The sequence below is a fragment of the Anoplopoma fimbria genome, chromosome 12 (assembly GCF_027596085.1).
Source record: "Anoplopoma fimbria isolate UVic2021 breed Golden Eagle Sablefish chromosome 12, Afim_UVic_2022, whole genome shotgun sequence".
In the NCBI taxonomy this organism is placed as follows: Eukaryota; Metazoa; Chordata; class Actinopteri; order Perciformes; family Anoplopomatidae; genus Anoplopoma; species Anoplopoma fimbria.
In genome coordinates, this window is record NC_072460.1 from 5255140 (window position 1) to 5377537 (window position 122398).

General features: G+C 43.4%; 4 protein-coding genes across 5 annotated transcripts; 1 reads left to right on the forward strand and 3 right to left on the reverse strand.

The window, feature by feature from the left end:
* Window positions 1-16035: 16035 nt before the first annotated feature.
* wu:fa11c10 (protein FAM110A) lies at window positions 16036-28912 on the reverse strand. The gene is given in 5 exon segments (XM_054609399.1): window positions 16036-18041; window positions 18044-18337; window positions 18340-19033; window positions 19380-19782; window positions 28853-28912. Coding segments are annotated over 3 exon segments (1410 nt in total). The 5' UTR covers window positions 19025-19033; window positions 19380-19782; window positions 28853-28912; the 3' UTR covers window positions 16036-17610.
* Window positions 28913-59632: 30720 nt separating this feature from the next.
* LOC129099671 (cytochrome c oxidase subunit 4 isoform 2, mitochondrial) lies at window positions 59633-65803 on the forward strand. The gene is made up of 5 exons (XM_054609004.1): window positions 59633-59814; window positions 61377-61470; window positions 62564-62728; window positions 64820-64951; window positions 65392-65803. The coding sequence occupies exons 2-5, from the start codon at window positions 61377-61379 to the stop codon at window positions 65523-65525; spliced, it is 525 nt and encodes a 174-aa protein (XP_054464979.1). The 5' UTR covers window positions 59633-59814; the 3' UTR covers window positions 65526-65803.
* A 5005-nt stretch (window positions 65804-70808) lies between these two features.
* bcl2l1 (BCL2 like 1) lies at window positions 70809-93594 on the reverse strand. Of its 2 annotated transcripts, none has more exons than XM_054609982.1 (3): window positions 93490-93594; window positions 88447-89226; window positions 70809-70991 (listed from the first exon to the last, which is right to left on the reverse strand). In XM_054609982.1, exons 2-3 carry the CDS (start codon window positions 88999-89001, stop codon window positions 70848-70850), a joined length of 699 nt encoding a protein of 232 aa, XP_054465957.1. In that variant the 5' UTR covers window positions 89002-89226; window positions 93490-93594; the 3' UTR covers window positions 70809-70847. The 2 variants fall into 2 exon arrangements, with proteins under 2 accessions (XP_054465957.1, XP_054465958.1); XM_054609983.1 differs by lacking the exon at window positions 93490-93594 and adding an exon at window positions 91832-91935.
* Window positions 93595-94799: 1205 nt separating this feature from the next.
* On the reverse strand, window positions 94800-121683 carry arfgef2 (ADP-ribosylation factor guanine nucleotide-exchange factor 2 (brefeldin A-inhibited)). Its single transcript, XM_054609981.1, has 39 exons — window positions 121335-121683; window positions 119040-119070; window positions 118470-118593; window positions 117545-117691; window positions 116342-116521; window positions 115776-116088; window positions 115449-115607; window positions 115168-115292; window positions 114022-114155; window positions 113130-113364; window positions 112897-112996; window positions 112167-112306; window positions 111863-111971; window positions 111581-111767; window positions 111332-111443; window positions 111022-111227; window positions 110777-110861; window positions 109022-109193; window positions 108732-108883; window positions 108502-108630; window positions 108204-108362; window positions 107316-107463; window positions 106333-106429; window positions 106170-106210; window positions 105912-106081; window positions 104399-104550; window positions 104141-104313; window positions 103095-103255; window positions 102815-102945; window positions 102018-102147; window positions 101723-101858; window positions 100974-101112; window positions 100616-100673; window positions 100339-100447; window positions 99983-100122; window positions 99629-99806; window positions 98986-99124; window positions 98391-98508; window positions 94800-96672 (listed from the first exon to the last, which is right to left on the reverse strand). The coding sequence occupies exons 1-39, from the start codon at window positions 121528-121530 to the stop codon at window positions 96508-96510; spliced, it is 5580 nt and encodes a 1859-aa protein (XP_054465956.1). The 5' UTR covers window positions 121531-121683; the 3' UTR covers window positions 94800-96507.
* Between the last annotated feature and the right edge of the window lie 715 nt (window positions 121684-122398).

A 122398-nucleotide genomic window follows, 5' to 3' on the forward strand; every position in this document is an offset into this window, starting at 1 on the left:
TTAAAACTGAGAAAAATTAATAAAAGCTGTTCCAATTCATCCCTTTTAAATATATTATAATTTGATTACAAGTATTTAAAGTGACACCCTGGGTCTAATCTATCCCACAAAGCAAAAACACTCTACAGTCTACTAAGCAGATATGTAGACTGCTGTGTTTCAGTGACATCCTCACCACTCTCCCCACGGACTGAAGCTGTGTGTCCACGTTAACAGCTGCAGATCTTTTTTGAATCAGCTCTTCTCGGCAGCTGGACTCATGATTTCAACTCAGTGTTTACCTGGCCACTTTTTTCACGCACACACACGCACACACACACACACACACACACACACACACACACACACACAGACATATACAGACATATACAGTATGCTGCATACTCCCCCTTGCCTCACATGTTATGCATGAGAAGACAGATTTCTTGCTCGTGTTCTCTCAAATTTTCAAAGCTTCTCATTCCATTTTTGCACACCATGGTTTTATGGAAAAAAGTGTTTGGCTAAATCCCTGCATGTAGATGACCGCAATTCACCAAGGGCCCGACTTTCCATTTTCATTTAGCACAGAGAAATTGGAATTCCTCTAAAATCTTTCCACATGGGACCCATGTCTTTTTCCCTTCCATTCTCTTTTTTTCTCCCTAATCTTCGCTTCTTTGACCCTCTATGTCCCAACCCCCCCCCCACCCACCCCAAATCCTTTCCCATGTTAATGTCCTCCCTTTCACCCTCAGCTTTGTCTCCACCTCCATTCTCTCGTTTCTCAGCCTGATCTCCATCGCCTCCCATCAGCAATGCTTGTGTTGGGTATCTTACTGGATTCCAGTTCTTGTGAGCTGAATTTGACTTCCAGGCAGTGCACGCATTAAGACCACATGTGTTACAACTATTTGATGGGTTGCCATGACATTTTGTACAGACATTAATTGCCCACAGAGAATGAATCCTGACTTCGATGATCCTCTGACTTTTCCTGCAGCACCATCATCGGGTCAAACATTTGAATGTGTCCAGTATCTGGGTTTACGACAAACTACCTACAACTGCCATATGCTATGAGTTTTAGCATGCTAATATGCTAAGCTAAGATGGAAGGCATGTTTTTTTGTAATTTTATACCTGCGTGACATCAGCGTTTGAATGCATACTGAGTTTAGATTTTAGCTAAGTAAAGCCTGACAGAGCTGCACGTGTGGCTGTGGACTATATATTAGTAATCTTAGTAATTTACTGTTTAGTCCTCCCAGAATAATCAGCATCAACCCAATGTCAAAATGCAGAAATAATGTAGGTACTAAAAAAATATGTAACTGTCTTCTTCTCCATGATTCTCCATGATTTCCAGTGAGCACATTCTCACCTTCCCTTACATGGCTTAATTTCCCACCACTTCCAGGCATCAGCCAAATAGCAGAAACATGAGCTGCAATGTTTTCCAGGACACTTTATCAAGCGCTACTTGGTGGCGTCTACTCTTCTCATGAGAATTCTTGCATGAACAACCACAAAGAATTGGCCTTTTTCCTCCGCCAAAAACCACAGGCAGGCTATGCGGTAAAAAAAACAACACGCTATTGGAGTATATTCTCCCCCACCAGTAAACTCCGCTTAGAAAACCATATGCATTTAAATGGTTAATGAGCCTAATCTGAACAACTGTAGATCTGTTTTTATTGTCACAAGATGTCTTGATTTCTTGTTTCATATTCAGAGTTTTCTGGGCTGCAGATTATAAAATGACAAAACTGCTACTTCTCGAGGCTAACACTCACGAGTGGATGACCTGTGTATCAATAACTGTATTGCCGGATTACACTGTCAATTAATAAAGCAAAGTAGATTCAAACCATCCTCATCAGCTGCTGCTGCTACAGCTGCTACTCTCCTCTGAAAGTCTGATCTCAGAAAACTAGTGCCTCTCTATAATTCATCTACGCCCTTTCTACACATGCATGCATGCTCACAAGCTCACTCAGCCTCGATGCCTACACACCCACACCTGTCATCACACAAACACACCCACAAAAGTAGAAGTTTATGACAAAACAGCTTACAGAGTCTCTGTTTACATATTTTATAAGTTAGACATTCATATCTGAGTCTTAATGGAGACATGGAGCCAAATTATGGCCCCCAGGGAGTCATGTTTTACTGGTCACGTGCATAGCTTAAGAAAGGGTGCTACTGTGGCACACTTCTGCACACATAAACACTTTTTTGTCTGTTTCTCTCACACACATATATGCAAAGAGAGACATATTTCCTTACTGTATGTCCACACACACACACACACACACACACACACACACACACACACACACACACACACACAGGGGCAGTTTGTGGTCTCTTATTGACAGTAAGACGTTGAAAAGGCTCATGGGATCTCACCTCGTCAAATGTAAAAGCTTCCAGGGTCTGGCACTCAACAAGGCTATTATCCTCCTCACACGCACCTGAACGCCCCATCTCACACCATTAGACACACACTCACACTTTTACTGTCTCCAAACCTGGCAGCATTAGGCCAGGAAGGGAAGGAGAGGGGACTTTTAATGGTGTGACACCTTTTAAGGACGGGACAATGACCACCAGAGATGATCTTCCACCTCTTGCACACGACAGGCAGCGGTGCATTCGAGTGCTCACGCACAAGAACGCGCCTTTATCTGACTGTCAGCCATGATAAGAGTTGAATTTATTGTTGATGATGATGCTGGCAGAGGAACACGCTGCCCTCTTTTTCTGTCATACCCCTCGTGATTGCAACCTCCCCTTTCCTTAAACTATGCCTCAGTTTATTACATAATTCTGGAGGCAAACAATAGAAATGTGCCTCTTGAATAAATTAACGCCTTCATAGCATTTTTGAAGCACACATGCCACATTGAGAATTCTCTCCCCAGACCCAAATAAATCAAACCAGAAGCATTCACTCAGGCCCAAGCAATTACACCTTAATAATGCACAATTTTAGCCCCCGCCGCATGCATGCACAAACTTTTTCTTTCCTGTCTTGCAAAATTCTTTGGCTCATTCTGGCGACCTAGTTTACAGCCCTCGCCTCTGAGCCACAGAGAGTTGGTTCCTTTTGAAGATGCATTGAGCAGCACAGCATGACAAGCCCATTATAGAGCCGGAGGAGGAGAAATCTCTCAATTACCAACTGGCAACTCTTGAGGGGAAAGCAATGTGCACTATTCACTTAACCATATCAGTTTTTATGACTCAATAATAAATATTCTCAAGTGTTAGCTTGCACACAATAATCTATTCTCTCTTTATGCATGATATACAGACTCAAAGAATAAAAAGGTCAGAGCTATGCTGTATTTTGCTTACACTAGTGACAGACATGCTCGAGTGGATCTACCATATCTGCTTCTGGATGTTATTTGTGCTAGTACTAGGCAGGATTACTGATCCTTTGCGAAGTCTCGTCCCTCAAACGCAGACTGGGCAATCATAGAGTGGCGTTGGCCAGCTCCGACCGAGGACCAACAACTAACCGGCTCAGCTCCGCAGACTCTCATGCAATAAATTTCAGATTTTCTTTATTTTCAGGCAGATTTTCAAGCTAGTCGTGGTTAAATGTTGTGGAATAGTTACATTCGTTACCATGAGAGGTTGATATGTTTCTAAGGAAAAACCTGTGGAGCTAACATTAGCAGAGTATGTTAACACATCGTCAACTACCGTTAGCACGTCTATGCAACGCAGACTTACATTTTTTCCTGGCACATGGAAAGTTAGAATAAGTGTTTTGAATGTGAAATAATTAGTATAGAAGCAATAGAGAAAACCACAGGTTATTGTGTTTTAAGCAATGGAAAATTCACAAGTCTGCCAACAGTGCCAAAGCCAGCGGCTTTGGACAGTATTCTCACTCACTGCACGTCACAACAGTCTTCCACAAGCAGCTAGCTTGACCGCTGTGGGAACAAACATTAGCCATGTTCGTTGTGTACGTTCATTGTGTGTTTATGTTCATAATGATAATTATGTGGCTTCGGGGAGAGGCCTGAAGGGAAAGGTTTTTAAGTGTTGGCGTGTTGACTTTCTAGCTATTTTTAGCGACTTCTGGAGCTAGTGCTGCTAGCGAACATTACAGCTAACGTTACTTTCATTGGAAAAGAGTTGGCAACACTGGGCTGGGTTTCTCGGTTGAATACTCTCAAAATCTAGCTTGGCTTGCTGGTTTCTCAAAATTGTCCAAACCCAACTTTAACACTGACTTTTTGGGGATTCATTCTAAACATTCAGTACTTTAGAGAAGCACCTGGCAGTGACTGTTTCAAGTCTTCTTTGTGATCACACGTCTTTAGATAATATGTGATATTGGATCTACTTGCAGGGTTAGCTGGTGAAGAACTGTAGCTGAAGAGCTAACCGCTAACAAGCTAACAAGCCGCATACATGCTAGCACTGGTCAGGTTATTAAGCTCTCCGAGGTTCTGTCCATTTTCTCTGTACTGTGCAGTTTTCTCTACCATCTACGCCATTGCTTTTTTTAAATCTTGGTGTGACTAGGCCTTAAAAGGCAGCTACGCCAATTTTCAAAATTCATATATGTTATGTTTAACTAGAGTGCTTGGAACCAAAATTTTAGAAGTTTTACATTTTTTTTTCTTTTTCCAATCCTTCCTGCCATATCCTCTTTGGGATAAATTATATCTAAAACAAAATGAAGTGTGCAACAAGCTGAGGGTGTCTGAATTAATTCTGTAGCCACCGTGTAGCACAATACTTATGTTGTTTGTTCAGCTTATGTACAGTTGCAAAGAGGCCCCCCTGCATGGCTTATTATACAGAATCAAGAAGATAAAAGTGACCTTTGTTATCATAAAGCGATAAAGGTTGAGTAAAGTAATATAAGCGTACATGCAAACACACATGAGCACACCCACCCACACAAGTACACAAAGGCATTCACAGCTGCAGGCTGCAGGCAAACATGCAGTACAGTAGATGCAACCATGCTGCACTGATGAATCTGCAAACGCTCACATGCACGGACGCAGTCAAGCCTCACATGCACGCCTAAATGCATGCATGCATACGCATATGGGATGGACCCAAATGCTCTCACAAATACACACAAACACACGCAAATCCCTTGTACAACAATAGTGAAATATTAATCCAGGCTCACAGGCGGACTCTTCCTCTGTAAGATGAGTGGTGAGACGGGCTGACGAGAGGAGGAAACAACACCGGACAGTAACCTACTTATCATGAGGTTTCCAGCTGGACCACCAGGTTTATTTCACGTTAAAATCGCTCCAGTAATTTTACAGACTTTCATCGCGCTTGTTATAATCTAGTTACAGTCTTCTGGCTGTGTTGTGCCGCGCAGCCTGGCATGGGAGATGAAAGGAAGGCTGTGTGTTTAAAATAGAACAAGATTAGTGTAACAAACTGCCACGACAGCCCTTTAAACCAGTTTATGATCCTGAAAAAAAATAAAAATAAGCGTTTGACAAAGCAGATTTCTGAAGACAACCGAGAGGCGCACCGGCCAGTATTGCCGCGGCACTATCTCGTCATACACATATTCAATGTGACACAGCGTTTACACAGTCTGTGCGTGATAGGATGCTGCAGCTCAAACAGTATTTGATTCACCAGAACACTTTCATCACTGTTACTGCTTCAAAAGCTTTGCCAGCATCAGAGAGATTTTGTTAGCACGCGCACCATCAGAGAAGTGTTTCATTTACTATGCTATGGCATTTAAGGGTCATATAGGGTGTGATGGATGCATTCAAGATGACACGTAACTGTGTGACATACTGCACGCTTAACTGAAACAAAAGAGATCGAGGGAACGTGCAGGCTCATTGTGCGGCCCGAGTTTAAGCTTTACAGTTTTACCAACATTAGCTGGAGACAAAAGTGGGCTACATCGTGCATGTGTAATTAGAGCATGGTTTTTTACTCCCTTAAAAAGCTCCTCGGCTCTGTGAAGAGGAGGGGGAAAAGACAGAGGAGGATGAAAGCAGAAAAGAGGGAAGGAAAATAAGGGCATTGTTTGGGAGAATGATGCTGTTGTTACATGGTCTGAAACCCCAGAGTGTTTCTGTCTCTATGTGTATCTATTCAGGCTGCTTCCTGTCCATCTTTGTTCCAGGCTGTTTTAACATGGAGAAAAGACATTCGGACTCAATTCATTACGAATTCTGGTCAATTTGTGAAATCGACGTTCTCTCCCCGGGAGCTTTTTCAGTCACTTTACTCTCTCAGCAGGGAATCAGCGCTTGAATCAACTTCAGTTCAGCTTAAATTGTAAAAGCATCGGGGTGATTTTCTCTACTGGGACGGCCATTTAAAGTACCGATGAAGCCATCAAGCAAGTTTTTTCCAAAACGCTCACTGTGCTGCTACTCTGTTCACACGAAAAAAAGGTTGAAATTTGATCAACATGTACAAATCACTTTCATGCACAAGTTTATATATTTTAAAACAGATGAAGCACACTGTATGCTTGAAATGTACGGTTTTGTTTTGTTGTTTTCTTAATGTGGTTTTCTATAACTGGCACAACCACACTGTATACGGCTGGTTATTGTCTCTATTAGATACTTTCCCACAGCTCAGTTCAGTCCGTACAACAGCTGCTCATGACCGTTTATTGAGTACCAGCTGTGTTCCAACGGTCCACTCTAAGAGACAACTGTCTCTCTCACACACAAACACGTGCACAAATATATGTACACATGAGGCCCCATGACCAATCGTCATAATGACTCCAGTGGCACACTAGGAGACGATAGAGGCACACATGGAGAACATCATTATACTCATTTCTCTGAGACAACACTTAAAAAGATTGCTCCATTTTGTAGACGTGTTGAAGATAGTTTCACGCTGCAGCACTATGACAGTCATCTTAGATTCCCACCAAAATTTACCAAGTACTATTAGCAGGGGGAGAAAATAAGTCCCAGGTATCGTAAGTAGAGCCGTACAATGCAGTGGAAATTAGGCATAATGTAGGGGGCCACTGCAGAGAAAATAATATTATTTTTGGTAAGTCGAATGTACCATCAGAAGTCAAAACACCAACGATCTACATACAGATTTTTTAGCAAAAATCTATTTTAATTCTGGTTCAACTTTATAATAGACAAATAACTTATTTGGAAAAGGCATCACTGATATTAAAATCTAGTTTTACAGGAGTGCCAAGACAGCATTGCTACCGCTCTGTAGGCGAAGGTTTAATAAATTGGTGACAACTATGTGCTGACAAAAATGACTTTCACTTTCACAAGTCTAATGTTTAAAACTGTAGATATTTAAGTTAAGAAAGACAGCTTAATCAAACACATCTGCAGAGTAGGGACTCCTTTACTCTTTAAACTTTGCATGCACTCAGAAATCTCTCAAGGTGCAGAGACTTCAGCAAAATTGAAAATATGTTACCCAGAGCACAAACTCCAGCTATCACACACACACACACTTATCTATAGTAACTAGAATCACCACCTGGCAGCTGTATGCCTCCGACCAAACACGTTGCAGTTTAAATACGTTTATCTTACTAGACATTTATGTGAAATTGTCATCATTAGCAAATACATTTGTGAGGTCACAGTTGCTAAAGGCGTTGCCGAGAATTCACAAGAGTGGGACACACCTGAGCTCACACTGACTTTGACCAACAAATTCTTAAAAGTTCATTCTTGAGTCCCGTTAGACGTTTTTACCAAATTTGATGAAATTCTTCTCCAGGTGTTGCTGAGATATGAAGCTCTAGCATAAGTTCAAGAGACAATACTCTCGTATGCTTAGTCTTGTAGTTTATTTCTGTCACTCTCTCCTCACGCATGCTCACTCATGATTTCCTAGCTGTCATTGTTCGGGGCTGTCAATCATGATATCAGTTGTTTAGATCAGCTGGTCTCAATCCAATAGCACAGCGACACAATTACATCGTTAGCCTATCATCTTGCTGCTGTCTCTTTTTAAATATGACTGTCTCTCTACCTTCAGTACGTTCATGCTGCTGCTACGCGCCCCTCCACCTCATTCATCAGCTTCATCAACTCATCATTCTATCAGCCTCATCAGCCACCACCACCACCACCAGTGTCTGGACTCCACGGGGGGATTTATCTTGTTGCTGCTCAGGGCCGACACCCCTCGATAACAATTCTCCCCGTAGAGTCCAAGCGCCAAAGACTCTGTCAAGACTTTATCATCACATATCATCTGTCAATAATAAACGATTATCTTTTCCTCATTTGAATTGTCTCTCCTGATTGAAATCGCCTTCACAAGAATGGAGCAGACAGATACATGCCTCTTGTCAACATGTAAAAACAGGTCAGAGGTGATCAGACATAAAAAGGGAAGCAAATATGAGAGACAGCCTGGAAAGAGGAAGATGATTATGAATAAAATTAGGCTGACATCATGACAGGAGAGAAGAACAGAGAAGATAAGAATGTTCTGGTTCATTGTCTTACTCAACATTTCAGTTTCGTGCTTTGATTGGGCCAGATTGGTTTTTTTTTTCCATGACTAAGTTTTTGTTTGTGGCAGAAGCAGACGCACAAAACTAAGAGGAATCATAATTCCACAGTATTTAAGTTCTGATTCAGACTATTCCAAAACAAAGGGCTGCCTGTGGAAAAAAAGCATAATGAATAGAGAAGGTAAGAGGGCAGATAGGTTCAGTAAACACTGAGCTAGTATTTAGGGGCTTTTAATGTGGAACGAAAGTGTACAAGTCATATGTTTGGCTGTAAAAGTCCCTCGGTAACATCAGCTCCATTGATATGTCCAGGTTGGCCTCCAGCCTTTAAAAAAGTGACTGACACAGTCCTTCTACAACACAGCTGACCGTTTGGATGTGTCGCATCTACCAATTCAACCATTTATTGGTTTCCAGTCCTTTCGATATGATTCCTTTTGACTCTGTTAGTCTTGAAACTTACACAACTAAACTAAACTCAGAACAATAAGTCAAACCTAAATGCAGACACCATGTTCACTCTGAAGGAGCACAAAAAGTTTCAGCAGTAAATTTGAATACCAAAAGGAAAAAGGAGTGGTTTTGTTTGCTCTTTGATACAATTCACTATTTCCAGTCACAATTTTTTTTAAATGAAAAAAAGCAATGTCAGCTTCTGTGTCAGTCAACTGGCAACATCTAATATTTCATTTCTTCTCTACTTCCCACATTTACAAATGAATTAGGGGTTCTAAATTAGAATTCACACATTGCTGTTTATTGTCACTCAACCACTTTGCCAAAAAGCCTTAAAGTAATTTGTTTTTATATAATAGGTGAAATACAGAATCGTAATTTGAATTCTGTTCCATTGTTAATCTCTTCAGAAGTGACAGGGGACCTAAAGAGTTGGAAATAACAGCAGGGTGGGAAACTTCCTATATAGTTTGTGATGTTAGTCAGTCAGAGACGGGGGTTTTTCATTCAGTCAGAGGTTAGGTAAACATTAAGCCTCTGGAACTCTCCCTCTCCCTCGCACACTTGCCAGTCACAATTTTTAGTGCGTTTGGCAGCCTTGATAGAACGGGTAAACTCCATGTTTCCGCTGATTGCTGCTGTGGAGCTGCTGGCCAGAGATTTTGTTTTGGCTGCAGATGGACGGTGTGAATTCCTTTCCAAACATGAAAAAAATCCTTCACACTGCTTTCAGTCTTTGCAATGACGTATATTCAAATCAAATTTTCCATGCTTCTACTTTGCTATTTTCCCCTCTTCTAATGTACTGTCCTGTCAAGAGAGAACAGATATTTTGACTCATTTTTCCACCCTGGCTACTGCAAGAAAGAGAATTCACATGAGAGCAAAGGAGGCTAGGTGTCTGCACGTGCTACTGTTGTTGCTTCAAAGTCCAACAGATCTGTTCCCAGATTGCTTGGCTGAGGCTGAGGTCTCGTGTGAAAGTCCTCGTGAGTCCAAGCGCAATGACTGAGTCATACAAATGTCAGGACAAATTAGTAAGACTTACAAGAGAGAACATGTTGAAGAAAAATTCATGTTGTTTAAGACTGGAAAGACAACGAGGAACACACACTGTCAAGTCATTTATGGGTTCTCTGCCCAAAATGTTGAGAGTCATCGTAATTTGGAAGGGGTCATATTAAGTTCCATGAGATTAATGCTCCTCGTTTACCCTGTTTCTCATTCTCACATTGATGAACTTCCTGACTCATGGAAAAAAATTGTCAACCTGGGTATTATTCCCATAAATGGGGCCATTCTGATTATGGCTCATGCTAAATCTGAACTCACCATCTCTGTTGTAGAGAAATGTAAAATGCGGAAAAAATAAAGTATATTGGGGAAAGTGGCACAAGTCTCTCACAAGGCCTCGCAAGTAAACTTCTATTTCACATAACTCATTTCAATGGCTTGTCTCTGAGATGACACAGAAATGAGCCCTTGGATTAGCTGTTGTAGCTAACTGCGGAAGACTGTACTTTGATTTACAGTGTGTTCATTCTCGAAAAATGGTAGCATACAAGAAATAATTGTTTATGTTATTGGGTAATTATTTTGATTTAACTTTTTTTATTGGACTTTGTGTTCCCCTGTGTTGTTTTCCAAACTGCCACAATTATAGAATAAGAATAAGACCCAGGTTGAGGAATTGTGGAACTTTTCTAAAATAGTAGATCTTGTACTTAACTGCCTCATTTCCTCAGCCAATGACTGATGACTGAAATAGGAAACATCTGAGGGGTAAGTAATAATTTTTCGTCCGTGCACACATCCTCGTTGCTGCTGAGTGTCTCTTAGGCCTTCAAACACCACTTTATAAGCAAGATGAATTATTGACAATGTCTCTTTGCACTTATCCCTCCTGAAAGAGTCTTAATGTGGTTCCTGTGAGTGTGTGTGTGTGTGTGTGTGTGTGTGTGTTTGAAAAAATGTGTGTTGTAGTTCAAAAGCAGCTCTGCACCAACGTCAGGGTTGCAAAACTTCCACAGTCTGCCTCATTTAGAGTCAGCTCACACTCACGCAGCTTAACATAACATAACACTCTGAATCACAACACCCAATCACGCTTTCCCGCTCATCCTCCCGTACCGGTCTTCTCTTGTGGGGCCACATGACTCATCATCATCATCATCATAAGTCTGCTGGTTGGACAGTCAGTGTAATAATCATGAGGAATTCCCAGCTTGCACAATGTAGGCATCCTATAATGCTATTACAAGCAAGAGGGATTTACCCAATAATCATTTTAAACACCTTTATCTTTATTTCCTGTGATATGATTATAGTATCACTATTGGGACTTTTTTTTGTACCACTCATTACAGATTTACTATTATTACTCAGAATTAAAAGAGGTGAAATCAATAAAGCATCATTGTTTTCAAATGGTTTCCCATGCTCGGTCGGCCGTCGACCTGTTGAGAGCCAGTCCCAATATGCTGACAAGGAGGGAAATTCTCACTTTCAATGTATTTATTGAAATTATTATTTTTCATGCAGAAAGCATCGGCACAGAAAGTGCTGCAGCCCCTCCTAAAACCAACAACCACCAAATGATAAAGTTTAAACTTAGTGTTGAAACTGTAGTGTTCCCCTTTTTCTTCCTGGGATACAGGACTGGAGCACTACAGCCCTGACAACCACTGCTGTAATGTTTGACTGAATTAGTACAACCCAAACTTGGCTCGCTCCCCCCATCTAAACTTCAAGTATACCATACGTGTATCCCACAACAGATCTATGCAGACGTCTGTACCGGTTCTGCATGTCTCAGCTACTTTTCATGGGCCAAACCGCCCGCGGAAATTTTTATTTTGGCTTCGAGTCTACTAAGCAAACTGTTTCCCCCCACTGTGTCTCTAGCTGCAGAGCAACAACGAAGTGTAGGCGATGTAGTCCCCAGTGTGTGTAGCTCTGTTAGCTGTTAGCGGCGGGAATGCACTAAGCTGCATGTGTACTGGTAGTAACATTAGCTGTAAGCTGTTAGCCAAACACACCTTCCAAAAAACAAAGTGAGAAAACAGATTTTTTAAACAGTTTTTTTTTTTTTTTTCCTTCACTTTAGCTCCTGAACATTGGCCATGCACTCAGCCGTGTGACCGCTTGTGGCCACAATCGTTAACAATAGTGTGTGAGAAGTTAGCGGTCAACAACCAATCAAAGGCAGAACCAAACAGGCATTAAAAAAGGAGTTTTGAGAAAGAGTTCCTTGAGGGTGCAGCCACAAATGTGCACCTAAAATAGTATGCAGTTTATTATGCAGCAGAATGCAAGATTAGCTGTGGACAGACAGAGAGGTGCACACTCACAAACTCGCACACAAACACAACCAATCCCATTATCTCCTGGATAAAAAGTTCTTCATTTCACTGCGCCACAGACTTAGAACAACAATCAAACCTATCATTATGTTAACTGTAAATGCTGCGGACGAGTTTTGACATTTCAAAATAAAACAGCGGAATTCTTTGCATTTTTGCAACTGTGTTCACTGTCACATTTTAAAAGCCTGGAGTAAGATTTAGGGTATTTGCAGTTTGATCCTGTCTGAGTCCTGCTGGATCAAAGATGAAAGCTGCACCGCGTCCAAATCTATAGAGAGGAGCGTAAACAAAACAGAGCTGGCTGTGTGTTTAGGCAGCGAGCGGCGTTCCAGAGGAGCAGATAGGGACAAAGAGAGGAAGATAGAAATATGGATGACGGGAGATAAGGGAAGCAACGCAGTGCACTGCAACAACACGTTAAGCTAACACAGACAACCCAGTTTTGTTTTCCCACGGGACGCACAGTTGGTCCCAGTGACACACACACACACACACACACACTCACAAACATAGTCAAAAACACAGATCCCATCTGCCCCGGCGCCCTAATCAGCTTATCACTCCGTGCATCAAGGCCGTTCAGAAGGACTATATCAAGCTTTGACATACATTAGTGGTACTGCTGGGATCAAGCAGTATACTCTTCCTAACCGAGCATCGCCCCGCGTCACACACGGACATCACACTGGAGCTGGCAACCCACAAAATCGGGCTTAAGTATGCATGCATGCAAAAGGAACAGGTTTTCATCCCAAAACGATTGGAATCATCCTCTGCATGTAAGTCCCATTAAGAAGCATTAAACATGCACACTTGGAGGACTTACAACATACACAAACAAGCATGAGACACGCAATGGAGCATGAAGGGGCAAATACAAACTGTGTGTGTATTCTGACAGGATGCCAAAGCCCAGCTGATCTCGCAGTAAATATGGACATATGGTCAGCCTCTGTGGGGAGAGAGGGAGATGGAGAGAGAGAGAGAGAGTATGAGGATGACACAGAGATGGTTCCTGGCACGTTTCCCTCCTCCGTCTACAGGGAGACATCTTATCCTCTCAGGACATGTGTTCCTCTCCCAAAGCTGAAGCATTTAGCCTTTTTTTTGACTCTTCACATCATGGGTCAGAGGTGTTATGTAACTATGAGACGGTTTCTGGGATGAAAACAAGGGAATTGTCGTGCTAGGCTACCTAGTTAGTTACGTAATCTCCGCAGAGCGGTTCCGAAGAAGCGATGTGAAATTGTTTAAATCACGTAGCAAGAAAAAAACCAAAAAAAAAACAGTGACAGCTTGGAACTAAATCTGGCAGCTACTGTCAATCTGTGACCTCTGGCTCTCGTTCACATAGAAGTTAACAAATAAAGATTTTGAATTGTTATGTGTCCTACTTAGGAAAGATGAGTTCACTTATAGGTTTCCCAACCAGACATGTCAATATACATCAATACATATTGATTGGTCATTGATCATTTCCAGCAATATAAGATAACGTCTATGTTTGATTGTATATAGTTAACAAAAAATATATTAGCTCATCGTTACTGCATCGTTACTTTCATTAAAACCTTTTCAAGTGAAACAAGAAAATTGAAATTTGAAATTGACAACTATGACAAAATGCATCTAAAAATGCATTTAAAAATGTATTACAGGTTGGTTTTTTTTAACCAACCGGCATTTTTATGTAGAACCACACATTGTATTCTCCCGATTCATAAAACAGACAAAAAAAACTCCAAAAAATATATCTTATTCAAAAATATATTGAGCTGCTGGACCCGTTGCACTAATGGCAACGCAACGTGTCTGGCAGTGCTGTTAGCCAACAGCTGGGACAAACCACGAAAACAGGCAGTCATTCTACATGTATACTAAAGGAAGTTATCTAACTCCTTTATAATGTCATCTGAACCCTTAGCTGAGGCAGCTTCTGAATGCTCATTGGAGCACAGTTATTTGTGATAATGCGTGCTGCTTGCATGATAAAAGTAGTACACTAAATTATCTTTAGTTCTTGCTGACCAAAACTAGACCGAAATGTACAATTATTAACAAAAACATTGACGAAAAAGCATTTCCCAAAACAACTGCCAGTGCTTTATAACTGCCAAATATTTTCTGACTGTCCCAGAGGGAAAACTACCTCCTGGTTTAATTTCAACTTTTCCTGCAACCAGTGCCATGCTGCTGGACTCATTAGAGCCCCAGAGACGCACAGCTTCTCCAACACTGACGTTATTTGCTCCTCTAATAGAAGCCGACACATTACTTCCCTCGATATCTCTCTCTCCCCATCTCGACATCCTTCGACCAACTTCCTCTATCATCCTCTTACATTTCCGAGCCTTTAAACTGCAAAAATTTTTTTAGATCTTCTCTCTCCCCTCAGTGTTGCTGGCTGTTATGATCACAGTTGCCTGGGACATCAAGTGGGCGGCTGTCATGATGCCCAGCCCTCCGGGGCTCCAGGCAGAAATACTTCATCATTTGCAACAGCTTGCTCCACTCCACCACACACACTCCTCCAACCTCCAGCCACCCATCCTCAAAACCAGGGACTTGTGAGAGCAGTAAAGCAAGGCCACGTGCAATGATGTCATGATGCGAAAGGGGCGCTGCGATGGCTGACAGGCGAGGAGGCCACTGCGGAGCGGTCGCACGCCAGAAGGAGGAGCGGGCCACAGACCAGCTGTCTGAAAGAGGGGAAACCACCAAATATCAGAAGTGGCATTTGATCCTTAGTGCTAGTCAGCACCGGGGACAGCAGACAGACAGAGAAAAGTTCAAGTTACAAACTGGGTGTTTACCAGGCTCACAAAATATGCCATCAAGTTGCATCATGGGAAAATGTAAGATCCAATTTTTCTTGGATATACGAAAAACCCGAAAGTTAAAGGAAAAACGCTGTAGTTTAAAGAATACGCCAGTGAAAGACTGTAAGCATCAAATACTCCCCAAGAACCTGCAGCATGACTTACTTCTTCGCTGTTAAACTTAGTTACCTTCCAAACCTGTAACATTGTATACGATATATGATTCTAACATACATTTTTAGCGGAGTGTTCCTTTAATCCTCTTTTACATTTTCATGGTTTCACCTAAACTTACAGTTCAATGAATGCAAACACTTTCAGTGCGGCCAAATAAACTCTTTCAAACCCATTTATTTTCCCCTCCAACAGCCTTTTTAATTGAGCAGTTGCTTTCTTTAACAAGGGTGCAGACCTCTGAAACAGGGCGCGGTGCTGGGGGAGAACTTCGGTGGGGGGTCATCACAACAGGCTTCTAGACTGTCATATAAAAACTTCATGGGAGCGACTTAATAAGAGGCTACAAAGTCCAAAAGCAGAGTTTGAACACGTGTTAAGGTTCATTTCTCTCTTCTCTCACAAGAACAGGATCGAAATGAACAGAAACCCGTCCGGAGGAGATCAGTGAAAGTGCTGCTTGTCTGTTATTGATGCTGAAGTGAAGGGGGTAAACACCCGCCTCTGCTGAACTGGACCCTGCATCAGATTTTCAGATTATACGCCAAGCATTTGGCATCAGCAGCGATTCATAAACTCCCAAAACACAGAAGAAAATCAGAGGAGCGTCTGTCTGCAGCCTTATGGCGGAACCAGGTCGCCATGTTTCAGTCAACTTGAAAGACCAGAAAAATTAAGAAAAAAACAGCGAACAAGTACGTACTTTGACATTTTTTTTTTATTATTATTAAATGTTTAGAATACACCACTGTAAAGCATTTTCTTTGATCTCTCACGTGAAGACTCTTTGGGCATCCAGTGCCGGATTCAACAGCACACTTTGTTCACCGTCGCGTGTTCTCCAGCCCTCTGTACCCGCTCGTCATCTACCCGCGATGGGTACAGGTATGGAGAGGAGAAACCTGGCTGGTGCTCATACTGAATGTGCTGAAACGTTAAAGGACGTAGATCCAGAGGGTGGAGAACCGGTACAGGGGAGACTGACCTCCTGTCTCCCTCCCACTGCGATAAACAGGAAGTTCAAATAAATACAAAACAGTCTCACTTTCTTTAGGTCACATGTCACACACTGTCATTCAGCATGTGACAGGTGCCCGTTTCTGAGTGTGTGTTTAAATGGGATCCTACAAACGTACTGTTATTGCGTTAGACGTGATCAGATTGCACTTAAGAGCGAAGATTGAATTCTGTACACAAAGTTGTCCGATATTAAAAAATACATTAAGTTAAAACTTTCCAAATAAATATTGGTCCATATTCGTTAGTATGGCAAGTGCATCTTCCTGAGACACTTTCAGAACCGCCATAGATATTTTCTCTTTTTCTCTCTTCTATACTCTTTTTTTCGTCTGCCTTTTTTACCCGTCCTTTGATTTTCTCTCCATTTTTACTGGAGGCAAAATAACTTTTTCACACTGCACTTACTTCAAAAACCATCCACTTAAGAGCTCAGCCCTTATCTTATGACTTGCTCCACTCATACGTGCAGAGACATACATCGTAAACAGATTTTTCAGGCACAGAACGCACACCTGGACAGCGTTGCAGCTGAGACACACACAGACTGCGTTATCTGCAGCTGCTCCCGTATTTACTGTAATAGACCCGAACGTACGTCTGTGCCGTGAAGTGATTATCCGCATGAGACTAAAGTGTGCGCTCCGTTGACTTAACCCTAAAATTAATGTGTACAAAATGTTTCACTCGCATGCTGACAGAAATTTCAATAATAACAGTCTTACAGCCAAAAGGTTGGTTTTTTTAAATACAAATGTGTTTATGGAAGCTTTTTTTTTTTTAATGTGAAGTTTCACAGTATCAACATGGTTCTCTTTCTCCAGCAGTTTGCAGCCAAGTTCCAGTGGCTTTGTGCTGCGGAGCTCCCTGGCACACACACACACACACACATGCTCACACACACGCACACGCACACACACACACACACACGCACACACACACACACACTAAGTACCTTAACATGAGGAACCACAAACATAAATGTCCTCTGCCTTCATCCTCACCATCATCATTTATACCAGTCTATTATTGCTTTCGTATACCAGTATTGTTACATAAGATCAAGTGAAGGAAAAGGGAAATGTATCGTCCATTTAGTCCTGCAGGGAAGCAGTCCTGACTTGCAGCCCGGAAAACAATCACTGATGTGTAATCTCCAAAACAAGTGTGAGTGTTCACGGTAAAATGAAAAGAAACAACTACTGGATTATCCTCAAAAGTAAGGCAGCAGAAGATGTGCTCTCCCTTCTTCAGGCGTATGTATTTGTACAAAAAGTCTTTTCAAGTCCTCGTTAGTCTATACGTTGGACACGGCGCTGTTGGTGTCTCGCGCCTGTCGGATGCCGTACAGCCACTTGATGACTCGAGCGTTCCTCTCGATGACGGAGATCCCGTACGGGACCCGTTCGCTGGCCTGGGCGGGCCCGTCGCCCTCCTCACCGTCCTCCCTCGCCCGGAAGGCCTCGTCCCCGCACTCCGAGCTGGGCGTGCTGACGCTGCGGAGCTTGGAGACGGACACGATGTCCGAGTTGGCCCTGGTGAAGCGCTCCACTCCCCCCATGCCCTCCACCTCCCCCGGGTCCAGCCCGCAGTAGTTAAAGAAACGCTCTAGGTCGGCGGTGGCGCGGGAGTAGCGGTCGCTCAGGTCCGACTTGGAGCGGTGCAAGGACGGGTGCTTGCGCCCGGACCCCTTGGAGCTGGCGTTTGATATGCGGGTGAACGCGGGGAGGCTGGCGGGATCATGCCGGCTCGCACCAGCATGGGACTAGGCGGCAGGTAGACTGGAGGGGAGGGCAGGGCTTTGGGAGGGGTGAGGAGCTGGGGCTGGGGCTGGTTCTGAGAGGGCGGAGGAGGTGGTGGAGGGGGGACCTGGGGGTGTGCGACCTGGCCCTGGGCAGTCTGTCTGGGCCTGAGTTCGGGCCGCAGCAGGGCCCTCTGAGGCTTCCTTATCTCAGCCAGGGGCCGAACGTCCACCCTGCGCACTGTCACTGAGTTCGGGGAGCTGTAGGGCACGGGAACCCCGAGCGTGGTACCCGTGCTGGAACAGGGGGAGGACGGCGGGTAGGTTCTGCCACAGGGGTCCGGAGGTTGATGTTGTTGTTGAGTGGAGAGGAAGTGCAGGAGGAGGTGGATGAGGAGTTGACTGTGCCGTGATTCACTGGTTTGAGGTTGTTGAGGAGCCGGTTGCTCCTCTCTTGTTCTGCTGACAGGCTGCTGCCGATGCTCTTGGCTCCCGATGAGGGAGACGACGAGGAGGGGGAGGTGGAGGAAGAGGACTGGGAGCAGGGCATGGGTCCATCGCATACATCATTGATAAGATTGTTCAGAATATCCAAGTTAAGAGCAGGCCCTCTTCTTCCTCCCAGCCCGTCCCTCCCTCCTCGGTTCTCCACATCAGCCGGGCAGCGGGGAACTTTGCGGGCGGGAGGAGTGCTGATCTGGCACTGGAGCATCATCCCCGGGGGAACCAGGGGCTTGCGGATGATCGGGGCCTTGATGGGGGCCTGCCGGGTGAGGGCCACCTGCTGGCTCTTCACGTACTTGGCCTTGTCGGCCTCCAGGCGCTCCACGGCACTCAGCTTGCGGGCCCCAGGGTCGACCTGGCGACGGAAGTAGTCTGGACCCTTGTGAAGTATCCTGAAGGGCATGGCGGAGGTGAAGGGGACCCCGGCCAGACGGCCGTCTGAGGGCCGCAGGGTCTCCACCGGCATGCTGGGAAGCTGGCGGAGGGAACGAAAACATTCTCAGTCAGTCAAAAGGTTTGTCAAACAGAAAGATGTACAAAGAATTAAAGAGTGTTTACTGCGTTAAATTTAACAAAAAGTGGTTTATGTCAACCAGTTGACACCAGGAGATGTAAGTTAGACTAGAGACAACCGGGAGACAGAGGGAGAGAGTGGGTGAGAGTGGGGCTTTAATGGTCAATGAGCATCCTTTTAGAGCTCCCACATGTCCTCTCTAAGCTCAAGAAAATAGCCCTTTTGTACTCTCTCTTTTCTTCCCACTCTCCTCCCCCTCCTCCCTCCCTCCCACCCTTGCACCCAGAGCCCCCTTTAACTTCCTTACCGGTCGCTGTGCTGCTGCTCTCACTTCTTTCCGTTTTCTTCCTCCTTTTTCTTCCCTTTCGCCTCCTCTTGCTCTTTTATCCTACTTGTTGAACGGGGTCGGTCGGGGTCAAATTCCACATCAGGCCCGGCCAGACCACCTCTGTTTAGCTCGGTGGTTGACCCAGAAATGGGTTGTGAGGCTGCAGATCGGGGTCACCGGTCAGCCACAGTGCAGCGGAGCTCTTTAATCCGAAATGCAGGTTCCGGTAGATCGGCCGGCAACGACACCGGCAGCAGGACAGCCGTTGAGTTCTCCTTCACGATCTCTGTCCAACTCGTACGTCAAGCCCGTCCGCCTGTCCAGCTGTGAGCCAACACACACAAAAAGCCGTCCGGCAGCTCAGCATGAGAGCCCCACAGTCCTGGAGAGGGTTAAAAAAAGAGATGGAAGTCCAAGTCAGATAATAGCAGAGCTCTCAGTTTTCTGCCTACTCTCATTAACAAAAGAGTCCACACGCACTGATATACACACACACACACACTCTCACTCTCTCTCACACACACACACAAACACTGCTCTGGCTGACAGACGGGGGACTCTCTTCAACACTGAAGTGGAGCAGACGGGACAGGCTTTAAAACCGAGTCTGGCTCCTCCCACCCGGCCAATCACACGTCAGGCCGTGGTGCCTCAGCGGGGCGCGGGGGGTGGGGGGTGGGGCGAGGGCCGGGAGCTGCACTCGCATTGGTCCCCCTCGAAAGGGATTCTGACCAATTGGACCCACCACCCCCCCCCTCAGAGCACAACAAAACATCGAGGCAGGGTTTTCATTCAAATGAGAATTCTTTGAAAGGGAGAAAGGGGGGGGGAGGGGGGAGTGAAAAAAAGAGAGAGGAGGACAACGGGCAAAAAAAAAAAAAAAAACAGCTGCAATCTTTTGCATCGACTTGCATCGAGCTCAGCGGGGTGCTGTGAAAACACTGAGGGAAACACTGAACGGCCACACAACTGTTCCCTCTTGTTAAGCTCTTTGTCTTCATCAGCGCAGGAGAGGAGGTAAAGTGTGGATGGTGCGTGAACAACAGAGGGAGTAAACAACAGACTCATTTCAAGTGTCTCTGCTTAAATCTGTATTTTAACCATTTCCTGTTGCTTGGACTTGATTTCTTAAAACTGGCCTAATAAATGCAACACTCACTTAGAGACGAAACAGACAAAGACAGGCAGTGAAAGTTTTTTTTCCACTGAAAAACAATTCTCTCCCACCCCCCCCCCCCAAAACACTCCTCTACTCCTCACCCCTGCTCATCCCTCCCTCCCAGGCGGCTTCTTATCATTTACAACGTTTCACTCCAGGGTTACATCACTCACACATTTCGTGGGCCTGTTTCTCTCACTCCTCCTCCTCCTCCTCACCTCCACCTCAAACATATCTATCCACACATTTTTAATTAGTCTTTTTATAGCAGTCTTCCTTTCCGACTCCTTCAACATGTGACCCACACACACACACACACACACACACACACACACACACACACACACACACACACACACACACACACACACACACACACACACACACACACACACACACACACACACACACACACACACACACACACACACACACACACACACACACACACACACACACATCCCCCTCCATCGCTCTCATCCCTGAACAGCAGCGGAGAGAAAGAGCAAAAGCGATCATGACAGCTTAGACTTGGACGTACACACACACACAGACACACACACACACACACACACACACACACACACTGCACTTGAAAAGCGACAGATATGCACAAACAGTCACACAGTCAGCTTTCATCTCGACTGTGTGACAAACCAAAAGGGAGGGTTTTTAAAATAGCCTCGCTTAAATTACAAACACATTTGCATCACAGAAAATAATGATTCGCAAACATTCAGAGCCTTTAAGCAAACCTCTGGGGAGAGCAGTCACAAGATGGAGCGTAAAAATTCTGTTATTGAAACACCGATGGCACCATGAAGAATGAGAAGAAAACGTAACGTCTCTCAGGCAAAGAAAGGAGGGATTGTTCAGTTAGTTTCAGTTACAGGATGAAAGAAACCCAAGAGACGCGCTGAAGATGAAGGTGACGTCATCACAGTCTCCATGATCCTCAGAACACACACACACACACACACACACACACACACACACACACACACACACACACACACACACACACACACACACACACACACACACACACACACACACACACACACACACACACACACACACACACACACACACACACACACACACACACACACCTGTCTTATAGTAGTTAATAGAGTACTGTATTAACTTACTCTTGATTTGCACACTGTTGGACTCTGGATGAACACTTTTGAAAAATCTTTCTAACAGAACAAGAAATGTCATCCTATTTATCCACCCATGTCTCTTTCTTGCCAAAACCTGGCGCCTAAATTACCCACAATGCAACTCGACTGCAGAGAGTTCAGTCAGAGATTTTTGTGTCATTCTAGTAGCGGTTAACGTAGCCTCGAAGCCCTAGAGATGACGACTTTTTCCGCTTATTTTTCTTTCATTTTTAATTTGCAAACTTGCAGTCTCTAGCCCCAACCAACGCTGCCTCAAATGACATCACTTGAGGCAACGTATTAGCCTTCACACAGCCCTCTCTGGAGACACAAAAAATGTTTTCTAAAGACATCTTCTATTGTCTGAAAATCTAATTTTCTTTTATGTGTCCATTCATAGAAACGTATCCTATAGAAAGACTTTACCAGAAAGACAAACGTCTGAGTTTTAGTATGCTGTGGCCTTGTCATTACCCCTACAAAGGCCTCCCTCTACTGAAAAGAAACATCCTTTTAGTCCAGATTTAGAGCCTTTTCATGTCCACAAAAAGACCATTTTCCTCTTTACAAACACAGGACCCAATTCAATGTGTAATGGTCTAAGACGTTTACACACACACACTATAACTTGGCCTCCCATCTGCTTTTTCCACAACATGACAATGTAATTTAAAGGCTCCCTTCCTGACTCCAACACACACTTTCAACATGATTACTACAGTTGAAATCATGTAAACACAGAGGGGCATCATGGGATATCTCTCCAGTTCAAACATTATAACACACAAGGTTCTAACAGCCATGCAAGAGCTGTGTGCACGCAAACACACACACACACACACATACACAGATCTCTGTCACACACCACATAAACCCAATTCAGCTGATCACCATAATCCCATGATCCACTCATTATTTACTCTTTGTCTGTTACAACTGTTAAGTGGACACTGTTGGGGATGGAGACGTGGAGGGAGAAAGAGTTTGAACTACTTAACAACTATTATTGATACAAGTTTCCAAAGAATTGCAGCAAAGGACTGAAACAGGTCAAATTAAAGCTGCTACATTAAGTCAGCCTGCACGGAGATCAGATTTGGAGAATGAAAAAAACAAGATCCAGTTAACTTTCTTCATCGGCATTAATGAGACATGCAAATACTGTCATTCTGGAGTAAAAACAGCAGCTACAGTCGTTCATTAGCTCACTGTCTACAGGGTCAGACAGCGAAAAGGCCTCTGGCTGCCACAAAACAAGGTGAGAATTGATCAAGCAACGAAATGAGTCCACAAAATGAGTCTGTGTTTGTGTGTTTGTGTGTGTCAGTTAAGAATAACTTCCTTGTGAAACAAAAACCGTCCCTTAGCCCGTCTGTCTTGTTCTTTTTTTTTTTATAACTTTCCGTTTATGTTTTGTTCTGCAGTTTCACAGACAGCTGATGTCTCTAAAGAGCGACGAGCGCCGCGGGCGACCACCACAGCGACAGGCTGAGGAATGCTATTTCTGCACCGCGATGGAAACTTGCTCGGTTCGATTGTCACATGCTAACCACTGCGTTGTTTTGAATTGAATTGACTGCCTTTTACATTTGGCTTTTCCAACCGCTGAATATTAGCGGGGAACAATATGTTTTTGGCTAATGATGCCTGTTGTGTGTGTGTGTGTGTGTGTGTGTGTGTGTGGGGGAGAGAGAGAGATTGTTTTTCATAGCGTGTGAGGGAGGAGTGAGTAATACCTTAGAAGGACCAGAAATTAAACATAAAGATAAAAGCATGTTGGGTATTATTCAGATCTCTGTGACCAAAGGGTGGCAGAGGAAGCTCCAAAGGAAGGGATGACTACATTGTTTAACCACAGCTGACTACGGTCATCTACCAGCCGGCCTGCTTAAGACTAATTACAGGGAGAGCCCATGACTGGGAGCAATTTGCCTTGCCAATAATTTCCCGCACCAAGTTACTGAGTGACTGAATGAATAGCAAACAGCGCCACGTGAGGAAAAAGGGTTTCGGTTGGAGACGCGAGAAAAAAAAAAAAAAAAAAAAGGGGGACACCAGATCGGATAGCTTTTTATTATTTTGCTTCCTAGAAAATGTCCTGAATTGTGACAACAACAAAAAAGGGACAGGAACAAGGGGCATTCATGTGTGTGGTCGGTGACGCCAGCTGGCTCCTCGTATCGCAGTGGCCTTGGTCCAAGCGGGCGGACATTGACCCCAGATTGTAGAGAACAGAGACCCAACCTAGAGAGATGTCACCAGAAATCCCCTCCTGTCTAATCCGAAACTGACACTGAGGAATCACATCTGTAATCTTGTGAACTAAATGTATGGACTGCCGGATAAAGGGGATCTAAATGGCTCCTGTCTCAGAGGTCTGGTTGAGAGACAGTGAACAACAACAACTTTCCCCAAGCTGGAATTGATTAATTATCCTTCTATATTAGAAGACAATATTTAAATGATTCAATCTCGGAGGTTAAAATCTCTGTTTCATAAATGTCCTTTGAAACAGTCACCTTCAACCCAAGCAGAGAGTGAGGAAGAGGAGGAGGGGGTATCTGTGGTGGGGCTAGTCAGCAGTGATTTCTCAGGTTTGTGGCCCACTGGAGGGACGAGCAGGAAGCAGTGACGCATTTCACGACAGGAAACAGAGAAAAAACAAACAAACGCATTCGGCTGGAGTGTTTGCCTCCGACTGTGAGTGACCAGCAGGTTGACCGGTTTTACGATGACCTTAGACTCGTCTATTTCTGGGCACTTGGACTTGCCTCTTCGCCACAAAGCCTGTGCACAATGAACTGGCAACCGCCGCAGGGGAATCACACACTGATGCATGCCGTTACACTGACTGTCCCATCTGACCACAGCTTAACATAACAAAGAGCGCTACTGAAAACAAGTGGAGACTTCACTAAAACCTCTCTACTTCACAGAAGGTGTAAATCAACCTCTTTTTAAAAACGCAGAGATCCATGGCCGTACTACCAGTGGTGACTACACGCATGGGGCTTTTGAGAATTATTATGCAACAATAAAAATAAGATAGGAAATAGTCGTTTGTTTACATGACAACAACTCAAAGTCCACTTACTAGCTTTTTCCAGAGCATATCATATCTATGTACTAACAATATATATTGATATAGAAACCAATAGATGCAGATATATACAGTATACAGAGAGAGAGAGAGAGAGAGAGGACTGATGTCAGTGTCAGTTACAGAAGAGCTTATCCATGGCAGGGATTCAGGGTCTTGTTTGGCTAGTTTCATATAGTTCTCACAGCTCTACAGTCATGCTCGCAGCTAAATGCTAATATGAATTCATCCTCTTTTGAGATATTTGAAGTTCTTATTTACAGCTGTGGACCTATTGACATCTTCACCTTACCCAGGCAGAAAACATGGTCATCAAGTCAAAGTTCGGCACTGCCATTCACAAAAAGCCAAGAGCAAAACGGGATAATGTTTAAGGATATTCAGGAATAATGTTGTTATGTCATTATGTTATAATAATTATTAATATGCGTTTCTTTGTGACATTGCTGGATTCAGGGGCTGTGGACTCTCTATTGAAGAGACAGGACAGGAAAGAAGAGAGGAAGTTCTGAAGGGAGGACCATCCCTTAACATTTCCATGATCTGATGAACACTCGTCACACTCCAGGCTTAATGAGCTCAGTTAAGCATGAAAGTCTAACCAGAAGAAAAATAAGCCAAAACCTGGGTACTAAAAGCAAAGAAAGAAATCAGGTTATGTGTGTGCAACATAAGCCCCAGCCCATCACCCCCACTGGGACAGCCCAGCTTCAGTTTGTAAGTCAATAAAAAAAGCTAAAAAGAAGAGTTCGAAAGGTTATCAGTCCCTCCCCTCCCAGGCTGATTTAGGGAGCTCCAAAGACAGCTAATGAAGACGGAGGGGGCGAGCGCCGGTCCTCGCGGGATGCAGCCCTTACCGGCCTGACCTCGCCACACAGAGCTGAGCAGCTATCAGCTCCGGCCACGCTGCTCATTTCCCACTGAAAACAGCACTCTGCCCGGTGGAGACATGCATGACTGAAGGGTCTGCACTACAGAGGGTTACGCAACCCTCAGACACACCGGGGTCTAGTCCACTGCAAAAACAACCACTGGACCATAAGCAGACAGTTATTATAGCATCTGGGTTCATCTTTGTATGGCCCTCCCCCCACCCCACATCCGCCGGTGACCCCTTAAAACACCCCCCACCCCTCCGCCACCTCTGCCCATCACTGTCTGCGCCTGTGGCCTCAGGAAACACACACACATCCATGCACAATTACACCCAAGGCTGGGGTGAGGAGAGGTCCAATGAAATCCTGTCTAGTGTGGGTATATGTGTAGCTGTGCATCGATAAATGTCAGCATCCTCATTTGTGTGTGTGTGTGTGTGTGTGTGTGTGTGTGTGTGTGTGTGTGTGTGTGTGTGTGTGTGTGTGTGTGTGTGTGTGTGTGTGTGTGTGAGAGAGGAAGAGAGTTTTTGACTGAGTAGGTAATCAGTGATGAGCAGGTGGTTAAGTTGTCCCTCGGGAAAACGTAACTCCCGGCGGCTAACATATTATAAGATCTGCCATTTGCCCACATTAAATAGAAACAAAGGCTCATTTAATATTGACAAAAAAATAAATTATACAATACTATAGAGAGTATTCATCCACGCCATCTAAAAGAGTAACAACAAGGCCGGGACAACCCAGTCGATTAAGGTAGAAGGTATTTAGTTGTCTCCTCAGAATTAAACCAACATTTTGAAGATAGCAACTCTATGACAGAAGCCAATTCTGGTACATTTTGAATCACGGCAGGCAACTTTAAGTCTTGTTTAAAAAAAGGTACAAAAGGTCAGTTCTATTAAGATGTTCGGTGGTTATTTCCCATGCAGGATTACGACCCTTGAGATGTATAACGCCCGGAGAGATACTGGATACATTGATGAGCCTCTGGAGAGAGAAAGACATCTGATCCAGCGAAGAATAATAAATCTGCTGATTAAGGGAACTGCAATGATACCCCTCAAACTGATCTGTACATCTTTTGGGAGATGTGTTATTTCAAGTGTGTGTGTGTGTGTGTGTGTGTGTGTGTGTGTGTGTGTGTGTGTGTGTGTGTGTGTGTGTGTGTGTGTGTGTGTGTGTGTGTGTGTGTGTGTGTGTGTGTGGCTCTGTAGCTGACTGTGGACAGCAGTATGTGATTGCGTCCAAGCCTGCGTGTCTCTGGAATGCGTTCATCACCACATTGAAGGGTGGGGAGTGGGGGGTGTATTTTTGCATTTTTTTGTTTGCCTTCAGGCTCCACCATTGCAGCATGGAGCTATGTGTGTGTGTGTGTGTGTGTGTTTGTATTTGTAGGTGTGCACGTGACGGTTCAGGTATGCAGTCGTTCTGTATCTGTTTGTATGCAGCTGGCATGTCATTTTAATAACAAAGATGCGCACATATGTCTCCAGGTGTGTGTGTGTGTGTGTGTGTGTGTGTGTGTGCTACCCGACAGTTTTGCTACAGCCTCAAGCCACTGACACACACACACACACACGTGTGGGAGGAACAGTGGTCACCCTGGAGTCGCCTCAACGGCTAGGCCTAACTGTTGGATGGAATACAGGGAGTGTTTCTCACACACACACACACACACACACACACACACACACACACACACACACACACACACACACACACACACACACACACACACACACACACACACACACACACACACACGCACGCACGCGCACGCACACACACACACACACAACTGTACTCTCTGACTGTTAACCCTTTATAATCCCTGGTTACCTCTCCACTGACTGGGAGCGGTGTGGAAAGTCTAAAGAGCGGTCATGATACAGTGGGTGTTTGTCTGTTTTAGCCAACAGCCTGCTTAAGTATGCCCTCCCACCCCATACACAAACACACACACAGGCTTTAAATAACTGAAGCAACTCCATGCATCTCAGAGAGAAAAGAGAGAGAGACAGACAAGCTCATGAAACTGCCTTGACCTTTATCAGCTCAGACTGTGGACAAACCGAAGCACTGCTGCCATGTTAACACTGAGTGATACAGAGAAAATATAAATATCACAGTATTCTAGAACAAATCTTGTGCTTTCAAAAAAAAAGAATTCAGAAACCCTCTGTTATGTAGATATAATGACTGAGTGGGTAAAGTCTAATAATAGAACAAATGGAACAGTCTGGTAAGTTCAGAAAATCACATCACTGTGCTGTAATGCAGCGTTTAAAACCAGGAAAAAGGCAACACTTATGCCTTGTTATGATATTACGACATCCAAAAAGTCTAGTTGTATTACTATATCGATATAATATTGATATATCACTCAGCCCTGTTGAAACGCTTCCCTTTTATACTTGAAATAAAAGCATCCACGTGAAACACAGCCAGGCAGCCTGCCCTGCTTCTTTTTTTTTTTTTTTTTTTTAAACACCGTTACAGATGAGGGTGCAGAGAGAATGAAAATAGTCCCGAGGCTGAGCTGCCAAACGTTATGATCAAGACCAGTATTTTTAGATTTCGGCATTCCATCTCTGGGACAAGAAAGCACAGGCTGTGACACAAAAAGAGACAATGGTATGACAATGTATCATAATGGAGCATTTCTATAGCTCCGTACGGCTTTTCAAAACTAACACGACAGACTTACATCCCATGTTTGAGATGTTATTTGGAAAGATTGAGTGCATTGACATAAACATGCCATACATGAACACAAGAGCTTAACATATTGACATAAAAATCTTTAAGTCACAACACACTCAAGTGTAATGTTTGCTGTTGATACCAGAGCAACAAACCCACACCCCCTTACACACACACACACACACACACACACACACACACACACACACACACACACACACACTGATCTGCTCAAACAGGACAGGAGGTAAAGTTTACTTACATGGTGTATACGAGTCACACAGTGAGATCTTTAAACCCAGGAAGACCAGAAAATGACTCTTCAAAAAGCACCAGTCTCGGGTGACACTGACAGAAAACAGGTCGGAGGTCTGAGTCTGCACGCTTTCCAATGTGCCGGTAAGCTGCCGCTGTGTTCCTGTGTGTCTGCGAGCCAAAGGAGCACTAACCTGAGCGTCTCTCTGCTCCTCAGACTCATATGCTTCCCTCCTCCTACTGCCGAGGAAGACTCCGCCCACCGTCTGTGTAGAAGCAGGAAGGAGCAGGAGTCAAGAGGGCAGGAAGCAAGAGCTTTTTCCTCGTAGTCACGTGATCTTCCCGACACTTTCTCATTACCCTGTCACTCCTATGAAGTGCTATTTCCGCCTCCTAATATAGCAGCGGCACCTTTTAATGCAGGAAACCATGCTGATGGCGGTGGTGGAGGTACAGGAAGAGCGGGTCAAGTGTCAACACCGAGCATCACGGGGAAAACAATCGATATACAGCAGACACAAATCACAGACGGGTGACTTTACAGCCCTGATCGCTGCTGCTGCTCCTGAGAACTACGGCCTTTTTCTTCCTGCTTACTTTTTATATTTTTGCTGAACATATAAAACGCATTTCTTTACTGCTCACAAGAAGACTTGTCCAGGGAAATAGCAGGCAGCAGGTGCAGACTGGTCTAAAGTGAGTCTACAGTTTTTACGCTACTTTCTATGTACACTACTGGACATATTTCTAGGGCTGCATTGATTTGTCTGCCAATCGATAGGTTGACTGACCTGGAAAGATTGCAGCCATATATTTCACAGAAATGTCAATTCAGACATGAGAAAATGGGAAATTTCCAAGGCCATTTACATAATGAAGTGTATGTTTGAAAGGGGGCTGCACGGTGGTGTAGTGGTTAGCACTGTCGCCTCACAGCAAGAGGGGCCCGGGTTCAATTCCCGGGCTGGACAACCTTCTGTGTGGAGTTTGCATGTTCTCCCCGTGTCAGCGTGGGTTCTCTCCGGGTTCTCCGGCTTCCTCCCACAGTCCAAAGACATGCAGCTTAGGTGCATTGGAGACTCTACATTGCCCGTAGGTGTGGATGTGAGTGTGAGTGGTTGTCTGTCTCTATATGTCAGCCCAGTGACGGACTGGCGACCTGTCCAGGGTGTTCCCCTGCCTTCACCCATTGACAGCTGAGATCGGCTCCAGCACCCTGCGACCCTTAACTGGATAAGCAGGTTACGGAAAATGGATGGATGGATGGATGTTTGAAAGGGGCATTTCATTGTAAAAACACAGTTTTGCGAGGAACTTTCATCGAGTTGATTTCTGCTGACCCTGTGGACAAAAGGGGTAGCGTGTTTCCGAGGCCCAGAGTCATATTACTGCAGACGGTTGCATAACCTGTTACAATGTAAATCAGTTTGATATTACTTCCTATGAATAAGACATAGTTCCTTGGAGAATATTTACGCCTGCTTAAGAAAGCAGACAAACACCATTCATTGACTGAGTTAAGGTGAATTTACAGCACTACTACATCCCAGCATCCAAACAAAAACACTGACTTCCTCCGAGCCATTCCAGATAACATTAGCCTTTCCTGTCCAATAGATTATTCTCAGATCATAAACAATGTATTCTAGTGAGTGCGAAAGTCAAGTAAGGGAAGTGGGATAACAGACAGCTGGTGTAAAAGAAAAAGATTATGATTATGAAGGAGGCGTGGTGGGGGATATCCTGTCATTAGGGCCTCCAAAACAGTAGTTCAGCAGAAGCTTCATCTACAGGAATACCTCAAGAGTATTGGTCAGCGATTCTCCGGAGGCAGCAGCGGGGAGCAGACTTCCACTCGGACGCCCTCGCCGTGGAAGGAAAAAAGCTATTGGCAGCTCTGAAGTCAAAGGACGCACAGCGGGAGGAGGTGAGATGGGACAATACACATTTCAGCCGGGTCGACAAATTCCAACACCTTCTTCACCTTTCTGTTAACGCCATCAATCACACTCCCTCCTCCCTTCCCATTTCCCCTGCTTCAGGAGGATCAGGGCAGATAATCACACATTTATCATCTCAGTTCTTCCTCTCATATATCTTTTCTGCTCTTGGGCAAACATCTACTTTTCTCTACCCAGATCGATCCATTTTCCCCACTCTTTTTTTTTTTTTGTTGCTTCACCTCAAGTCTGTCTTCATACTTTGTCTCGTTTTCTCTCTTCAACTTTTTTTCACACGATTTCTGTGCCAGGGGGGAAATATTTTCAACATAATACCCTGTGAGCATCATAACCGGCCCTCTGTTTGTGGTAAAGCACCTCCATGAGAACACACACACCTTTGCTTGGAGACACAGAGGAGGCAGGCGGATTAAGAGTATTAGTGCGAGTGTGTGGTGCCGTCTCATTTAGCCAAATACTCTGTGATCCATGATGCACACACATAACGCTGAGACCTATTCTGATACCCACTGGATGTTTATTATGCACAAAACGTTAGCTCTAATTCTGCAATTTTCCTCTTTGATTCATCAGCTGGAAATGTCTTTCTATAGTGACAGCTGGAGAGGGCGCGGGGTGTAAAGTTACTGCAGCTCCAGCTCCTTTCTCTCATACCAAAATCATAAGCTCCGGCACACACATTCCACGAATGCAGGGACACAGCGGGCCAACATCTCATGTTACTGCTCACATCACACACTGGCATGCCCCAGCAGGCCCCGGTCTCTGTCACCCTGCATCCACAGTTGGGTAAGGTATCAAAACAGGAATCAATCCCCGGAGAAATGAAGCGATCCGGAGACTTCTTTGTCATGGTGAACTGTGGCGGAAGCATCTGCTCAAATGTGCAATTCATGTCTTGAATTTGCCTGTGTCAATAGATAAAAGATGGCAGTTGAAATTCAAATTTCAAGAGGGACTTCTTGAAATGTGTGATTGTGTGTTGACTTTCACGTGCTCAAAACGGGCTGCAAACGGACACAAACAAATATTTTGGGCTTGTTTAAGCATTGAGAGTTCTTTAAAGGCGACATGTGACTTGTTTCAAAGCCTTTGAGCCCTTCCTTAAAACAAATGTAGCAGATAAACAAAGCAGACAGCCCAGCAGCAGAGAAAGCTCTGTATTCAATGTAAATAAGGTGCGTCCCTCCATGCCCCCCTACACGAACTAGAAACCCTCTTCAGTCCTTCGGGGGACATCTTACCCTGAACTACCGCCTGGGACAGCGAAGGATACTATGTCTTCACAAACGCAGAGCAAACTTACAAGGGTCAGGTGATATGATGTGACATACAAACAGACAACAGAAATTTGTCAGCCGGTAGAGATTTAAATGTACACTTCCATCAAGCAGCTACTCCTTTAATATCCCTGCTTGCACTAGGACACTGCAGGAAACACTGCAACGACCACATTTACATTAACACTGAGAGAATATTTTATTCATGGCGCCCACTTCTACTCTGTATTAGAGGGGACCTATAGTGAGTTAGTATTGCACTTCCAGTTGTGGGACTCACGAGAGACAGGAGAGGTTGAAGGTACAAGGTTATATTTGTTCTCCCACGAGGGGAAATGTGTTTCTTTTTCAAAGAAAAGGCATCATCATCGACAGATCAACACAATCAATTCTCAGAGCTCGAGCAGGGAAACGGTGATTCATTTAAACTAAACATAAAGAGTGCAAGTGTGCAAAGCAGGTGCAACGAATGCAGCCAGCGTGCTTAATGCCATCAAACATATTATTATTAATAGAAATGAAATAACATAAATAATAAATAAATGTGCATCACCTGGCCCCTCCCCTAAAACAAAACTGTAAAGTCTATTCTTATTTGAAAGATTTAGATTATAAAAACAAAGCAACAAACAGTTCAGGAACACACGTCCAATCTGAGATAAACCCAATGACATCATCAAGCTTATCATTTATATTATAACTATAGAAGGCTATATACACCTCCAACCCCACTGAAGACAAATACAACCAACACTGTTTCCACATGCTGGAGACAGGTAAATGAGTTTTATGTGTAAAAACGGAGTGTCACTTTAAAACGTGGTCCATTGAAACTTTGAAGAGAAAATATGCCATCACCGTATTACTCTGTTGTGTTGGAAGGTACACAATATTAACAAAAAAAAACAACCAGTTTCTTCTATCAGCACTCATTAGCTCTGTGAAGGTTCGGTTGAAGTGAGCATCCGTCAGTTAATACCCTCACGTGCATCTCTGCAGACGGCCTGCAGCGCCACAGCGATAGTACAGTAAAGGTGAATCCTGATGTGACACAACAACAGGCACCTCGAACAACAGAGGCTCGTTAGAAGCCGTCTGTTTGAGCTCTCTGGTTAGTAGGTCATTGGGCCCAGTGCGGAGGGGGCAGGGTAAATAATGGTTAACAAGAAGCATGTTGCTAAATGGCGACCTCCAAACAGCCAGAGGCGCTGGCGACAGGCAAAGGGCAGGGTCTCTGTCACGTGTGCTGAGGAAGCATGGCCTTCTGGGAATGAAAAAAAATAAATAAATACATAAATGAAAGGGCATGAAGAAAGAAAAAGGTTGGCATCCAGACTGCTGTCTTTTTTTTTTTTTTTTTTTTTCTTGTGGAAGGGTGGGGGCGAACGAGGGAGATCCTTCCAAAAAACACCATCAAACACACCCTCGTGTATTTCCACACACATGCGCTTTCAAACTTTCTGGGTGTGCGTAGGGACTCGTGAAAACAAACTGATGAGTAGACAATTTGTGACGTATAAACGACACACAAAAACTCATCAAACCTGATATTGTACATGGTCATGGGTGATTCAGTCGGAGCTGTCTGGTTTCCAGCCTCAGACCGTTATGATTAATGACTCAATCTGTGTGTGGGCTGCTGGATTATAAAATGGTAGCAAACAGAAACACAAAGTGTTTTTCCTACACTTTGCAAACACAGACAACAAAGTAAGACTGATGTACTTCAATGTCAGCCTTTAAAACTTTTTTTTTTTTTTCCACGTGGAGGCCAGTTGGGCGGACAACTGCAATGAAAACAAAACGATGAAGGACAATAACATCATGCATGGTCTTCCTCTCCACGTTACCTCTTATTGAGCACTGGCGCTGTCAGTTTGTCTCCGGGTCACAACTTCCTCAATCACTTCAGGACGAAGTGTTTTGCTCTCTGCACGCAAGTCTTGAGCTGCTGACCTCCACAGTTCAGTACAGTCACAGACACAGCCGGCCAGGACAAGGAGTCACACTGACCTCATTCCTCAGGGGGGGACCGGCCCCAAACTGGGAGCACCCAGGGGCCAATGAGAGAAGGGAACTCCAGCCACATGATTCCTACTGTCTAGGATATTTAGGCCAGACGGAGCTTAACCTGACTGTTGAACTACAGCAAGGAGGCAACGTGCACTCTTTAAAAGTGAGATGTCATCAAGCGGAAATACTGGAGTCAAATTAAAAGCTGCAAGCACGGCAATGATCGGGCCCTCTCACCTTCACGCACATCGGAGGACAGAAGACAGTGTAGAGAAAAATAAAATAGTTTTTTTTTTTTTTTTTTTTTTTTTTATTCTGTCCAATGTTTGCCTGATGTCTTTACTTTGTAAATGTTTCGAGTACATGCATGCTTCATTTCCTGTGAATCCTTTGTGCATGTGCACGCCATCTGACTCCAGTGCTGCACCACTGACAATGTAAACTACTTTATAAAAAAAAAAGTAACAAATCAGTGTAAATACATTTGATGGCTATAGCAGACTAAATGTCAGCCATAAACACAATCAAAAATCGGTTTGACAAAATGACATTTATGAGGATTATGTAACTTCTGGTACATTTAGCTGCCAATACTTCTGTACGACCAATACAATTATTACTGCATTATAATTTTGTGTTTTCATAGTGTTGCACTGCTACTTTTAGATCTGAATACTTCTACCACAACCGTTCATGAGTGTACTTATGCATACAAATATGCCCATGATATGAGAGTCGACACGCGTGGGACCTATATGCATAAACTTGATAATCCATTTCAATAAGTGCTTTGAACAGCTTTGCATAATGTCAGATTGCATCTGTGGCGCTGAGTGTGTTTAATAAAGTGTAATGTTATGGGAACAAACGATGACCTCATCCTCTCATGGCGGTGCAGAAGTTAACGGGCACACAAAGGCTACGTAATCGCAGCAATAACGGCCGAATACAGGTAGCACCACAGGACGGACATAGAAGGAGGGACAGACAGGACTCCAGAGAAAGAGAGACGGGAAGAGAAACACGGGGTTGTTTGCTTCGTGCTCTGTTTCTGTTCCTGTTCCTGCCAGGACTAAGTTGGCACATTCAGCAAAACAACGCAACACTCTGACAGCAGCCAGACAGCAAGTGTGAGAACTCAAGCCCTGCAGCTTCTGAGTCACTCAAACACTTATTTCTAAAACAAGGGCAGCCGAGGATTTGACTGTGACACCTACTGTCACAACTCTTCAACCAAACCGGCCTTGTGTTGATCCTGGGAAAACCCCCCAAATAGCACTTATTGTGTTCTCTCCATGCACATGTGTGTAAAAATCTAAGAATGGCCAGTCTGCACTCTGCAAAGACAAAACAAACCACATTTTCCTCTGTTGGTCTGCAACAATGATGTTGGCTATAATGTTACAGACCACATCTAGTGGAACATAATCTGGCCAAAGCCACACTATTACTTGCTGGCTTCTCATTGTGATGGATGGTATGTAGGTTTTGGTAGGAAAAATAGGATATTTCCCAGCTAATCGCAGGCTCTGTGATTAGCTCATAGAGCCTTCTGGAGGAGCTGAGAGAAAGCAGAGAACATCTCCACCAACAGTAGGGACAGTGGTTAGATTCTATGTTGTATGCATGCCATCACAGCAGGCTGATGTAACAGTCAAAATGAAATGTCGCAGCATGTTTGTGTGGGTGGCAGCTATGTTAAGCACAAACTGTAATACAACAGCTGCTGATATCTACCCCATAGTCCTTGCCAGATACATTCAACAGCAGGACGGGCAGGCAGAGAAAAAGAAAAGACGGAAAAGCTCATGTACCAAATGTCAGATATGGTGACATAATGGAGAATAACATTCACACAGCTTATAATTGCTAAATATGTGTTTGTCGCAAATAATGATTAATCTCCTGACCTTTTGACCCGAACATTAAAGAAGTAGTTCCTCCTCATTGGAGCCCCAGCAGTTAGTAAAAAGCCAAACACCAGAGAAATTCAACAAGGTACAGTCCAAAACACAGTGTAGGCCTGCAAATAACAATTGCTTTATCATAGATTTATCTGCCCATTGCTTTCTTAATCAATAAGTTGTTATCACTATAACATGCCATAAAAATGCCGATCACTATTTCCAAGAGCCAAAGGTTACGTCTTTAAATGTCTTGTTCGGTCAGCACAAGCTCCAAAGATATTCAATTTACAATTATATAAAACCGAGAAAAGCAGCATATATTTACACTGGAGTAGCTTGGACAAGCAAATGTGGCATAATGCATTGGGGAAAAAACAAGAATATCAAAATAGTTGTTGATTAGTTTAAATTATTTCATCATTTCATCTCTAGTTCTGTGCGCAGTAAATGAACTGAAAGAGTCAATATGTCTTAAGAATAGGAGGCAACTCGACAAAATCTAACATAAAAGACATTCATCATTTGCATTTGATGCCAAACAGTGATGGTCTACTAAATTTAATTTAAATAATTTTGATATAAAAAGTTAATTCCATTAAAATTCCAGTTTCACTGTAGAGTTATTCAGAAGTACTGAAGCATGAGTTTCAAAATAATTTTGCCCACCAGCATCGCAAAGCTGCTGATCTAAGCTCCTGAATTAGACAAAAGGCTGCGTTAACCAGTGGAGTTTAATCAGCCAACAGCTTCCAAGAGCATTACATAAGCAGAAGCCCATCTCCTGCTGTGATACCACCGATGTTAAAGCACATCTCCCGGACAGGACACTAGTGGGGTTGTGGTGGGCCCCTGTCTTCAGTTAAAACCCACCATAAGCTTCTTTCCAGACATCACCAACCCATACTCATTTGATGTTTTCCCTTGTCTCAATGAAGGAAACAAAGTCTCTGTGGATTCTTCAAAAAGGCAGATGTGAATAACAGTAGGCAGCTCTGCACCACGGCTCTGCGCACTCTGTCACGCACTGTTATTAACGTTTGTAAAGCGTTATGCTTTTCCCATTAAGATATGAGGAATCAAGTATGCCTGTTTTTCTTGTTTTTCCAAAGTTAAACACCCGCTCTAGAGGGGCCCATTAAAAAAAAAAAAAAAAAAAAAAAAAAAAAAAAAAAAAAAAAAAGGCCCCACGCTGACAAGTAAACTGACTTTTCTAGACTGCGGGCTGCACATTCCTGGCCTGGAAACGATCAAGAAGAGAAATTACAAGGTGGTGTGTTTGTTACCGTCGCCCAAGGTGAATAGCTTTTACAGGTCTATTGTGAGTGTGAGACACTAATTAAGCCAACATACGGTCTACTTTTCTCACTTGTTATATTTTATACTTAATGTGACAGGATTGGCGCAATAGCTCAGCCTGATGTCTTTCAATCAAAGGAGACATGGTCAAGAGAGACATGACAAATGGCAATTCAGTCAGATTATAAGGGTCTGGAGTTGACCTTTGACCTCCCAGCAAAGAGGAGAAGAGAACATAACTTCAGCCTTGGTAGTCATCTGATTAAAACTTTTTTTTTTGTTTTTTTAAATGACTCCATACTCAACCTGCTGACTCAAAGAGAATGCAACCAGGCTAATACAGGGAGGGACCTCTGATTCAACAGCAGCACGTCTATGAGGCCTCAAGTTCCTCCTCCCACTGGTTTGAATCTGTGTGTCAATACAACGGCCAACCTGTTTGAATCCTCTTGTGTGACCTTTGAACCAGACTACACTCATACCCTCTGGCAGACTTCCTCTTCTCTTTTTATGCAACAGGCATCATGTTACCTCACATCTCTTTTGACATTGTTCTGTGAATAATAGCCTGCTTTCCCAACATCACCTCCCCATTATTATCTAGTAGAGGAGCTGAGGTGGTCTCACATAGATTAGAGACCTTCTGCAGGCCAAATGGGGCGTGAACATTACAGAGAAAGTGTGAGTCACTGACAGTCATGTTGTAAATCCTGCAACAAAGAAGAAAAAGATAGTAATCTACACTTTGCTACTGAATTGAAAGAATATTGTAGTTAAAAAAAAAAATAACAATTTACAACAAAAGCCACATGTTTTGTTTTTTTCTACACGATCACTTTCATTAAAAGATCTACTTACATTTTCCACAGCTCTTCAGTGGAGACTTGTTTCCAGACACGTGTGCAGACGTCGTGTTGACCATCCACTTTCACAGAAACTTTCAATGTTGGCGCGGCTCATACCATGCCTGACCTCCAGAGTGCCACACTGTAACAAACACCTGCGCTGTGTACGCTTATGAAAACAAACAACCTTCACATTAATATGTAGAGTGTTGGTGACAGTAGTTTGACGAGCTGTTTATTTCCAATGACTCTGAAAGGCTTAATTCCTTTTGCATTATAGTTTATTTAAAAGAGCCCACCCCCTGGAATTAACCCTTCTTTGGTACGGTCGGGCTTGATTCTCATTGGTCAGTCTGGTTCGTTCACAGGTTTTGGAGGACGCTGCGTGCCCGGTACCATGGTAACCACTTACTCTCGCGAGACTACAACCTGCTTGAACGTTCACAGAAAGTTGTACAGGCTGTTCTGCTGTCAGAGGTGCAGCCCTCAGTGGTATCCATACGTTTCATCACTGTTACAGGACTTATTCAGTTCAAATAGGAACTCAGCCCCGCTCTATTATTTATTTGTGGAATAATAAAGTTATTTACATTACATTACTATTATATTCCTTTATTGATCCCCATGGGGGAAATTCAAGTGTTGCAGCAGCTCAACTACACAGACACAGACAATAAATACACATACTATACAACTACACAGACAATAAATACACATACTATACAACTACACAGACACAGACAATAAATACACATACTATACAACTACACAGACAATAAATACACATACTATACAACTAAACATACACAGACAATAAATACACATACTATACAACTACACAGACATAGACAATAAATACACATACTATACAACTACACAGACAATAAATACACATACTATACAACTACACAGACAATAAATACACATACTATACAACTACACAGACACAGACAATAAATACACATACTATACAACTACACAGACACAGACAATAAATACACATACTATACAAAGGATTACAGTCATTTAGCAGATGCTTATCCAAAGCGACTTACAATAAGTGTATTCAACATAGGTATTCAAGAGAACTACTAGTCATTTAGAAGAAAATAAAATTAGTATGGCAGAATGACACAGAAATGTATAGTTTTTTTGTTCATTTATTAGACAATGACAAATATATTGAAGCAAGAATTACCTCATTCTCAATTATTCATCTACAGAGTTACCCAGAGGACTAAATAATTGGATTAGAGGTAAGTGCCCTTATTGGTATAGTAATAGTCATTACAGCACCTGCACCCCACATGTATTTTACAGCTGTATATTTATCAAGAATATGTAGACATTTATGAATAATATACTCAAATATGATTAAAAAAAACACTTCAAAAACACTTTTTAACCGTTAACAATGTATTCTTTTGGTCAGGAAAATCATAGATGAATGAAAATTTACCGAAAGAACCCCAATGATGAATAGTTTTATGAATGAATTTTTGTAATTTGTATTTTAAGAAGAAGCACCCAAAAAAATAGGAATCTTGGATGGTGGAGTACTATGTGGAATCATTATAGTTTTGTATATAATAGTGGAACATTTTAACCTCTGTGTCATCTGATCACAGCACAGACGTATTCTAAAATAGTCAATAAACTGAACTTAAAGGATTATCTTATCTTATCTTATCTTAGTGAATGTTAAGTCTGGGGATTCTCTCAGTCCTTTGTAATCTTCTACAATACCACTATAATATAACACAATTCCCAACATTATATTCTGAATGGATAATATGAATAATCATACTATGACATTAAGGGAACCAAGCTGAGTTAATACAAGATTACTATAGGCCCTCTGATCTGTGAAACCAAACCGGCATAAAACTCTTTAGAGCTGAACGATGGGGAGGAAAGTTGGTAAGGTTGCAGCTCTACTGCGGTTACTCCAAAGTACATGCGTGATCTGGGTCCTTCATGTTCTCGGTCTCAAAGTGAGGGGGCCAGCAGAGGGGCTGTGGGTTCAGCTAATGACAAAACAAGCTGGGAGATGATCTAATGTTTTGGCAACAACCTGCTTTAATTAACTAATTCAGGATGACCTCAGCTCCAAGGAGAGAGGAGTATGTGTGTTCTTTCTCCACGTGTGTGTAGAGGAGGACAGAACACTTACCGCGCTGTTCCCATGAGGATAATCATTGTTTTCCTCTCCTACGGAAAGACCCAAGTGTTATCCCTCTACCGAGTCCTCCTTTGAATGAAGGAAGAGAGGCTCAATGTCTGGATGGGTGTCGATAAGAGCAAGAGTGATGCAATGAGTACCCTTGCCACACATCAAAGAGCAGCCTAAAGCTACGTGTGAGGCGATCGCAGCGCAAACACGTTCTAACTGCAGGTTTTTGGTGTTGGATGTTGCAGTTTCTTTTGAAAAGACACGTCTGCAAGCCAGAGACAGGATTTTGTTGACCTGATGTTAAATGAAGGATGGAAAGACTGACCTTTCGATCTGTAGCTCTTTATTTTGTGGTGCTACGTCCACATCTAACCACTTATCTTTAGAAAACAGTTCTGGAGAAAGAGACTATCGCAGTTGATAGGCAGCATCAGCTGTGCAGTATTGCCTCTCCTTTTTCCTGAACCATGGTAGGATGGAAAGAACATTACACCAAGCTCCGTTCAAAATGTCCTTGTGTGAATCGATTGTTTGTGCTGGTGAGACACGTCCTTCCACCAAACATCACTTCGAGACAGCAAGCTTCATAGTTGGTTTAAGTCGCTCGCTGCTGCCCGCCACGGTGTGTTTGGTAAAGCTTTTAACACTCACCCCCCTCATTATGTTTCAATGCGGCCACTGTGATGGCACAGCGGGGCTTTCTGACGCAACAGGATCTGGAGGGGAAAAAACACATCCTTGTCAGCCAAAAGACTCGGCCTGGACCTGTCTCAATGCAATGCTACGTCACTCGTTATAAAGAACACTGTGTCTAAACCAGCCGAAGACAGTCTATAGGAAATAGATCTGCAACTCAAACGGTAACTCAACATGATGAAAGTTCAATCCAGGGAGGCCTGCTTGAGGAAAACACCAAGACAGTGCTTAGCGGCGTATCATGTTACAAGGATGGATTTTTCTCTGGAAAGCAATCACTGTGGTGATCGTGTTATTTATCTGCACCGATCGCAAGCTGCACTGTAGAAATACAGCGTTCACTTGCCAAAGTAATCTACAAGGAAGTTGTTCTTGCCCACCACAACGGTTGCTGTTCATACGAAAAGTAACGCACTGTAATCTGTATGATCGGGGTAGGACGTGCAGGATGGAATGTCTCTAAGAAAGGCAGGTGACGGAGTATAAAGAGCGATAAAGTACGCTCAGAGAGGAAGTTGGTTAGTACTTGTTGCCTTTGGTTGGTTTGGTTGGTTGGGTTTGGGCATGAGGAGTGATATTGGTTGGGATTAGGGTTAGAATATCAGGGTAAACCAATCAGAAGCAGAGTAGGGAGGGATCAGGCCTTCGCCATAATGAAAACAATATTGCATATTGGACAGGTGGGTCAAAATAACTGGACTTTTAACCCATGAGACTGCTGTTTGTGTCCCCTATGAAAGAAAAAGTCAACATTGACATATTTCAACTTACTTCTGTTATGTAATTAATTCACTTTTTAGCGAATACATTTTTTTTGTAGCTTTGATATTTTTAATTGTTGGGTTTGTGTCCCTTAACTTGTAATTCTAGGGACGTTTTTCTCTGACCAATCAGCAGCCTGCAGTGTTTTAACTCCGCCTTATAGTAGCGGCTCAGCTCACCTCGGAACCTCAACCGATGCAATGCTAAAGAAAATTCAAGGTACCCTCTATGACTTTTGCTAATGAAAAACAAAACAAAAAAGAACGAGTCGAGTTGAGTAGAGCCTTACCAGGCAGTGGGAATGTGGCATGAAACAATTTTATCACTCACAAATTAGACACACTGTTACATACAGACAATGTGAGGATAATACAGCTTTTTCTGGCTGTTGGTATAAGAACTTCTGTAAACACAACACAACAGGAATTTAATCAAAATATCAATCATAATAAAAAGGTTTGAACATCTTTTCTTCGTGCTAAAACTGAAGCCTCGGTAAAATTAAATCCTCATCTTTCTGAAGCAGCAGCAGTGGAAGGAGTGTTGAAAAGAGAGCTTGAAATCAGACATGACAACGCCTGTTCTGACTTGTCACAAAGCAAAAAGCTTTGGTGTTTGACTGTGTGACTGTGCCTTTATTTAGTAAGTCTGGAGAAGGGGGTGTGCACTTCTTTCTCACATGAATGCATTGTGAGGGTTGGCAGGTCCTAATTTCTCTGGTAACATAACATGTCTCATCTCTTTTTAATCTGATACCTGAGGCCTGAGCATCAAAATAAACACCCACACCTTAAAAACACAAGTGCTCCTGAGCTGAAACCACTCAAAGCACTTTGCGTATCAATTGATTTTCAGCCTCTTGAGCGTTTGCCAGAACGCTCGTAGTTCGGCTCATAAATATTGCTGCTTCCCTTCTTATGTAACAGAGCAAAAATCCCCCCACCCCCCCTCGCGTAACATGTTTTCCACGGCCTCACACTCGATAAAATGACAGTTAAACAGCAGGCCGACTGTTGTTTACAACCTTCACCTGCACTGGCTGATTGTCCTTTCAATGACTTCCAGTTAAGGAGGAGGAAGTCACGAGGACCCCGACTCTGACCCTCGGTCGGACCGCCGGACTTCAGAGGGGAGGAAATCATTTAGGGGCCCACTCTAAGACACGACGTCATCGGTTGCTGCGGTTGTTTTTGGTTTCCATGGGCTGTAACATGCAGTAAAGTGGGGGGTATATGTGAAGGCCCCTACGGTTGATGATCATTAATGCACATGAGGTGTGAATTATACTTTACAAGTGGCCTTTAGCATTTCCTATAAAAAAGGTTCCTCAGTAATGATGTTTTTCGAGGAGTGGGTTAAACCATCTGGAAACACTGACATATTGTCACTACTTAAAGTTGTTATGTTGAAGCAGACGGGGAGCAACATTGGACTTCATTTGAAGTGTTTTTTTTATCAGTCCACAGCATAAATGCATGTCATTTTTTTTTCTCAACTATGTTCACCCGCTAGTCGCAATACATTATTTCATGCCGATCCATCCAGTAGTTGTTTAGATATCGACTGAGTGACAGACCACAGCCGGATGCCACTAGTACAGCTAAAAACACTAAAAGTCTCAGAGCTAAGAGGAACCGATAATTCTCTGCGGGTTCATCGTCACAAGCAACATCTTTCACACACAAAAGTAGAGTCACAAAGAGGCGGGGAGAGGATTAAGATAATTATTCACATTGATTCCTGACCTCTTATCAAATCTTCACATCTTCATCCCAGTTTCCAAATAATCTAGGATAAACTTCCAAATAGAAAGAAATAGACAAACAATTGGACAAACAATGGGAAGTGAGTAGAGTAAACAAGCTTCTCCCCCTGAGAGTTCTTCCTCTTTCCTCAGAACTGTGTGGGAGGAGGACACCGTCACCACATACAACTCACACCTTGTCCTTGGAAGCTCACAGCCAATCAATGCATCCGACAAAACAGGAACAGCCCGACTGTGTGTATTAGTCAGTCAAAAGAGGATATTTCACTGTGAACTCTTATCTTCCTCTGCAGTATAGTTAAGTTGACTCGGATGCTGGTTTATTTCTTTTAACTTTACCGTTTAAAAAAGGGCTGGGTGTTGATTAAAAATGAAGATGCCAGTATCCTTAAGGTGATAGATACCAATTGAGTACTTCATTCGACCAATCATATGAATTGAAGCTGAGTGTGTGTCCCGCTGGCTAGCTAATCTCTACCGCACTGCACAGCAATCATGCAGAAAGTGTTCCCCCTCCAGGTTAATACCAGGCGGCATCCAGTTCTGCAGAGTGAAGCCAATGCATACATTTTTTCAGATTGTATAGAAATGTATGAGAAAATGACCCTACTTCTCACTTGATTCATTCCCTCAGTAAACATTGTAAACATGAGTTTATGGTCTCAATCTCTAGTTTCAAGTCTTCTCAATACAGCATGATGTTCATTTAGTGAATTATGGTCCATTTAGAGTCAAACAGACCATTAACGGAGTTTGCTTAACTGCTCATGACATGTTAACACTCGCCACCCTCCCCTCCTTGTTTCTTTGATTAACTGTGTTGGCGAATTCCATGTAAATCACAAAAGGTTTATCCAGAAAATGGGCAGGAACTTTCAAAGGAATAGTGAATTAGAATAACCATGCTTCTCTGGAAACACATGGCTTTCTTCCCACCTTCACCATATATGTTGATTTGTGTTGTATTGTTTTATCGGGCCGCTCCATCGAGCATAAGACCGTAGAGCTATTTATACGGCTGGTTTCCTGCTATTCAGGAGGCCGTGAGGTTGCTGTGGGAGATAGGCCTGGCCTGGATTCAGGTAGTCCATCACATCTGACAGCTCCACTCTCGAAAGCCTTCCGCTTGATTCATCCAATGTTACCACTCACTCCTCATCAACGCAGCGGCGGCTTCCTTCACGCGACTCTTCGTGGAAAGTCTGAGGAAGTTGGAGTTCAACAATAACACACCATTGATTTTGTTGACTTCTTATTGGAAGTTACATAATAACAATATTTCGACCTTTGTCCTGGATACTATTCTGTTTATTTGATACATCATCAATCAAACAGAGACCAGGGTGATTATCAAGATTGATCTCTATTGTTATGTGAATTCTATTGAATTTCAAGCAGAGTAATTGAGGAATAACAGCGAGGTATTATTTACACTCAAAACTGACATATGAAACGGCACAAACAAGAAGCCAAACGACTGTTAGATCGTTAGTTTGGACAAAACCCAAACCAGTGATCTCAGAAAGAGGAGAACATGGCCCCCAAAAAAATGACAGCAAAAGAAACACGATGGGAGTGAAGCCTCGAGCGGCAGGACAAATCTGGTTTGACTTGGCGCTCCGGCTGAAAACGTGAGTTGTGGACAGAGCAATTGCCCGGGCGGCAGACGAGCCTTCCAGCGCAGCCGACCGCAGCGTTCCTCCATGGTTTTATAATGGTAGTGTAAGCTGTGTTACCTCCACTCACTGGAATGTGAGAAAAAACGGAAAAACTGACACAGGCTTATAAAGAGGCCGTTGCTAAATAGCTACATTCAGCTCCTCCATGAGCTCATAATAAAGTCAACAGATCTCTACTCACATGTGGCAACAAACCACTAAGACATGGACATGCTCACGTGGGTTTCTGTTTTTTACTGCGTAGAAAACACTTCTCAACTCAAAATGCAAACTGCAGCCAGAAACCCTTCACATCTCTGTCCCCTTCCTTCAATGTGTTTCTTCCAGACAAGCTATTTTAAAGGGTCAGTCCACGCAACTGACAGTCAAATACAGATTCTCTTTCACTCCATGTCCTACTTAACCTTGCAGAGTTTGAAATACCACTTATTAATTATCCGTTTCCACCCCAGCAGCATGGAGGAAAACAGAATGTTGTTTGTGCAGCTCAAAACATTGAAAATTACATTTGAAAAAAGAAAATTTCCCTTTCTCAAGGATGTAATCACTGGTGGTGAGGGGGGGGGACATGTCTCTAAAACCTCTCTTAACTATGTCCTCTTACAGTCCCAGCTGTCAGTTATTACTGTACTCTCTCTGCAATAAGCTTTATCCGCAGCAGCAGTCTTTAGCCTCTAAAGTTGCTTTCACAGCAATGACAACCGCCTACCGGCAAAAGCATTCCCCCGTGTTTGGCGCCATGTAAGTAATTCATTAATTGGAGGGAATGTTATCACAGGCCTAATTTTTCTTCTGGTTGTAATAATACATTTAGTTTTTATTTACAGCTAATAGGATGGACATCAATCTATTATAAAGTAGAAAAGGGAATGTGGTTTTTGTAGTCAAGATGGAAATTACTTATTTTTAAGTATCAAGTCTCCACTTGATTACAGGCTTAAGCGCACTAATCCAAGTGATCTCATAGAAATACATGAAATGACCACAACCTTTAAACAGCGTATTACATGTCAGTGGCATGTAAAGTTTAAAATGACCACAATGGAAAATATTTAATGTTTGGTCTATGCAACAAAACCACTAAAAAAAAAAGAAAAAAAAGTACTTAAACTTAGTAATACACATATAAATGTTACAAACATAACTTCACAATAACTCATCAACACTTTGGGATATAAACACCGGTGTTGTGGTTTATAGTCCTTTGTTTGCTTCATAGAATTTGTCTTTTTGTATGGGCTAATATATACAAAGGTTTGTGGTGTGTGTGTGTGTGTGTGTGTTGTGTGTGTGTGTGTGTGTGTGTGTGTGTGTGTGTGTGTGTGTGTGTGTGTGTGTGTGTGTGTGTGTGTGTGTGTGTGTGTGTGTGTGTGTGTGTGTATTGTGTGTGTGTGCAGGGTAACGGGTCAGCAGGCACTTTTAGGGGTGGAGGGGTAAAGGTCAAGGTCGACAATTTCAGGTCAGGTGATCACAGAGTTGGGACAGATGGTGATTTACCACCGTTTGGCAGCAGGTTCCCTCAGGGACACTGCAGACACCATTGATGTCCCACATGCAAGTCAATAGACAGAAAGACAAGAGGGGGAAAAGGGCAAAATGTTGGAAATGTGGAGGAGATTGGAGATGTTTACGTAATAGGCGGCAACAAGAGGAGGAGGAGGAGGAGGAGGAAGGTTTGTCTTTTTTCTCTCTGTCTGTTAAATGATTTATTTGAGTTGACAGCATTATTGGTAGGCTCTGACCCTTTTGGCTGCTTGTATCAGTGGTAATAACAGCATGATGTTGTGTCACAATTAAGAAAGAATGTGTAGTTATAGGGGTATGCGCTTATTCGCTTTTATGAAAGTTAGATGAATAGAATCTCAGACAAATATGGAGCTGGCGTCACTTAGGTTTAGGCAACAAAACGACTTGGTTAGGTTTAGGAAAAGATGGTTTGGCTTAAAATAAGTACATTTCTTACGTAACTTAGGTTAAGAGCCTTGGGTACGTGACTTAAGTTAACTTAACTTACCTATGTAACATATTAAATGAATGTTGAGTTTAGGTTTCACACAGGACGTAAACAGTTGTCTCCTGGGTGAAGGTCCTGTGTTTGTTTTTGTGGAGCCTAAACTACTGTAAGCTATTTTATTGAGTTCCCTTTTAGTGAAAAAGCTCTGGGTGAATTTGAGATCCCTCTGTTAAACGAAGTGTACATGTCTAGGGCTTTTATTGTGAAAGGTAAGAATAGAAGGAGTGGATCTGGTCTTTTTATCGCCGTGTTATATTCTTGTTTCAGTGATAAAGTATCCATGACAAAAAACACAAGATTCATTGACATGCAAATTAATTGCATGAAAAAACGCCCCCTTGTGTCTTGTTTGAAGTAAAAGAAAATGACAATAATTAACTTGTTATTTATTTTCGTAGGTAATACTTATTTTTTCACTCCGATATGAAAATACACACGAAATGTTCAGCTGTGGAGTGCAATGCATTGCAATAAATCTGTCACTAATTAGCCAAAAAGACTGCTGAAAACAAAGAGGTGCAGGAAAAGTGCAAATGTGTGCCAAAGGTTACAGAAAGCTCGTAAATAAGATCAATTTTCCTCTTTTCTATGCTTCCCTCCCTTTTCCCCTTCACCCAGCTCCACTTCCCTTCTTTGCAGACAACCAGCTGCTCCCCAACACCTCTCCGTCTGAATGAGGGATGATCCCCAGAGAGGAAAAGAGGGGATGGAGGTAGACAAGAGGTGGAGGAAGGAGGGCCTGGCAGGATGGAGGGAGGGAGCGGATGGGTGCGACGAGACGTAGGTCAGGCCTGCATGTGACGGGCTCTTTTGTGTTGAAGCCCCCTCCGTCACCACCGCCGCTGTTGTTATAACACACACACACACTTCTCTGCTGCCTTTGGGGGTCCCAGTCCAACAGACCCCCACCCAAACACTCATTATAGGGTTTAACCACGAGCGTATGATATAGGGTTTGGGTTTAACAGCAGAGTCCGGGTCAGAGCCCATGGGAGAGAAAAACCTCCCAACCCCAACCTCCACACACACAGAGGCCCATGGGAGGAGATAAGCCATAATCACTCCATTCTGTCATCCTCTCTCTCTCCAACCGGCCTCCACCTGAAATATCCTCTCTTTTCCTCTTTCCCTTTTAGTATGTTTTTAATTAGATTTCTTTTAAGAAAAAGTGCTGCTTCTAACATATTTTATGCAATTACAGAAAAGCAGGTCACACAACTTCCCTTTGCTTCTACATCGCAGCAAACCAGCTGCCACTAGCACACAGCAATGTTCAACCCTTAAAAGGCTTTGCAGAAATTTCTCTAACAACGCTCTCGGATAGCGTTCGGTGCTTTTAAAAAGAAATGGCCTCGTATATCAGAGATGTTTTGGGGCAAGTGAAATAGGATTTAATAGAAGTGCTGTACAGAGAATGCACCCTAACTGAGGCCTTTAACGTCATGCTCAAGGGCACTTTGATAAATGGCTGTTGGTGGATACGCTGAAGTGATTAAACGTTGAGATTATTTTTAAAGGAATGCAATGACATTTATTGCCTTTTTTGCTGAGGGTTAAATGAGACTATTTATTCTCATGTCTACAGTAAATATGAAGCCAGAGTCGAGACAAGAATAGCTTAGCATGGAGACTGGATCGCTACACTGGAAAAGTCTCTTTGGGCATCCACATACTTGCGTCAAGCTATGCTTTTTAGGGCCCGTAGAGATCTATGGTTTCCAGAGTCTTTCTCACGTCCAAGACTTCCTCTGGCCAAGCCCGCCCACTTCCTGCTGGCTCTTTTTTTTTAAATAACCAAGTGAATTTCCAAAGTTATGAACCAAATGGATCCATAACCGAGAATAATTTTAGGGGTTTGTGAAAAATGTATTCAATGTTTTACAGCCATGCCTTTAACAATCATTGTGCATGGCAACAATGCTTTTTGGGACAGTGCGGGTCACGTGACGAACATGGAAGTTGCAATTCCCCATGAAGCTATCACGCTAAAATTGGCTCGCAGCCAGTCCGAAATCTCCGGTTCTGCCGAGTAAATCCAATGCGGAAGTGTCTTAAAACTTGCGTTCTCTCTACTGACCAGCAGGGGGCGACTCCTCTTTTTGCAAAAAAAAAAAAATCTGATTATATGTCACTTGATTTATTCCCTCAGTAAACATTGTAAACCATTTTAGAGTAAAATAGACCATTAAGCAGAGTATGTTTTAGGGCGGGACTACTGTGATTGACAGGTCAATGCCACTACCAGAGCCGCATATGGCGTCTATACGTTTCTCCTCCGCATTCCAAATATGGTAACTGAATTTCATTGGTTCAAATAAAACAACATGGCCAAGGCCGCATTCCAAGATGGCGACGCCGAAATTGCAGAACTCAAGGCTTTATAACGGCAGTCCACAAACCAATGTGTGATGTAATGATGACTACGTCCACTTCTTATATAGAGTCAGTGTTCGCAGCCCAGCTCCGTTCCTGGGGCCTCAGACTGGACTTCATATAGTCTTCGTTGGTTCCCAAACAGACTAACAACCCAAACAGAAACATCAGATATAACATGTTGATTAGTGAGCTTTAGAGGTGCTAGTATGCAGATTTTGTTACCATTTGAGAGACATTACATTACATTACATTACAGTCATTTAGCAGACGCTTTTATCCAAAGCGACTTACAGGAAGTGTATTCAACATAGGTATTCAAGAGAACTACTAGTCACCAGAAGTCATAAGTGCATCTCCTTTCTTAAACAAGCAAGACGAGACGAGACGAGGCAGGCTAGCTGTTTTTCTACAGTTTCCAGTCTTTGTGCTAAACTAACCATCTTCTGGCTGTATATCTACTATCTAACACACAGATATGAGACTGATCCCGATCGTCTCATCTCTCGGCAAGAACTTTTCTTTTAATCTTGTTTTCTTGGTCTCTATTATGCTATAGCCTCCTCATTATGCATCCCCCAGCTGTGCAATAATCACCCCCTCCACTAAATCAGCACACTCATCGCCCACTCCACACCAACACCCCCATCGCTCTCGCTGCTCCTCACCCTTGATAATCTGGGACAGATGATGCAGAGTGTGTGGCACGAGCCCGTCTGCAGCAGCATGTACGCATACAGAGGCACTTCACCAAAACATGAATTATGGAATATGTGAAAATGAATAATGAAAGCAAGATAATATACATAGCGGGTGGAGGAAGTTGCAGAAAGAGATGAATCAGCCCAGAGAGATAACAATTAGATTCAATGTTCACGGGGTCAACGCGTTTGCCAAAAACGCAGTTTTCACATTCAGTAAAGAAACTATAATACATTTGATAATCTTATTTTACTGTGAGGTCCTGACTAGTGAGGCTAGGGCTGTCCATGAATCAGATGCTATTATGGTGATTATGCTATCATTTTCAAATCAAAACCATCTCTTCATTCCTCAATATCAATTTAAAAACTCAAGCAGGCTTATGCTTTGCACAGAGCCATAACTGAAGGGCTTCTTCAGCATAGAAAGAACTGCAACAATATTTTTATACTCTAACTGTGATCATTGTGAATACATTGTAACAACAAAAAAAAAGCAAACAATCCAACATAAGAAATACTGGGCATGTGCAGTCAGAGAAAAGAAAGTAGGATACATGAGAAAGTGACAAGAGTCCTATATGTTCAAATAAAACGCTTTTGAGAGAAACATTCAAACCAATGAGGTATTTTGATTTGATTGCTGCACCCTTACATCAAATGGAAGTGTTTAAGATTTGTTCCAACACCACTGAAAAAGTTAAGCCCTATACAATATTGTTAATCCGACAGGTATCGTGCTGCTAGCTACTGTGACCAACAAGCTAACATCCATGTGTGTTTATTTTGAGACCATGGCAACGGTCGGTGCTTCGAGGCATGCGGGTCGTCCTTAGTCATGAGCGTGTCTGAAATAGTGAAAGACTGACTAATATTCCCCGTTTGTCTGTTGTTTATAGAATAAAAGTCATTAGCACCAATTACATAGATCAGGAGCAGATTCATTCCTGTCACGTTTGCCCAAGGGCCCCCGGGAGATTATGGCCCCTGAACAAAACAGGCAGAGGTGACAGGAGAGCATAGTCTTGTAGATTCATTTGTATTAAGTTAACTGGGGCGTAGCTGGGAAACCCCATTGGGTCGGGACCCTGGTATCGTGGCCACAGGTGATCCATCCTGAGAACCGAACCCTCGCTGACACACAGAGGAAGGCTCACAGCTTTCAGGGCAACAACAAAACCTGACCCTTCGCTGCCACGGTAACCAGCCACACACAACCAAGCCAAAAGCTACCCCACAAGAATACTAACGACTCCAAGAGAATCAGTAGACACCAACTAGTTTGGAGTCTAACTGAATCTAATGTCAAACTTTGCCAGGCGTTGTAGTTATTTCATGACATTCCAGCATTAATCTTGTTGTTTTGGTAGAAGTTCAGTAACAGTATCACAACGAGTGCATTCAATTAAATTAATGATTCTCTTCTAGTAGTAACTAGATATTCCTCATGGTTTTTCTGGGTAAGGGTTAGAGTAGGTAAAGACCTAGTTTATTGGGTAAAAATTCTGCAACCAACAATCAGGTAACCAAATGAATGCAGATGCTTCCATGATGGATTTATTTAATGGTTTGATGATTCTGAAAATGATGTAACGCTCACCGCCAACTTCATCAAAACACCAAATGAGGGACTATCCTTTGGAAGAATGCTGTTTATCCTTGTAGTAGGAGTAAGAGTTCTACAGACCTAAAAGCAGTTTTGCAGGCTCATGTGTCCAAACACCCCACTACGATCTTCACATTTCTAGTTTCAAAGTTCATTCAGTAAATTTCCTTTGGAAAGAGTCATTGACAAAATAATCTCACTCAGGCTTCATTTAGTATCTGTTCTGGAGCTTTTGATCACATGTGCTGCAGACGTAAAGCTTCAGAACAGATAATAAATGGCAGCCTGGTACCAGACCTTGGAATCAACGCCTGATTTGTTCAGCAATGCAAATATCTTTGCCTTTGTATTCACTGAGGAAACAATCAACCGATTTGGGTTTTATATTTGGGCTCAAGGCAGTCGACGTTTAAACGCAGCTGTATTGGTTGGTGTTAGTCAATTTACAGAAATATAAACTCCGTCCTGTAAGAAGTGGATCACACTTACAGGAAGAAGTCACTTCGTACAGGAAGGATACCAGTTCATGGCAAAGCAAAACAAAAACCCCTACCAATAAGAAACTGACACACATGAAGATGTCTTTAGGTAAAATGAATGAAGCATAAAACAGACTTGAATATGAGTAAATAAGTTGCTTGATAAATTGCTTGCTGTTGGTAAAGTCCACATATATTCTGACAGTTAGGAACACAGCGTACGCTCTCGCTGTCCTCCTCGCCCCTAAAATGCTCTTCCGGTTGAAACGTCACATATAACTAACACACATGATACTGCTGAGTCGATTAAAAAATATAGCAGAGAATAGAGGAGAAATCTGATTACAGCTGCATTTAAACACGCTTTACACTAACCTGGTTATTCAGTGAATGTAAATGTGGTCTCGAATGTTCTCTGATAATCTGATTCCTCCAAATAATCTGATTGTCTTGTGTGAGTATACAGATGGTGATTAAATAACGGTGTCGTGCTTCTTCATCACAAGGACACAAGGGTTATCCCTGTTTTCCTGGATGAGGGGAAAATACTAAAACTTCAAACAGAGGGTGAGACACTGTGCCCAGTGGAAGCGTGGGGGGCCAAGCCTACACAAACAGACAATGTTATCAAGTCTCACCAGACCTCTACAGTAGAAAACGTACTATCAGAGGAGGAACTGAGGGGAGGACTGAGGGGGAGAGAGTGAATTCTCGATGCTGATTTGGCACTTTATCCAGGTCAGCATCGGACCGACCAACAGTGGAAGTCTTTCATTGAGTGAGTGGACGTATGGACGGTGACTTGATGATCATAATGTGTGTTTCCGAACAACCTACCAATTAACACGATTTCTAATTCTTGCAGTTACAATCTGAAAAAGATGCACAGGATCCCAAAGTTTGTCTAAAAGAAAGTTCCAGAGAGAGTTTTTCTTTCACAAACATTCATCTGATGAATGCACAACAAGATGTAGCCACTTCATAGGTTCATGACATCTAGCTTATGTCAAGTTGGTGGAAAGGAGACTCTCATCCTATTTGCGAACCTTAGATTCAGGAGGAACCATGTGAATTCCATTCTGGTCATGGAACAGTGGGCCAGGATATTGTAGTGGTCATGGGATTTTGGTAGTCTACATGTGTTTTATGAACTTTAATAAAGTTGTGATACCCTGGTGTATCATTTAGGGCGGTCATTCCCAAAGACTGGGTCGCAGGCGTTTTCATAATTTCTTCCATAGTCCTTTATTTAACACATATATATCTACAGTTCACCTTTGGGTCACCTGAATTTTCGTATTGTAGCATACGAATAACAATGAATCCAATACAAAACGCTAGCGTACAAATAGAAAGAATGAGATAGCCTGTTAACTCTACCTCAACGCATTTATTTGGTCACATTTACAAAGTATTTAACATGTGTATATGTCTTCCATAACACATGCATAAAAGAAAGTAATTTATCAAACTTTTATCTCCTCTAAATGGCTGGTATACCTATTCAAGTTAGCTGATGAGGAAATGGCAGTAAAGATGGTCAGGGTGCTTCAATTATGTACAAATTCGCTCTTTTAACGATTTATAGATAATGCCTGTTGTGAATTGGTTTGTCATTTTAAAAAAAGATGTTGGGGGAGCTGAAGTAGGGAGTGCCGGCTCTGTTACTATGGGACGTTCTGTCTTTGTAAAACTGGAATGAGAGTCCAACGTGCTCTCAACTCATTGTCAATGATTCTGGTTGTGATCTTCATGGACAGAATTCCAGCAACGCTTAGGCGAGGGTAGAGTCCTGTGTGGTGGCCTCAGGTTAGCTGGCTTCCTCAAACTTTGACCTCGAGTCCGCACTGAGAAGCTTTGTAGATGTTGTGAAGCGGCGGAGGTCAGCACCTACCAAGTCCGAGGCCAGGGTACCCTGCAGGAAAACAGGTTCGGAGCGAGTCAAGGCTCCTAGTGAAGAACTCCTCGGATCTTGCTGTTGTTCATGAGTGAACGATAAAATCTGGACACACAGAGACAGGGTGAGGAGTTCCGATGCCCACAGGGAGCTTGAAGCAGAACCGTTGCTTCCCTGCGTTGAAAATAGTTGGTTGGGGTGGTCGTGACATCTGATTAGGGTGCCTCCGGGGTGCATTCCTCTGGAGGTATTCCAAGCATGTCCAACACTCGGAACACGCAGGTGGAATTACATAACCTGTCTGTATTACATATCCTGTCTGGCCTGGGATCACCTTCTGGATCCCCCAGGAAGAGCTTGAGGATGTTTTGTAGGGAGAAGGACATATGGGCTGCTTTGACACCTCAACCCCAATCATTTCAACAGTGGAAAATGGATGTATATGTATATAATGAGCATTCCGCAGAGCGAGCATTCGATCACGGCCACTTCCCAATCCCTCTCATCCTCAGTCATGCGTCCATTTTCTCTTTGAGTGGGTGCCAACCAGGGGGCGAGGGCAAAGGGCCCGCCGATACGACACAAGGCAGCAGAGCGGAATATGGCAGCAGTGATCAGGGCGAGGAATGATGAGGAAACAGAAGAGAAGAGGAGGAGGAGCAACATCGTTAGCATGGGAGAGTTGGAAGTATGACCCAGTTACTCACAATGCCTCCAAGGGTGGAGGGGGAAAGACAAACGTGCAAAACTCACGTACCGACACACCGAGGTCCACCGGGTTCTACGGGAGAGGCCAAAGACAAGCCCGGACATGCCGAGGTTAGGTAGCCACCGGCACGAGTTTGAGGCGTTCACATGCACAAAGCACGAGGCCGAGCAGTGGCAGAAAAAGATCTGAGGCCACACACCCTCAGTCCGGGTTTTTCTCGCTTGTCGTGACCTACATTCACCATGTCAGAGGAATTAAGGGGTTTGCTGCAGACGCGTTTCTCTCGTGACTGACAAGCAGCAGACATCGAGTCCTGTTTCTCTGCCCTGCGGTTTCCCCTACAGCTGAGTAAGCTGTAGAAACTGTTATGTATGCCACATATGAACAGATGAAAGAGAAACTTGAGAGAGAGAGAGAGAAAAAGAAAATCACAAGAAACGAGTCACCGTCAGAAACACTTTTCTGCAGGGTAGACTGAGTTGAATTCGTTAGAACAATGTGACGAGGCGAGGATGACAAAGCGCCCCCCCCCCTTCTCTCCCGTCAATACCAAGAGGCGTCAGTGTCACCGTCAGCAAGCGGTGGGCTGAATCAGACTTTTGTCAGGGTGTCAGATGGGAAGCATGTTGGGAGTAGGCTGCTTAGAGATCTGCCGTTAGGGCCGTTTTATCAGGAGGCGTAACGCTGTGGTTTGGTTAACGTGCCAGATTGACTAAAAGCTGACACTCGGAGGGCCGATTCCCTCCCTTCAATCCTCATTCCTGCTGCTTTATTGTTATTAAAAAAAAGGGGGACAATGGGCGAGCAATGAACAAAGGGGGAGAGGAGAGATGACGGATGGCAAACGTTTCCTCGAGAGAGATGGAGCAACATCTCCAATTCTAATGGGACAGGAGCGGGGCGGCTGGGGGGTCAAAGTGGGGTGAGGCCCGGCAGGGGATGAAGGACAAAGTGTGTGTGGAGGAGGTAGAGGGGGGAAGATTTGGGGTTATTTGCACCGTCACGGCCCTCACTTAATTTCCATAAATGAATCAGGGACGCGTGCCCTACTGTGTGTGTGTGTGTGTGTGTGTGTGTGTGTGTGTGTGTGTGTGTGTGTGTGTGTGTGTGTGTGTGTGTGTGTGTGTGTTGTACTGGCAGATGCTGTCTTGTTTGACAAACGTCTTCAGTCCATGACAGCAAGGGAGCAGCTTCCAACACATTTATTTTTGTCCGGGGAAGAAAAACGCATGAGGCTGCTTTGGATGTATTTCTGGAAAATCTGCCGCACACCAATCATGTTTGTGTTTCTCTGCTTCAGATGCTTTTCCAGGAGTGAAAACTGAAGCCCGACTGGACGGGCAGATATGTGGCTAGTAGCCGTAATGATATTGACAGACTGCGGCTCTCACGAGAAGTTGGGACGGCTCACTGACGCATCTGTGTTCACCATTAGAATCTATGTAGAAAAACAGGACAGGAAAAGAGCTTTAAAGAAATAGTTCATTGAGTGTTTTTGAGTATCATTTGTCTCAACTACCCAGTAAAAAGTGATTTACTATGATAGAAAGTTGAAGCAAGTACATATATTTCCACTTTGAATCATTATACCTCCAATAGTTTGCAGGAGTAGAAGACGCAGATGGTGCTTTAGCCAACAATTACAATTTAAAGAAAATTGCTGGTTATTAGTGTGCCCTTGCGGCTGACAACAAATGTAAATGTTCCACCCCAGTGAAATACGGCCTGACTAGTTTGAGCGAGTTTAACGCTTTGCTTCATTTCAGTTTCAACTGACAAATACATCTTTTTTCTTTTTTTCTTTAGCTTTCACTTGTGTTGCATCACAGAAGATTGGCTGTCTGCTTCTGCCTCCAATGTTTGTCTGGTGTTGCCATCTAGTGGACATATATGGTACTTATAAATAAAGCATCACATATGTGGTATAGGCTCAGTCCATAGTTTTTCATCTACAACCAGTTGTATCTAGCTATGCAGAGAGTTTCATTCATTTTAACTCTGGATAATTCACATAAAAAACTAGCAACAGTTTAAGTTTTAAAACATATTGTAAAAATTCTCCATGACAAGTCAAGGTCCTGCATTCAAAGACTAACTTAAGGCTTGGTTTTATGGCCTGCAGCTTAAATGTTTTGGTTCACCCTCAAGTTTCCAAAGCCAGCAGGCAGCTGTTTTCAGTAAAGAAGAAGAAAAGGAGGAGGAAGAGGAGAAGAAGAAGGCATGCTTTGAATCTTAGCACCAAAGCCAAATTAAAGCTGTTTTCATATCATCAGGCCCTGGAAACAGTCCTCTGTGCTTTAATCACCTCTCGGCTTGTATACGGTAATTCCCTGTATTTGGGGTTGACCCATTCAAAATACAGCTGCTAGACTTTAACCTGGAACACAGAAAAGACATCTGTCCGGTCTTGGCTCACCAGTCAAATAGAGAATTGATTTTAAAATGTTACATGCATTATTCACAAAATACATTGTTGACCTGCTAAGTGTATAATCTTCAGCTCCATGGCTCTGAAATAGCCTCCCGTTCCACATTAGTTCCGGTTCCACCATTGTCAACTTTAAATATAATAATTCCATTTTTTGGCCTTTCATTTGTTGTTTTACTGTAATACATGGTTGACTTTTATGGAACTTTTCTGTCTTTAATTATGTATATCTGTATTGACAAATATCCTAACCCATCTGCCTCGACTGGAAAGCCCTTCTCATCTTCACATCTCCTGTTTTTAAAAGTATTATATAAATGAACTGACTTGACTTTCTTAATCCCTAAAGGAAATTCAATTGTTTTCACTATGTTTTTGATGGGGGGTAGCATGGCAAGAAGACTAACGAGACATCAGTCCACAAAATGTTTAAACTATACCACTTCTCATCAAACATTGTAGTTTCTGTATCTTGAATGGCAGGGTATCGCCCAAACCAAATAGGTGAATGTGTAATATTTATTATGCTTGCTATGTTTTATATATAAGATATTGTTTATATTGTTTTACTTCAATGATTTGTACATTTGTTTTGTTGATGTAGTCTTAATATTTGATGACAAATGACAATTGACGGCAGGGTCATCCTTTAACGGCATCCTTTAGCGTCGGATATTATAACATGGTTGCTATTTATGATTTGGTTATTATAAATAATTGAATTAGTTTTCAGCAACATCACCACACACGCAGGAAAGGATACATTGTTAATTGATGATTGATTGTGGACTGATGTTCGTTGAGTCTTTTCATGAATTGCTTCAGTCAGGGTTCCCCAATCAGATGTCATTCGATCCTGGCTCCTAACCGTCCATGCTGATGTGTCCTAAATCAATCACACTTAACCCCAAAGCAGCAGTTCCTGTGATGTATTTATGAATGTTAGTCCTGATGGGCAGGTTCTTGCATGGTAGCCCCTGTCATATGGGTGTGATTGGGTGAATGATTAGTAATGTCAAAGTGTTTTTGAGTGGTCGGAAGACTCACTTATACATTACATTACAGTCCATTTACCATTTAATTGTTTTCTGCGATTTACTTGATTTCATGAATTGTTCCTTTGTTCTTTTCCTTTATAATGTCATTATCACTTGGTGCTAACCCCTAACTAACATTCATGCCGTAAATCACATCAAACTGAATTACAAAGCAGCAGCGATTGATGATTTCACTTTGATGAGTGCTGCCATCGGTCCTTCTCTGACACACCACGGGCCACACTCGCTCTCTAACTCCTCTGTCTGCAGATGGTTTTTGATGTGTCCGCTCTACACTCTCACTTGACTTACCACTGATGCAGTTTATGACACAACTGCAATAATACCATAAAGCACTATAAACCGGACAATAATTCACCAGCCCGTTCCTGCCAAACAATGCTGTACTTGGTGTTGATGGAAAGTAGGAAAGTGAATATGCAGACGGGGGGCAGAGTCGGTGAGCCGCAGCACGTAGAACAGGGTTATATAACAGTGGTGTTAAACAATGACACAAAGGCACCTGACCTCCCACTGTACCACACCACAGCTGTGGTCTGCTTCACTGCCCTCCACATAATAATATCCTAATTCTAGGAACACACTGGAAGTGGAAAAATCTGTCACCGTCTGACAGCGGAAAAGTTTCGTTTATAACTTTTCGAGAGACAAAGAACATTTGTTTTAGTTTCCCCGAGTTCAGGCATGTTGCTGAATGAAGTTTGAAAATCCTGTTTATCATTTTTTTTCTTCCTGTAGAATCAATACAACAAGGTTTACTGTTATATATATTATTTATACATCATATATTATAACTCTACCTAAGCTGTGTTTTGGTCTGCTCATACAGTCTGGAGGGTTTCCATGAACCAGTCTGTCCTTATCCGACCTCTGAGACTCTCCTCCCCTGTAGCTGTTGGCTACCTAGAGCACCACATACCACCCTCCACAGGCCTGCCCCTGGGCTCGCCGCCAGCAACTTTCAAATAATGGGGGCCCGGTGCCAACCTGCACTTGAAAAGTAGTTAGTTGGGGGGGGTTAAAAGGTTGCAACTCAGCTCTCGTTGTATTTATTTTACTCGCTTCCTCACACACTCCCATGTCCTGCCCCGCTGTAAAATATAGCCCCCCCCAGCCCCGTGTCCTAACGGGACCTCACCTAAAGGGACCTCGTCGTCTCAGCTCTGTCTGTGCTGGAAAATATGGAGGGAGTTCAAAGGGTGAATGAGAGACAGTAACTCAACTCAACCAGCTTTCTCTTTCTCGCTCTGCCAGTCCAATCACATGCTTTGTCAGATTGTTTACTTGTATGGGGTTGATCTCCCTCCCTCTCTCCCTCTCTCTTCCTCCCATCCAACCTCTCTCTCCTCCCACCCACAAGTTGGTTCCTCCTCAGTGTTGTGTGCGGCGATAAGAGCAGAGACGAAAAGGGAAAGACGGCCTAAACAGCCCTTCTCTCTCAAGATTCTGCCTTTTTTTTGGTTGTTGCTGCTGCATTTTCTGATCCTGCAGGTTCACTCTCTCTTGCGACTACAGTGAGTATTTATCTTCGCTGAATCACATAATCAGACTATAATGGTGTCGGTCAAGGAGTAGATGACGGAGGTTTAGACTCCCCGCCCCCCCCCGACCCCCTCCCTTAACCCCACTGAGCCAGGGAGAGTGGCGGACGTGCAGAAGAGACAGTAAACTGTGAAACTGATCGGGCTGAGAGATTTGTGGAGCTGTATAAAGTTAGAACAGGAAGCTAAATAAAATGCGTCAAACCTGATGGTGCTGTGTTTATACCAGAATAAAAGCATGATCTGGTGTTTAGAGAGGTTGCTCCAGACGGTTCCATGCCATTGTTTAACCTGCAGGGAAGACACGTATTCCTCCCTACTGAGAGAAAACATTGTTCCTTCCAGTAACTTCTTGAACATAACATAAAAAAGGGGACTGAATAGCTGAAAGTAAGTCACTCTTACTCTTTGTCCTTAAATCAGATAGTAAGCAGGTCAGAAGTTTCTGTTTACTTCTGTCCGTTTAAGGTCAGCTCGGATTCTAAAATTGACTAAATGCCAATTTCCGCCATTTTCATTTGCTGTGTGTGTGTGTGTGTGTGTGTGTGTGTGATAAGCTACAGTAAAACAGGTGAAAGGACAAACACAAAAGCAATATGAGAGAAACTCTTTAAACATAATTATGCAACTCATGCATTTCCTCAAAAATCAACGCAGTATGAATGCACTGTTGCCATGCCATAATATGATCTGTTGCACAGGTACTTCCAGAGCGTTCTACTTGTATATAAACATACATAGCTTAACGGCAATTCCAGTATTATCACCCTAATCAGCCATTTCCATCCCTGCACAAAATCACCTGGTATTTATCACTTGCATTTACAGCAATGCCCTTTTCACTGGAGCATACATGATGAAGCTGCACTAATGTATAGTGTGATGTTTTTAACTGAACTTCTGTTTTTTCAAAAAGGTCATATCTGAACTTTAAAAAGGTCACAATAAGGTAAAGGTGTTGCTCCTGCTTGGCTTTTAGGCCCCTCCCTCCTCCGTCCCTGTGAAAACTTTCATTTTGTTTTAGTGGTCGGCTTATTCACTGCTGTGTATTTAACTGTAAAGACTAATGAGGGAGTCAGACTGGCTGATAACAGATTTGGCATCCATGCAGGCCACCTTTACAAAGCACTTAATGAGATCTTCTGATTCACTGTTGTGAATAACATTAGGCGGACACATAGGTATGTCCACTGTTTGCTTTTCAGAGACAATCAATGGCCAATTAAATAGTAGAAATGAATCAATACATGTAAATGGAGAGTTTTCCTTTTTGTCAGTGTGCAATAGATAAAAAAAAAGAACCTTCTTGACTGTTGGTTGTGGTTACTGCCCTTCTGAGAGTCTTTAAATACTAAATGTTTAGCATTTTCTATTTTCGTCCTGCTTAAAATACAGTTATCTTTGTTACAGAGTACTGTAGGTGGACTTGGCATTTACTGCAAAAAAGCACACGTGCAAAAAAACCATTAGTCAAAGAAGCATTTGTATTTATTTATTGATGAACTTGTACTTTTCTTTCACTGACCTGTTTCCAGATGCTCCACCTGATTTCGCGGCGCATGGGCAGCCTGGTGGCCAGGCGCGCGACAGCGGCCCTTACCAGCAGCAGCGTGAGGATGTCGAGCCACGGTAACGGTTCCATGACCTGCTGCCAAAGAAGCCAAACCATACATACTCTCCGTGTAGCAGAGATATCTTTATCTGATACAGTCTGGAAGACGTTTTCAAACGTTTCTCCATAACGTCCCGGGTCAAAGGTCACGACATCACAGGTGGTCTCCTATACGCAGGTGTTGTGACCCATCAGATTCAGGGACCAATTAGGATTTTATTAAACCATTTATCGTGCTTTAAATTAGATTTACAGTAAATCTATTTACTTAAATACAGTACCTGAGTAAATCATTTACTCAAGTACTGTATTTAAGTAAATATGTGAGGTACTACTTTATACTTGAACTCCACTACATTTATTAGGGAAATATTGTACCATACACAAAAATCATTTGACAGCTTTATCTACTAGTTGGGCTACGTGGTGGGTTAAGAGTTTGGCGTACAACCCCCCCCTCCCCCAAAATAGCTTAAATATATGATATATTCCCCAACATGATATAGACTTAGAGCTGAAACTATTCATCAATTAATCCAATTATATGAAAACTCATATGATAGAGAACATTTTCAGCAGAGGATCCATAATGCAAATAACAATCACTTGCAGCCCTGTACACAATAGTTAAAGATGATTTAGTACCCTCTGAGCCACAGCTGCCCCGTATGGTAACCGAGTATTTTTACAGTGTGGTATTAATACACTAACTTAAGTACAGTACCTGAATACTTCCTCCACTACTGGAAACTTTATATGTTGATAGCAGGGGTGTGAACAGGTCTTCAACTGTAGAGCACTAACCATCGGTCAATATCTGAATTACTTTTTTGACTAGTTAACCGAGTGTCCCTGAATCTGATGGGTCACACAATTTGGTGTTACACCAGTACATATATATATATTTTTAATCAGTCTAAAGTGGCCTCTAACCAGCAGATGGCGCTGCTGTAATTGGCATCGATGACAGATGGTCCTCGGGGCCATCGTGTTTGACACATGTTCCCACTTTCTAACCAGGGTTGTTGTTGTTGTTTTACTGTTCTCTTGACTGTTCGTTGTTGCAGCAGTTGGTTCCAAACGTGACCCTTCCTGTCTCTGTCCGTCCAGAGGTGTCAGGGGCAGCGGACATGTCTCGGCCGATGTACTGTGACCGTCTGGACACCCCTCTGCCCGACAGACCCTACAAAGAAGAACTGACAGCTGCTGACAAGAGCCTGAAACAGAAGGAGAAGGGGCCCTGGAACCAGATGACCAACGAGGAGAAGATCGCCTGTAGGTCCCTCTCTACTCACAGGATGAGACTGTTTGGCTGCTCACTATTAAGACAAAAACACAACAGGTTTGAAAGGCATCTAAAATGAAAACACACTTTAAATTCATAACCCAGGATTAATTTTAAACCATAGGGTAACCAGTGGTGAGAGTAACTGAGGCAGAAGTACTATTCCTACAGTAAGTACAAATTCAAAATGTTATGCTACATCTCGAAGTGGATGGCGACACACCACCTGAAGCTCAACCTGGACAAAACCGAGCTACTGTTCCTCCCGGGGAAGGGCTGCCCGCACCGAGACCTGTCCATCACCATTGATGATGCCGTAGTGACGCCAACTCGGACTGTGAGGAATCTGGGTGTGACCCTGGACGACCAACTGTCGTTCTCAGCAAACATTGCATCGGTCACACGCTCCTGCAGATTCCTCCTCTACAACATCAGGAGGATTCTCCCCTTCCTCACTGAGGAGACGGGTGCTCATCCAGGCTCTGGTCATCTCCCGCCTGGACTACTGCAACTCACTACTTGCCGGAGCCCCGGCGTCGGCCATCAGACCTCTGGAGCTTGTCCAGAAAGCTGCAGCACGTCTGGTGTTCAATCGCCCCAAGTTCTCTCACACAACTTCCCTTCTCCGTTCTCTACACTGGCTCCCTGTAAGAGCTCGCATCCAGTTTAAGACTCTGGTGCTAGCCTACAGGGCAGTGAAAGGAACAGCTCCTTCCTATCTCCAGGCCTTGGTCAAGCCCTACACCCCCGCCCGACCACTTGGCTCTGCTGCCTCGGGGCGATTGGTTGCCCCGTCGCTCAGAGGTCCCTGCAGCCGATCCACCCGGTCACAGCTTTTTTCTGTCCTGGCCCCTCAGTGGTGGAATGAACTCCCCACTGACGTCAGGACAGCAGAGTCGCTGCCCATCTTTAGGCGCAGGCTGAAAACTCACCTCTTCAAGAAGCACTACCCTGAGCCTTCCTCGTAGCACTTATTGCATTCGTATTAGTTGTTGCACTTACTGTATTCGTATCAGTTCGCCGCACTTATTGAATTCGTATTCGTTTACTGCACTTATCCTATTCGTAGTAGTTTGTAGCACTTATTGTATTCGTATTAGTCTGTTGCAATTATTGTTTTCGTAGTAATTTGCCTCTGCACTATACTTTTGCTCTGGTTTATGCTTTAAGATGCTTGTTTAAGAAAGGAGATGCACTTATGACTTCTGGTGACTAGTAGTTCTCTTGAATACCTATGTTGAATACACTTCCTGTAAGTCGCTTTGGATAAAAGCGTCTGCTAAATGACTGTAATGTAATGTAATGTAATGTATATTTCCCCTCCACTACATTTATCTGATAGCTTAAATTTATTTTACTTTGCAGATTAAGATAAAAAAAACATGGTTATAAAAATACAAAAATAAATTATACAGTCAATTAAACCACAGAACAATATCATTATTATTAAATCAAAGATCTCAACAAAAATGGAGAAGAGGGACTTATAGTCCGACCATTATTAGACATTTTCAAACCTTTTTTGTTTCCAAAAGGTGCTCGATACAAAATTAAGAGCGTAATTATTTCCTCCACAACATGGTGACGGCTGAGCTGACGGCTCGCAGCTAACAGTGCAAACAGTGCAAACAGTGCAAACAGTGCAAACAGTGCAAACAGTGCTGAAAGAGCGAACAGTGTTAAACATTGAGGGGGGAACAGGAGGGTGGGAACTATCCCTAGGTGACGGTGCTGTGAGTCAGGACGCCGTTATCAGCTGTGACCGCCTCATGAGCGCCGTGCAGAGCTACATTAGCTAGCCAGTGGGGTCCGCCGGCATTCTCTGCTCAGGGAGACATGACTCAGCTTTATTAATGCTCTGAATATCAGATTGCAAACGTCTAAAGATAGAAATGTGGATAAGAGAGGCCATGAAATGCGACAAGGTCGAACCAGGGGACATTGCAGCTCAGTCACTATTCAAACTTTGTCACGATGTTGAGTTTTATTAATTAAAATTAAATCTCCCTGTTTTCTCTTCTTGACTTCTTGACCTCCATCTCACCCATCTCTACTGTCCTCCCCCCCCCCCCCCCCTACAGTGTACCGGCTCATGTTCTGCCAGACCTACCCAGAGATGAGGCAGACGAACGTTGAGTGGAAGACCGTCATTGGGACTTTCTTCATCTTTTTGGGCTTTACCGGCCTGATAGTCTGGTGGCAGAAAGTCTACGGTAAACCTGCCTTTAACACTCTTAGGAGGGACAAACCCTGTCTTTTTTACATCCCACAATGATGGTGAAACCTTTGCTTTTTCACACACAACCTCACACACCTGGGGTCACTGCCTCTCACTTGGCACAGATCCTTATTTCTCACAGCAGACATTTTCACTTATCATAGCAGGAAACAGCTCAGCGGTGACTAATGACATTACGGCTGGCCCTGTTCCTTTGAAATGTCCCAGTAAGCCAGCATGTGAGAAACCAGAGCCCTGTAAATGGACTTCAGGCTTTTTGAGATACACCAGTGTTTGACGGGTCAAAGAGAGAGTGAAAGAGAATAAAACATAAATCAGATGCATAGTTTCAGCAAAATTCAGCATCATGCACTTACAAACTGCACTGTAGTCAATGGAGGTGCTATATATGTCTCTACTCCTTGTTTGCTGCAGTCTACCCTCCAGCTCCACTGACCTTTGAGGCCGAGTGGCAGGCCAAGCAGCTCCAGAGAATGCTGGACATGAGGATCAACCCCATCGAGGGCTTCTCCGCCAAGTGGGACTACGAGAAGGGCCAGTGGAAGTAAAGAGGGACGGCTGCAGCCCAGACGGCGCAGAGTCCGGACCTGTCTCCCCTCAGGTTATTGATGTGAAGCCGCAGTTGAAGTCAGTCTCAATTTGAATGTTGTGTTGTAACTGATCGAACCACTAGAAGGATGGCGCTCATTCATTGTCAATATCCTGAGGGGTCGTGATACTCTGTGCCACCTCCGGCTCTCAGCTTAGGGGCCTCCTCTCCAACCACTGCTGCTTTCTGTCACGGTCCGTCCTGTTGAGAGCTTATATTAATAAAGTTTTCCCTATGCTTCTGTCCAGCTCTTTATTATCCGGAGAAAGCTGTGCTCAACTGCTTATCTGCTTCCTTCAAACGCAAACAGACAATAAATCTTCTTCAAGAGCTGAGAGAAGATATTAAATGGATTTTTGAAATACTTGCTGTTGTTAAATTCGGCCTCCATTTACTCAAGGATTTACTCCATTGTAAAAGTAACTTAAGGATCACTTCTGAATGTTATAAAAAAAATGTTTTTGAGGACCACCTACTTACAGAAATTTCAAAAACGGAGAGAAAAAATGAAATGGGCTGTAAACATGCCTCTGTAATCTCTAATCACTACCTGCCATTATGAATCCAAATGGTATTCAGGGGCCTATTTCCTCCTGACACGCTATGGAGCTTTTCCTGGTACAGGGGTGTCTCCCACATAACTCTTTTCTATTTAGAAATAAACAATCCATTTTGTGTCACTGCATCAAAGGGAACGTTAGCTACCACGTTTATTTATTCTAGAGTACAAGTATACTGTAAAATCCCCAAAATATTGTTTTTAATTCTAATCTAACATTTTGGCAGTTACTCCACAGCCCACTAGATGGCACTCTGAGCCCCACCAGTGCCCGGTGGTTGAGAAATGCTGCCATAGACGATGAATGGGAGACTGATGTTGTAAACCCACCCAATGTTTGTTTTCTTTTTTATACCTAAATGAGCTTTATTTTATTGTTTATTGTGCTCTCAGTTGTGAAACAAGAACATGTAGCCAGAATATTCCCCTGGGTTCTCTTTGTCCTCTATAACATATTTTCCCAATTCTGAGGAACACATGACCTTATACACACATTTTAAGTTTTAGCACTCTAGTTTGGGATATGGCAGAGAATAGTTTGAGTTTGCTAATGATTTTGGTCCTAGACATCAAATTTTAATTCAAAATACATAGATAGAAGTTAGAAGTATTTTATAAAATCAGGTTTCATTTTTCTAAATTCCACATACACTTCTCTGTTGCCTCTCTTACTTCAGTATTTCCATCGCCGCTTGCATTTCATCAGCTATTGGGACGTGTTTAAAAAAGACCAACCTGAAGCCAGATTGAAATCTCAAAAACTGCAAATTAGATTTCTATGAAATTTTCTACAGACGTGCATGTTCCCCAGAGGATGAATTCCGAATTCCGACTCCACGCTGCTGGAGGCCTAGGCCGTACTGCTGGGGCCCTCTGGAGGGAAGACGGGCACAGAAGAACCTGAACCAGGAACGACTGCTGCAGTGGAATGAGAGGCTTTCTAAAGGGACTCCGGTGCTCCATAAACACCACCGCTCTCGTCCACAGCTCATTGCCAATTAGCAAATGTTAACTTCTGCAGCAAAGAGCAGCACACTAAGGCCTGCTTAGCTATTCCCATTTCCTCACTCATCAGTCAAGCACTCATTTTGTGCATAAAATCTGCTTTCATCCAGCTAATTTGAGAATCTCTTCATGCTTCATGAAAAAGACACGGCAGACTCAGTACATCTTCCAACATTGGCTTTATTAGATTCAATGTAATTTAGCATTTTACAACGGCATTCTAAGACATAGGAACAGACCATTGGACACGGTTGCAATCTTTGACTGCGTAATTCTTTATGGCCAACAGGAGTGAGCCAGAGACCGAACCTTTTTTGAAAATATCCTCTCACTTTGTTTACATTTTTCTTGTCTAATGGCAGTCCAATAATCCTACGAAAAAAAAAAAAAAACACACACACAACGAATGACAATGCACACCAATGCAAAGATGGAGTTTAAGGCCATTTTAAGGGGCACAATTATGCTATTTTTTTTTTTTTACACCAAATATAAATAATGTTTTTAAAAGCCATCAGTTCGGATTTTCATTAAATATGTCACTAAGCTAAACCACTAGTCTAATCGGTTTAAATATATATATATAGGGTTGTGCCAATGCTGTCACACTTTCTTCATTTGTGTGCCTCTTTCAAGAACGTTTTGACACACACACACACACACACACACACACACACACACACACACACACACACACACACACACACACACACACACACACACACACACACACACACACACACACACACACACACACACACACACACACACACACACACACACACACACACACACACACACACACACACACACACACACACACACACACACACACACACACACACACACACACACACACACACACACACACACACACACGGGGGTACTTGTTTGGGTGAGGGCCCGGACAGCACAGGAAAGCCTGCGAGCAGCTCCTTGTTGGGGCTTTCTTTTTTTTATTTTTTTTTTTTTTTAAACGCTAGAAAAATATATTTATATACTGTACTGGAATGTATGAGAGTAGAACCTTGGCTAAAAGGATGCTTGAAGGAACACAAGCATTTGGAGGATTGGTACTCATCAACAGTCAAAGAAGTTTTTATTTTATTTCATATTTTTATGGGTGAAATATTTGATCCAGGGTTTTACAGTTTAGAAAGAGAGATGGAATCTATTTGTTTGTAGATGTACATGCTTCTGTGAAACCAGTCCCTTCAGTAAGTGTGTACTCTCTGTGGGGGGGATGCTGTGAACAGAGAGGAGTCCCCCACCACCACCACCACCACCTTCCCAGCAAATGAGTCGAGCTGCCAGTTGTTTTTCGCGTGACAAACACAACTCCTTTGTCTTTCAGCTTTAAATTGGAAAAACAAAAAAAAACAAAGATGTGCTGCTGCTCCCCCCCACAGACTAGCACTGGCATGAGTGTGTAAAGTTACAAGCGTGCGTGCGAGCAGCAGGTGGGACAGCTGTGACTGACACACGTGGCTAGGTGCGATGACAGCCGAGGGATCGCAGAGGAGGAAGAGGTGGAGCCGGATGGAGAGGCGAAGAGGAGGAGAGAAGGATGCAGGTTTGACAGATTGGAGGTGTCTGGGGGGGGGCTGTGAAAGAGATGGGTAGCTTGGAGTGAAGGTGTGTGAGATGAGATGTGAAGGTTTGGGAGTCTGAATGTTCCGGTCCTTCAGTCACTGGCGTAAAGCGAGGCGTTTTGACACGTTTATAATCAAACTCTAAAGGACATCCGATCCGGAGCCGAGTCGTCTCCTCAAAGCTTCCGTCAGCTTGCTACATAAATCTTCGGCGTTCCCTCTGGTGAAGCACGACTGCGTCATTGAGAGATGTAAGATTTGACTAATGGCTCTTACATAAAAAAGGGATGATTATTGATTTATAGCACACAAGAGGAAAACCTGTTTGAGCAGTGAAGCACATGATTAGGACTTTATTGCAAAATTAGCACGAAAATAACTCCCAACACTTTATTTTAAACCCACAGATGTTTAATTTACAATTATATCACATGACATTAGAGAAAAGCAGCCAATCCTCACATTTAAGGATCCAGTGTATCTTTTGCCATTTTTGTTTGATAACTATTGACCAATTATCAAAACTGTGCCTTATCAATCAATTGACTAGTAGCTTGCAGCTAAATCCAAAAATACGTTGTTAATACGGACTATAGTGTAGTTGTAAACCGATATAAAAGATATTTCAAGTGTTTATTAATGTATTTTTCAACAATTAAAACTTGGCATCTACAAGCGGACTATGAACAGATAACGGTGGAATAAACAATATTTCTTCGTCCACCAGAGAGCAGAGAGATGTTTTTTATTGATGTAAAATGTCCCAGAGTATGTATACGGTTCACATAAAAAAAAAAAAAAGTGTGTTATAGGTTTGTGTTATAATTATCGATCGATATAATTATCTGATTTAATAAACTGTCAAATATCTGTGTTGGCTGAGCTCTAGTTGTTTTATAAACCAATTATTAAATGTTTATATACGGCTTCTGAATGCTTAATAGTGGGATTAAAATAAAGGGTTGCCAAATTAAAATTTAACACCCAAATATGCGACCCCTAATAGTCTTTCATGCTGAGCCGCTCCATCTATCGTATGTGTTGCTACAGTATTTTCTGCGTTCCTCAGCTACTGCGTGGTTGTGTGAACTGTAGTTGCACTGAATCTTGCCACACGTGCGCGCACACATATGCACATATTCACACACACACACACACACACATACACACACACACACACACACACACACACAAACAGTGGTCCAGCACTCAGCAGGCTGACCGAGCGCAAAAACAGGATCAAATCAAGAGCAGGTATGACTGTGAGGCACAGATGAGCGGGAGCAGTGGGATTAAATGATTCATGAATCCAAAACCAAAACTCACCAACAAACACAAAAAAGCAGGAGGAGCCAAGTTTAGTTTAAGACTGCCGTGTTTTGTGAAACACTTCCGACTCCTTCTTATATCCGCTCACGTGAAACCAGTAAGCGTGAAGGACGGGGGACGGACAAAAGAAACCAGCGTATGGAGGTGTGGGTTATGATGTCATACTTTATGTGATGGTAGGGCCTCATAGGTCGTTTCGGGGACAGGTGCTACATCCTCCATATGGCACACACACCACAAAGCTGTTGTAGAGCTCTGACGGGGACGAGCAGCAAAACAAGCTTAGGCCGGGACATGTAGAAGCAGCCGGGGCCCCAAAAACACACGGACTCTTTAGATCAGTGAGGACCCGGGGTCAGTTTTAGCCTCTTTTGAGGACAAACATGGGCAACCAAAATTTGTTAAAACTAATGTATACAAACAAAAGAAGAGACTAGGTGGAGAAAGGAAAAGAAGGAACAGTGTCTGTCTCTGTATAACTGCACATTTTTCATCGAGGTGGAATAAGGTGAACACAAAAATACTAGTGGCTCTTCCTCCTCTCTGTCTTTTCCTCAAATGTTCCAATAATGTGTGAGGATTCTTAGTCCACTGTGGGGTGTGAGGGGGGGGGGGGAACTAAACAAAACAAAAAGTAAACATCATCAGCAGTTCTGACGAGACCTTCATTTTAACCTCCATGGTAAGCGTGGGTTGAGGGCGGCGAGAAGAGTCGGGTGGAGAGGGGTCGCGTGTGTGGTCGGTGCGAGAGGGGGGGGGGGAGGAGGAGGAGGAGGGGGTGGAGCATCGTCCCCTCTCACAGCCGCTTCTGGGCGATGAGCGAGCCCACCACCACGCCGGTCACCAGCGTCACCCCCGCCAGCAGCCACTTCTTGAAGCTCTCCTGAGACCTCCTGCTCTCCGCCGCCGCGTCCTGCCCGAAGATCTCGGCGAAGCGCTCCTGGAAGACGAGAAAAATAAAACAAAAAGATTTAAAAAAAAAAAAAAAAAAAAAAAAAATGGGTTAACACAAGAGTATTCATACCTGAAAACAAGCTAACTTCCCAAAACTCCCCATTCAAAAACACAATCAAATGAATTAAAAAGTCCACAGGCAGGTGCAGAGGGTCAGGTAGAGTCCCTTCTGTAAAGGTCTCCAGGCCTCAAACCAGCAGAGGGCTGCTGAGCCGCCCACAGCCGGGTATCCGTATGACTGTCAGAAACCCACACGCTCACATGTGGAACTTTCCGTCCACTGCAGCAAAAACACAGGTGAGGAAAAAGCCCCAAAAGTCACCTGCACCGACGCTGTGCACAGTCACAACGAGATCTCCTGGTTCAGACGTTAGCACCCGTTGACACGGATACTTCCCCCCTCCCTCCCCTTCACATTGTTGCGGCTGACGTTCTTTCCCACCGTCTTCCTCGGATTTGCAGAGCCACACATTGCAGCCGCCCACTGAAATCATTTCCTGGAAATGAGCAGGAGAGTGCACGCAGCTTTGGCATCCGGCCACAGGGAGGTGCCAGTCAGACTAAGAAAAAAAGAAACCAACTCATGCACAAAACCGGATCAGGGCTGGACCCGACCCACTGAGTCACCGCTGATGATGCCCATTCTGTCCACACCTCAAATAGTCAGTAAACATAGTTCGTGGAACAAATGTGGAAATGACTAAATCAGATCTCTGAGTCTTGGGGGGGGGGGGGCTATTACTGGAAGAAAGTAGCGAGAAATAGAGAGTGAAATGACTGAGTAATCAGTGAATCACTGAAAGAATGCAGGAGGGGGATGGGTGGGGGGGGGGCGGGACTCCGATTCGACTAATCCTGAGATTGGATAACTCCTCACCCTGACTGAACCACATGGATGGTGACTGAGGAAAAAGAAAAAGAGACCATCATCAACCAGCTCTGAATTCACTACAGCAACTGGTACAATGCAGGGCACAGCCTCCATTTTTAATCCAGCGTAGCTAGAAATATGAATGCGTGAATGTGCATAATACGTAATAATCTTTAAAAACATATCCAGGCAGCAGCAAAAGAAGAGGAGACAAGTCCAGCAGAAATGCCAAACTGTCTCTCTGGTTACAGCTTCTCAAATGTGAAGAGTCTCTGCTCGTCTTTGCAGCACGAAGAGTTAACGGGGTAACTTCCGGCTTGAACTGATGGTTGAACTTTAAAGATGCCCCCTGACATTTCCTGACAAACCGAGCTATTAATCTGGAAAAGAATCTGCTTTATCGATACTGAGAAATATATTCAAAAGAGAATGCTTGTGAAATAGTTATAAATACATCGGAATTCAGTGCTCACGGTTCAGAGGATATTCACATCATCTCCAATATGATATGACGGCGATGCTACAAAGCTTCACCCTGAGGATCACGACTGGAATTTGGAATCAACCAAATATCATTTTCATTGTGGATTAAGCAGATTATTTTCCAGATAAATAACTCAGTTAATACTGTTCTGATGACCCGTCAGTGGCCTTAAGAAGTCACGAATTCCGCAAATTCCAACTCGCAAAAATGTAACAAATGCATTGGGGGGGGGGGGGGTCGACAGCCACAAATTGGAGTTGTTTCACAGAAAGAGTGAGATGGGCGTAGGAGCTGCAGAGGAGCGAGGAGGCGTGGGTGGCGCGTCATTCCAGAAGTTTTAAGTCACCAGGATTTTTGTTTCACAACAAACTTTGGAGTCTGGTTTCTTTACACGCCCAAGCTTCTCTTGCTGCTTCCTGGTGGTGACATCATCATCACCGCTGGACCTAAGCTAAACCTCAGTTCTCAGGAAACTCGCCAACAATGAGAGTAAATAGTTATGTGTGAAACACATTCAGGGGGCTGAGCAGGGTTTTATTTGATTATTCATTTAAACCTTATCGTGTCTGTTGGAATATGATGCCGAGGTGAGATTCCGAGGAAAGGAATCTTTGGCTTTTGCGGTTAATATTTCTAAGAATATGCAGGGTGTGAATGTGCTGGTGGAAGATAAGGGGAGATATGGTACCGTGGTTGACTCACTTCCGAGACTCGCTACAGCCTTAACCAGAAACATGTCAGCTCAATATGTGTCATCACCACAGTAATATATATATATGTGTCAGTTTATAACGGAGGTGATCTTCCTGAGTATCATAAAGTATCATAAACTTGCCAAATAATAATTTATTTCATGCAATAATCCAGTATCCAGTGGGGGAAAAAAAAAAACACATAATCCCTGCACAGTCTTATTTTTGTTAGTTTTGTTGCCTAAAGCTGTCCCTGCTCTTTGGATCTGAAGGGTACTTCTTGGGCTCTAAGGGGGGCAAACTGCTCTCACAGTAGCTCCATTCATTCATGGTTTAGCTCTAAATAAACACACAAACACACACACACACACACACACACACACACCTACAGTAAAATGTATACTGTAGAGACTCAGTGAGCAAACATTCTGGAGAAGCTTTTACACTTGTGCGTTCGGTCAATATACCCAGTCAATGAGTAGGATCTGAGGAATGTGTAAATATGCAACAGGTTAGGAAGTTTCACAGGAGGGCTCACTCTAGGAGAGAATTTCACCTTCAACACACCTCATTCCTCTAACCCAGTGTGCAGAAAGGGCCTTGTTAATAACTGTGAGGAATCTCTCTTTGCTGCCAGTCGGGAGTCACCGGCCAAGAAAAGTAAATATTTGTCCTCAAACATCACCTTGACTTTCGACGGGCCTTGATACAGCACATAAACATTTCCAAAAAAGATAAACCGTGCTTCCTGCTAGACGTAAAACCCCGAATGAACTATAGATATTATTTATGACGCACATGGCAACACAGTTGACACCGAGTGTGATGTTCCGTTTTATTGTGAGTCAATCCTGGATACACGGTCCTGCAGCTCGAAATACTCACTGGAGCACTAAATGTGTATTAATCTGAAACTGAAAATAGCGCCCAACAAAATCACACTTCACTCCCGTTTGATTAATGTTTGCTAATAACAACAGTGCCTAGCTGTTCTGGAAAATTACTGGCCATTTTTTTGGGGAATATAAAATGTTGTTATTGGCGGCCAGTTTTTAAAGCGTCTTTAGCGGGACTAAAGTACCCATGTTATTCATGACATCAGACAGCAAAATGGACGGAGACCACATTACCGCCTAACAAGAGGCTGGATTAAAATATGCACAGGAGCAAAGTAGCTCTTAAGCACCACAATGACTAAGATGCATTAAAGTAAAAAAAAACGTGGAATCAGCCACACAGGGGATCGATAAATAGCACTACGGTAAATAATGACATAACGTGATAACACAGTGCGGTACATGATGAAATATGAGCTAATGTTTATCTGCGGCTTTTTTTTTTTTATCTTGAATAAAAGGGCCAGTCTGACTTTTGACCTATCCCTTTCTGTTAGATCTTGCCGGACAAGCCGGAGGAATGTGGGTGTAGAGAACAGACCAGAGCACCTTGTGATGATGACTAAAGAGACATGTCAAGACATGTTGTCATTGAGATCATTTTAGTGATGGAGAAAGTTTACTCACATATGTCATATTGGGTGTGATGGGGTAAAGCAGACAGACAAAGGTCCTATGCAGTTCAGAGCTCCTTTTTCTGTCTGATGTTAATATTCTAATTATTAAATAAAAATTGGTATAGCAGCTTTATTGATCAATAATTGACTGTTCTCTTTAAGGTTGTTTGGGACTAATTTCACACTTTTGGTGCTCTAGTGATGGGCGTCTGTTTTATTTCTTTCCCAGCATTACCAGTCAGCTCACTGTGCACATGTCAAGGCAGCGCTGTCGGTCTGATACGCTCAATCTCCCCTAGTCCCACCCGGCAGGTAAACCCAGTCTTTATCTTCTCCCTTTCACACGGTCACGCCTTTAGTTCTGTATCCCCGCTCGCTCCCAGAGGAAATCAGGTGCTAGGCAGCGGCCTGCAGAGCCCTTTCACGCCTCGTCTCGGCTTTTTTTTGGGGGGGGTTTTCTTTTTTGCTTCGTCTAACTTTCTCTTTCTTCGTTAGCCGCTGAGAAAAGGATGAGAGAAGGATTAGCTCATGAAAGCAAAAGGTTTGATATAAGAGAGAAAGGGAGAGAGATACAAGGGGGGGGCACAGGGAAGGAGATCCTGCAGTCGGTTGCCACGGCTACTGGAAAACTGCTGATTAGTGTGTGTGTGTGTGTGTGTGTGTGTGTGTGTGTGTGTGTGTGTGTGTGTGTGTGTGTGTGTGTGTGTGTGTGTGTGTGTGTGTGTGTGTGTGTGTCTGGGCTGGGCTTGCAGGTCCATCTCCGTGGCTGATATATGGCCCGATGCTACATGTGGAGAAAAGGAGCATTTTAACGATCATTAGCAGCCGCTTCCTATTCATCAGCTCAGACTTGTCGGTTGCTCTGGTGTTGCACCATAACAAGCTGCAACACTCAAATCCCCTGATGGTGCAAGCCCCCCTGACCACGACACACACACACACACGCACACACACGCACACACACACGCACAGACACACCAGATGTCGATTAATACATCACATCCTGTTCCTTTTCAGGCAAAAATGGGGTTGGAGATCAATTGATATTCAATAGTTTTGAGAAAAAGCACATTGCGTTCAATTTAGCAATAGTATGTGCAATCAGGATAACGGGCTGAATGATTATAGAGTAACAGCTTGCGTGACCAGATACAGAAACATCTGTTCATCTCCTTGAGTGTTTGAGAAAACACAAATGACCAAAAGTTGACACACTCCACAAACAAACAATTCACAGTGATTGGTAGTATTTATACCTTTTAAACAACTGGCCCGTTGACAGATTTAGTCAACAGCTGTTTTGATAATTGATGAATTTACATCATTTATCAAGTAAAAATGCCAAATATATGCTTGTTCCAGATACTTCAATACAAGGTTGGTTTTTTTTTACACATTATTGGAGAAGTTTTGATTTATCGACCTAGATCTGTTCCTATTGGACCCAGATCCAAAGGGGTAGGGTAATGTTATGAGAGTTTCTGATGCGTCTGTGTGATGTATAGCCTAATAGACGTGGACTACCTCATTGTGAGGTTATTGTGATAATTGTGTCGAGCATCGTTATGTGTAATAAAAATATACTTAAAGAAAAAGACCAGTATCACTTGTGATTGGCATTTCACACTACTTTCTACAACTACTACTATTTATTGCAAAGAATAACAGTTGTAGCTCTCCTATATTTAGTCATTGGTTGAGCTCTGATGTTCAGCTGTGTGATCACGTTTATTTTAAACTGCGATAGTCCTTCGGTCTCTGCGTGCAACATCTGACCCAGACAGCTCGCTTTCAACATACAAGGGAAACGTTCTAGAAAAGCCGCAGAGCACATGACGTTCAGGCCACGCTGGCCACAAGCGGCGTCAGGAAACTGTACAACGGACTAGGACACGGTGTCTGTGACGTAACTGTGCCGGCTCTAGAAAGGAAGCTGAAGCTCCCATTCACATGCAGAGAACATTCCTGAGGGTTCTCAGTGTTGCTAACCCGGAAACTTCTCCACAGTGACAGAAAGCGTACAAAGGTTCGTCCCCTTGCACTCTCACTGCTTTCTGTGTGTGTGTGTGTGTGTGTGTGTGTGTGTGTGTGTGTGTGTGTGTGTGTGTGTGTGTGCGCAACACTCCCTTTGAATAGCTATGACTTGACAAAAACAATGTAGATCAACCAGTCCCATTTAAAGATAATTCCTTATACTTATGTTAACAAGAGCTTATCGGTTTCACTGTGTGAGCAAGTGCATGAATGAGCAGAATGTGATGAGTCACCATAAAGGCCACATCCACACAGACAGTCATGAATGGCCAAGGAATGTAAGAAAAGGGTGAGTTTTCATTGTCCAACTAGCAGCGACTACAAATATCTTAAAGAGTACTGTAGAAAAAAAAAACTATTTCAAAGCCTAAAGTTGTTTAACTAAACACAGTATTATAGAAAGGCTTTCTAAAGAATCCCAAAAGTGATATGGCAAATGTCTAAACACATGAGGTTAGGTATCAATCGAAAGCAGGAGAACAGTTCAGAAGTTTACAAGAAGCCAGTGACGCAAAGCTTGAAGATCCCTGAGGAGTCACATGAAGAAGAAGGAGAGGGAGAAGGAGAAGGAGAAGAAGAAGAAGAACAAGAAGAAGAACAAGAAGAAGAACAAGAAGAAGAACAAGAACAAGAACAAGAACAAGAAGAAGAACAAGAAGAAGAACAAGGAGAAGAAGAAGGCTTTTAATAAACTGAAAAATTTCCAGAGAGTTGCAACATTCGGTATGTGTACACGCAAACACTGCATGGTCTGTTTTTGTTTATTAAGTAAAGCCAAAGTTGTGTCCGTGTGACTGATGTTTACAGCAACACGCGGAGGGTGACGCGATGTTCCGGCTGCTGAAACAAGATGATGTCATGTGAGACGCGTCCATCTGTGAAGTTCCAAGTACACTGAGTGAATGTGATGTGCATGCTGTAAACTCTGCCTTACATCCAGAAAATAACTGTCCACGAGCTGATCATGAGATCACAGTGACTCGGCAAGATCAAACGAAGCGGCAGATAAGCTGCCTGAGGACACACAGGCACGCTGTCATAAACAGCAATTGTCAAGCTGAAGGACGTACTATATTTTAGGAAATAAATTCAACACTTACAACCGCATCAATGGTCTCTCTGGAGGATAAATGTTGTATTCGGACTTGGTGCTTTGGCACTTTAAATTCAGCTCAGCTGCATCCTGTCTGCTTTCATTATATTTGAGATATCTCTAGAACTTGATTGGGGCCCACCTGCGTCAAATTAATTGGACGTGATTTAGAAAGACACATACTTGGGTATATAATGTTCCCAAAATTGACAAAGAAATTCAGGGCATATATATATATATCTGTGCAAAGGTAGAAAATCTTTTCTAAAGCATAGAATGTCCCCAGAAGCAAAGTCCAATATAGTAAAAAAGGAGGATGTTTGGACACCAGGACTACTCACAGAGCTGGACGAACAGGCCCAATATTTACTGTGACACTCACTAGCTAATTTATTCATGATATCATAATTAAAAGCGGTTTCAGAAGACTTTTAATTGTAATATTTCGGTGTTCATTTTGTTTCCCGTCTTCTTTATCGTTGCCATACAGCGCTATCAAAAATGTGGTTTGAATTTAGGACAGGCTCTCTTCTTTTAGCAAAGTACCCATCCTAAAATAGGTTAGGATTATTATTATTATTATTTCCTAAATGCAGTTAAGAAAAATGTTTCCTCGCTAAGTTACGAGCCCAGGTAGCCGATGTTTGGGGCTCCAGCAAAAAGATTTAATGGAAAAAACGTTGTGCACCAGAGGCCTCATTGCAGAAACATCACCAGTCTGAAACCCTCTCTCGTCTCAGATTAGGATGATGCAAATTTGAGGGCGTAGGTTTGAAGGTGTATATAACATCAGTAGGCTGGAGGCTGTAGTTGGTTGAGTTCAACATTTGACCTCGATAAACATACATTGCTGAGAACATAAAACCCTGAACATAAAAAAGGTCTTGATCATGTGTCATATTAAGAGCATATTAAACTGGATAACATTGGACATCCTCAGTTTAAATGCAGCACAACCTCATAACCCTCAACCTTATCAAGAGTGTCATCCCCAACACATGATTAGAATTCCTGTATTCATTATCCCCCATAGTGCGTCTATCTAGTGGCTGCATGCCAGTTTCAGTCTTTATATCACAAAATCGGAGTTCAGTTGGGGGGGAAAAAAAAGAAGTCAACAGAGTGAGTGATTGTTCCTCCTTAGTTATCAATGTCCTCATCATCTCCACGAGTTCCATCACTTCCTGCTCCTCCTCTGGGCCTTCTGACCCTTCATCATCGCTTACACAATTGCCGGGGCGTTTTTAGCAACAATGGAATTTGGGCCGGCCCGCCACTGATCCCATGTGACCAGGAAAGGTAGGAATTGCGGAAGAGCTAAGCCGAGGAAAAAAACCAACGGCACGGTTGCATCTTACAGCTCGAGCATTTAACTGAGACCCTTTAATGAGCAAGTAGGGCACAACTCCTTCAGCTAAATGACAAGAGCAGCGCTGGGTCATTCTAACGGCAATGTTGAGGCACAATGCAAGGAAAAAGGGAATTAGGTTTAATCAAAAAAGACAGACTGCAGGCTAACAGCCAGAAATATGACAAATGAGAGGGAAATATGTACATAATACATATACTTGCTGATGCCTGAAGAGGAGGGCATCCATTCAAATCGTGTCCCTTGAAACGTGCATGCTTCATATGGCATAAGTTCTTCTTCCACTGCATATGAGGGTATTTTATATGACAGCTTTGGTTTGTATAAACAGGGCTCTTTATGCACTGGACGTGGTTCCCCTCTACTTATTTTTACGACGCACTGCTAGGAAACTAGAAAAACATGACATTTTACACAAAAAGCTGACAGGCAGCAGCTCAAAAAAAAAAAAAAAAGGAACTTTACTGTCAGCTTTGAAACAAGCTCAGATAAAGCGGTGTAATATTAACTCGTCAACCTTTCCTCGCTCTTCTGCTGCACGAGGCCACATGGAAAACTGGATTCCGGCCAAAAAAAAGGTTCACCGCACTACAGCAACTTGCCATGGCAGGTTGTCGTCCATCAGTCATTCACGTACTTGGCTTGATCAATGCCCACCTCAAGCATGAGATCAATGCTGGCGTTGAGGGGGCGGTGAGAGGGGGGGGGGGGACGGGGGGCACTGAACTGGTTTGAAGAGTGATGAATCATTTCCAAGCAGAAAGGAAGCAAGTAAGAAATGAGGAAATTGAATCATTAAACCTCCCCTCGGTGGCCAAACTCTGTTGTCTGTGCCAGCATCGATGCGTCTCCATGGCTTCTTTTTGGACCGCGGAGATGTCTCTGTGCACGTGTGCACGTGTGCACGTGTGCACGTCGAGCCGGCGGTGAGGCCATGAATTAAAGAAGAGATTAATGAGTCAGGACACGGAGGATCAGACTCCAATCTGTTCCCTGCCCCGCTCTGGGGGCGGGCGGGCGGTCTCTCTCTCTCTCTCCACAGAGCCCCATTCTGTCAGCAGACACACACACACACACACACACACACACACACACACACACACACACACACACAGCGCTGAGGCACAGCGGGAAGGCCAAGGACTCAGGACTGCGTGTGCGTACCTCTAGCGGAGAGAGAGCACACACGTTTGGGAGAGCGTAAACATGGAGAGGGGGAGCGGAGAGAGGGCGCTGGAGCAAAGGGGACAGGGATTCTCTCCGACCGGGGGCGTCTTCCACGGTGTAACCCTCCACCCTGCAGGCCATCAACCCCACCCAGACCCCGAGACATGCCATCTGTCCCGGTGACGGAGACACAGAAATTAAGAGGAGGTAACAGTGAGACTGAGACAGACCAGGCAGGGAGTGCAAAGAGAAATGAGACGGAACTAGAACAAAAGCAGGAGGGTGACTGGGGGGGGGGGGCTGACGAAAATGACTGGAAACTGAAAAAAAAGGAAGAAGCCCGTGAGGAGTAAAGTGTGTGCAGAGGGGAGCAAGTGGTAGACAGTGACAGATTTCCTTGAAATCCACTTTTTTTCATAAAGTTTGACAACATGAAAGAAGCCGATTCCCCAGAATCACTTCAGCACCGATGAGTATCTGTGGGCCCGTTTTCTGTTCTCTCTTTCTATTATCTCCCCTCTGTTATTGCCGTGCCACTGAGGATATCTTTTTGACTTTATTGCTTTACCCCCTTGGCCATTTCCAAAAATAAATAAATAATAAAAAAAAAGTGATGAATATAACAATGATGGCAACGACGCCCTTTATCATCATTTAGTCCTCGCGCTCTACGAGGCCGGGCGCCACATTACCATGAAACACTCATCAACCCTCGCTATCCGCGCCTCGCTTCACGCACTTTAATACATGCCATGAGACCTCGCTAATCCCATGATATGCTTCATAATCTGATCACAGATATGAGCACAGAGAGACAAAGCGGAGAGGGGAGAGCAGCCGAGGAAGAGACGGGATGAAATGCAATCAGAGAGGAGAGAGGGATGCAGGCGGATGCTTGGGCTTTGCACTCGGCTGCGTGAAGACAGAAGATGGGGGAAGAAGAAGAAGAAGAAGAAAAAATAAATAAAATGAAAACAAATGCGTCGCAGGAGGGATGTGGGCTGGAGCAGAGAGGTAAAAAAAAAGAAATGAGGGGGCAAGCAGACAGGAGAGGGGAGAGGAAGATGGGAGAAGAGGGGGGGGAAATACTCGTGACCTGATTTCGACTCTAAGCCTCGGAGAGAAGTGGAGCAGCACGTAGGCAGCCGAACGCAGCGTCTCCGCTCGCCCGGCTGTTTCGGCTAAAACGACACCTAAGCTGTAGAAATGTGCAACAAACGCTAACTTGCAGCGTTAGCCGTTAACCCACATACGTGCATCCTCATCTAGCTGAGTCACTGGCCTCGTCTTCCTCCGTTCGCCTTCTTTGCCATCGCCTGCATCTAACGGGGAACTGCGGTGGTAGCCTGATGCTCATAGCAGTCTGGCAAACGCCCCCTTAACAGCTCCGACGCTCCACGCTCAGCGCTGGCAGCACATCTATTACACAGCTGGATGTCTATCCAGTATACATAAACAGCGTCTGGGTACAGAGCATACGGGCGCCTCGCTGCTGTGACACCAGTGTGTGTTTCGAAATGAGAGATGGGGGAGACAGAGAGACAGAGAGAGAGAGAGAGAGAGAGAGAGAGAGAGAGAGAGGGGGGTCTGGTGTAGTCTACATGCAGTTATAATATAGTAGTCGTTAGAGGCTGCATTGATGTCTAACTGCTGTGTGTGTGTGTGTGTGTGTTTGATGCTCCGGGGCTACAGGTCTGGTCTTTCACATGACCATGACCATGACCACCCACACCCACACACACACACAGGGGAGTTGTTGTCTAAAGGCCTGCTAGAATACAGATTACTTAGAAACAACTGATCTGATGAGTGGTTTTACATTTTCGGAGTCTCAGAATGCTTGGTTCAGGAGCTAAAAAATACACTTCCTCAATAACCACCACAATAAGGTGATTTTAACAAACATATGTCTACATCTGACATTTTGTTGTGTGTGCATTTGTTCTAATGTCCTATCTTAAATTGAGGATGATCCTGCAGGAATGGTACGGCCCAACTTTACCCCAAATCAGAGCACGTAGCCGCCTCCTCCAACCACTCAGGAATGGTTTGGCAAAGACCCTCTCCTTTAAGACAAACAAGAGTGTATACCTCTTTTCGTATTCACATAAACACATAAACACACACACACACACACACACGTTACACCTGAAAAACACACAACACGTCCCTGATGTTCTTGTCGTGGAGCTGGAGGCGACTGAATCATGCAATCTGTTTGCTGCCGTTGTCAGGCTGGGACTCTGACACACAACGTTGAGTCCAAACACGAGCGCGCACACACACACACACACACACACACACACAGATCATGAAATACTAATGCCTGAGCTTGAGCACATGCATACAAAAACACCGAGACACGTTCATGGCTGAGCGGCTGCATTCACATGAAACCATCCAGAGATCCGTCTGCATGGAACCGCCCCCCCCAGACAGAGCCGTTTATTGACGCCGCTGGAACACGCCATTGATCCAATGCAAAAAAGCTTTTTCGGGAGCATTTTCTATGCGTGTATGTGTGTGTGTGTGTGTGTGTGTGTGTGTGTGTGTGTGTGTGTGTGTGTGTGGATTCTATCTGTGTCACAATAGCGAGACAATGGAAATGATGCTTGAAGCGATGGCTTCATCTATAAAAACGGCGACACACCTGTCGGACACAACTAAAAAGCCAGTAAGGCAAATTCCTGTCTGTGTGTGTGTATGTGTGTGTGTATGTGTGTGTGTGTGTGTGTGTGGCCACAGGTTCTTTGTTTGAGGTAGTCACATGACCAGTCTGACTTGGCGCTGTTCCCTCCCCTCTGCAGCGCGCCACCATACAATAGAATCCTGAAATGTATGGGACAACGACAACAACAAGAACAATCCGCACCGCGTGATGACAAACAAACACGCGATCGGTTCACGGAAAACTTTGATTGATGAGCAAAAATCACTGTCCATAAAACAAAACCCAGAAAGACACACAAAAAAAAATAAAACACACACACACATCACTCCTAATTAGCCACATGTGAGCAGAAAGCAATAAAGGGAAGAGGAGGAGGAGAAGGAGGAGGAGGAGGATGGGACAGAGGGAGAGTCAAAGTAGGATGAAGGGAAAGATGAAGGGACGGGAGAGGCAGCTGCACAGGTGGGAGTCAAGTGGGGATCAAGTCCGTGGGAATCGATGGAGCCGACGATGTTTTTGATAAACAAACTGACACGGGAGAAAAAAAACACTGGAACAGGGGCACGGCGGGTTAACGGCGAGATTGACGAGGCGTGCTGCAGCATGTCTGCTCTGTAATATGTTTGGCCACCGAAATCTGTGAAGAGGGATGGAGAGATAGGTGGATGTAGAGAGGGAGGAGGGAAAGGGGAGGAAGGGCAGACAAGGGTGGAAATAAAGTAGCTCGGAAGATGATGAATAGAGGAGGGAGGAGGAGGGAGGGAGGAAGGAAGCAGGAGGAGGCAGGAGGAAAAATAAGGGACAGAAATCGATTGGTGGCAGTGGGAGGGGCGCACGTATGGAGGATGAAGGGTGGGGGGGGGGAGGCAGAGATAGATAGAGAGAGAGGGAGAGGGATGGAGGCGGGCCGGATAGGTCCCAAGGGTGAGATTTCTAGCTCCTCTCCGGTAGGGTAGTCTGACAGACGACTCTGTGGATCTAAGTGCCTATCCTATGTGCATGTTAATTACAGAGAGAGAGAGAGGGGGAGAGAGAGAGAGAGAGGAAGGGAGGGAATAAGTCTGTCAGGGAGAAAGGCACAAAGGAAACTCAGGTGTTTCCCTTGTCAAAACAAGTCAATGGCCTTACCCGCCACGGGTCTTTACTTACAGCCTCAGTGTCTAACCCGCTTTACAGAACAGCCAGCCTGCATACGTTCATAATCACACAGATTGATAAACATATTGTCCATCTTCGCTTTTGTCAACAACTCCCATGAAAAAAAAGGCTAAAACAAACAATATGCAAGTCCATCTCTCAATATTATCCAACTTACCCCTAATCACTACTCATGTGGATATCAGCCCCAAAAAAAGGCTCATCATCTTTGGGTTATGGACATATCGTTTCATTTATCTATTTATTATTTTTTTTTTTACCCCCCCCCCCCCCCAAAAAAGCCTCAGTAATTTACTTAAAAAGCTGGACACTGCAGTTTCTAGTAAATGTCACTTAAAAAGAAGTAAATTGTGAATTTGTTGGGGACTACTTTTAGCCGCGGATACATACACATTTGGTCCTCTGGTATTACCAGCAGCAGGACGGCGCATGGTGAGATTGAAAATAAACTGGGACAACAATGGAGCGCTATGGCACAGGTCGTTCAGATTGGTCTTTCGTTTAGGTTAAGTGACAATGAGAAAATATAGAATGTCTCCAGCCATTATGTTACACGTGATAGTGCTGAACCTGTTCTGTATACAGCCATAAGTGGCAGAGGTGGTAGAAAGATAGGCAAAGAAAAACAGACGGACTTTCACTGCATGAGGACATTATTCTTGTCGTTAACTTTTGCTTGACCTTACCGAGACCGTCGACAGCACAACTGGGATAATGGTCTCTTTTTTTCTGCCTCGTTTCTCTCCTGAAACCCCCCTCCCCCCAACCGCCCAAGCTCCAGCCAAGCTTCCCCAGACCGTGGCAGTGTGCTTCCACTAAATGAGTTTAGCCTTTATTAGTCTGTCAGAGAGAAGGAAAAAAAAAACAAAAAAACATTGTTTTCCCCCCCCAGTAGCAGGTGGAGATATTATTCATCTATAATTGGTAATAACCCCATACCCCCACCCTGAGGCGGCTCAATCTCCACTGAGTAATCACTGCCATCGCTCGCTCCGCTGGAAACAGCATTATTAGGTTGGTGGCACTGTCTCTACCTCTGCTGCCTGCCAAGGTTTATTATCTGACAATATATGGCTTTGCTCCTGTGCTTCTTTTAACACCACATGCTGTGGAGGGAGAGTCGGGCTGTTAGGCATATTCATCTCACATCCCCAACTACTGTCAAATATCTCAGCGGCCCCGGACAGCGGAGGCTCCGGAATGAGCTCCGGCGGGATCATTTAGGCGGAGGGCTTTATCTGTTTCTACCTGACAGCAATGTTTGCTCTGTTGTGCAAAACACCTTTCACTTTAGGCTGTAGCCTCGACTATTTCTCCAGGTTCAAAGGACTGCCTCAGGATTTCGATATGAGCTAGGGCTGGGTATTGGTGCCGGACCGAAAATAACCCAGTACCAAATGGTATTAAAAAGTCACAGATCTAAACAAAAGTTACTATTTGTATGGTTTTGCTATCAGATTAAAGTTCTCTATTGGTATCGGTAGCACATTAAGGGTACTGGTATTGGTGCTGGTATCGCCATTTTTGACATAACCAAGCTTTAGTGAAAATGCAGAATTGGGTTATTTAAACAAGTAATTAATGCTTTTTGTATAATGAAATATAAGAGATCATTAAATGTCCAGAGCCAAGGGTGACGTATTAATTATTGTTTCGATTAATCGTTTTGTCAGAAAACGTCAGAATATAATTTCCCACAGCCCCAGGAGACTCGGTCAGACGGCTTGTTAAATTGGACCAAAAACATACAACCCAAAGACATTGGGTGGACTTCATTAAAGCATGAAATCTTCACATTTGAGAAGCAAATAACGGAGAATGTTGGTCTTTATTGTTTTTGTCCATCTACTCATCAATGTTTTAAGTCATTGTCTGAGCTGTAGACAGAACTGTCTAGAGTACTATTGGATGGAAACCACCGCTTCCCTCATACAGTGTTGGTTTGGGAAAGCAATGCTGGTTTCCAGTCTATTCTAAAGTGTCAGATTATAGATCTTAGACAACCACAAATACAGATCTTTCCCCAATGTTTGGGAAGCCCCCATGAGCTCAACTCAAAAACACCTATCACTTTACCTCAACATTAGCTAGAAAAGATCGACTGACATCATCCATTTAGATCATATTTTCTACGTACCACCTACATAGAAAAAGTCATTTCCTTTTTATTTTCTCCATCACAATTCTTCCAGACAGAAAACCATTAAGATATTTGTGAAGCAACAATAAGACTGTGAGACAGAGTGATTTGAGCAACTGAAGTGAAAGTGACCTTGCAGCTGCTTAGAGCAGACTAATATTTCATCAGCTAGCACTCGGGGCACACCTGCCTCACAGCTATACTCAGGTTCCCACATCTGCCAACGGCTCTGCGCTTCATCCATGTGAGGAAGCGTCGGGGGAGGGAGGGAAGAAAAAAAAAAAAAAAAAAAAAAAGGGAAAAAATAAAAGACAGAGAGAAAGAAAAACAACAAAGTCTCGTGTGGGTTTTTTTTTTCTCAAGAGCGTAGGTTGACTTTGAACAGAGAAACCACAAAAAGAGAGAACGTTATGATATTGTGACAAAGAGGGAGAAAAGCAGCAGAGTGATGGGAAGACACGATAACGGTAAAACCACCTACTGAATTCTGTATTTGAGTTTGCCACTGCAGCTCGGGACTAACCCCTGAGGCAAAGTGTCAACTTATGAATCACTAACACGAGACACGCATTCAGACACTGCTCTCTCTCTCTCTCTCTCTGTCTCCAGCACCGGGCGATCAAAAAAAAAGGGAAAAAAGTGAATTATACAAAGCATGGAAGGAAAGGAAGTGGCATCATGTGCTCAGGAGGATGTTAACTAACCACAGGAGAAGTGAAACCGGACCAGACGATACTCTCGACACGCCGATCCATTCAGCATTTCGGAAAAAAAATCATTCACTTCTCCAAGTCAAAGTTACACTGACATCAGAGACACTAACCACGTGCCTAATGACTTGTTGCTGAGCAAACTGTCTACGATAAGATATGTGTTTTAAAAAGTGTGATGCGTGTGTGTGTGTGTTCCTGGATGATTTTAACCACATGAGATCATGGAGATCGTTACGCTGCGTTGACGACAGCGGTGGTAAAAAATATTTATGATGAGTGGTCGGGATGAGAAACGAGACATCAATATGTTGCATGGCTCTAGCCTTTACCATCACATATCGTATCCCGTCACCTGTTTCCAAAACGCCTCTCCTCTGTGTAATCTCCAGTCCAACTAGGTCTGCCACTGGGACTGCCCAATAGGGTTTTTGGTCTAGGTGTGCTGTTCAGCCACAGGGATGTCAGTTTCCATAGGATCGACCTTTGACCCGTTGTTGTGCATTGCTGCTGCAAATATAAACAGCCCCTCCCCTCGCCCCGCTTTCCTTCATGCCACGGAATGGCCGGCACAAAGGAAAAGAGCTGACCTTAACTGTACAGGAGGTTTGCGAGCGCACGTGCACGTACACTTACACGTGCACGTACACAAACATACAGTTGGAGCTTTCATCTGCATGCAGCTGCCATGGAGAAGAACATAAGATAAGAAAAAAAATCTGTACAAAAAATTGTACAGATAGTGGAGGAAGAGGAGAAAAACAACAAAGCACAGAGCCAATCAACTGACCAGAGTGAAACAAAGGGCTATCTGTAAAAGCCCCGGACTTCATCCCACCCTGTGATGAGAGAACTTCGATCCCCCGGCAGGCTGCAGAGAGCCACAAAGCCCTGATGGAGCCTGTTAAGCTCCCACTTCGATTCAGCTGATTGAGCTCTGTGCTGCTGATCAATTAGAGAACAGCTGACCCAGCTGCTGACCACACAAACATTTTGTTTTTAAGCACAGATAGGGTTTTTTTTTATACCATGAGTGTGCTGCATGTTATCTAAGTCTTTTATATCTAATCTGAACCCTTTTCTTCCTCCGCTGGTTCGAAGGGTCAACCCTGCTTCGGTGTCATGTCACAATATCTTGGACCCGATGCAGAATGTTGGCTTGTCTGGCCCATTTGCGCAAGATAAGTGTCAGCATGTAGGATGGAGTAAAGAATACTCTCTGGTTGTTCTTTTCTTTATAATGCTACGTCAGGCTAGTATATCAAGCAACTCATTAACCAATGAAAGAAGTAAACTCTGTTTTTTCAGGAGCGGATGATGGAAGTATCTAATGAGTGAGCCATCTTGCTTCCTTCAACATGACAACTAACAGCAGTCATCTTGTTATTCGCTAACTGCTAATAAGTAAAACAATTTGGATAGGGGCAAAGTAACAATTGACTTCTGTAAAGTAGATTTCTGACCCACTTCAGCCAGCATCACACCACATCATACCTCTGTGTGTGTGTGTGTGTGTGTGTGTTTGTGTGAGGGACTCACCCATCCTCCCTGGGTCTGGATCCAGGGCTGAATGTGGTTGTCCAGGTAGACCGTCATCCACTCGATGATCCTGCCCACCAGCGGACTCATCTCCTTCTCCACGCACTCCACGCACAGCGCCCCTCCGAAGGCGAAAAGGCCCACGATGCGGCCCCAGTTGACCCCGTCCCGGAACACCTCGTCCATCACGTTCTCGAAGCTTTGGTAAGCCGTGGCCGGCGTGATGTGCAGCTGGTTGTGCAGATCGCTGAAGGCCCGGGCGTATCGCAGCTCGAACTCGTTGGCCGAGTCCCGGAGGGCCTCCTTCACCGCGTCCAGGCTCGTCGTCGACGGCAACCTCTGCTGTTGCAGCGGGGACGCAGGCGGGGTCCCCGGACTCGTGCCATTGAAAGTCCCGTTGGCGTGTGTTGCTACCCGCTGCTCCTCACCCGACCCTGCCGCCCCCCCGTCAGTCCTGTTCGGAGGCTCTGTGAGTCCCATGTGGTTGAGAGGATAGTTCCTCTCGGAGAGTTTATAGTTGATGTAGAAGACCACCAGTTCTCTGTTTTGAGACATGTTGCGTTTAAAAGATGCTTTCTCTCTCTCTTTCTCTCTCTCTCTCTCTCTCGTGGCTCCGGTCCGTCTCTGCTGCTCTCTTGGTCGAGCCTCGCTGTGTTAAGAGTGAACACACGCTGAGCCAGGCTTTTCACCTGTTCAGACCACCATGGTCAGCTGATATCCAGAGGACACTTGGGGGGCGAAAACCAAAACCTACACAAGGCTGACAAATCAGCTCAAGTCCTGTAGAGAGACAACAATGAAAGGTCAAAGTCTGGATAGCCTATAAGCACACTGTATATGTGTGTGTGTGTGTGTGTGTGTGTGTGTGTGTGTGTGTGTGTGTGTGTGTGTGTGTGTGTGTGTGTGTGTGTGTGTGTGTGGATGGCTGTAGACTTTCAAATTAAATTTGGACAGGTAGGGTCAAAGTGCGTCTCTTTAATTGGGCTGTTACATATGGAACAGATGGCAATGATATTAATGAGACAATCATAGAGCCAATGTGTGTGTCTGAGAGAGGGTGAGAGAGAGAGAGAGAGAGAGAGAGAGAGAGAGAGAGAGAGAGAGAGAGAGAGAGAGAGAGGTGGGGTGTAGGTGAGGAGAGATCAGAGGAACAGTCCGGCCTGAGGGGTCTACTCGGACAGTCGCCACCTCCCAATCAGTGACCTCTGACCTTCAGACTGAGCTTTCAGGCACCTTGTTGGTCTCAGCTCCAGGCTCTCATCTGCATTCTGTCACACTCAAGCATTCCCTTAAATCTCCATACAAAGCTGACATTTTCACTGATCTATCCAGGATCCAACAGGCTATTATCTCATTATCAGTGTTGGAGGTCAGTCAGAACGCAATAACGCACATTTGGCCATGCTGGACTTACATCACTGCTTAAACTCTGGGATTAATACTGCTCTGTTTTAGTAGGAAATCACAGGTAATATTATAAATCATTATAAGATTGCTATCACCGTACAGTAGATGTTGGCTGCCACTGCTAGTCCACCAGACTACAAGTGTATAATGACCAAATACGTATCCAATAAAGATGAGCTACTTTGCATACAGTACCATTGAATCTACAGTGATCATAATGCAGTGAACTCTTAATGAACTCAAAAGTCGAAAACCCTTTTTGGAAACTTACAATATCTTGAGCAATTCTGTGTGTTTAGCATTGACGCATGAAGCTACAATAAGCCTTGTGTTCAGAGTGACATAGAGGAATGATAGCACTCTGGTATGAAGGGGTTAAATCTAGGTTGAACAAATGTTTGTTAAACACAGAATGTAAAATAAATGATAGTGAGTATATTAACTCACATATTGATTATCTAAATTAAATCGGTGTCAAACTACTACTGTTCAAATGTAAAAGCTATATAAAGCATGTAGTTGATGAAAAAAAGAAAAGTTCTAATGGTGAAAAAAAAAAGCTTAATATTCATATGTAAATACATTCATAGTAAAACCGTAAAACCAATTAACTGCTAAGTCTACTGACAGAAAATGTAATCGGCAACTCACAATGTTCTAAAAAAAGAGATTCATTTTTGTTAATAAATAACAATTATTGTTAGTTGCAGCCCTGATTCACATGTTGAAAAAGAAAAACACAATTAAAAAAAATTATTTACATACCAACTAGTTATTAAATGCAGTTTGGGTCTGTCAACAATATTCTCCCCTCTGTCTTCTTACACTGTCTATTATATTCTGGTGTAGAGTCCAGTGATAGAGTGATTAATTAATAGTCATTGCACTATTGCTACCTTTGGTTAATGATCACTATGAAGGAAACCACTATTTTCCTTAAAAACACATTTGTAAAACAGCCTTATATTGCTGCTGCGACGTATCGTAAAAATGTACTTCCAGCAAGATTTATGTCAATACCCTGCAGCCTGTAAATAGAGTTAAAGTGAGCCGCCATACCTGAAACAAAAGAACAATCTCAGAGCAACTGTGTGTATAGCCGATCCCTCATCTCCTGCTGTCACTGTTCCATTAACTGCTGCATATCTGCTCTGAAAAACATGTGGGAGGACTGTGACCTACTGATGATCCCAAATGTAAGGAACCTGACCTTTCCTATAACAATAAAGACATTTCGGCTGAAAAGTGGGTAGATCTAATAATAAGTGTATGAGGCGGAAGGAAAGGGAGCTCCATGCAAATAGTGCTGGTGACGTTACATAATGCATATACTCTACTCCTCCTCACAGCACAATGGGACCTGGGCAAACAAGCAAAGTGATCTAGTTTCACTGAGCCCCCCCCCAATCCAAAAAACACATTGTTACAAACACAAGTTAAAGAGTATTATTGTTTTGTTGTTGGCTTTATTCATATTTAAAGAAATGTAAGCAGAGCCAGCTCCAGCAGATAAAAGACTCAACCAGGCAGCAGTGTTTACAATGGCCACATGGTCCCCAGCTCCCAGCACGTGGCTCGGGTTTGAACAGCCCAGCACCGATGTAAACACCACACTGCTCCTCCAGGAACACCAGCGGGTCGCAAAGATTGTGTTGCACCTGAATGCAACATTCTGGGAGCGCAGACGCTCAAATATTAACTCGTGTGGAGCGAAGTGTTGATGTTTATGACGCTGGAATCTGGACTCTTAACTTACAGATAAACCAGCAGGGTGATGTGAACGACACTGGTGTGAGTCCATCTGTGTGTAGATACATATATATACATATATATATACACACACACATATATATATATATATGTGTGTGTTATCCCCACATTTAACACGAATTCACATTTTCCATTTTGATCGCAAATATAAAGACTTTACTATTATTATGTTTAAATGTAAATGTGAAGATTAACATGAGGGTCTTACCAGCAGCACTGGGTAAAACAGGGGTCACCCTCCTGGGGTCGTTCCCTGCCGTCTCACTCTGTGAAAATATCCCCAATATGTCTGTCTGTCTGTGCAAAAGCTGTCAAAATCCAAGAATGTGAGCCAGAGACTTTGTGTTCATGTTCGCTCGTCTCCTCCTCCGTCCCCGCCCTCTGCTCTCTGCATGCCCAGCCCACTATTACGTAATACGACGCCTTCAGAGATGACTGTGAGATTCACAATCATTGGGATTACACATGAAAACACCCTCTGTATGGTCATATAACCAGAAACTAATATATAAAGCCTCCTGTGATACACTGTGACAGAGACAGTGAGATAACAATGCTATACACCGATGTAAATACTGTTTCTGTCATGCTGTGTGCAGGGTTGGTGCATGTCTGTGTGTCACTCTTTGTTCACTCTGTGTGTGTGTGTGTGTGTGTGTGTGTGTGTGTGTGTGTGTGTGTGTGTGTGTGTGTGTGTGTGTGTGACAGAGCTTATTTTGTTTATTACATTAACTAAAACACATAAATGCCTTTTAGTTTAGACTGACTGCTTTATTCAGCACACATGTTCTTATTTCAGGTCCCAGGTTTACTCTCCTCAATAGGATTTCCAGACTAAACTTGAACGCAGCACAGGGCCATTCCCTTCTCCTGTCATAAACACAGACCTTTAAACACAACGACACCACCCTCTGTCCCTCTGTCCCTCTGTCCTCTCCCTCTGTTCCTCTGTCCCTCCTCTGTCCCTCTGTCCCTCTGTCCCTCCTCTGTCCTCTGTCCTCTGTCCCTCTGTTCCTCTGTCCCTCTGTCCCTCCTCTGTCCCTCCTCTGTCCTCTGTCTCCTCTGTCCTCTGTCCTCTGTCCCTCTGTCCTCTGTCCCTCTGTCCTCTGTCCCTCCTCTGTCCTCTGTCTCCTCTGTCCTCTGTCCTCTGTCCTCTGTCCCTCCTCTGTCCTCTTGTCCCTCTGTTCCTCCTCTGTCCCTCTGTTCCTCCTCTGTTCCTCTGTCCTCTGTCCCCTCTGTCCTCTGTCCTCTGTCCCTCCTCTGTCCTCTGTCCCTCTGTCCTCTGTCCCCTCTGTCCTCTGTCCTCTGTCCTCTGTCCCTCTGTCCCTCTGTCCTCTGTCCCTCTGTTCCTCTGTCCTCTGTCCTCTGTCCCTCTGTCCTCTGTCCTCTGTCCTCTGTCCTCTGTCCCTCCTCTGTCCTCTGTCCCAGCTCTGGATGCAAGTCAGTACAGCAGACATCATTACAAAACTCATTATTGAGACACACACACACACACACACACACACTCACACTCACACATCACACACACACACACACACAGAGACACACACACACACACACACACACACACACACACACACACACACACACACACACACACACACACACACACACACACACACACACACACACACACACACACACACACACACACACACGCAGCGTTAATCACGTCGGGCAGCATCTCATCCAGGCTGCTATCAGGAAACACAATGATGATACATTCTCACAAACATGTCGCCCTGCTTCCTCTCCGGAGCTGATCCACAGAGGAGGAGGAGGAGGACCTCTCCCTCTCTCTCTCTCTCTCTCTCTCTCTCTCTCACAAAAACGACCACAATCATGTGTTATATTCGAGTGTCTTACTTGTAGGGCGGTCTCCATAAAATCATGTCTGGTGGCTCACAATCCCGACCCCGGCAGGAGTAATCCAGTCCGTCATTGCTAGCCCGTCTGGCTAAAACGCCGACGGAGATCTCCTAGCCAGCCACTGGCTGCCACAGATCCGCCCACCGCTACGCTCTCTACGTAACGTTACGCTACGCTCTCTACGTAACGTTACGCTACGCTCTCTACGTAACGTTCACCGCTACGCTCTCTACGTAACATCCACCGCTACGCTCTCTACGTAACGTCCACCGCTAGCGTTTTAGATGCTAAAAGTGAGCTTAAAGTGAGCAGTGTTTCGTGATTTATGTAGGAAGTTAAGTGCTACTGTCACATTCCTCATTGTTTTCCTATCTAGGATAATATTATTTGATATTTTGTTCCCTTAACAGGGCTCCACGTAGCAGATGTTAGGCAGCTTTACTTGCTGAAACAAAGGATGTGAGAGGTCTCCATGGTAACCTTTGTTACCCCCAGACCCGTAGCGCTTCAGGCCCAGTTTAAGCACAGCGCCACCTAGTGGACAGAAGTATGCGGACACACTGGGAATCCCCCTTTTTCCAATAAAAAAATAACAAGGAACCAAATAAATGCAAAATTGATGAATTGAAATATAAAAAAGGAAGTGCTTTTCTGTCTGTAAATATATTTCAGTTATTGTTGATTTTCTACTGTTTTGTATTGCTTATTTATAATACTTGTTTTTTTTAACTTTCATTTTTTATTTTTATCTTGTCTTTCTTCTACTATGTCTCTTGTGTGCACTTTACTCTATGCTGCTGTAAGCCTGCAAATTTCCCGCTGCGGGACTATTAAAGGATTATCTTATCTTATCTTATCTTAATGTCTTCACCCTCTTTGCTATGAACAAATAAGATCTGGTGACAAGTTGAGGTAGGCTTTGTTTAACCAATCATGTGACTTCTGCAGATCACTAGATCTTATTTAGAGGCTGCATAACAAAGTGGGTGAATACTCATGCATTCAGTTTTTCATTTACAGGAATTCTTGTTTTTTTTTGGTCCTTTCACTTCACCAATTATGACTGTTTTGTGTAGGTCCATGACATAAAATCAAAATCAAAATCCATTTTAAATCCAGGTTGTACTGAAATAAAATGGGTTCAATACTTTTGCTTGGCACTTTAGGTCTCATCTCGGGGAAAGCCTGGCATCAGCAGACAGGACTAGAACTGGCTTCAGTGCCCTTGATCAACTCGTATTTTGCAGCAGAAAAAAAAAGCACAAGCGTAACAAATAACTTTAATGACACAATAAACTGTTGGAAAACCTTGATTGCAGCCATTCTTAATATTGCTATCACCACCACCTATGTATGACAAGTCAAAAAGTTCACTGTGACTTAGCTGTGAAAGACTTAAAACCGACTCAATAGTCACTAGAGTGGATCAGAATTCAGGTTTATTGATTATTTCACCAAATGTTTGGAAGATTACATCACAATAGTATGTATAGAACCGTATAGCACTTTCATTTCTATGTATCTTACATTGAAAACTTTACAGTCTGCTTTTTTCATTTACTGTATATATATATTTATATATATTTATATATTCCCTAGCTTTCGGGAAGAAAAGTAGACATCCATAGTTGCGAGGGAAGGAATGCTTCTCAAAAAATATTTAAATGCACTTTAAATAATTACATACATCCTTCTTTTAAAAAAAGGCATGGAATAAACCACCATGGATCCAGGATCCAGAGATTTCAGTATCTCTGTAGACGCGAGTTTTGGTTTTTCGCTCCGTTCCTGAATCTCTCTGTGGTTGAACTCTTACTGTCGAATGTGACACAACACTGACGGGCGTTCCAACCATCCGGAACCAGTTGATACACTGCGTGGTGTTAATACATGAAGAAACGTTAGGCAACAGATGTGCAAAAGAGTGTGGGGAAATAGACAACCACGATGTCACCTTACAGGGCCAACTGATGGATAGTGGAGGATTTTATGAGTCAGCTGTAAATCTAAAGCAAGGAGGAGCTGACACCATGTTAAGTCCTGCAATGTAAGGCTTAATGGGCCAACACACAAAGGAATGTATGGCATAGGGAAGTAGCCAGTATTTCAACCTTTCATTGTAAACCAACAATTATCCTGAACATATAATCATAAAACAAATTAAAGCAAGTGAGCAAAATAAATAAGTAAAATCTCATGACAAAGAATTATAAAGACGACAGGACGGTTGTGTCACACAGAGCAGAGACGTCAAGAACAAAGCCGCATTAGATCTTTGATAGTGTTGTAAGAGATGCGGATTCTTTTCACCTGCAGTTTCCGTCTCTTTAAAAATGGTAATAGCCCGCTGCCAAATAACACAGACATAAGAGGGAACACAAACATTAAAGTGACAAACAATGCTTGGGGATGGGCATCGATATATACGAGTTATGCCAACATATTTTGATTAGATCACCAAACTCACATTAAGGGGCGACACTGATGGCGTCATCGTTTTCTAACAGGCACAGGTGGCCAAAAGATTTTTTCGCAAAGCCGCAAATGTTAAGTTCATCGAATTCACCGGTATCCTTCATTTGCTTTCAGAATGAAGATGTCCTTTTTCTGTATTTAAAAAAAACAACAAAATCAGGTACAATATCAATAAATTATTTGTTTACAATTATTTTCTTGTCATTACAAGTTGAGATGAGTGTCGGGGAGGGGGGGGATGATGAATGACAACAGACAGCAGAGAGCGCCGGTCACAGTGCTGTTCATCCCCGAGAGAAGGAAGGGAGGAAGGACAGAGGAAAGACTTCTCTCCAAGCTGAGTGCAGTAGAAAAAAGCTGAACACTATAATGCAAACTCCCAAACTGAGACCGAAGAGCTACAGTCTTTGTCGTCACCCTCTGTAATCTGTTACAGTCCAATAGAGGCCGAGAAATTCTCCCATGTGTCCACCTATTCAATCAATGTCCGCCCGCCGTCATCTCCGTTGCCCCATCCTTTCGTCCCAGCACCCGCTCATTCTAGGACGTTGGCGTTCGGGCCGCCGTCCCATCGGGGGCAGCGATGTGGAAGACGGTGCCGATGCGCAAGAAGAAGCGTCTTAGGACGGCCCGCAGCTCGGGGATCAGGTCAAACTGCATCATTTCACACAGGTGGGGGTAGTAGCAGGAAGCGTGGGGCTTGAACTGGAGACAAAGTGAGAAAACATCAGTTAGCATCACGATTTCAACCGAGGGGTATACTGGATGTGCTTTAAAAAGGTGCACCATATGTTTCTCGCAAGCCAATCAGAGAAGACAGGGTTTTTTTGGGGGGGGGTTCTTAAAGTGACAGGCGCTAAAACAGAGCGTTTCAGACATAGTGTGAATACAGGTATATTCAGACAGACACTATATGAAAGATAATGTTGTTGTTTTTTTAACATTAAGGTATGTAAACATGTTCTACTATAGACCATGAATACAAGAATAAACCTGAAAATGAGCATGATATGTCCCCTCTAATCCCTGTTTACCAAAGTATTTGCTAAAGATATAACCAGTGTAATTGCAATAAAATTACAAAACATACAGGACAGAAAGGAAGAGCGGTTGTTCTGGGTTGTGTTTGCACTGCCAATGAGTTCACAGCAGGGCCTTAAATTATTGTGTCGGGGGGCCATTTCTGTCCTCACTGATGCATGTTTCTGCAGCTTTTAAAGGTAATTTCGTGAAATTACGAAATTGCATTCAGGCAAATAAACAAAATTTGTATAGTTAAGATCTGTTTGTATCAACTTGCCCAAAATTCACAGCAGGCCTTGCGCAAGAGACTGGTGCCGGCCAGTCCAGTTTAAAACAAAACGATTCAAATTTTTGTTGATGCAGTGGTTAGTGTGGTATTGGCATTTTCCTCTAAAGCTGGCAGCATGGCGCCAACATTTCCTACTGCTTCATGCTGCATGCTGGGTTGTTTTCTACCCAAAAACTTCTACAGTTTTAGTCTAAAATGCCCTGGAAAGAAACCCTGAGTCATGGGCGGCCATGAATCATCGGTGAATCATGCTCTCACACAGAGTGCATGATTCATAGGTGACAGCTCACAAAAAGTGTTTTCAATCGCAGTTGACATGAATATGAAATCGATACAAAAGGAAATATAAAAAGGGTCAAATACATTTTTGTGCCCGTCCTTTTGAATTAATGGACATATAACAACTCCCAATAGTATCTTTTATTTCTGAACGTTGTTCAGATTTAATCACAGTTGGCCTTATTTATGATCCGGAGCTCCATAATGTACGAGTGAACTACTCCTGCCCTGCCTCAATCAATTACTAATGTTGAGCTGGAAGTACACTCTGTGTGCCTTAGACATTATCTACAGAGGGAAGACATGACAGCTCCCCAAAAGTGAAGCCAAAATACTTTGATTGGTTATAAATCCTCCTCCCACATCAGCCTGATGACTACCTAAAATTACAGTCAAACAATTTTTTTCCCCCAAAGATGTTTTCTGTAATTTTAGGTAGTCATCAGGCTGATGTTTGGTTTTCATTAGAAATTTGGTTTTCATTAGAAATGTGATGTTTTAAAAACAGTTGCTCAACAAAGTGAGTGAAGTAAATATAGAGTTGGAGGTACTTAAGAGGAGAACTTTAACCGTCACGAGTCTGCGTACAACATCTGTACAACCGACTCATTGCTAACGTAGCAGCTAGGTGGCTCATGCTAACAAGCTGTGGCCGGTCTCAAGATGGCAGCCCCATTATCTGGGATATTATGGCTTCTCTTTTGTACAGTGGGAGGTAGGGAAGTGTCGTCCAATTGTATGTCTACAGTCTATATAGTGTGTGTGTGTGTGTGTGTGTGTGTGTGTGTGTGTGTGTGTGTGTGTGTGTGTGTGTGTGTGTGTGTGTGCCTGCCTTGTCGTCCGGCAGCCGCAGCGTCCTGGTGAGCAGCAGCATCAGCAGGCTGTTCCAAGCCTCCCTGTGGCTTTCTGAGGTCAGACTGATGAAGTAGGCCAAAGCTTCACTACACACCCTGAAAGAAAAAAGTTATTTAATGATGAACACCACACATACGTAGTCTTGATGTAATACATGAGTCAACTGTAGCGGTGCAGCTGCTCAGTGGAAAAACACACAAGGTGATTTGTACCAGGCTCTGGCATGCCAATATATTCTACTTAATACACACAGAGTGTACAGTTCATAAATATATAATGAGGTATGAGCTGTGTGTTAAAAACAGCTCACCCAACACGGAACAAACACAAGCGCTGCACTTTTCTGCAAGTGACACAGCTGGTGCTTATTTATCTAAGGCTGAACGTTTAAGCAGGCAATAACAAACTGGTAACACTTTGGAGTCGGGAGAATAACTTTTAGTTTTTTAAGATGCATTTTTTTGTCGGTTAGATTGGGGGAAGAAATTGTGGATTCAAATGGTGATGTATATCTTTCTTATTGGCAACACATCACGCAAAAGACCAAACCTGTTGCCGTATGTTGTACTCACAGCAGCAGGCGTGTCTGGATGTCCGGCCACGAGGCCTGCAGCTGAAGGTCAGAGTACATCCTGAACAAGATCCTCAGGCTACAGGCGAGACTGCTGGTCTCCTGCTTCAGCAAGTTGGGCTTGGATTTCCCTTTAAAGCCTGAGGGCAAAAGAGACTGATCATCACCAACAGAATACCCCTCTCTCCCCCCCTCATTTCATTTCTGTATCTCCATTGTCTCCATCAAATAAAGGCAAAAAAAAACAATGATGATGTCAGCAGGTTTCTAGTAAAAATGAAGACTTAAGACATTTTCATTGTGACTAGCCAGAATAATCACAGCACAAAGAAAAGAGAGGTCATCTCACACTTTAAAGTGTTCAAGTGAATTGCAGGCAAAGACATGTTTATGATACAGCTTTTAATTTGCACCGAATACAAATTTGAGATGACTTTGTAAACAGTGTTGACTTTAGCACAAGGACGCCTTTATAAAAGACATTTTAAGGCGGTGAGGTTAGACAGTATATTTTAAGACATTGCAAGGCTGTCTCACAACACACTCATAACTTTGACTCATAACTTTGACACGTTTCTAAAACATTGCACTATAAAGAATATAAAGAACTGAGCTTTCATGGAGCTCTTTTCCTTTCTTTTTACCTGCCCTCCAGAGAGCTGTCCTCTGCTCGTTGTTGGAGTTGAAGTCCTTGGCGAAAGTGTGCGACTCCAGGAGACAGTCCAGCAGCTTGAAGAGGTGTGCAGAGGTCATGTGTCTGTACATGCCTTGTTCTGAGCCCGCCTCGCCTCCCTCAGCCTCCGACTCCTCCAGAGCGTCTCGCTGACAGGGGGACAGTTTAAAACAACTTTAACTACCCATATCTGACAATTTGAGATTAAACAGGGATGTCACTTAAAAAAATTAAATAATAATTGTGTGAGAAATATGAGCTTTCACTTTCGCTAACACAGAGAGCAACGTTAGAATCTATCCATCCAGTAGCTTTTGTAACTTACCTGTGCGGCGGCCATGTTCTCAGCATCCTCCTTCTTGCTGGTTGCTGGGTAAAACACAATGTTGTCTATGGTCTGGATAAGTTCAAGCTGTACCACGCATTTAATCAGCAGTCCTGCAAACAGCTTCTGGTCCGAAACTCCTGTAAGGGAAAAAAAAAAAACGAGTGGTGAAGAAACGTGAGGGTAGAACTGACTTTGTAGAGGGACAAAATGCAACAAGTCCAATTTATAGTGACAGTCAACGACAAATATGTGATCAATCAGTTTTTCAAATAGAGGTTCAGGTTGAATTGGCAGTATGCAGCGGGTATTTGTGTGTGTGTGTGTGTGTGTGTGTTAGCATGCTGTGTACTCACTCGCATTGGACTTGCCCTTCCAGGTGTCGTCGCTGGACATCTGGCTGTGTCCTCTCTCGGACAGAGCTCGGTCATAGCTGCTCTGAGACTGGCTGTCAAAATCAGCATCCTGGAAACAAACAGCATCAAACATCACGGGCACTCACAGGTTAGCGTCGGTGGGAAATAGAACAGTACTGTCACTGGATGAAAGCAGCTTATCGTGTTTCGGACCAAGTGTGAAGCATCTGATGTAATTAGTGTTAAGTTATAGGAGTGTGTTTATTTATTTTCTTACAAAATGCTTGCCATCTGCAGTTTCCTCTTCCTGTCCAGCCGGTCTCCAAGTCAACAAACTGAAAAGCAAACAGAAAGGCAATCAGGCGTGAGTTGTTGTGATAACTTACATCCTGTCACAGAGGCACAATAACCTTTAACCACATTAGCCTCAATCTTTACTTAACTATTATCTTCCCTCTGAGGTGCTTTTTTTTTTTTTTGACTATACAATTGTGCGTTTGGTCTTCGAAACAGTAACTATTACTTTAATATCTGTCTGAAGGAATTCCATCATCAAGACGTTCCAGTGCAGTTTCATTAACATTTTTGAGCTGATTGAATTGAAGCTAAGTTGCGTGCACTGGTTCAGGACTTACACGTGGGGGCTGGTGTTTTGGAAGATCTCCAGCATACATGAGCAGGTGACGTTCCAGACGTCGGGGCTGAACTTCTCCCCGTTCAGTATCACCAGGTTCTCCAGACAGTTTGTCCCCGACCGAGCCAGCTGCTCGTTGTCTGTAGAAAGAAGGGTTAAAGATTTCAAAGCACATGTCAGGTTCACAAGGTTCTTGTCAGGGACTGAAAGCTTTGGACAACAGAGTCCTGTTACAGTTGCTGAATGTTTGGATTGTGATCCTGTACTGCAAATGGACATAGTTAAACAGCTGTGTATTTGTTACTCTCTTTTAATAAGAGTAAATCATCTTAAAAGGGATAGTTTTTATTTTTTAATGTTAGGTTATATCAGGTACTTATTGATAGTCAGTCTGCTCGCCCAGTCAGGAGAACCAGTACAGGACCAAAGCAATGTACTGCTGTGGACGGAGGCTGCACTTATATGTATTTTAGACAGCTAAAAATATCAGTTTAAGATATATTTGATTATATATTTATTTATTTGTGTGATTTAAGTTACTAATGGAGAAACAAATTGTGGCAAAATGCATAACATAACTTTTCTACTGATCGGTCACTAACTACAAACAAGCAGTTCTGCACAGCGCCCAATCTGAAATAGCATAGTTGGCGATGACGCTCTGTCTCATGAGTTTTATTTGCTCTTCGTCTGTACAGATGAGTATTTCAGGGTTCTGCTTTACCCGTCGAAATGACTTTGAACACCCACCTTGCCTGACACACCACTGTAGCTGTGTGAAAATGTCAGCCAGCAGGATTTCACTGAGAGGCTCATAAAACTGGGTGAACACGTCGCAGATGGCATACAGAGCGTGGTTACATGTCGTCGTCATCCACTCGGTTTTCTGGAGCAAAAAGGAAACAAACATGAGCACCCTTTTTAATTCTGGATGTTAATATACAGTTTCAACCTATCCAAATCACAAAACAGGTAATCCTTTAGATATCTAACTTGCTTGTAAAGACATAAACAACTTGACGGCCTGCTACCAGTGACCTCTGACCTCTGTCTGCTGCTCGGGAAGCTTCATGTTGTCAAAGATGCGAAAGACGATTCTGAAGAGGTCGTGCCACCAGTGCTTCTCAAAGGTGTGACCGTAGCTTTTCATGATTTCGAACATGACCGTGAGACCTCTGTCGGAATCAAAGACAAACGGTTCACACATCAGTCTTGTTGCTTCACAGCTCTGCAACCAGCAGGAACAAAGAGGGCGCAATATGGGATCACAGGCTCATTTTGGAATTACCCGAAAGGACTACGTTGCTGCCCGTTTAGAGGCTGCAGCGTTCTTCCCTCAATACTGGACCGATTTCAAAAAGGTTGTCCCCATTAGTCACTTAGCTACAAAAACAGGGTTAAAAATAGGGTCCAGGTAGAAAAATACAAAAGTAGCCCTTTGAGTGATATCTTGCTACTTTTTGTCCCACATGCTTGTTTACACATTGACAATAGGGTTATATTACCTACTATAATTTAATCTGCATGTTACTTTCACTAAAGTCCCTATTTAGCATGCACTCAGTTGTCTTTATTGTTGTCATGATGGCAAGGACCACTATGGAAACAAGTTATGTTAGCTTTAAGTGTTTTTATCCAGTCGTGCTTCAATTTTTTGTTAAATCCTATTTTGTTTAAGTTTTCTTTCTTTTTATATGTTTTGTCCTTGAAGGAAATCAGGGCAAGTAAAGCACTACGAGGTTTTGTAGAACACCTCACTGTAGCTAAAAGTGCTGAAAATTCAAACTAGTCACCAGTGAAATTACAGTTTGAACAACACTTCCAGCTGAGTAGTTTATCTACCTGGTCCGGACATCCAGCTTGCAGCGGTTGATGATACAAGAGAGCTCAAACAGAATGGGAAACCAGCCACGAACCCACACCCGATCACCAGGGGCAACGTTCATGTCGTCACTGGTGTATTCCCTCAGGGCCTGCACAGGGAGACATGGAGTGTAATATTATATAACAAGTTTAAAAGTAATCACATAGGGCTTTTTGCAAATTATATATAAACGACATTATTGTGTCACATTATTGACGTTTTATTGAATCAGTACAGACACAACTCAGTTGTTCCCACCTGTGGCCTTTCTGAGACGTATTTAGCGCAGTGTCGTATGAGCCTGATGGCCTCCATGCTGGTGTCAGGAAAAGCTGCGTTGCAGACAAACTCTGAAAGGCACTTCACCGCATCTTGGAACGAATCGATAGCAGCTGCAAAGTGCTCCTGGAAGGTGTTCACTGAGGGAAGAGTGATGACGAGAGGGAAAGAAGATAAGAAAACAAGAATGATCCGATTGGTTTGTGAGATCTTTAAGGTGCACTATGTCACAATTTACATGTATTAATTGCTTTGTATATCCATCACGCTAATGGATTTCAACGTAACTTCAAAAATTGAGACCTCCACCAATTTTCTCGGTTGCCTATAAATCCCTGTGGACTGATTCATATGTAAAGGACTAGCGAAAGTTTTGCTGGGAAATCCATGTTAATGCACGTGCCTTGCCTCTTCAGCGCCCCTACAGCAGCAAAGGTGTGTAGCTAGCGCAGCTAAATAATGTCTTAAGTGGATAACGTCGGCTAATTCATCCAGACTCCCAGAGCAGATCTGGCTGGTAAATTGGCTAAACTTGCCTTTTGCAAATTACATTAAATCAGACAACATTATGAAGGAACCAAAGACAGATCCACACCCCAAACTGAATTAAAGTTAGCTGTTTAGCAAAATACTGTCTGAGGGGATATGTTGGTTGACTAGCTTGCCAAATCAATTCACCAAGCTAACATGATCCATGATACTTACTTGTGTATTATGACAAATGGTGTTGATTTTGCTTTCTAAAAAGCCAAGAGCAGTGGAAAGCAGGGGCGGCCAACTAGCTAACCGTAACCTAAACCACAACAGATGTCGATAATAACAAGGATTTTCTGAAAGTGACATATAGTACTTTTAAATCTCATCCCGTCGTTAATTCTCACATTTTTATAAATCCTTAAGCAAGACAGAGCATCTGTCTCGCTGTCAGCTGAGTTGTTTGAAACAGCACAGCATCTGTCACAGTTTTTTTTTAATCACCTGAGTTAAAATGGCTGCCATGGGGAGAGTGCTACAGTCATACTCACTGACAATGTGCCCAGTGGTCTGGAAGGCCAGCTCCACGATGGTCTCATCGTGGTCGGAGGCTGCCTGGTGAAACACTGAGAAGATGTTCTTCCAACCTGAACGGATGTTGGCCGCCTGGGAGTTAACCATCTGAGCCACGCACCTGATCACCATGTCTCTGATGGTGGGGGACCTGGGGGGCAGTGTTATCTATTATATATATATACTGAGAAAATACAGTCTCTCATCCCTTATGGCCATATTATAATATATATTACCTGTTCTTCTTCATGATGTGCTCAAAAGGCCTAAGGAAATCTTTCTGGAAGCGGAAGTTGGCCAGCTCTCCTTTCTCCAGGAACTTCATGGAGAGTTGCCTCAGTGAGTCTACAGCAAAGATGGCTACATCCTCGTTGGGGTTACAGCCCACCTAGAGGACGACACAACAGTGATGAGTGGGGCTCTGCTATAAGCTATTGTCCCTTTCCAAGACTAACTTTATAAACAACACTGACAATTTTAACACCTCATATAGTTGATAATGGCAAATGCTGAAAAGAAGTTGGTTATTTACTCGTCCAGCACACACAGAGCAACGTTAGCATTCATTTCTAGCTGTGTTTTTAGCCAACATTCACGCCGACTGTACGGAATAATTACACAGTGACAGATCTAAAATGGCTTTCTGATCCACTGTTCCATCCATTTCTGGATCTTTGTACCTTTTGGAATTAGTACAAACAACTATGCATCTGTATTTACAGTGACACTGCATAGTAAATAAAAAGCCCTACTTGAACTTGTGTGTACAATCTTAGGACAAAGCATGCCCCACTTAAGTACATTAAAATAAATGACAAGATCTTGCAAACTCACAGCCTGTGTCGACATAATTAAAGAGCCTTCTTATGTCCCTGTAGCCGTAATAAATCAGCAATGTGCAACGCCCAAAGAACACTTAGTCATCCCGCTGCTGCCTTTGACACCTTCCTCACTAACACACACACACATACAGTACCAGTCAAATGTTTGGACACACCTTCTTATTCAACTACTTTGAAGAATCTAAAATATAAAACATATTCTGGTTTGTTGAGCATTTGTTTGTTTACCACATAATTCCATAAGTGTGAAAAACCATTGAATGAGAAGGTGTGTCCAAACTTTTGACTGGTACTGTACATACATACATATATAAAAAAATGTATATGAGCAGTAGGCTAAGTTGGATTGTGGACTACAGTTTTGAAGCCTCAAGTTCAGCATTTTGGTCGTTACCATGTTGTTTTTTTGTGTCATGAGAGGGCGGATCCAAGTACACCCGAATGCTGAAGTAGACATTTTTAGGCAACCAGAAAGGTTACAATCAACTTCCCTGAACTAAAAACAAACACTGTAAAAGGGTTAAAGTTGTAAGTCAAAACGCATACAACTCCTAGAATGGACAACGCCGTGGCAGCGACCTGTCAATCAAAAGATAGCCCCGTCCTGAAGCATACTCTGCTTTATGGTCTGTTTGACTCCAAATTGGACCATAACTTACTAAATGAACATCATGCTGTTTTGAAGAAGACTTGAAACTAGAGATGGAGACCATAAACTCATGTTTAAAGTGTTTACTGAGGTAATAAATCAAGTGAGAAGTAGAGTCATTTTCTCACTTCTAGACAAACAGACTTATTTTTGCAACCAGAGGAGTCGCCCCCTGCTGGCCATTAGAAGTAATGCAAGTTTAAAGCACTTCACGCATTGACTTCACTCAAATCTCTGCAAATCCTTTAGTCCACTGACCTTGTTGAAGTGGTCTCCTATGACCTGCCAAATTCGGGACCACTGCAGCCTGATGCGGTTCATGTTATAGTAGGAGATTTCCACAATCTTTTGCAAGCTGAACATCCTCGCCTGGTGTGCTGAGGCCAGCTCGTCCATGGACACCGCGCACAGCCACCGCACAAAGTCCACTGGAAACAGTTAAACAGCAACCACGTCATGAATAACTTCTCCTTATTTGTGACGTACACAAACAGAGATACTATACGCAACACTCACCAATTGCATTTCCATCTAGTCTGGTGGAACCAGTGAAGATCCTGCAAATATTAAAAGTAGCTTTAGTATTCGTAGAGCACAGAGACCTTCATTCATCATAAAGGGCTGCATATAGATGAATTTATTATGTTAGAAATGTCCTTTTGTGGTCATTTTGTCATACCTGTCCACTGCTACCACCACACTCTGAGAGCTGGTCTCTCCTACTGACTCCTGGATGTGTGCCATCTGTCTCTTATCCTGACTCCCCACCAGGTTACCTGCAACATCAAACATTTTTAACACAAGCTAATGCATACAGTCAGCCATCACACATAAAACAAATGTCTGTGAATTTTAGAAGCACAGTGAAGAGGTACTAATGCAGAAATGTATGTATGTTTGCTCTTATTTAACAAAAGCCATTGTTTAAACAGGCCCTATTATGCTATTTTCCAGGTGCATATTTTTATTTTGTTTACATGCGTTAATGCTCATAATCCGCCTGTTTTTTATCATCCTGGCTGTCCTGCAGCAGCTCTTCTCACCCTCTCTCTGAAATGCTCCGTTGTATCGCTTGCTCCTCCCTCCAGAAAGCAAAGTCTGCTCTGATTGGTCAGCTAGCCCGCTCTGTTGTGATTGGTCAACGTTTCACATTTCAAAAAAACTCTTCCTCAGGAGCTTCGGCTCCGTCTCTCTCTTTTGTTGTTTGAGGGCCAAACTAGCCGGAAGGAGTTTTATGTCACTTCCGTAACATTATGACCTCATAAAGTTACGGAAGTGAAGGAGACAATTCAATGGAGCCGTTTCAGGCAGCTCAGGAGCTTCTGAGGGGGAGGGTAACTCCTTTTAGGCGTGGACTTCAGGTTTTACACTCTACGGACCTTTTACATGTAAATAATATATATAACACACTAAAGAAGAGGGAAAAAGTGGAAAAGCATAATAGGGCCACTTTAACATTAAACAGTAACTGCTTTGGAGTTAATATTGGATAAAACTGTCTTCATATTAAACATTGGCTATTACTGTAGAAGGACAACAGTTACTTGTAGTTTAATGAGAGTCCTCAAGATAGAGACAAAGTTTGTATATGACTATAAGAGTTAGGGGTTACATTGTGGATAGAAGTTATGCTATGTGTGTGTATGTGTATGAGTAGCTTACCCAGGCCCAGAGGCATGAACTCCTCTGTGCCGGAGGGTAAGCCCCTGATGCCGGCCTCCTTGTCCCGGACCACCCCTGAGATGTAGCGCGTCTTTACCCCTGTGCCGATCAACTGGGCCAGCTCCAGCTGACTGATGCACCTCAAGATCTACAACACAAAGACAAACCCCACAAATAACTTTTTAGAATAGATTTGATCCTGTAAGTCACTATAATGAAAAATGCTCTCAACGATAAAGACTTGGAATCTCAAAAGAGTGTGTTAGTATTTCATCTGAAATAATTAGCATCTCATTATTTAAATTTTTTCAGATAGTAAGTCAATAGTTTAAAGCCTCTTATTATTTTGAGATACAATGTCAATTTTTCAAGACAAGAAAGTAATCATTTTAAGATACTAAATCAAGTTTTGCTAAAGTTTCTCATTATATTGCGATAATAAATCAGAATGTTGTGATACGAAGTTATTATTTCGGGATAACACATTATTTCGAGATACTAAGTAATAATTTTGAGATACTAAGTAGTTTTTTTGAGATACTAAGTCATTATTTCGAAATACTAAGTCATTATTTTGAGCAAGTTTCCACTTTATCTTTATTTTACTGGCTGGAATGGGTGTTTATAGAGAACACTTCTGATTCTGTTTATATGAAATTTCATCCTTATCCGATATAAATAAGCACTTTTATTAATAAACTCTAGAGGATGATGCATTTTACTTGGGAGGCGAGAACATGATTCACCAGGAGCTCCATTCATTAAGCAAATCAATATGTGTACTTGGTTTGGGCTGAAAGTCAACAAAACATCAAAGCACTTCCTACTTTGAGAGCTTCCTACACCGAGAAAGACTACTGCTCATAAATCCTGTTAGTTAAGACTCACCTCATGCCAGGAGTTGCCCAGGTAGTTTCCATCGGTGTGGGCCACAGTGATCAGGGTCTTGATGGTGTCGATGTTCTTCTGCTTCATCTCCGTGATGCTGGAACTGGCCGTCAGCAGGGTGAATCTGGCCAAGGCTTGGACGTACGCGTCTCGCTCCAACTACAGACAGGAAGGCCAGTTACTACACAGTCGTAGTATTAAACACCAAGAACGCTCATCCAATACAAAAATGGACACATTACTGACGGACCAGTTGAGATTTAAACTAAAAATACACATAACTGGAAGATCACCAGACCTGCATGTTGAAAATGCTGGCGATCCTGATGGCACATCGGATGCCCTCCAGACACAGTGAGGCCACCTCTGGGTCGTCACAGTCCTGCAGTCCCACACTGAACGCTGCCAGCAAGGGGGTCCATGCCAGCTGCAGCAGACAGAAATTACGCCCACATATTGTTATCTTGTCTCTTTGTTACAATTCGGATTCCACTGTTCAAAGAACTGCTTCAATCTAATCAGTAGTACCTTAAACATGGGCCTGACGTGCTCCAGGTGTGTAGCGCTGAAGAAGGGGGCCTGAGCGTGGCTGACGGCCTCCATCAGAGCCTTAGCGGTCTTCGCCATCTGCTCCATCTCCACGTTGTACAGCAGACGCCGCTGCTTCTCACTGGGTACAACTGGACAAAGGAGGACATAACCGTTACTGGTGTTTGTCATCAAACAGCTGACAGTGTCACAGAGAGGACACCAGCCGGTGTGAGACCGACTTTAGAGAAAATGTTTCTTTTTTTTTATGAAAAGAGACAAGTTCTCACTCTGCTTAGTGGACTTTGGGGTGATGGAGTACTCTTTGCTCTCCTTCATGGCGATCTTTTTGCCTGCGATCTCATCGTATATGGAAGATAGATATTCCTCGGGCAGGTCCTTGCTGTCGTTGATCCCGCGATTCATCTTGATGTACTGCTCCTTTGTCATCTTGTTCTTCACCTACATAAATGAAGAAGATGACAGAGGCAGTTGGAGCTCAGTTCAGCTGATTTGCTGTTTCAATGTAGTAACGCTGCACTGAAGAAAGAGTGATGTGGGTGATTTTTAAGGTTTTTACCCCTTTGACTAGATTATTTCTGTAAACATAAAAAATACATATATAATAGGGCAACGTAATAACCATTATATTATATAACCATTATATGATATCACACTGGTCTGGTCTGCTGCTCTTGTGGTGCTGTATCGAGTAGAATGCATTTTGTTTTTATTTACTGCAATAGTCTTAGTACAGCTGTAAATAAAGTGATTGATTTCATTGTCTGACATTGTCCTTCTCTCTCTCTCTCTCTCTCTCTCTCTCTCACTTTCCCCCACTGGCTAAAGTCTGTATGTGTCTAACGGTGTGCCATATTTCACACCTGCTTTTCCCAGACTTTAAATTTCAGATGCAATTTCCTCTGTCACGGCAGCCTGTCAGCAGTGATAAATCAGAAGCAGCAGCTATTTGTAGAGGGCCGCGTTGAGACGGATAAGAGCCTGCTGCCAACGCAGAGGACTCTGGTAAAGAAACGCAGGCTCGTCCAGCAAAGATGTTGATCCTTGTTTGACTGTCCGAATGCAACACATTGTCACGCGGCAAGGCGCTGCTGTGCCCAACCAAATACAAGCAAGCGCTGGTAGATTAAAATGTGTTGTTTCCCCAGCGACTGGAGTGTCATAAAATAAAGCTTCCTGAGTTGTAAAATCCTGTCTTAAGAGTGTTATAAACTACTGTACAGTGGTCTGGTGTCTGATAAGCCTTCAAGCACTCAAACTGAACTTCCTGCATCGTATTTCATCATCTAGTCAGAAACAACAGCCCCACACCAAAGCAACCCCTTTCTTTTCTTTTTTTTTTTGAAACACAGGGATGTTTTTATAACGGAAAAAATTCAGTGATCCATTTTCCTGGTCTGATGTAAATGGTTTTGTCTTCTGTGTTTCTGATTTAAGAACAGGTGAAGAAAGGTTTTGCCATGATAGTCTTTCAAATGTATTTTTATTTGTCAGTGTTTGTTGTTGTAACACTAATTTCGGCCACAAGAGGCTGAAGCGCACCACTGCCTCATGCTCTAAATAAGACCAAAAGCGTATATGTTTTCCTCGTTCTTTATTTTCCCTGTGCTCTAAACACAAGGTATATATGTTGTGTGTAAGCAACTTATGTAACATTACTGTCATGTCTTTCTTTTGGTTAGAATGAATGCTATGAGTGCTATTTTATCCTGATAACAAAAAAGGGCAATTTAGAAAGATTATCCTTGAAAAATCTATTTTTTCCAGTCAATTATTTTTCTCTCTCGCCCCTCAGGGCTGTGATAGTTTTCATCAGAACATCTTAAAATTCATATTGCATTTGTCAAAAGAAATGTTTTAATGATGCTGCTTTTCTTCCGATTTAACTTTTGAAAAGCCGTTGGTGTGATCCTGGCCTAAATAACAACAAATGTTAGTAATACTAAATAAAGATCGCTCCAGAGAGACAGTTGCATACGGGATGACACACTGGCCCACATATGGTGACAACCAATCGTTCTCACCTGAGGACTGTGCAGGTCTGTGGTCAGCATAATGATGGAGTACGCCAGCACGTAGGCAGTGTCAGCACTGGCAAACAGAGTCTGTCTACAAAAGTGGACACATCGGGGAAACAGTTAGTGGTTTGTTTTCTTTTCAATCAAACCTAAACCTTTGTGACTATGAATAAAAAAAACAATGTGACAAGCACCAATAACTCTCTTCCTGCCGTTATATTTCAACAGGAACTCTAAAAGGTGGGTCTTACCCCTGGTTGCACTCTAGGTATCGAGCAGCGAACTTCTCCATCAGCCTGTCAATCTTCTGGGCCTCCCCAGGCAGCCTGAAGCCTTCCAGGAACGCTCTGAGTGCCGAGACAAAGTCCCGACCGCAAAAGTCCAACTGGTCCACGTAGCAGTACATTACTTCTTTGTTGAACTTGATATTCTCGCCCAGGAACTCTCCCACCTGGGTCTGTGGATGCAGAGGGGAAAGTGGGTGGGGAGGGGGGACTTGAAAAACTGCTTTGTTGCTTGAGAACACAGCGTTGTATAATTTAAATTAGTGTAATCCCTCACAGTGTCCAGTCTCTCCTCCTGATGTAGGAACTGGGCGATGTCCTCGGCTGCGGAACCCAACATGCCCTGGTCCTGCAGGTACTGGATACCTCGCTTTGGCTTCTTGTTGAAACTGGGAAAAGAGAACGGAGTAAAGCATTCAATGCTCATCTCTTTTTTTTTAAAACAAGCAGAAAAAGTATTCCAGTCTGTTCCATTGATAATGGCTGATCCTGAGCAACATTGACCAGGACGAGAAAAAAGGCTCACAGTAGGATGCCGTGTTCGATGATGTCCTTCTGCTGTTTGATAACCTCGTACTGCTCAGGATGGTCCGCCTGGGACGCCGCCACGGACGAGACGGTGGAGTCTAGAGAACTGATGCTGTCTCGACGTCCCGCCAGCGGCTCTGGGAGCTTCAGCTCTCCTCCGTCACTATCGGACGGATGCTCCTGGCCTGCAAACAACAAATCACACAATACTTATATGTTTAGACTCTCTACCCCTCTCCTGTGAATTGTTCTACATATTTACTGTACGTCACACACTTACCGAGGTTAGCTTGAAGGTTTGGATTGACATACATGTCTTTGCTCCACTCCACCATACATTTGAGGATGGACACAAGACACTCCAAACCCTTTTTACGCAGGCTCAGCTCCTGTGGATATTTAAGAATGATCATTTCCAAAGCAATAAGAACAGTACTAAAAATATGAACGTGAAACACTGAGTAGTTAACGTCTGTCCCCGACCACCTGACCAGAAAGACACCTCTTTAATCTAAAATTTGCGCTCCTATGGTGTCCTTATCCTTATAAAATGCAACAAAGGGACACTGAACCCTCGAGTGTACCTGCAGAGGAGTCATCCCGAGCTCCTGACCACTCCTGCCCTGAGCGATCTTAGACAGGTCGTTGACGAGGCGCTCAAAGATGTTGGCTGCATTCAAGTCACAGTCGTAGTTCACGTAGATGTCAACCACGCACTGGGCATCTGGGGGGAGGAAGTACATTTCTTGAGATACAGTAGGGTGATAATACACTGTTGGCGGATTAACATAAAAGCTGAAGCAGCACAAGTTTACAGAGAGAGATTAAATGCGCATTTTGTTCAGCATTATCTAGATCACTGGAATATAATTCTCCATAAAAACACAGAAAGAGCCAAACATTCATCCAACTTGCATGGATGATTAAATGAGTCCCAACATCTTGGTATTCTATGCTTGTGCACAATCAGATATTAAAACAATAGGAAGCAGAATTTTCCATCTAATAAAGGCTTCAATTCAATTCGCAAGAAGAAAGCAAAATCCATCAGTGATGCAGCTTGTGAGAAAACAGAAAAACCCCTCGTCTTCTGTCACATCATTAAACTTGTAAACCATTTTTACATACCAGGTTCATTTCCATAAATGCCCCGTGATGTCTAAATAAAGCTGTAACTAAAATGAACATAGAGGTCACCAATGTCTGAATGACAAAAAGCCATCAGTTTAACATCTTGATGTATTTCATGGCTGACAGAGCCATAGTTTGACTGTGTATGTCAAATGATTTTGTTATGCGTCAGTGTATTTGTACCTGCACAGATGCGTGTTAGTGTCTGGATAACCATCCACTTGTGCTCAAAGGAGCTGGTCGAAGTCTCCAGGATGGTCAGAAAAATCTCCCGGAAAAACACCTGAGGCAAGGTGGACGAGAGAGCGATCAAGCGTCAGTGTGAGCCTTTGATCAAACAAGCTGCAACAGGTACATTTCTCTCACAAACAAAACTCAGCACAGCAATGTCTGTCACTGTTACTCTGCGTTCGTACCTCAATCTGCATCTTCAAGTGAACCTTGAAGTGGGAGAGCAATGTGAGGAAGATAGCCAGCGAAAGCTCGAAGACCTCGGGCACAGAGGAGACGCCGTTTTTGGACAGCGCCACGCACAGATACTGTTTGATGGCGTTGACGAACATCTCGTGAGTACGAAACACCGGCCCGGCGCCCTGCAGCACGGAGAGCAGCAGCTGCAGGGACACAATCTTGGACCGCAACTCATGGGACCTGCAGAGGAGAGGGATTGTTACACTGTATGCCTAAAGTGTAGATATAAAGAGAATAGTAAAAGACACTGAGGAGGCATCCATAGCAACATGCTCGGTACATATAAATGTGCCTTAAAGTAAATCAATAGTGTTTTAGTATACTCCAAGTTGAGATAAACCCAAGATACTGTTGAATAATGGTGGTCCATCGTGGTATTTATTTAATGTAGGTCAGACTGACTTCTTTGTGAGCTTCTTCCAGGCTCAGTTTACTCTGGCCTATTCTCACTGACGGGCTCAGGGTCTAATGTTACAGTAACTAGAGAAGACAGGGCCACACCACGATGGAAAAGGGCAAGTTAACCTGTGGAGACTGAGATGAAGCCCTGTGCGTAAGCCGAAGGCATCTATATCAGTTTAACAAAACTGTTGCTATATAAAAAGACCAAAGGTGTGTCAAGGAAGGTTTTCAGAGTAGATGCGTTGGTGATTTAGGATGCATGTTCCCGTCGTCATATGAAACGATTCTACATCAGGATGTTACGTGAAACTTTATAAAGATATCTTCATGATGTGATGTAAAAAAAAAACAAAAAATGTGGGAGATGAAGTCAAGCAGACTGGTTATTGTATAAGTAATCATACATTTATTGGTTGTATGAAACAAAGCACTCACTTTGGGTCTGGAGGCCCTTCGGCCAGAGGCTTCATGGAGAGTTTGCACAGAGAGCGGAACACCAGGAAAGCGTCTTTCTGCAGGATGTGGGAGAATCGGGCAGCACCGTGGGGTCCCTGCAGGGCTTCAGCATCCTGAGACAGATAAAGAAAGCCTGTCTTACTTTTTATGCAAACAACACAACGGCATGCAAAAAGTAAAGCAACAGCTCAGGTTTGTCTGCCCTAACCTGTTGCTGTGTTGAGACCATAGAAAAAGAATAGGACTACCCTGCTACACTGTTTTGAATAGGAATGTCCCTTCTACTCCTTCTCTATTTCTAAAGGGTGGGACACTTCCATATTGATTGAGGTTTTCCAGATGTTTGAGTCAAGAATCTTAACAAAAGGGTCAACTTAAAAAGTTTCCCATTTTACATTTACTCTGGTAGCAGCATTCAAAACAGACTACATTCCTACCTCATTCACTGAACTCTTCTCTCTTCAACCTGCCTTGGAGGTGTACAAGTGTGACTGATGAGCGCCATTAAACAGTGTTAATGCTCAGTTTTATCAAATTGCTAAAAAAATCAAAGGAAGACAGCTTTCTGGCCATGTCTCATGTGTGCAAAACATATATTTGGCTGTTAAAAGAACAAAATATTCTATAAATAAACTTTACTCTGAAATTTAGGTGGATCATTACAGCAGTTGAGGATTAACCATAACATTTACGATTTATATCAAACCTCAATAAAATGAAGTATCCAAAGCACTTGAATTATACATTTATTTCTTTATAACATGTTCCATTGCCAGTTAGATTTTGTCTAGGCTGGGCATTAGTCTGTGAGGGCAATCATGTGTTGTGTGGTGCATGTGTGCGATTGTCTTGTCTGTCTACAGTTAATCTTGCATACTACGAATCAATTAGCCTAATATTTTTTTTATGACTCTATGCTGAAGGAGCTCTTGAGGTTGTGGACATTCACAATATTTCATGTACTTTATAATATCGTTATTGACTGCTGACAGCTCATTAAGCTTAACCAGCAGGGGCCACAAGTGATCAACAACCGTGTAAATAGCGAAAAGCCGTTTCCCGCAATGGGCCGCAACTTATTGCCTGCAACCTAGTCTGTCTACTAATGCTGTTAACACTGCTCACCAGCATATCTGTGGAGGAAACAGAAGAGCGGTCCTCAATGATGCCGTTCATCTGCTGACCCTCTGTTCTGACTCTGGGGGGAGCCCCTTCTGTCTCATCGACAGGGTGGGCTGGGTGATCGCCTCCTGGAGGAGAAGCCACAACGGATATTTTCAGGTCACGACCGTGAAAGAAAAGCAGTCGCCGACAATTGTATCGACATTTATCAGAACAAAAGAGACAGAAGACTTAAACAAGAGAATAACTAATACAAAAAACCCCATATATGAGTAAGTTCTGACCTGTCTCACTGTGCATCTGTGTTGTCTGTTGCTCTCCATCCACTCCTTCAGTCGTCGCTGACTCTGGTGGATTTGGATTGCTCTCTGGTTTGTCCACCTCCTCAGCTGGCTCAGCTGCTGTCGGAGTCGTTTCCCCACCTTCATCTTCAAAAACTGAATCTGATGTAATTAAATAAAGAGTATGAAGAGTCATGAAGACTAACTAACTAAGGAACTAATACATGGAAGTTGCACAATCCACAGCTACAAATAAATAGTAAGAGGAAAGACAAATAGAGAGATTTTCAAACTTCACTACTGAACTTTAAACTGAAAGTTGACACAAACCTCTTGACGGTGTGATCTGTTCTGCTCCTCCATTCATCGGAGCGTTGCCGCCCTCAGGTTCTCCATTGACTGATGGTGTGTCCGGCGCTTGGTCCTGGTCCAGGTCAGGGGCTGTCGGTGGGGGCGTGGAGCTGGTGGTGTTGGTGGCGGTAAGGTCTGGAGAACTGGCTGCCGGGGATGGCGAGCCCTGGGGCTCCGGAGTAGGACTTCGGTCGGACCGGGGGGAGCCAGACCTGCGATTACCCGGCACTGGGGACGGGTTCTGCTGGGGCAGACGAAGCCGGTCTTTCTCCAGCTCCTGAGCCTCCAGAGCCTGTGGAGGCAGCGTAAGGAGAAGAGGATCCATGTAGACAAATTGTTTTATAAAAAGGGAATTTTGATGTTCGGGGCATTTGGAAAAATTCGATAAAAATACATTCTTAATTATTTCATAGGTTATTCCTAAAGTCTGACTGGCTGGTTTTCATCAAAAACCAGTGATTTAACATAATTTCATTTAAAACTTAAAGTCACAATCTCTGCACTCGGCTGTATGGATATAGGGTAACAACATTGAATGCACTAACAGCCTGGTTCTCCATGCGTGTGAAGATAACGTTGAGCATCTGTGTGAGAGTGGCCTTGGCGGTGGTCTGGTTGATGAGGTTGCGGCTGGCCAGGTAGATGTTGTAGCAGGTCCTGACGGTAAGGAGCACCGTGCCCTCATGAATCTCTATGTGCGGGGAGGTCACCGCCGTCAGCAGGGCCTGGACGGAGGGAGAAGGAAGTCAAGAGTTATCAGACAGGATGTCTTGTTTAGAAGATGTTGCCTCTGTACCAGCTGAGTCACCATTAGACTTCCCTTTATAAGGTACATTAAAGCCGCAGAAGTGTAGTTCTCGTACTGCCTACTGCATGTCTAGTGCAGAGTTCAACTTTTCATTTTGTTGTTACTCAAAAGGATGATTAATAAAAAAACATGAAATATATCATTTCTGTGTTCAAATTTGTATAAGTCAGTCTAAACAGACTGCACCGACATTCGGGTCTCATTCAGCGGTGACTGTAAGTCAAACACATGTGGATTATCTGCTATCAATCTTTTGTAAACAGTTATAAAACAGAGGGCTTCTAACAGCAGAAGAGAGACTTTGCCCTTGCCGAACAACCGTAATGTGTGTGTATCATTCAGAAAGAGGAAACTTCAACAAGCGGCAGTTATGAATCACACCTATTGCGCAAACACATGGCAGGTTGTCAAGCCAAACAAGTAACCAGGAAATGTGAATAAATAAAAGAGAAAAATGGTGTGCACTAGTTAGGATATATTACATGGTCAATGGCACTTTGACCCATTCTCACAAATCAAATAAAAGTACAAACATGGACACTTTTAAAAAACAATGCTAATAACTAAATTATTTTATGCAGCTTTTCTGCGTTTTAGATTTACAAATGAAAGATTTCAGTCTAAAAACCCATCAAATCAGATCCTTTTTTTGTGTCATTATAGGAATCAAGTATTAAATAATGTTTGTAAGTGGCTGACAATCTGACAGGCACAGATACATTTTTTAATGTATTTAAATATTCAGTGTTATTAAAAAAAATCTCAAATCCTTGCTTGCAACATGCAGAAACAGATTTTCTCTACTTGTGTGAACCGCGACAGAACGATCTGATTAATGGAGGACTAAAGTGTCTCATTCCTCCCAACGGTGTGACGACAACAACATCGACAGCTGGAGGATCTGAAGGCTGCCAGATGTTCGGTGAGGCTCTGGGTGTACCTTGATGATCTGTAGCTGGACTCCCTCGTCGGTCTGCGGGCCCTGGAAACAGTTGCAGACGGTCTCCATCAGCCGGTCGATCAGCCTCTTGCCCGGGGTTCTGCTGTCGGGGGCATTGCCTGTGATGTGGCCGTACGCGATCAGCTTCTACCGTGGAGAAACAGTGCACAGGTTAGAGCAGCAGAGTCAGTTTGTGACTCTCTGAGTAGGTTGGGGTCTTGTATTAATCAAGCCAAGTGAGTTCGGGGTTTATTTCTTGTGTGAGAAATAGAGAAACACATTCATTTGAGTGTGTCCACAAGTGTTATTAAGGGTTCATTTAATCAAAAGGTGAGCTTGTGTTTAAAAGAACACTACACCAAAAGACTAGAGCCAGAGATATCCTGACATTTAGAGTAAATAATGTGTCAAGTCCCAAAAACGCTGGGTTCTATATTTCCCATAATGCAGCTTAATAATGAAATATTTTTTAAGAGCAGCTTTCTAAACAAACCTACGAGGTGCTTTACATGGGTAAATCTAGATTAAGACAAGTACAAAAAAAAGTTTGTGTGTGTGTGTTCCTTCAAGACTAACTTCTCATTCCAGTACGAGCACAGTTAATGTTAGCTACTAAGTGGATTATAACCAATGTGACCACACCAGTAGAACTACTACGAAAAGCTACGAGGAGCTTAGGATGGCTTGTGTGCGGAATGTAGAGCCATTGTTCCAGGTGAACGTGAGTGAAACAGGTGTGACAAGACGGGTAAGACAACCAATGAATACCTGGCGGTGAGAAAGTGCAGCAGAAGATGATGAGAGTATTTAACTGAATTCATGTGCACAAGCCTCTGTGTGTGTGTGTGTGTGTGTGTGTGTGTGTGTGTGTGTGTGTGTGTGTGTGTGTGTGTGTGTGTGTGTGTGTGTGTGTGTGAATACTAACCTGCAGACAGTCCAAAGAGGTGCTAACTATCCGGGGGGACTTTGACTGACAGGCCAACTCGAAAGGCAGCACGTATTTGTCCGCCTCGATGTAGTTGGCTCTGGGTGGGACCACCGTTCCATCCCTGCAGACAACGAGGGGAGCAAACAGCTGTGTCATCTAGAAACACACTCCCATTGAGACTTGAAAAGGCAACTCCAAAAGATTATGATAATATATAGGAAGTGCTGTGTAAACATTTTACTGTGCATGTATATTTTCATAGTGCAGAATTTTACTGAGCTTTCAACCTTAGAAAAGCGTAGTGTTGTATAACCGTTTGCCTCTAGCAGCAGATAGGTTGCCTGGAGGCTGTTTGAAGTGCTGCTGATATACTCCAAAGTAGAAGTTACAAAAGCAGCAAATCACCTTAGTCACAAATCACAGTGAGCAGCTGAATGCTTCAGGGCAAACCGTACCTAGAATTTTTCCCCCCTCACGTCACAAGAAGGTGAAAAGAAAAATCACAAACTGACTGCTGTGCGTGTATCATTCATTCAGGGAACACTGCGTGTGCATAACAATACTTACTTTTGTTTTTCGAGCTCTGCCTTGATTTCATCTATGGAGGGAGACACAGGAGATTAAATGTTACTGAAGTCTGAACTTTGACCATTTCAGCCCACATTAGTGTGACATGATTTGACTGTAGATCTGGGGGTTACTGGGCCAAACAACTCTGACTGCAGAAGGACCTGTTTTGTTTCCTTGACAACATTAACTCTTGTATATTGAGCAGGACTTAATCAGAGACTACCCCGCTTGTTTCATTGCTTATCACATTTGGTTCAACTGAACATCTCCCTTCAGATCTTTGGACTCTTATTCCTTGCATCACCATTTCCATCTGTTCTGCCATCCAAAGATTTTCTCCCTAAATCAATTTCTTCATACTTTTTATCCCTCATTGATCTGTCCATAGCCCCACACACACACACACACACACACACACACACACACACACACACACACACACACACACACACACACACACACACACACACACACACACACACACACACACACATCGATTAGCTTCACACCAACTATTAGCTTCACAAACTATGTGGCAGCGGACACTAGTGAACTCGAGCAGAAATTAGCTTGAGCAATATTCACCACACATGTCACAGTTATAGTGATGAATGCATGACTTGTCATTTCATGTCATAAAAAAATGTGTCAGCTCAGTTCCTTTCTCAGTGAATTAATGCTGGACCTAAATGTATTCATAATACTCAGGATCTTTTTTTTATTTGGTCCCCTGGCTAAACTCTTTTCACTAAAAGAAACAGCCATGAAGAACTGATCTCTCTTTCCACAGTATGCATATGTAATCAAGGTGGCAACAGATGTAAACAGCCTGCAATCCACAGCACAACAACTTTGATAGTTGAACAGAAGAGCACTGGGAAAGATGAAATGTTCATGTACCAGGCAGTAAGTCAGTATGACCATGCGACACACAAAACAGGCTACAATGGTAGTCTGAGGAGTCGGAAAGGAGTGTTGTGTTCTACTCGTATCATGAATAATGAGAGAGTTTCACTGGCAGACAGGGACACAGAGTCCACCTCTCACAGTGTCTTGCACTAAACTATACCTTAACAATGAAGCACAACTTCCTGTTTTGCCAATTTTTCAATTACCTGCATTGAGACTAACAGCACTGTGCAATTAAACACATACAGGACCAGCCAAAAGTTTGGACACACCTTCTCATTCAACTACTTTGAAGAATCTAAAATATAAAACATATTCTGGTTTGTTGAGCATTTGTTTGTTTACCACATAATTCCATATGTGTTCCTTCATAGTTTGGATGTCTTCAATATTAATCTACAATGTAGAAAAAAATAAAAATAAAGAAAAACCATTGATTGAGAAGGTGTGTCCAAACTTTTGACTGGTACTGTATATTTGATCAACAACATCGAGCCGATAAAGTCAGATTTGTTTTTACCTTTGGTGGCCTAAACCTACTGCACTTTCTCACACTATTTAGAATATTCTAGACGGAGATACAAAAAAAAAAAAAAAAAAAAAAAAAAAAAAAAAAAAAAAAGACATAAATATATGGTCTTATACAGAACCAGTCAAAAGTTTGGACACACTTTATCATTCAACTACTTTGAAGAATCTAAAATATAAAACATATTCTGGTTTGTTGAGCATTTGTTTGTTTACCACATAATTCCATATGTGTTCCTTCATAGTTTGGATGTCTTCAATATTAATCTACAATGTAGAAAAAAAAGATAAAAAAAAAATTGAATGAGAAGGTGTGTCCAAACTTTTGACTGCTCCTGTATTAGCTGACTGTATCTGTCAGTACCTGTCCATTACTTGACCATTTTAAACCCCCAACAACATATTGTTTTTATTGTCACAACCAGAATATGTCTGCAAACAAACGCATGTGTAACACAATCTGTGGCTGTGTTGAATGGGAAAGCACGGGCGTCACAGCATCCTGCGGAGCCGGACTGGTGACAGTGCTACGTACAACACTGGGATTGGTCTGTCTGGTTAGCTTAGCTCACCTAGCCTGAGCTAAGCTAACCAGAGCGTGTTTACCTGCGAGGACAAGGTGTTAGCATCTAACCAATGAACAATACGACGTGATGCCCACACGTGAATAACGCTGTCCTGTCCGCGTCGACAGACGGACGCGGAGGCCATCCAGATGCTAACGCTAGCATTAGCATTAGAATTAGCATTAGCATTAGCATTAGCTCCCCCACCCTCGTCTCTCAAACACGACACGTCCCAGTGATTAAAAACACACAACTCTGTCAACACACCACACGGAACAAACCCTCTCACCCAGAGCCACCTGGCAGGCCTTCCTCAGCTGGCTGTTCTGGCTCCTCTTCACCTCCTTATCCGAGAGGATTTTCTCCAGAGCCCGAGACAGAAACATGCTCTTGGTTTTGCTGTTCTCCGCCTTCGGGTGGAGGTGGAGGTGGTGTTGGTGGTGGTGGTGTTGTGGTGTCCTGTGTGGCTGTTGTTGTTGTTGCATCTCTCGGTCTCTCTCTCTCTCTCTCTCAGGCCCTCATCCTCGGGTAGACAGGTGAAGCTAACTACAGCCAGGCTAGCGGTGTCAGTGCCTCAGCTCAGCGCCGCCATGCTGCTTACACGTCACGTCATGTGACTCCCAGCTGTCTGGGCTGTGACGGCGGCACCCTGAGGAGCAGGTGACCTCCCGGATGGGGTCAAATAGTCGCAGAGTTAAGAGCCAGGAAGGCTAAACACCACATGGATCAGACAGTGTGAAAGATAGCCCAGTTAAGCTCTTAAAAATGACACCCCCCCTCCCACCACCCACTGAAGCAAAACAAGCGCTCCTCGTGTAAAGAAGTGTTGTTCCTGAAATGGCCTGCAGGTGGCACTAAAACACCACAATGAAGGTGCAGGAGCAATGGCTCAGTTTATGTGTGCACTATACCTCATGTGCACAGAGGAACAGGTTCTATTTGTTTAGTTATTTTATCATAAATTATGTGGTTTAAGTATTCTAGAGGTTTGCTTATTTTATATAATGATAGGTGTTGTTGGCTATAAGTGTTTTGGTTTGTTCGTTTGTTTATGAATATAGTAACACTATGGCCAACTGCAGTTATATATACAGTACCAGTCAAAAGTTTGGACACACCTTCTCATTCAACTACATTACATTGCATTACATTACATTACATTACAGTCATTTAGCAGACGCTTTTATCCAAAGCGACTTACAATAAGTGTATTCAACATAGGTATGCAAGAGAACTACTAGTCACCAGAAGTCATAAGTGCATCTCCTTTCTTAAACAAGCATCTAAAAGCATAAACCAGAGCAAAAGTATAGTGCAGAGGCAAATTACTACGAAACTACTTTGAAGAATCTA

Excerpts from the sequence above, each read along its gene's own strand:
- arfgef2 (XM_054609981.1), bottom strand. The coding sequence starts at position 121,530 with ATGCAACAACAACAACAGCCACACAGGACACCACAACACCACCACCAC. Across the intron at positions 111,444-111,580 it reads ATCGAACACGGCATCCTACT|TTTCAACAAGAAGCCAAAGC; the intron begins GTGAGCCTTTTT and ends CTCTTTTCCCAG. Across the intron at positions 106,082-106,169 it reads ACTAGATGGAAATGCAATTG|TGGACTTTGTGCGGTGGCTG; the intron begins GTGAGTGTTGCG and ends AACTGTTTCCAG.
- bcl2l1 (XM_054609982.1), bottom strand. The coding sequence starts at position 89,001 with ATGTCTCAAAACAGAGAACTGGTGGTCTTCTACATCAACTATAAACTC. Across the intron at positions 70,992-88,446 it reads TCCAGACCCAGGGAGGATGG|GAGCGCTTCGCCGAGATCTT; the intron begins GTGAGTCCCTCA and ends CTCGTCTTCCAG.
- LOC129099671 (XM_054609004.1), top strand. The coding sequence starts at position 61,377 with ATGCTCCACCTGATTTCGCGGCGCATGGGCAGCCTGGTGGCCAGGCGC. Across the intron at positions 62,729-64,819 it reads CAACGAGGAGAAGATCGCCT|TGTACCGGCTCATGTTCTGC; the intron begins GTAGGTCCCTCT and ends CCCCCCCTACAG. Across the intron at positions 64,952-65,391 it reads CTGGTGGCAGAAAGTCTACG|TCTACCCTCCAGCTCCACTG; the intron begins GTAAACCTGCCT and ends TGTTTGCTGCAG.